The sequence below is a fragment of the Sorex araneus genome, chromosome 3 (assembly GCF_027595985.1).
Source record: "Sorex araneus isolate mSorAra2 chromosome 3, mSorAra2.pri, whole genome shotgun sequence".
NCBI classification, from domain to species: Eukaryota; Metazoa; Chordata; class Mammalia; order Eulipotyphla; family Soricidae; genus Sorex; species Sorex araneus.
The window spans coordinates 197683324-197824443 of record NC_073304.1 but is presented as its reverse complement, the minus strand read 5'-3'; the positions used below and the strand labels follow the sequence as shown (position 1 = coordinate 197824443).

At 48.5% G+C, this 141120-nt stretch overlaps 3 protein-coding genes across 9 annotated transcripts; 1 reads left to right on the top strand and 2 right to left on the bottom strand.

The window, feature by feature from the left end:
• Positions 1-5639: 5639 nt before the first annotated feature.
• ZNF207 (zinc finger protein 207) lies at positions 5640-40583 on the bottom strand. Of its 6 annotated transcripts, none has more exons than XM_055130007.1 (12): positions 40396-40583; positions 38875-39001; positions 32198-32336; positions 29387-29557; positions 28004-28079; positions 27430-27477; positions 26418-26488; positions 25076-25233; positions 23731-23823; positions 22583-22825; positions 20216-20375; positions 5640-20080 (listed from the first exon to the last, which is right to left on the bottom strand). In XM_055130007.1, the coding sequence occupies exons 1-12, from the start codon at positions 40434-40436 to the stop codon at positions 19920-19922; spliced, it is 1488 nt and encodes a 495-aa protein (XP_054985982.1). In that variant the 5' UTR covers positions 40437-40583; the 3' UTR covers positions 5640-19919. The 6 variants fall into 6 exon arrangements, with proteins under 6 accessions (XP_054985982.1, XP_004608622.1, XP_054985984.1 ...); XM_004608565.2 differs by having other exon boundaries at positions 29387-29554; XM_055130009.1 differs by lacking the exon at positions 23731-23823.
• Positions 40584-51734: 11151 nt separating this feature from the next.
• C3H17orf75 (chromosome 3 C17orf75 homolog) lies at positions 51735-73558 on the top strand. 2 transcript variants are annotated; one of them, XM_055133360.1, is made up of 10 exons: positions 51735-51958; positions 52598-52678; positions 55946-56071; positions 57649-57792; positions 58313-58370; positions 61825-61944; positions 64473-64537; positions 64949-65085; positions 67404-67507; positions 72374-73558. In XM_055133360.1, the coding sequence occupies exons 1-10, from the start codon at positions 51819-51821 to the stop codon at positions 72395-72397; spliced, it is 999 nt and encodes a 332-aa protein (XP_054989335.1). In that variant the 5' UTR covers positions 51735-51818; the 3' UTR covers positions 72398-73558. The 2 variants fall into 2 exon arrangements, with proteins under 2 accessions (XP_054989335.1, XP_054989334.1); XM_055133359.1 differs by having other exon boundaries at positions 69762-73558.
• A 4865-nt stretch (positions 73559-78423) lies between these two features.
• RHBDL3 (rhomboid like 3) lies at positions 78424-135668 on the bottom strand. Its single transcript, XM_004608563.3, has 9 exons — positions 135164-135668; positions 133669-133692; positions 114899-115057; positions 110312-110536; positions 107320-107468; positions 104406-104518; positions 97901-98001; positions 86222-86282; positions 78424-82232 (listed from the first exon to the last, which is right to left on the bottom strand). The coding sequence occupies exons 1-9, from the start codon at positions 135272-135274 to the stop codon at positions 81961-81963; spliced, it is 1215 nt and encodes a 404-aa protein (XP_004608620.2). The 5' UTR covers positions 135275-135668; the 3' UTR covers positions 78424-81960.
• Between the last annotated feature and the right edge of the window lie 5452 nt (positions 135669-141120).

Genomic DNA, 141120 nt, shown 5'->3' with positions numbered 1-141120 from the left:
AATGTATCTCTTGGGGCTGGAGCAATAGCACAGCGGGTAGGGCGTTTGCCTGGGTTCGATTCCCAGTATCCCATACGGTCCCCTGAGCATTGCCAGGTGTAATTCCTGAGTGCAGAGCCAGGAGTAACCCCTGTGCATTGCCTGGTGTGACCCTCCCCCTAAAAAAAAAGCAAAAAAAAACAAAAACAAAACCAAAAAACATCACATTATCTCTTGAGTTAATTGTAAAGCTAGGCACTAATAAAGAGCCATGTTGAGTTAAGGCCACTTATCTTTCACTGTAGCATTTATGTTGTTGAACTTGAATCTCTGAGCTGACATCCTAGAGACCCTCAGCTACAGCTTGGTTGTTGCCTACGTGGACTACAGTGACAGGCAGTCAAATGTCCCTAAATGTAAGTTGTACTGTACCTGAAAGGCATTCTCAGGGATGGCACATTCTCCACATCACCTGCTCTGACAGTCGGCTGACCCAGCTGGCTTTGAATGTCTCCGTAGCAACTCTGACAAATGGGGCCTTGAGTCTGGACACCATCCCATGTACCAGTCCACAAAATGTGCTCACTCCAGCCCTGGCCTCCTCCGGATGTCATTACTGAACTTTTGTTTGTTTTTTCTTTTTTGGGTAACACCTGGCAATGTTTTTTCTTTTTGGGTCACACCTGGGATCATATGGGATGCTGGGAATCGAACCCAGGTCAGCCACGTGCAAGGCAAATGCCCTACCTGCTGTGCTATTGCTCCAGCCCCCATTACTAAACTTTTTTTATTTTTGGGGGGGTCATACCCAGCGCTACTCAGAAGTAACTTCTGGCTCTACACTCAGGAATCACTTCTAGTTGTGCTTGAAAGACCATATGGGATGCAGGGGATCGAACTCCAGGCAAGTGTCTTACATGCTGTACTATTGCTCAGGCCCCTCTTTACTTCACTCTGCTCAGTGGCGTTCTTTTGCTTTTTTTGTGTTCTTCAGCTAAGATAGCAGAAGGGACCTTTTACTGTGTGTTATACTCAGCCCATAATCCCTAAGAACAAACTAGTCCAGAATGCCGCAGGCCCAGAGCAAAAGACCAGCAAGAACTATTTATGCCAGCCAGGAGAGTCTCTCATAGCGATCAGAGGCAGTAGATATTCTACATCCATGGGGACAAGCTCGAGAGCAGTACAACCATTTGTACCCTGGCCCCTGGCATTCCTCATTTCTGCTCCTGCGGCTTCTATTCTTTTGTTCCTACTTTAAATCGGCCAAGCTCTTTCTCACTTCGAAGTCCTTATACTGCCCCTCTGAGTTCAGCTCAAAGATTATTTCCATAAGGAGATTTTCTGTTTCATATTGTTAGATGTGATCCCCTAAGAGATAATATCAAATAGTACAGTGGGGTAGGGCACCTGATTTACCTGGGTTCGGTCCCCAGCACTGCATATGGTCCCCGAAGCACCTCTAAGGAGTGATTTGAGTGCAGAGCCAGGAGTGAGCCCTGAGCAAAGCCAGGTATGTGTCCTCCTCACGCTCTCCCCCACCCACACATACACTATACATATGTATGAGGCTGCCTCTGGTTTTATGCCCAACAACCCAAGCCCCCCTCCACCCAAAAGTAATCAGTACTTTCAATCCAATAACCACCAAACTGCTGTTAATTTTCTTCCAAGTCTATGGTACGATTATTTTACTCTATCTCCTGTTTGATGTGCAGTGTCAGGGATCAAACCCATGGTCTCAGTTGCAAAGCAAGTGCTTCTACTTACAATTGAACTACAGCTTTGGCTGTAGTTCGTCTCTTGTAGCTACTAAGTGCTCCTCCTTGTAGGACTCCCTGATCCCTTACAATTTTAAAATATGTATTGGCGGGCTGGAGCAATAGTATTTGGATAGGGTTCTTGCCTGACCCAGGTTTGATCCCTGGCACCATATATGGTCCCCTGAGACCCACCAGGAATATCCCCTTATCACAGAGCCAGGAATGAGCCCTGAGAAGCACTGTGGCCAAAATAAACAAAAAACATGTTTAAAGAATTGTATAACAGGGCTGGAGTGATAATACAGCATGCTTGCCTTGCATGCTGTCAATCTAGGTTCCATCCCCAGCACCCCATGAGTCCCACACTCCTGATAGGAGTGATTCCTGAGCACAGAGCCCTCAGGAGTCCTGGAGCAGTGCCAGGTGTGGCACCCAAATGGAAAAGAATTATAGTAAAAGTATGTTATGGGTCATATCCAAAGTTACTGGAGGGGCTGGAGTGGTAGAGCATTTGCCTTGCACATGGCTAACCTGGGTTGAGTCCCCAGCATCCCACAGGGTCCCCCAACCACCACCAGTAGTTCCTGAGTACAGAACCAGAAGAGTAACCCCTGAGCTTCGCCAGGTGTGACTGAAAAAGGCCAAAAATTAATTACTAAAAACCGGAGAAACAGGAGACGCAGCCTGAGACTTCTGCATACATTACAGCCCTTTGTGCATCTCTCCAGCCCCCATTTGCTTTAATCTCCCTTGCCAGTTGGCATTGAATCTCCAAAAACAACTCTGATGTAGAATTCCTGAAGCACATCACCCATGGTTTTAGTGCATTTTAGTTTCAGGTTTAGTAAACTGGTTAACTGGTAAATGTAAACGTTAAATCCATTTTGAGCTCATTTTTGTGTAGTGTTAAGTACAGATAACTTCATCTTTTTTGTGTGTGGCAATCCAGTTTTTCAACACTATCTGATGAAGAGGCTTTCTTTTCTCCATTGTGTAGCCTAGAACCCATGATCAGAGACCAGATGTCCCTATATGGGGCCAGAAAGACAACTCAGCTGAGAACATGCTTTGCAAGCTGAAGGTCTTTTGGTTTCTAGCACTGCACAGTCCTCTGAGCAGTACCATGAGTGACTGACACCTGCCCCGATTACGAGTTGGGAAAGGCTCCCCAGAGCACCATTGGGCATGCTGGAACCAAACCACATACACACGCCAAATCCAAAGTTCATGGATGTGCCTACTTGTGGGTTTAGTTCTATGCTCCCATTCTATTGGTCCACGTACCTATTTCATTTCATTATGTAACTTTTTTTTTGTGGGGTGGGGGGGCATTCTGGTCCATTCCCAGAGGTTCTCAGGACTTACTATTGGCTTTGCAATTAGAAGTCCTGGTGGGCTTCGGGGACTTATAAAAGGTGCCAGGGATCAAACCTTGGTTGGCTGCTGCTGGGCAAGCACCCTACCTGCTGTACTTCCAGTCCTACTACTGCAATTAGTGTCTTGAAATCAAAGGAGCGGTATGCCTCCATTTTTCTTTTCTTCCTTTGTATTGGCTTGACTATTTGGGGTCTTTTCTATCTCCATACACGTTTTAGAATTGTCTGTCCTATTTCCTTGAAATATACGGATGCTCTGGATGAGGTTGTTTCCACCTCTGGTTTGAGGTTAACATCCTTTAGTACTCAGGCATCTGTATGTGGCATTAGGGATCAAACTGGGATTATCAATGTGTTCTACCACCTGTACTATCTCTCTAGCCCTAGTTTTCCTTTCATGTTTTTTTCCTAGCTTGGGAAGCAGAGTGATTTTTTTTTTTGCTTTTTGGGTCACACCCGGCGATGCACAGGGGTTATTCCTGACTCTGCACTCAGGAATTACCCCTGGCGGTGCACAAGGGACCATGTGGGATGCTGGGAATCGAACTCGGGTCGGCTGCGTGCAAGGCAAACGCCCTACCCGCTGTGCTATCGCTCCAGCCCCAAGCAGAGTGATATTGACATCTCAATTTGTGCAGAAGCTTTCCCTTACATTTTGTTCAACAGTTTGAGGCGGCTGAGGGGTCAGTTCTTTGGAAGTTGTGCAGAATTCACTGAAGTCCTGACTCCTCATCTATCCTCCTTTCCCTTGATGGTTGTGTCACACAAACACCCGGCTGTAGCTTTCGCTGTGCTTGCACACCTTTTAGGCAAGAGACTCATTGTTGCAGCCGGAATTGCCATGCAGTACTAGGGATGACAGACAGCAGAGCTGGACTATACAAAGAATCCCCAACAGGACAGCTTGGTGAACACGCAGAAATCGGGCATCAAACCAAAGCCCTCATGTCTATCATGTAGAGAAGCTCTAAACCATGAAGCCTTGGTTCACTTAGGAAACACTTTCATTACTGTTTCCATTTCTGTATTTAAGCTTTCTCTTTTGGGGTCAGGGAGAAAGGGCAAAGGGCAAGAGAGCATGCACTCCATATGGAAAGACCTGGGTTTTGATCCCCAGTACCACGTGGCTTTCCCTCTGGGGTAATCACAAGGAGTATTTCCCCAATACTACCTGGACACCTAAAGGGTGCCACAGATCTGATCCCAGGTACTGTCATGGACCCAATGGATCTTACTATAGGGCTGGGAATACTACCAAAGACAACTGTCAGGTAGGGCCCCAAACCCAGAAAGGAGGGCTAAAGGGGACAGGGATGTAGCTCATGGCAGAATAACTGCCTTTAATGTGTAAAGCCATAACCACCCCCTAAGAAAGAGGGCTATACTGAGACAGAAGTTTCACATGATTCATCCTTAGGTCATATTCTTTTCAATATCTGTCCACCTCATGCCCAGGAACTTATTTTTTTTGTTTTGGGCCACACCTAGTGCTCAGGGATCACTTCCGGTGGGCTTGAGAGAACAGTGGGGTGCCATGGATCAAACCCCGGTCAGCTATGGGCAAGGCAAACACCCTACTTGCTGTAATATCACTCCAGCTCTATACTTAGTCATCCCACCACCAGGCAAGGGAAGGTCCTCTTTCACAGCTTCTGTATTAATGGGCAGGGTGTTTGCCAGGAAGGTGTTAAGCCCAAAGCACTGTCAGGTGTGACAAACATACTCTACATAATAAAATCAGTAAATGGAGATTTGATTGCATGTTACAATTTAAAGCTTAAACTGACATGCTGGGCAGGAATAGCAGAGTGGGTAGGTTGCTTGCCTTGGATGCAACAGACACAGGGTGATCCCTGGATTCACATGTGATCCACAAAGTGCCAACAGGAGCAGAGCCAGAATTAAGCTCTGAACGCTGCCAAGTGTGCACCCTAGCACCCCTTAACTGGCATGCTACTTCTGTTACCACCTTATAATCTGAACCTGTCCCCTTGACCATAATAACCTACAAATATGTTACCTCTCCCTGCTAGAAACTCCGTTTTTTTTTGATTTTGAGTCACATCTGGTGGTGCTCAGGGGACTCCTGGCTGTGTTTAGGTACTACTCACGGCCGGGCTCAGAGGACCACACAGGGTTCTGGGAAATGAACCTAGGTTAGCTGCATGAAGATAAGTGTATTACCCACTGTACTGTCACTCTGGCCCTTAAACATATTCCAGGGGCTGGAGAGATAGCACAGCGGGTAGGGCGTTTGCCTTGCACGCGGCCGACCCGGGTTCAAATCCCAGCATCCCATATGGTCCCCTGAGCACGGCCAGGGGTAATTCCTGAGTGCAGAGCCAGGAGTAACCCCTGTGCATCGCCGGGTGTGACCCAAAAAGAAAAAAAAAAAAAAATATTCCAAATTCCCAGGGCGCACACACAAAATACACTGCTAAAAGAGACGTGTATAATAGTTCATTCCCAATAATATAATAAATTATACTGGAGAAAAGTTAATGAAATAAGCTTAGACAAGTGTAGATGAATTTTTTTATTCACCTTAGCAACAGTCAAATAATTAATGATCTTGGACAACAAATTCCTTTTAATGGGAAAAAAATCCTCCAACTTTTAGATAAAAACGTAACTGCAATCAAAGGTTTGGACAAATAGTACAATAAGTAGGGGAAGACTTGCCTTTAGTAGGCAGCTGATCTGGGTTCAATCCCCAGCATCCCTTACGGTTCCCCCAAGAATCATCAGGTCCATGAGCACAGAGTGAGGAGTAAGGCCTGATCATTGTCATGCGTGGCCCATAAACTAAAAAATAAGAAAGCACAACTAGAAATCAGATGTAAAAATAAATATCCTTTTTTCAAATTATAGTTTAGCTTGAATGCTTAGTCAACAACCTCTGCAACCCTACAAAACTAAAAGGAGAAACAAAAATGATGACGCAGATGTGTCCTATACAATAAATATCACTTCCCCCCAAATCCTACGAGACAATAGAATTTCAACAAAAATTAAAAATATTTCCTATGGTATTAGCCTTCAGATGATGCAAAAAAGCTGTATTACTTGCTTGAGAAAATACCGCTTCAGTTCCAGGCAGAAACTTCAAAGGGATGTAGCACATGGAAGGAAATGTGGTAGGCCCACAGTACTGTCTAGTATTGCTGAGAGGACACCATGCTCTGTTGAGTGCTATTTGCGAGCTATCTCCTTGCAAGGAAGAAAATTTTATAAAGCTGAAGTGATAGTACAGTAGCAAGACACTTGCCTTTCATGTGGCTGATTCAGTTCGAACCCTAGTGCTCCAGAGGGTCCTAAACCAGCCAGGTGTGGGCCTCTCCCCACAACAGAAAAAAAATTGCAGGTGTCAGTCTCGGACTTTTTTTTTCTTCTTTTTTGCTTTTTGGTCACATCTGGCAATACGTGAGTTACTCCTAGCCCTGCACTCAGGAATTCCTCCTGGCGGTGCTCAGGGGACCATATGGGATGCTGGGAATTGACCCCAGGTTGGCAAAGCAAATGCCCTACCCACTGTACTCGACTTCTAATTTGTCCAAAAGCAGCTGAAGAAAAAACCTAACACTCATACAGCCCCAAACATGAAACAAAAAATACTATTTGTAGGGGGAAAATGGCTTAGTATGTGGGAAGAAACAACTGCCTTGTATGAGGCTAACACCACTTGTCGGATCCCTGGCTTTCTCAATGTTTCCCAAACACCAACAGGAATTATTCCTGGGTGCTAAGCCAGAAGCCCTGCCCACTACTAGGTGTGGTCCCCAAACAAAACTTATAGGTAAGGATTAGCTCCATCACTCATCTCTTGGAAAAAAAGCTTGTATGAGTGGCCTGAGTGACAGTACAGCCAGTAAGGTGCTTACCTTGCATGAGGTCAACCTGGGTTCAATCCCAGCGCCACATGGTACACCAAGGTGAATTTCCTGATTGCAGGACCAAAAAACAGTACAGAAGGTATGGCATTTGCCTTTCATGGGGCCAACGCAGGTTGACCTGGGTTTAATCCCCGGTACACCAGGACACCCCAAGCACCGTCAGAATTAAGTCCTGAGTGCAGAGTAAGGAGTAACCTCTGAACATCAAAGCCCTCCCACAGTACTTTCACTCTGATCCTTAAATTTATTTTTACATAAAAAGCAGAACACTAGTCATGCTTAAGCTAGATCAGACCCAAAGAGAAACAATTCCTGAATGCAAAGCTAGAAGTAATTTCTGAGCATCACCTGGTGTGGCCCCAAAACCAAAGTTTATATGAATATCTGGTATGCTCTCTTAAAATGCTTTCTATACAAATTTGCAAGCAGAATACAAGAAAAATTTTTATTTTAAAACAAAACCCATGATGGGGCTGGAGTGATAGCACAGCGGGTAGGGCATTTGCCTTGCACCTGGTTGACCGGGGTTCAATTCCCAGCATCCCATATGGTCCCCTGAGCACGGCCAGGGGTAATTCCTGAGTGCAGAGCCAGGAGTGAACCCTGAGCATCACTGGGTGTGACCCAAAAAGCAAAAAAAAAAAAAGAAAAACAAAAACAAAAAAAAAAACATGAAAATGTTACTTATAGCTTAGATGCTGGCTAGCTTTTTAGTAAACGTTTTATATAAAAGAGGAACAGGAACATGAGGGGCTGGAGCAATAGCACAGCGGGTAGGGCGTTTGACTTGCACGCAGCCTACTCAGGTTCAATTTCCAGCATCCAGTATAGTCCCCTGAGCACCACCAGAATTCCCGAGTGCAAAGCCAGGAGTAACCCCTGAGCACCGCCAGGTGTGACCCAAAATGAATTAAAAAAAAAAAAAATTAAAAAGAAAAGAAAAAGAAAAAGTAACAATTTTTTTTAATAAATTCAGAAATGAACCAGTGTGAAATACCCAGGTACATTTCCCATTTGGGGTTCAGAGGCAAGAATTGCTGCCTGACATGAGCACTTGCACAATTTATGGCGCTGGTTTCTTTTAGTTTTATTGGGCCTCACCCCACGGAGCTCAGCCCTGCTGTTTGGGGAACCATACATACACGTCATGAAACTGGCAAGGCAAGCAACTTACCCGCTGCACTATCACTTCAGGCCCTGTGGTACTCATTTTTTAATGACCAGGCTGACCACATGCAAGAAAAAGCCCTCCCACAGTACTGTCACTCTGATCTTTAAATTTATTTTTACATAAAAAGCAGAACACTAGTCATGCTTAAGCTGGATCAGATTATCATGCAGCTACCATTAACCATCTCTCCATTTTTGTTTTGTTGAGGTACATCTTACCATCATGATCCTTGTTCTTCATTTCCCTTCTTGCGTATATGTATAATGAAATGAAGTCTGGAAAGTGAATTAAAGTAAGGAACCCCCACCATTCACTATAACCCACTGGGCATCTTGTACCGCTTTTCAAAAGAATACTATACTAGACTGAAAAGAAATGGAATATATTTTTCCAATGTAAAGTAGTTTCCCAAGTGCAACGATCAAACATTCACCTTAACCAGAGACATATTGGTCATATAGAACAGAAGGGAGTTGAGGGGGGAAATACTGATTTCCTAATGTTTCCCTCTTCATTTAAAAAGCACTATTCCATACATTAAGTTTAGATTAAACACCTATGTGTAAATTAATAGATTTTATAAAGGAACTAACATTTAAACAATAGTAAAATGCCTACCATTTTATTTTTATTCTTATGCATTGGTTCTTTACTATATTCCAAAACAGGCGAATGTGTGCCTCCAACCCTCCCCACTCTTTCATTAGTTGCCTCATCAGTTTTAATGAAAGTCATCATGGGATTTTAAGTAAAGCCATGTAAGCAACTTAAAATAATTTACTTATTTCAACCCTGGATAGAGCTGAAATGTAAAACATTTAAAAGTAGTATATAAAAAGAAAACCAACCAGACAAAGGAGTAAGGTACATTTCGATTTAATGATGTACAAAAATGTGTCAAACTGCTAGATACATATTAAGTCATAAGGAGATTCAATTCTTGGTCTTCAAACAACCATCTTAAACTATGCAAATTTGGCTATTTACTCTCATCACTATTACATGCATTTAATATTATATACTTACCAAGTTTTCTGCTTATCCTTGCTAGGAAAGGAGAGTATTCCTTAGAAATTACTTCACCTTAAATCTTAAAGACATAAATTGAGGATCCATACTTTGTTTAGTGCTTATCTAGAAGAATACATTGCCATTATCACATACTCATTAATTTTTAGATTTTGGGAGACTATCATTCTTCATACCAAAAAGCACTCATTTGTTTTTTTATAAAAATTGCAAAAAAGAAATATAAAGCGAAAATATTCTCAAATCAAGACTAGAAGGAAAAAAATCCTCTTATTACTTCTGGGGAAAGATATTTACGGGGGTATAATTCAGCTAAAAATGTATTCAGCATTAACTCTTATACCACTCTCATACAGTGTCTGTCTCAACTCAGCACTTCTAGCCTATGTTTGTCTGCTGGTTTAGAGTAATGCAAGTTTATATTTAGAGTTCTTTAAAGTTAATAAGTCCCACTCTAAAGAGAATTCCTCCGAGTAATAGGTTGGCACAACCAACTTAGGTAAGCAGTCCGTTTCGATTTTAACTCTCTTAAAATTACTCATAAAGTACACCAACAGCTTCTGCTAGACTAAGAAATTTTGGTATATTTTACAACCATTTAACATGGAAACCAAAAACAGCAAAACTCTGGACAGTCAACTAAAAATAAAACCTTGAGCTTAAAACAGTTTTAAATATGTTTAAGCCTAAGAGATGTAGGTGATTCCTGTTCAATCCACTATACTTATGGTCCCCAGAGCACTGTCAAAAATGGCCCCGGAACATGAGTTTTTAAAGGCTGAGAATGTGTCTCAGAGTTAAAGCACAAGCCTTGCATATGTAAGTCCCAGCACTAAAAAAAAAAAAACAGAACAAAAAACCCTTAATACTTTTTTCATACAAAAAAATTTAAATATTTGTGCTCTATTTCTGTGCTTTTATTGCTAAATGAAAAAGAAATTAGGTAAACAATTACTTTAATATTCCTGATTCAGAGAATAAAGAATGTAGAATTCCAGAGGATTCGTACCTTTCATCAAATGTGTCCCCATCTTTTAAAAAAGGAAGTATATACCCAGAGAGCATCTCCAGGAATAACCCTGTGCAGAGTCAAGAGTAAGCCCTACTGCTGGGTGGTACAAAAAGCAAAAGGGAAATTAAAAATAAAAAAAAAATCAAAGCTTTATATGCAAAAGTCTAAGATTAAGTACTCACCAGATAAACAGTGCTAGATGTTTTTGGTTTTGTTTTGGTTTTTTGCCACACATAGATGCTCACAGATCACTTCTGGTGTTGCTTGGGGGACCATATGGGATACCGGAGATCAAACCTGAGTTTGCCGCACACAAGGAAAGCACCCTACAGTCTGTACTATCTCTGGTCGCAGTGTTAAGACAGTTTTAAGGAAATCACTACCACTATATGTATCCTACGCAAATTCTTCACTAATTTTCATGTAAGGAAACTGAATTTGAGCGTCATGTTTATGCTAGAATATATAGTGTATTTTATTCTCTCCATGGGTTTAAATCACAGAATTTGAAAGTTAAAGGAGAACTTGGGAGGATGGATTAAATAATGAAGTCTGACTGAACCAATAAAAATTTCACTATTCTCCACAACATTTGAGGAAAAAAAAAAAACCAAAACTGAGTTCAGAAGAGACTTTATTTAGGAAAATGGAAAGGAAGAGGAAGAAGAACCCAGATTATGGGAAGGTTCTCCTAAAGAAAGATCCCCTCACATTTTAAATCTCCACATAAAAATCCTCAAAAGGAACACATGGTGAACTGTGTCCAGATTTCTTGGTTAACAAAGTAGGGTTTGTTATTGTTAATACGAAGAAAAATAAACAGAGTGCTGGTGCATCAACAGAAAAAAAGTTTATAGTTTACAAAAGGAGAAAAATCAAGCTAAGTTATGATGATCAATTAAAAACAAAAAATAAAAACATCCTACTTGCTGACTAAATATCAATGAAGAAACTTGACTTTTCTTACAATGATATATACTGTAAAAGTTAAGGGATAAATATGAGAATCATCATGAACTAGATAAAAGACAAGACCCTAGCCCCAAAGCCCTGCCCATATACCACCAAAAAGAATCTTATAGCCAATGGAACTATCACTGTCTTTCCTTTTATGTACAATGTGTCTAAATTCAACCACTACCAAATTATAAAAGAACAGTATTACACCTTCATTAAGAACTGAAGTTAACAAACTTAGAGCTACTTTGGTTCAAGCACTGTCTAAAAGTGTCCAATGGATCTATTATTAGTTATATACTCACATTTAAGTAACTGCAGTTTTTTTGCGTGTGAGTTATATGGATATGGTTTGTTGGTTTAAAAAAAAAAAAAAGGAACATCAAGTACTTACAGATTAAACTAACCTGTACTGGCAGGGCTGTGGGATTTTTCTTCTCTACCAGTAAGTAGCAAATGCTGAAATTCTGCTGCTAGTTAACAAAAACACAAAGTGTATTAAACTGAGGAGTTCAATCCATAGTTTAAAAGTCATTGTGCATTAAATTTCCTCAGACATTAATACATTTAAAATAGTCTAAGTCTTAAAAAAAAGTTACCTTACATTAGATATTAATTTTAGAGTGAACTCGTGACGCTGACTTTTAACAACACTGTATTATCTCTTGGACACATTAAAAAAAATGTATTCCAGGGGCTAGATGGATTATACGGCAGGTAAGGAACTTGCCTTTAATTTGGCCAACCCAGTTCACTCCCTGACACTCCATATTGTCTCTTGAGCTCACCAGGAGTTATCCCTAAATTCAGAGACAGAAGTCAGCCCTGAGCACTGCTGGGTACAGTTCCCAAACAAAACAAAAACCCCATTATGCTTCAAAATTTACTACAAAAAAGGGATTGATTGGGGCGTGTTTATATGAGGGAGATGTGAGGGCAAGCACTGATACTTTCCACACTTAATTTATACACCCTCTCAGTGCCAAATATTTTAACTTTAATTCAATTTTCAATAATTTGATTTTCATTTTCTTATTAAAAATTTTTCAATTTTCAAACAATGACACTACAGTAAACTCTGCTTGTCTTGAAGCTTGGATGCTAAAAGGCAGGCTTACTCAAAAACTAGATGGCCCCTATTTTCTTAACTCAAACAGGAACTTGTAATTCCCCTCTTGGTCTACTTGGTAGCTTCATGATTCTTAATACAGACAGGGAAATAATATGGTAAAAACCTAACCAATTTAAGAGGCAGAATACTGTTGATTTTCACTACACTAAAATGTCATGGTTTTCTTTAGGCCACACCCAGGCAGTTATGGACTTCTCACGAAAGTGCTTAGGTTGCTCCAGGCAGTGCTAAGGGTACCAGGTGCAAGCTAACCCCCCAGTCACCTGACGCAAGGCATACAATCGGCACCCACAAGATCTCCCGCCCACATTCGATGTCTAATTCACTGATACTACATAATGACCCCTCTCAAATAATCACTATCTGCAAACAGTCTGTCTGTAATAAAGCCAGGGAAAGAGAATCTTTATCCAATTTCAATTTCACTGAATTCCAAAATTTAGCCAAAAGTAAAGGCACAGAGATTCAACAATGCCATGAACAAAAAAGACAATACCCAGACACAGTAGGAATGCCAGAGAATTTAGAGAATTCCAATAAAGGACTCCACTTTACAAAACAGCTTCACACAAACCCCTGACCATACAGATACACAGCACATTACTCAGCCGTGACATTACACCACCTTATAACATCATTTATGGCACTTAGATTTAACAGGGGCAGACAGAGTATAGCAGATAAGGTCCTTGCCTTGCACATGGCCAAATGGGGTTAGATTTCTGGCACCACATATGGTCCCTTGAACACTGCCAGAAGTGATCTATGAGTACAGTTAGGAGTAAGCCATAAGCACTGTGGGTATGACTCCCAAAACAAGTAAGGTAAAACAGGTAGGACTCCAATAATCATTGAAATTTTACTTAATACTATCCTCTCAGCAGTTAATTTGATAAAAAATAAAAGTCTCATAACTGTGCATGTATCTCCTAAAGAATCTAATCTGGAAAGTCTTTATAATAAACACAATACTAAAAATTTTCTTCACACGAATAATTTCAAACTAGCTTCAGTGAAGATCTCCATTTCTGGGTCAGAAGGATAGTACAGTGGGTAAGGCTTGCATGCAATAGACCCAGGATTCATTCCCAGAACCCCTATGGTTCTCCCAAGCACTGCCAGGAGTGATTAATAATCCTGAGCACAGAATGAGGAGTAAGCCTGAATACTTGGGTATGGCCCCAAAACAACAACAAAATAACCCTGTCCCATTTGTGCCTTAGTGGCTTCTATATTCATAGTATAATAACTTTCAAAAACATACAAAATTTCAAATAACTCAATTATTTCAAATTTTCGGACAAAGCCTTTCTTTCCATATTTTTTTTCCAAAGTAGGGGAAGAAAAAAAAAACCACCCTTTCCCATAACCAATTATGAAAGAATAGACCCAGAGCAGGTTTTTAGGGCTGGAAGATATAGCTCAATTGACAAACACATTTTATATGAGGAATACCCAAGTTCAAACCCAACTACAGGATTGGTCCTGGAGTACATTTGGGAGTGGTCTTAAAAAAAGCTTTTAAATTATTTTCTTAGTTCATTGACTAAAACTAGTTTTTGTTTAAGAACTGCTTTCAATGGAGCCGGAACAATAGTACAGTGGGTAGGGCATTTGCCTTGCACATGGCCAACCTGGATTCTATCCCCGGCATCCCATATGGTCCCTCAAGCACCACCAGGAGAAACCCCTGAGCATTGCTTAGTGTGAACAAAAAAGGAAAAAAAAAAAAAAAACTGTTTGAACTGATTTCCCTATAGAAACATCAAGTGGGGAGTTGGTTATTTAAAATATTACTGAAATGGGATCAGGAAGAAATACATTTGCCTTGCATGTGGCCAACCACAGAACAAGAGTGACCACTAAGTAGAGCAGAAGTAAAGCTCTGAGCGCTGCTGAGTGTGGCCCCCAAACAAAAAGAAACTACTGAGACTGCACTTTTGAAATTCAGTAAATTTATCAGCAAAATTCAGTAAGAATAATAAACTGAAAAATTTCTGCTTTGTTCATTTTCTACGCATGTTTTCATTTAGATCTGCAGGTGCCTAAGTGCTTAAGATAATTATAACCCTGAAAACGAAATACCATAAATATTTACTACTGCATGGCACTACACTCATTAAAGAGCTTTATAGTTTGCCAAGAAATCACACAGAAAAAAATTCATTTCTATGCAAAAAAAACCAAAATGATAATTTATTATGATTCAGAATACAGAAAACAAAATACAGGGAGGTTAAAAAAAAAAGAAGAAGAAAATGAACCGTTACTTACTGTCATGACAGCTAGTGTAATGTATGTTAATCCTTACTTACAAAAATCTCTACTACCATCCATAACTTTGTAACTAAAATGTTTCAGATCATTTCTTTCATAAAGCTAAAGAGAAAACCCATTTCATTTTGGAAGAACACACAAAAGTTATTCATTACAGGTATGTAGTATTTTACCTTTAAGGAGCTAGCAATTTCTAATTCAGTGTGAGATCCTATGCCTTGCATGTGTAAGGCCCTGTGTTCAAATTCCAGTATCATCCATCCCCCCAAAAAAGACGAACCTGTTTTATATAAAATTTAGATAACATTTTTTTCACTTAGCATGATTTACCAGTTTTGTCAGGGTCACAAACTTAGGGACAAAGAAATTATTAGTTATCTTCTTTCAACTTTAACAAATGTCCATTTAAAAAAAAAAAAATCTGAATCTTTGTACCCAACACAAACTTCAAATTACTACTATTAGAACCAGGACAAACTTCACTCTTGAATCGTTTGCCACTCTTGAATCGTTTGCATGATGGGAATGTTGGATACAACAAAAACATATCCAACTATGTAAGAAGCCTTAAAGGGTTTAAATAACCAAAACGGTTATTTGAAATAATGCAATGGAGTCTTTTTATTACATTGTTTTGTGAAACATTAAATCTTCTATTCTGATTCAATTACAGAAAAAGCATTGTTTACTAATTAAGAAAAAAAATATCGATATTCCTGTAATATGCTTCTTCCTTTTGCTTCCAAAGATAAAATCACATAGAAAGCAGTACTGATGAACATTGTACACTGTTTACTCTTCAACTGTTCAGAGAAAAATACTATCTGCAAAGTATGGTGGCTTAAACACATATGGGAAAAAAATCAATAAAAATTGTTTTGTTTTGGCCTCTCAGTTTCCTCTTCACCTTGTACACCAGATACACACCTTTGATCACAGGAGCTAACTTAAGATGTAAACAAAGACAGGTATTATCCAATACGTGCATATTGCATAAAATACTGTATAAAATATTGCATAAAATACTGCATAAAAGACTGAAAATAACGCTCAAAGTAATAGTTCCAAAATAGTTCAAAATGGTTTCATTTCCTGTAGATATTATTAATCTACTCATCTTATAAACATGTCATAATAGCCAAACTTTTATTATCTGTTTATTGAATGTGTTGTGTATATACATATCACAAACACACACACACACATACACATACATACACACAACACACCACCTTCCCAAACTTCATAGGGCTCTACATTAACATTTGCTCTAATGTGGTGAGGTTTGGAAATATTAAATCATAACCATTTCTAGATGACCTTTCACCCTTAATGTTCAGCATATAACTTTGCAATTAAGAATGTAGATTTCAGTATCCAGTGGCATTTCCAATGATAAAACTTAAGTCTTGAGGTTAAATTTAAATTCGAGGAGAGAAACAGTAAGATTTTCCTAAAGATGAAAGTAAAATTTGAATGACAGCTCATGCCTCCAAATCAAGAATGTTAAATTTTGTCAATTTACTGGTTCATTATAATACCAACATTACTCAGGCTGTAAAATATTATGTAACACAAAGTATATTACATAAAATTTACACATCACTTTTATTAACACCACAGTCAAACGTGAATATTAATATAGAGCCTTCTCTGCCAAAAGAGTATAAAAATCCTAATTTTAATTAAATTTAGGGGCCTTCACCAAACTTGCTGCAAGTTTGGGGACATAAATATCCAACAGCCATAAAGCTGTGAAAGCCCCTAGAAGGAATAAAATAAATCCCACTTGCCTCAGACTGAACAGGGCAACACTGAGACTCAGCCTCAGCCTGTCCTATGGCAGGGCTATAGAAAGAAGAAAATTTTAATTTTAGAAAAACATTACCCAATTAATGTAAAAGACATGCATTAAAATAAAAAAAAAAAACCCAAAAACCTCCCAATGATCAAGCAAGCAAAGGAAAAAGAGCAGCTTAAAAAAAACTCTTGTCCACCATATTCCATTCTGAGTCCATAATTTAATTAGTTGAGGATCTCTTCTCTCCCCCTCATATCCCAACAATAAGATTAATTAAGCTTAGAATAAGGTAAAAATGTAACTTGATCAGTAGAATAAGAACACACTGAGTATTTTCCCCATTTCCAATAGAAAATGTGTGAGATTACTAAAATAATGAAGTATTCAGGTGGTAACTCAGCAGCCATTAAGAAATTGATCTTCACCTGCTGGTCTAATTATCACACCATAGTAAAATCTATACAATAGAAACTAGTGCCAGACAAAATCTACTTTTGCTGTCACCTAAAGGTGATATATAGGAGTGGATATGAGGTAGTGCCAACCCTGGCTGCCCCATTAATCTTACAACTTCCTTAAATATGATAATCACAATGCACACCTGGTATATCAAATCCTAAAACTTATCTGTGAGGGGAGCTGAAGTTTACATTAACTCAACTTCTCTTATTTAAGGAAGCATATGCAAAAGTTAATTCATTTCAATGAAAAGTTATTCCACTCATAATTTAACCATCATGTGGACCCCAGAAGCAGGTTAAAGATATTTTCTAGAAGCTTACTATGATGCATGCACAAATTATACTGTATAAACATACCAAATAAGCACCACCTGAACCATGTATCTAACAAAGGAGACAAGATGTTTAAGTGCCAAGCAAAAATATTAGAATTTTGGTTGGGGATGGGTAAGATGATTTGGTTTGGATATGCTCAGGACACCAATGTGGTGCTGAGACCCCAACCAGTGTTGACCATCTGCAAAACAAGTCCTTATCCATTACTACCTCTCTAGCCCCTCAACTTTTGTTTTGGGGCCTCACCTGGCACTGCTCAGGGGACTACATACAGTGCTAGGAATTGAACTCAGTTGACTGCATGCAAGGCAACTACTTAACTCACTATACTACCTCATGGCTTTCTAGCCCCTTAACTTTTAATGCAAATTCTATCACTTTATGTATAGAAAACGACTGAAAATTCAGTGGCAAGTGCATGCTTTATGTGTATGAGGACTTGACTTCAATCCTCAACACTACACACACACACAAAACCTAGTGCAAGTTTCTTCGTTTAGGCCAGAGAAAACAATAAAACACATAGAAGTCTCTTTGCATTAAAAGTTCAAAACAAACGCGGAAAGATTACTCATTTTAGTTCACTACTGCTAAGAGCGTACATGAAATGACTGAAACTCTATTTGACTGAATCATGATATTTTTACCTTTAAAAAATTATCAATGGTTTTTTCCATAGCACTATGATAAAACATACTACCAAATAAATCCAAGAAATGTGGCTTAACAACTTCAGAACTACTAGGTAGGCAGGAACTTGGTAGGAGAGAACTTGGCTGCGGGCCAGAGAAATGTATCCTTGGTGATCCTTGGTGACATATGAATGTTAGCGTTCTGGACTTAAGGTTTTTAAGTTCAATGGTAGTGAAAGGAATTCTAAAACAATCGATCAGAGCAACAATAATAGAATAGCATATCTGTCATATCTAAAATGTTTTGTTTAAATAATTTTGTCACAAGCTTCTCTACGATGATCAAAACATTTCCCAATATTTTCCTACATTAATGCAATCCAAAAAACTTTCAATTTCATCGAGTGTACATCTTCATATAGAGATTTTATTTTACTAATCATTTTAAGATATTAGCTCAATACTAAGTAAAACTCAATTTGAACCCATTTAATTATACTATACAATTTGGTAAGCAAATATCCTAAATTATCTTGTAAAAGTGAAGTTTTAAAAATACAACAAAACAAAACCTGGCAAGAGGGGATTGAACAGATAGTAATGGGTGGTACACTTGCTTTGCACCCAGCAGACCCAGGTTCAATTCCCAGCATCACGTATGATCCCCTGAGTGTATCCCCAGGAGTAATTCCTGAGTGCAGAGCCTTGAGTATCTCCTGAGCATTACTGGACATAGCCCCAAAACAAAGTCAAGAGCCATTATTCTCAGACTTGTAACAAGAAACTGAGTTAACAGTAGTCACCTATACAGAAGTTCTTCATAGATCATAGTAACATTCAAATTTCCAAGAATTAAAAGGCTTTTTGTAGGATTACTGAAGTAGTAAAAAAATCACACTATTACTTTTCAAAAAACATAGTATCTGTAAATCCACTCGTTAAGAATCTTAATATAGGAATATCAAGATTCTTAGGTGTACTTAATTCCTACCACTTTACAATTAAAAGGTATTAATTATAAATTTAATAGCACAAAAGAACTATTACTACATGCACCTTAAGCTTCTAGAAGTTTGCACCTGAAAAATTGCTGAGGTTCTGAGGTCCACACAATATTGCTATCCCAAAATAATCAGAAGGAAACGAGTGGGTCTGGCACTAGGCTCTAAGCATCTCTCAGGAAAAGAAGGTATTATAAAGCAACATCTTAAAAAAAAAAAACTATAACACCTAACATATATCAACACGAAGGGAGCATAAAGGTCACATATAGATTTAATACCCATTACTAATGATTCATTTATCTAAATTGTTCTATCAACTTAAGCACTAACATTAAGTATATATTGGTTCAGTTTAACACATGCAGCTAACAACCTACAATTCAAATAATTCAATTGTATATCAAAAACTGCATTGGCAACTATGAGATTTTGTGGACATCTACTGTGGCATGCATTTGTACAAACCTTTCAGGTAGTGGTCCACAGCTGAGTTATGAATAAAAAGGCATAATTTTTTCTCTCATTTTATTACAATGAAGTTTAACAGTACAGAAAAGTCACATGACCTTGGTAGGTCAGATTTCTTAAGCCCTGCAACATGAGGAACTCTAAATACATTAAATATCATTACACATTCAGACTTCCAATGTACAGGTACTTGGAAACAGTTACAGCCCTCACCAAGCTAGGTTGGGGACATGAAGTCCAACAGCATTCTGAAATGCTGTGAAGGCATAACTTTACAAATAGCAATGTAAGATTACAGAACTTGCCTTTATTAAGGTGGTATGTTCATGTAATTCCAGCGCCTTCACAATATAACGAACCAAATTTACTATACTTCACTTCTAAAAACCTAGATGAAACATGAAAAAGAAGCCATACAGTATAAATTGCAACTTCAGGAAAAGTTCCTGCTTTATTATTCCAAATAATTTTTCCCATGTAAAATAAATGTCCAATAGTTCCTGGTATGTAGGAAGATAATGTTTGTTAAAGTCACAATGAAGCCTTATTGACGGAAGCTTGGCTATATAAACAGCACAAGTTGATAAAAGGTTTAATCTCCAAACCTATTAGATTGGATGAAGTAAGATCAGTAACGGCCACCTTGCGACATTACAGGAGGTCTCATTCCCATCGGAGGTCGAGGAGGCCCGCCTTGGTAAGGGGGTACCATTGGCGGTCCCTGCCCATATGGTGGCATGGCACCAGGAAGGTAACCTGGCATGCCTTGATGATGACCACCGTACTGACCTAAAAAACACATTTAAAAACAAAGACTAAGTCAACTTTTTTTAAATGCAATGTATCTTGCAGATAACATTATTACTAAGTGTACTCTAATCTACTAATAAACATGAACTAAAATAAACATAATAAGAGAAATACCATGTGGCGGCATTGGGGGTCTCATTCCTTGTTGCTGCGGGATGCCTGGTTGTGGTGGCATCATACCTCCAATTGGTCCAACCGGGGGATTACCAATGGGAGCCTGTCCTGGTCGAGGAAGATTGCGCTGATATTTAGGTAACTGTGCCCTTCTCTCTTCCTAGAAATAAAAATAATCACAGTATTAAAGGCCTGATTACATTCATTCTTTCACATAGAGGCAATTATCTAAACTTTGTACAGTCAGAAAAAATCTTACGGCTGCCAAGATTGTACAGGGTTTAAAGTATTTGTTATTTTAGTTTAAGCCAAATAACAGATGTGATCCCAAGCATAGAGCCAAAAGCCTTGAGCACAGCGAGGTGCAGTCTAAGCTGCCCCCCCAAAAGAAAAGTTTAATCGTGCCCTTTATTTACCCATTATTCTATTCAAACACCAGTTAAGCTACTAAAAATCTCAATGCCATAAGAAAACTTCCTCTGGGGCTGGAGCAATAGCACAGCGGTTAGGGCATTTGCCTTGCACGCAGCCGACCCGGGTTCTAATCCCAGCATCCCATATGGTCCCTGAGCACCGCCAGGGGTAATTCCTGAGTGAAGAGCCAGGAGTGACCCCTGTGCATCGCCGGGTGTGACCCAAAAACAAAAACAAAAACAAAAAAAAAAAAAAAGAAAAAGAAAACTTCCTCTGGACTGGAGCAATAACACAGTGGGTAGGATGCTTGCCTTACACACATCCAACCCGGGTTAGATCCCTAGAACCCTATATGGTCCCTGAGCCCACCAGGAGTAACTACTGAACAGAGTCAGGAGTAAGCCCTGAGCATCACTAAGTATGAACCCCCTAAAGAAAATCTCATTTATTTACTTTGGGTTTAGGGCCATACTCTGCAGTGCTCAGGGAAGCATATGGGGTGTCAGGGATCAAATTCTGGTCAGTCACATGCAAGGCAAGCATCCTACCAACTGTACTACGGTTCTGGCCCGTCTCATCTATTTTATATTTGAAGCGCAGAAAATCTCTACAAGACTTTGGGAGAGCTCACCAACAAGATGAAATTCTTTGCATGCAGGAGGCCCACTTTTGATTCCTAGCACCAGAACCACATGGGTGCCTTAACATTGACAGAGGTGAGCCCTGAGCACTGAGACAAGATTAGTCCTGTGCACCATTAGATGTGGCTCCAAAATAAAAAAATTTCTGAGGTATTACTTCAACAAGAAATCAGAAAACGTTATGGGCCAGAGATAGCACATCAAGGCGCTCATCTCGCATGCACCGGACCTGGATTCCATCCCCAGCACCCCATAAAGTCCCAAGTCCTGCCAGGAGTAATCAGAGCAGATCCAGGCATAAGCCCCAAGTACCACCAGCTGAAATCCAAAAACCACCCTCCCCGCATCATGGAAATTAGCGGGAGGAATCAAAGGACCTGAAGGAAAATTCAGTATCAACTATTTCTTCTAATAAATGTATTGTGGAGTATAATAACCCATCTTAATGTATTTTGAAAATATGTAGGGGGAAGGGCAGGAAATGTATCTAAGATCAAAGCATGATTAATCCCGTGGCTCTTGAAAGTTAATGGTTTGGGGGCTGTACGATAGCACAGCGGGTAGGGCATTTGTCTTGCATGTGGCCAGCCCGGGTTTGATTCCCAGCATCCCATATGGTCCCCCGAGCACCACCAGGAGTAATTCCTGAGTGCACGAGCCAGAAGTAACCCCTGTGCAATTCTGGGTGTGACCCAAAAAAGAAAAATAAATAAAACTTAAGGGAAAAAAAAAACAACCTCAATGGTTTGGAAGTGGTGAGATAGCTCACTGGGCCAAGAGCTTGTGTTTGCACATGGCTGACCCAGGCTCAATCTGCAACACATTAGGTTCCTTAAGCACTTGCTGGAATGATCCCTAAATAAAAGCTTGGTATGGCCCAACAGGAAAAATAGAATGCTTAAAAATATTTTGTAGGGAAAAGAAATAACTGAAGAAGCTGAGTGTCATACAAGCTTTGCATATAAGAGGCCTAGGATAAATCACTGACACCACATGGTACCCTGAGCACCACGGGTAAGCCCTATGCAGAGTGCACCAATAGGTGTGGTCTACAAAAAACGAGCATAAGTTTTTTAAAGGGGCTAAGGAAATAGTACAGCGGCTTATAAGGCATCTGCCTTGCAAGCAGCAGAGTCTGGTTCCTTCACCACCATGGTTCAAAGGAATCCCAAGCACAGTCATGAATAAGCCAAGGCACCTTTGATTTTGGCCCCAGAACAAAACAAAAATTCACTTAGCATTATGTGAGATCATAAAATCGAAGTGTTTGTCATTAACAACATTAAATCAAACACTGTCAGTAAAAACTTACCAGTGATATATCCTCATCTGGATGGATCAACTTACTGGTTGCACTGGTTGTTGTAAGTGTCGCAGGCTTACTTGTTATTGAAGCGGCTGGTTTAGCTGCAGTGCTGTTTGTTGTACTAGTAGTTGAAGCTGTAGACTGTGTATAAGCAGGGAATGTAGGCTTTGGGGGTTCTGTAGTTGTTGCAGGAGTACTATTTAAGGGCTTGAAATCTGTACCAACAGGTCCTTGGACAGCTGCCTGAGCCTGAAAAATACAACCTCACATCAACAAAATCTCAAAACTCAAAATGTTATTTATCTACTAACAAATTTAAAATCAGAAAGACAAAGTTTCAAACGAAAGTAAAATAGTTAATGATACACATAACAAAATTAAAAAATATATATAAAATATCCTGTCATAATGAAAACACTAAGTAGAATCAAAAAAAAGACGTCATCTACCTCCTCGACAAAAATTTACAAATCTTTTTATTTTACTCTGGATTGATTAAATATAGTATATAAATAGCTTACATTCTACTTTGACTATTCTAAATTAGTTTTAATGTACCAAGTAGTCTTTAAAAGCTAAAATTTGGAGTGCAAATATTTGAGTAAACTCCAATTATTGAGCATAAAAATCAATGATAGCAAAAAATGAATAGTAGAGATTCTTTGAAATATTCTTTATATAATGCCTTTCCAAATAGCAATGGCTGGCTGAGTACCATGAATAAAAGGGTTTAGTAGATCTATTATGTAAAAAGTTACCAGTAAAAATCGTGTTATTCTTTCTTCATAATACCAAACAACTGACACAGGTAAACTAGGCCAATTTTAGAACCAATGCAGAGCACTAATTTCCTTACATTGTATGTGATGCATTAGATTAAACAGCATAAATCAAAATAGCTTAATCATGCATCAGGCTAACCATTGGCCACTATAATGCATTTACTGCTAACATGCTTTTAACCCTTTAGAACCGTAAGAATTTGGAGTACTTTTTTCCCTATGAGCTCAAATTTCAAAACCATTAATATACAATACAACTCATTTTACTTATACAATATTAAACATTTTTGGGAAATTCTTTTTTAAATTAGGGTCCAAAGGGTTAAATTATAAAGCCATTTTAACAATTTTAAACTGCAACTTCCTGCGTACTTGTGCTGTGCTAGGAAACAGAGCTTTAGAAGATGCAGACAGACTTTCTGAATTGGATGAAGCTGTACTTGAGCTTGTTACAGGTGTCCCCATCTGTAGCATAAAAGAAAGGAAACAATGAAAAGTCTCCAAACAAAGGGGTGAAAAATAAGCCACTGGTAGACTTTTTTAGTATAGATTGCATTTTTGTAAATGCAAAATACAATGCAATCAAATCTGAATTAACAAGTGACAAATTATGAGCCTCAAAAATTTAATTCTACACCAATAAGCCTAGTTAACCATTTTCTAAAACTAATGTGTTAGTTTATTACACTGAACTATTTTCAAATATACCCTAAACTTAAGCATCATTGGCAATCCAATAAACAACTTAAATTTTTGTTACATTCCCTCGAAATAAAAAAAATTCACACTGCCCTCAAATTGCAGGTTAATGATTACTGAAAATTTACAGCAAAATTTTAAATTTAGCAACTACCAAAAAAATGTAAATAAAACAAAGCACCCCAGCAAGAAAACAAAGTGTCAATATATCCTAATCTTCCCAATGACCTGAATACATCTGCTTATTTCTAAATGTAACAACAACAAAAAACCAGTATCAACCACTATTTATGTATCATTTGCCTCAGAATTCTGAAAATGTAGGAAAAGCTACTGGGTCAGAAGTTATTAATTCGTGTGTTCTGGCAAGAGTGAAGCATGGCACTCTTTGAGTCTAAACCCATAGGCTACTCAGGGCTTATTCCGTGCTCTGAGCTTAGAGTTCATTCCTGGCCGAAGGGGAATTGTATGGGGTGCCAGGTACTGAACCAAGCTGGCCATGTGCCAAACCAAACAACCTACCTGTTGTACTCTCCAGTTCAGCATTGCAGCTTTTTATATTGTGATTACAAGAATATCAAATTAAAACTTTGATAATTCTCGTTGACTATGGTTGAACAAAGCTGAACTTGTTAATACTGGCATGAACTTTTCGTTTATGGACTACATCTGGCATTGCACAGGGTTTAAAGGACCATATAAGGCTGGTCGAGATTAAACATGGGTCAGCTGCACACAAGGCATGGACCCTGCCTGCTGTACTCTCTCTCCAAGCTACATAATGTCATGTACTTTATTCCCTAGAAACAGAACTTTTCATTTCTACCAAAAATTAAGACTCAATCTTAGTCATACTCTACTATCTCTTGCTAAATGAGGAAATCAATGTGTATAAAAATGGAAGAGAAGAGGCCATTTCTCAGTATACTTATTATGTATGACAATCCAAAGACTTCCATAAATATATGCACTCTGCTTTCAAATCTAAGTGCAATCTTTTCCAGGACCATCACCTTACCTGCCCAGCACTGGGGAAAAGAGGCTTAGTAACTGGAGGCTGTGGAGCAGGAACTGTTGCTGTTGGTGCAGGTGGTCTGTTAAGAATACCTGGAGCTGAAACAGCCTGTGCTTGAGTCATTGGAGGAATTCCAGGACGAGGAACAGGAGGTGGCATACCTGCAGGAAAATATTGGGGAGAAGATCCAACTGATGAACCAATCATTTCAGGGAAAAAAAAAAAAAAGAATTCCCGGGGGCTAGAGAGTAGCACAACAGGTAGGGCATTTGCCTTGCACATGGCCCACCCGGGTTCGATTCCCAGCATCCCATATGGTCCCCCGAGGATCACCAGGATTAATTCCTGAGTGCACAAGCCAGGAGTAACCCCTGTGCAACGCCAAATGTGACCCAAAAAGGGGAAAATAATAATAATAAAAAAAAAAGGGCTGGAGAGCTAATGTGAGAAAGAGGTCAAGGCACTTCCATGTGTCCAGCTCCCTATCAATCCACAGCACCACATAGGGGTCACAAAACATTCACACTGAGATAAAAAAAAAAAAAAAAGATAGCTTTATATATAAAAATTAGGTGGTGCTATGCATGCAAGATGCCCAGGTTCAATCGATCACTACTGAAGTAACTCACAAGCGGTAAGAGCCAAGAAAGGGGGCTGGAGCCATAGCACAGCGGGTAAGGCATTTGCCTTGCATGGGTTTGATTCCCAGCATCCCATATGGTCCCCTGAACACCGCCAGGAGTAATTCCTGAGTGCAGAGCCAACTCAGGTTAAATTACAAGCTTCTCATAAGGGTCCTTCAAGCACTGCCAAGAGTGATACCTGAGCGCAGAGCTAGGAGGAAGCCTTGGGCATTGCTGGGTGTGGCCCAAAACAAAACAAAGCAGATAGGTGCTTGTCTCATACCCATCCTTCATTCAATCCCTGGCACCCCAAAGAGCCCCCTGAACATTACTCAGCAGTAATCCTTGGAGAAGAACCAGGAGTATACCCTAAGAGCCAAATATGGTCCCAAATACAGAAACCTTTAAAAAAGAAAAAAAAAAAAAAACCAACACCATGTTCTTGGCCAGAAACATAACTCAATAGGCTGGACATGTTCTGCAGGTAAGAGACCTAGGTTCAATCTTAACATTATACGGAGCCTCCCCAAGCACCCATTTGTGTGCCCCGTATACACACTGAAAACACATGGGTTTTTCATCACCACCAAAAATACTCAAGATACAGATTAGGTCATATGCATTGTTGAGGCCTTTGGTTCAATCATAAGCACCCTCCCAAAATTATTAGTTTAACACTTAAGCACAAAACTTATACTAAAAAGGAAATTAACATGTCATACCTGGTGGCATACCAGGCATCAGAGGTGGTATTCCTGGTCCAGGTGGCATCATTCCACCCATTGGCATCATTCTATAGAAAGCAAATTGAAAGACACAACAAAGTTACTTCATAGTAAAACCACTGGAAATTATTTTGGCTCAAGTCTGTGAACCAACAGGCAAGACCTGAACTTGACCCTTAATACTGAAATCAATCAAGCTGAAAGTACAACACAAAAACCTTAAATAGTAAATCTGCTAAAATAACCAGCAAACACTCAGGTTAACCAGTATAAGGAAAAATTCAATCTTTGTTGACAAAACATTTAATGTTTAAAGTTAACAATTATATCTCATTAATTTTTTTACAAAACCTTTATCTAATATATGCATACATTAATTGGAAAGAAAAAACATCTTTTGTCTTACTTCGAAAATATCCACACAAAATATGCAAGAAAGAAATGAGATCTCTTTGTTCTATCAGATTTATCTGTGGGGCAAAAACATTTTTTGGAGGGGAATAGAATTTGATAAATCAAAATTTTAAGTCAAAGTAAACAGGCTAAATTTTTTTATTAAATAGCTACCTAAATGTAAACCATGATGAAAATGTAACCTATTTCCCCTTCCTAAAATAGGTCCCCTTTAAAATCAGTTCAAATTTACTAAAGACTTTCATTTAGACTAACTTCTACAAATATTTAGCAAGATGACAACTGTATTATTAGAACCGGAAATATCCTAAGGAATATATCCTTTCATAATACCAACACCTTTAACTTTTTGTTGTTTTAGGAGAACTATCAACATTTAGAAAGGCTCTGTTTATTTGGTCATCCTGTATTTCCTCAGAGTAACTTATTTCCCTCTATTAAGTTACCTGTGTCAATCAACCTGCAATCTTTAGAGTTTTAGTGGGAAAAGTTCAGGAAAAAAATATTTCTGAAGCTGACTAGATACCATTAAACACACAAAAAAAATGACATTATGATTATACCTCCTGAATTACATTATGAATGAGATGCTTACATGTTTTCACCGCAAAATGACTGGGTGTATTTTCTCTGATGATGCAATCTGTGAAAATGTATGACAAAATCAAAATCTAACTGTGATTTTCAAAATACAGTGGGAAAGTGTATTGTATACCTGATATCCAACAATAGTTAAGTAAAGTGATGGGCTTGAGCACCTCATTTTCATTTTAGTTCCTGATGATTTGACAAATTATTTACAGAGTATGCTTCTTGACACAACAGTTATTGATAGTTGTGAATCTCAGAAACTCAAATATTTACAACCAACTTCTTTAATTACATTAGATGCAACTGAAGCAGATGGCTGTATTTTTTATATATATCCTAAACCCAAATCAATCTTCCTTAGAGGTGAATTTCTATTCCTTAAAATTTATACAGACCCCTTTAATAGACACGTTAATATTTATACAGCCCATACCTTTCAGAAACAAAAGAGGAAAAAAAGAATAGAAAGAAAAAAGAAAACAGAAAAGGAAAGAGAAAAGAGAAAGTAACATTTAAATTATATTATCCAAAGACCATTACTAGGCATAAGCCCAAAAAGTAACTGAGGACTTTCTTACCCAGGAGGCATGCCCGGCATAACTGGTGGCATTCCTGGCATCAGAGGAGGAACACCTGGCATCAATGGAGGTATGCCTATAAAAAAGAATTTCAACAACGTATTTAATTAACGTTACTGGATTAGAGGCCAGAGTGACAGTACAGGGAGTATCGCGCTTGCCTTGCACAAGGGTAACCCGAGAGTTTGCTCCCTGGCATCTTATATGGTTCCCTGAGCACAGAACCAGACGTATAGTCTGGTATGATCCCCAAACAAACAAAATTAAGTAACAATTCAGGGTTAGAAAATGAAAATTTAGCCATTTTACGAAGTATCAATAAAATTCTAAGGAATTTTTATTATTATTATTATTGCTTTTTGGGTCACACCCAGCGATGCACAGGGGTTACTCCTTCCTGGCAGTGCTCAGGGGACCATATGGGATGCTAGGAATTGAACCCGGGTGGGCCACGTGCAAGGCAAACACCTTACCCACTGTGCTCCAGTCCCAAAATTCTAAGAAATTTTTAAGGGAAATAATGCTGAGCAAGAGAGAGCTCAAGATACCTCACATGTTCTGATACTCAGCACTCAGATACAGCTCCCTGGGGCTGGAGTGATAGCACCACGGGTAGGGCGTTTGCCTTACACATGGCCCACCCGGGTTTGATTCCCAGCATCCCATATGGTCCCCTGAGCACCGCCAGGAATAATTCCTGAGTGCAGAGCCAGAAGTAAGCCTTGTGTATCGCCGGGTGTGATCCAAAAAATCAAAAAAACAAGAAACAAAAACAGCTCCCAAGTCACTGCCAAGAACAACTCCTGCAGGGCCAGAGAGATACAAAGCAAGTAGGGCATTTGCCTTGCACATAGCTATCCTGAGTTTGATTCTCCAGCATCCCATATGGAACTCTAGAGTAATGCCAGGAGTGATTCCTAAGGACAGTGCCAGAAGTAACCCCTGTGCACTGCTGGGTGTGGCATTAGGCCCCCCTCCCTGCCACCAAAAAAACAAGGAAAGTCAAAGGGGGCCAGAGAGACAGTACGGCACTTACCTTGCATGTGGTGAACCCAACAAATTTGATCCCTGGCACTCCATATGGTTCCCTAAGCCCCACCAGCCAGGATTAAGCCCTGAGCACAGCCAGGTATGCGACCCCCACCACCACCAAAAAAAAGACGGGGCCATAGATATAGTACAGTGATAAGGCCTGGAAGTGGCTGACCAATATTTTTGTTCCTGTTTGATCCCTAGCATTCCATACAGTTCCCGGAGCACTGCTAGGAGTGATCCTGAGTGTAGAGGCAGATATAACTCATAAGCATCATTGGGTTTGAACCACAAACCCCCGCTACTGGGGCAAAATTTTTAAAAAAAGAAAAGCAAGCAAGCTTCTGTTACCTGGTGGCATTCCTGGTGCTCCTGGAACTGGTGGTAGCCCTGGCTGTGCCATTGGGGGTATATAGCCTTGCTGAGGTTGAACAGGCTGTGGTTGAAATGAAGTTGAAGCTGCAGTTTCATCGTCATCATACTCATCAGAATCATCTTGCTGCTTCTTTTTTTGACTCTCTGCTAAAAAAGTTCAAATTAATTCTTCCCAAATAAATAAAACATACCATACTTATGATATTCAACACTAAAATAATTCATCAGGGTTTTGGGGGGCTATGGCTCACACCTAGAGCACAAATGAGGACTGATTACACTACCAGTACAAAAACAAAATCCACAAAAACCACTACACATTTCATATTCAGTGAGGAAGGGGAGGTGCATTTAGAGCCCATGGACCATCCCCAGCAAAATTCAGTTGAACCATGTGGGCCAGCGAGTGCCAGGACCTGAGGGTGTAATGCTAGAATCAAGAGGCTAGACTTAATGGTATTGAAATGAGAAGCATTTGGTGCCTAGGACTTAACTTGGCAATCTGATATCAGCTACTGTAAACTACCTCTTATTTTTTCTTTTTTCCAAAAACATACAGTTTACAATCCTTTTCCCAGTTCCCCTCCTGTCCCCGAGGACACTGTTTTTAAATATTTCCAGGAAGGAAGGGATGTAAAGAGAGAATGGAGGATGGGATATAGAAAAGTGTGTGGGAGGGTGGGGGAGAGAAAAAGAGAGAGAGAACGCGCACACAAGAGCTATGACACTTGGCTTTGCATGTGACAAAGGCAGCTGTAACTGAGTATTGACACCAAATATGATCCCTTGAGCACCCCCAGGAATAACTTCTGAATGCATAGTCAGGAACAGTGAACCACTGTGCACTGCTGGGTGTGGCCCCCTAATTTCCTAGGTGACAAATGATATCTTTCATTTGAACAGTACATGGATTCTAATTCTAAATCAAACAAAGCACTCATTTTTGGGGGGAGGAGGGCTGGTCTGGACCACACAGGCAGTGCTAAGAGGACCCCAAATGTAGTGTCAGGGGTCAAATAGGAGTTAGTTGGCTGTATGCGAAACAAGTGACTTGCTCCTACATATTCAGTATGGATGCTTAAAACAAGCTACCTTTACCGTCAAAGGTATCACACTTTGTTAATTCCATTTGAAATTCAAATCTAATATTTGAAAGCTTCAAATATTGCTACAAGCAAAATGTACAATTAATTTAACCCTTGGAAGTGGTAGAAATATTCTCTGGGCTATATCAAAAGATTTAGCGACTACTCAAGAGTAACCACGCAGTGCCACAAATCAATCCTGGGGCTCCAGCTTCTAAGTCCTATTATCTTTCCCAGTTGGAACTAATACTCCACCCCGTAGTTTTACAGGACACCAACCACTCCCTAAAAGTAATATTTAGAGTGGCATCACATTAGTGCTAGGGATCAAAACCAAAGTACATAGACCAACCCTTTGGCCCATTCCTATGCCTCACTCTTAGCAGTGATGTGGGCCTACTCCTGAAACGGGGTGGGGAGTCAGGTGGTGGTGCTAAAAACACGGAAAGACCAAATGATGCCGAAGATCAAACCTAGGCCTCCCTGAATCAAAGTATATGCTCAGTCATTTGGCCAGTCTCTCTCTCTCTCTTTTTTTTTTTTTTGCTTTTTGGGTCACACCCGGCGACGCACAGGGGTTACTCCTGGCTTTGCACTCAGGAATAACTTACTCCTGGTGGTGCTCAGGGGACCATATGGGATGCTGGGATTCGAACCCGGGTTGGCCACATGCAAGGCAAATGCCCTACCCGCTATGCTATCGCTCCAGCCCTTGGCCAGTCTCTCTTGTTCCCAGTAATAGTGAGGTCTCTTTAATAGTGAGGTTGTATTAAGAAAACCACAGCTGGTTGGCAGAACTGAGCTAAATTGAAAGGGAGGAAGAGAGGAGGGTGGATGGACTGAGGTGGGGTGTGTGAGGGAGGGGCGGCCCAGATATTGATAAAAGTAAACAGGCAATGTGGTGGTATGTTAAGCTGTAATGCTTGAACATATTAACAGTATTACAATCACACTTTTACTTTCAATAAAAATGAACACAGGGGCCAGAGATATTACAGAAAGCGTAGAGCCAGAACAGTAATACAGCAGGTAGGATGCAGACCTAGTTCTGAGAACTAGGATTCGATGCCCAGCATCCTATATAGTTCCCAAGCCCCACCAGGAGTAAGTAGTGAGTAGAGCCAGGAGTAAACCCAGAGCATGCAAGATGCGGCCCAAAAATGAGAGGATGGAGGGAAGGGAAGGCCTTACACTACAACTGTACCAGGTTTCATTCCACACACCACATACCACATAACCCACCATCCAGCACTGCCAGGAGTGATTCTTGAGCAATTCTGCATATGCTCCCCAACCCCCCCAAGATAAATGGCAATAAAAAAATATAACTGAATTATCAGAAAAAAACATAGCGCACATCCTTTTTACTCAGTCCTGGGTTCCATTCACAGACATCAAAAAAATGTAATGTGGGGAGGTGGAGATAAAGTACAGTGGGTAGGGTGCTTTCCTTGCATGTGGCCAATCTGGGCACTGTTCCCTGGCACTACATACGGTAGCCTAAACACTACTAAGCACAGAGCCAATGAGAGTAAACTCTGAGAACCACCAAAATCAAGGGGGGGATGATGTAGTACGTACCTGGAGATGGCTTTTAAAGGCTGCAGCACAGATTTGATACCCAGAATCACATGTTCCTGAAAGCACTCCAGGGTGTGGCACAAAACAAAATAAATGTGTAAATGTACAAGACTTAACTTACCTTGTGTTTTCTGTTCAAGAAGTCGTCGTCTTTCATCCATGTCTTTTTCTGGAATACCTTCCATCCCATATATTTCCAACTCTATGTCTGTTCTCCCAGGTATGGCATTTGGTACAGCATCTATTGTCTCTTTATGCACCTATCATTAACAACAAAACAAACTCTGAATTTGTATTATATATGCAAAAGCGTCTCACTGCAGTCTTCCATAAATGTCAAATTACTCAAGAAATCAAATGGTTTTAAAATGACTGGTTCTTGGGGTCAGACTATCTGTATTCATTTCTTTTAGTGGGTGGCCAGTAACCCCTTGTGTTCAGGGCTTATTCCTGGCTCTGCATCCATGTATCATTCCTGGCAGGGCTCAGGGAACCATATGAGGTACCAGGGATCTAACTCAGGTCAGGTGCCTGAAAGGCAAACACCCTAGCCACTACAATCATTCTGGCACCAGAATTCATTTGCTAGTTTTGCTACTTATTAGCTATGCGTTATTAGCTAGGAATCAAGACTACCTGAGACTGTATTTTACTCCATCCATACATAGTAAGTATCTCAAGGTGCCTGAGCAACAGAAGAGCAGGTAGGGCACTTGCTTTGCATACAGCCAACCTGGGTTCAATCTCTGGTATCCTCCAGCACTGCCAGGAGTGATTCCTGAGCACTGCCAGGTATGACCAAAACCTTTTTGTCATTTTCGGGGAAATGATGTCTGGGGCTGGAGCAACAACACAGCAGGTAGAGCATTTGCCTTCCATGAGGCCAACCCGGGTTTGATTCCCAGCATCCCATATGGTTCCCTGAGCACTGCCAGGAGTAATTCCTGAGTGCAGGGCCAGGTGTGACACCCCCCCACCCCGCCCCAAAAGAAGTCTATAAAAATATCACTTGGCAGCCTGAAAAATAATAGAGGGTAGGGTATGTGCCTTGTTTATAAATGACCTTGTTCAATCCCCAGCACTGCAGAGTCCCAAGTACTGTCAGGAGGGATCCCTGAGCACTAAGGAATAAGCCCTGAGGGGAGGAAACCAACCCCCTCCAAAAAAATGAACAAATACAAGAAACAAACCACTTGAGAACTGCAGAGATGGTTCAAAGCGATTAAGTGCATATTTTGTGTGCCTTAGTCCCAATTTGGATCCTTGGAATGGCATGACCCTCCAAGTACCATGCCAGAAAATAGCCCACAAGCAACGCACTGCAGATATGGGCTTTAAAAATTATAATAAAAATTTTTGTAAATCACTTGGGATCCCTAGTGACTATCAATTTCACCTGGACAGTTTTAGAAATGCAAATCATCAGGTACTGCCAGAGTCCTACTACATCAGAAACCCGAGGGCCAGAGTAATAACAGTGAATAGGGATTCTGTCTTGTGCACAGCAGACCTGGGTTCAATCTCCAGTATCCCATATGGTACCCCAAGCACCACCCAAAGTAATCCCTGAGTGTGAAGCCAGGAGTAAGCCCTGAGCACCGCTGGGTATGGCCCCAAAACAAAAACGCAGAAAAGAAAAACTCTCAGGTTGGGTCAGCAACTAGTTAAGTCTTCTAGGTGATTTCCAGACATTCTGCTTAAAATTGAACTGGTAATTTAGGTTTTTCTTTTTTCCTTCACATATTATATATAAGAATAGAAAGATTAGGGGCTGGAGCGATAGCACAGCGGGTAGGGCGTTTGCCTTGCACGCAGCGGACCCGGGTTTGAATCCCAGTATCCCATATGGTCCCCTGAGCACCGGCAGGAATAATTCCTGACTGCAGAGCCAGGAGTAACTCCTGTGCATGGCTGGTGTGACCCAAAAAGCCAAAAAAAAAAAAAAGAGAGAGAAAAAGAAAGAAAGAAAGAAAGAAAGAAAGAAAGAAAGAAAGAAAGAAAGAAAGAAAGAAAGAAAGAAAGAAAGAAAGAAAGAAAGAGAAAGAAAGGAAGGAAGGAAGGAAGGAAGGAAGGAAGGAAGGAAGGAAGGAAGGAAGGAAGGAAGGAAGGAAGGAAGGAAGGAAGGAAAGGAAAGAAGGAAAGAAGGAAAGAAGGAAAAGAAAGATTAAAGACAGATAACTCATTGGGTCGGACCATGTGCTGACCCTGTTACACCCTGGCACCTCATGGTCACCCCACCAAGCATCAACATTAACAACCCAACCCCCCACTTCCAAACTGAACTGGACTACTAAAGTACTATAGGGTGTGGCCCCTAAACATATAGCACAGGGGGTAAGGCCTTTATGGTTCCCTGAACACCAGAAGTAATCAAGCTCTGAGGACTTCTAGGTGTAGCACCAAAAAATAAGAAAAGCTCAGCAACCACGGGAAAATATATACATATATGTATATATACATATTGGTTTTTGGGTTACTCCTGGCTCTGCACTCAAGGAACTACTCCTGGCGGTGCTCAAGGAACCATATGGGATGCTGGGAACCAAACCCGTGTCAGCCTTGTGCAAGGCAAATGCCCCACCCACTATGCTATCACTCCAGCCCCAATCAGGGGAAAATATTTGACATACCCCAATGAAATCCCCAACACCAAATGCCTCCCCCTAGCTCCATTAGACCTGAAATATTGAGCCCCCTAGCTTGAAAGGAAAGTCCCTCAAATAACAAAATGTTTGGGGGATGCCTTTCTTTCTGGCTTTTGGCTCTATCAGTACCAGGATTGAACCTGAGTCTCCTGTAAGAATTCACTGCAGCCCTTTGAACTATCTCCTGCATCCAAGCTCAGATTTTTGAGAATGAATTTTTGGGACTTGGGGGCATACTAGGCAATTGTTGAAGGCCACTCACAGCTCTGTTCTTAGATGATTTCCAGCAGAGCATAGGGGAACATACGTTGTCTGCTTCTAAAGTACTCACCCCTTTAATCTCTTTCCTAGTCAAATTATTGACATACAAATCAAATCCAAAACCTTTTTTGGGGGATAGGCAAGGGTGAAGTTTTGGGCTGCACCCAGCAGTGCGCAGGATTTATTCCTGGCAGCGCTCAGGAAACCACATGAAATGCCAGGGATCTAACCCAGGTTCACAGGTGCAAGGAAAATGCCCTACCTGTTGTACTGTCACCCTGGCAACCATCCTAATTTTTTAATTAAGCACCAGAAACTGGTGCTCAGTGATCATGTGGTGCTGAGGATCAAATGGGTCAGTTGCAGGAAAATCAAGTGCTTTTAATACCTGTAAAAACTCTCTGGCACTTGCTTCTTTCAGTAGGAGGTATGGACATAACCGTTCGGTGAACTCTAGCACATGCTCTGTATGCAGGAAGCCCGGAACAGAGAATAGACTTGATTCTGGCACTACATATGGTCCCTGAGAACGACCAGGAGTGACCCAAAGACCACAAAATAGGGTCCCAAAACAAAACCAAATCAGGAGCCAGAAGTACTGGTACCTTGCCTTGTAGGTGGCAACCCTGATTTCATCACCAGTACTGTGATCCCAGAGTGCTGCCAGAATTCTCTTGAGGGGGCCGGAGTGATAGCACAGCAGGTAGGGCATTTGCCTTGCACTCGGCCAACCCAGGTTCAATCCCCAGCATCCCATATGGTGTCTGCCCCCCACCCCCCAGTACTGCCAGGAGTAATTCCTGAGTGCAGAGCCAGGAGTAACCCCTAGGCGTCACTGGGTGTGACCACCCCACTCCACCCCACCCCCGCCAAAAAAAATTCACTCTTGAGCAGAGAGAATAGACTCTGAACACTAAACTTTCCTAATTATAGGATCCATGTAGAAACTGATGTAACCATTTCCTAAATTGGTGTACAGATGGGCCCTGGTGGAGGGATGGGCACTCGATCATTGTATGACTAGAACGTAATCACAAAAGTTTGTAAGTCTGTATGTAACTGTACCTCACGGTGATTCATTAAAAAGTTTTAAAAAAGAAAAAAAAAAAGAAGGGCTGAGTGATGGCACAGTGGGTAGGGCGTTTGCCTTGCACTTGGCCAACCTGGGTTAGATTCCCAGCATCCCATATGGTCCCCTAAGCACCGCCAGGGGTAATTTCTGAGTGCAGAGCCAGGAGTAACTCCTGAGCATTGCCAGGTGTGACCCAAAAAGAAGAAGCAAATGGTGTACCATAAGTTCTCCCATACAAAAGTAGCAGTGCCAACTGCCCTTTCCCTTTCCTACAATATAGAGAATGAGCCCAAGTGTTACTACAACAGGTAAGGTAATTTGCCTTGAAGGTAACCCCGGCACCTCATATGGTCCCCTGAGCATCATCAGGAGTGATCCCTGAGCACAGAGCCAGGAGTAAGTCCTGAGTACCACCAGGAATGGCCTCTTCCCTCCTCCCAAAAAGTAGAGAATTCGCACAGTATTTCAGGTCATATGCGATTTCCTGAAAGTTCTCTCATTCCTGGGGGCTGGAGTGATAGCACAGCGGGTAGGGCGTTTGCCTTGCACACGGCCAACCCAGGTTAGATTCCCAGTATCCCATATGGTCCCCTGAGCACCGCCAGGAGTAATTCCTGAGTGCAGAGCTAGGAGTAACCCCTGAACATTGCCAGGTGTGACCCAAAAAGAAAAAAAAAATCTCTCATTCCTTCTGACCACAGTGTAAATGTCTGCTTCTCATGCAAGTTCCTTTTCCTAGTTTTGTTTCCTCCCCCAGAACAAATCTAAAGGCTTGCTCCTCTCTTTCCTTTAATGTTTTGAGCCACACCCAGATGTGTATACTAGCTAGTTTTTAAGTACTGCTTTTTGGAGGGAAGTTGGGGGGCATGCACTGCCAGGGACTGAGCTCAAGAACTGTATGAATGAACTGGGGCCAGAGCAATAGTACAGAGATTAGGGCGTTTACCTTGCACATAGCCAACCCGGTTCAATCCCCGGGATCCCATATGATCCCCTTAAGTGCAGAGCCAGGAGTTCCCCCTGAGCATTGCCAGGTGTGACCCAAAAAGTCAATAAAATAAGAAAGGAAAAAAAATGAAAAAGAAATAGAAATGCAGGTAGACCTCACACTGTTCAGCATTGTGTGAAGTCCCAAAGTAACATTTCTTTACTCACTGCTATATTCCCTGCTTTTTGGGGAAGGAGTAAAGGTTATACTCAGCACACTGAGTATAACTGAGTATACTCAGCTGGGGGCACACTCAGCTGTCTCAGAGCTTACTTCTGGCTCTGCACTCAAGGATGACTCCTGAGGGGGAGTGGGGTACCATACGGAGTGCCTGAGATCAAAATCTCTGTTGGCCCCACCCTACCTGCTATGGCTCTGGCCCCCTACATCAACTTCCCTGTCAACAATAGTTTCCAATAAAAAGAGATTTACTCCTTTTACATACCTCTAAGGTTCAACTAAGCCAAAAAGTTCATGCAGTTCTATCCTCATTGGCAAAATCAGAAAAAATGTTTAATGAGACATAAAGGCACTAATTAGATCTTTAATATCATAAATAGGATGGGGGATGACTCAAAAGACTGGAGTGCATGCTTTGCATGCAGGAACATGTTCCCCCAAGACTTCAAGAGGGCCCCCCACTGTAAGCCAGAAAATAAAAGTAACATCTACAGTCTTAAAGCTCCCCCCCCCCAAAAAAAACACCCTTAAATACATAGGGTTAAATTAGCCTAGCCTTTAGTTATAGAATTGTAGTAATTCCTTAGATGGTCCTAAATAAAGGCAGTTAATTACCTATTCTTTGTGGGGAAATTATCTGGCAATCTGACAAAATTTAAATCAAAAAATGATCGGGGCCAGAGCGATAGCACAGCGGGTGGGGCGTTTGCCTTGCACAAGGCCGACCCGGGTTCGATCCCCGGCATCCCATGTGGTCCCCCAAGCCGCTGCCAGGAGTAATTCCTGAGTGCGGAGCCAGGGGTAACCCCTGAGCATCGCTGGGTGTGACCCAAGGGGCAAAGAAGGAAAAAAAAAAAATGATCAGTACAAAACCAAAGAATTTCTTCAGTAACTCTCTAAGTACTGAGGAAATACTTGGTCTTTTCAACCTTCTCTTATATAATCTAGGACGATCAAAGATAGTTTTAATGGGGCTGGAGAGAAAGTGCAGAGGGTAGAGCACTTGCCTCGTGGACCAACCAGATGTACCCCATTATATTCCTCCAAGCCCTACCAGGAGGACACCACCAGATGTGACCTCCAAAAAGGTAAGTTATTGGTAACTTAAGTTAAAAAATAGCAACTATGGAGGCCAGAGGGATAGCACAGCAGGTAGGGCGTTTGCCTTGCACTTCAATCCCCAGCCCCCCATATGGTCCCCCAGGCACAGCCAGGAGTAATTCCTGAGTGCAGAGCCAGGAGTAACCCCGGGCATCACTGGGTGTGACTCAGAAACAAAAATAATTAAAAAAATTTAAAAAGCAGCAACTGAAATTCTCTTTAAATATAAATGAGTATTTTTTTTTTTTTTTTTTGCTTTTTGGGTCACACCCAGCAATGCACAGGGGTTGCCCCTGGCGGTGCTCAGGGGACCGTATGGGACGCTGGGAATTGAATCCGGGTCGGCTGCGTGGGAGGCAAACGCTCCACCGGCTCTGCTATTGCTCCAGCCCCGAGTATTCCTTCTTGAAGGCTACAGATTTGCTTCTTACCACATTTAAAATTTTGCAATAAAAAATAAATCCCAACAGCCATCAAAGAGAAAATGATTTTTAAAATAGTTTCCAAATTACAAAGCGACAAAATTTAAATGTAGGAAGAAAAATTATTACCTGCATGCAATGAATAGCTAAGCCAGGTCCTGTGTATAATTTCTTATGACATATATGGCATTTAAAATGCTTTGCCTTCTGGTGCTGTATAAGAATCTTCTCATCATCAAAATCTCTATTGCAATACCTAAGCAACAGTGTTAAGGTCAATTAAAAAAAAACTGCACAATTGACACTTGCGTATTAGAAAGACAATTACAACAAGGCAACAAGAAAACAAAAACTTAACACAGGAAAGCGTTAAAGAAATCTGCTTGATATTTACCCAATGTACAATTAGGGATTCCACTTTGCCATGTTATTTTAGGGCTTTTCATTATTCCCTGGGAAACCCATAATCTCAACACACTAAATAAACCTGAGGCAGAAAGGAGTCACTTTCTCTGAATCCTGTGTCCAAGAGACACATATAAAATAACCTTTCCTGCAACTCGAACGTCAACGGGAGAAGCGGCTTAACGTTTAAAAAAAAAAAGGGGGGTGGGGGGTGAGGAAGATCAGGGAGATAGTACAACTCTGCAAGCGGCTGACTGGGGTTCGATTCCCGGCACATCCCATGTAATCCCCTGAGCATCGCCAGGTGAGACTCCCGAAAGCAGACACAGAGGTAGCCAAAAACAAAACCCCCCCCAAAATATTAAATAAAGGCAGCCTCAAGGTTTCTGCCAAAACAATGTCAAAAACAGAACTCAGATACGACTTACGCACGAACGTGCGCGCTCAGAAAGCTAGCAAACATTTGGAGTCCCGGGGGTATCTGTGTAATGAGGCTCAGTTCCCCGCGGGGCACGGGGTAAGCCACCGGGGCACGGGGTAAGCCACCACGGGGCTCGCGGTTCCCCGGCGGGTTGGTCGCCAGACACCGGAACTCGGGAGGCGGCCCTCCCCCGCCCCCTCCCAAACGTCTTTTGCACCCCCATCCCCAATCGTTTCCCAAACCTCCAGAAACAAAACGCGCGGCCACAAGCCGCACTGGGGTGGGAACCGTAGCGCCGAGTGGGCCCTTTGTACGCCCCGGGGCCCCCCTCCCCCACCCCCGCCCCCGCCGCCGCATCTCCGCAGAGGCCCGAAAAGACGCCACGTTTTCTCGGAGCCTCTCCCGCCCCCGTTTCCGGAGCGCTACGGCGCGGGGCGCCGGATGAAAGGAACCCCACCCTGCACGAGGGCGCCGCCCGCCCGGGGCCCGCGCAGGCCGGGGATGCACCGTGCGGCGCCGCCCGCCCCGCAGCTCTCGGGTCCCGGCCGAGCCCGGGCGGAGCTCGCCCCGCGCCCGCAGCCTGTCCTTGGCGGCCGCGCCCGCACAGCGCCCCGTCCCCGCCGCCGGCCCGGGCCGGGGCCCGGTCGCCCCGGGAGGGCCCCCGTGTTCAAGCCGTGCAGCCCTCCGGAGTCCCACGCGGGGGGGCCCGGGGGGGCGAGCGAGTCGCCCGCCCCGAGGCCACGGGCCCAGGCCGGGCCTCCCGCCCTCAGCCGCCGGCGCCGGCGCCATGGCTCGGCCCTGCCCGTCACGCCGACCAAGGATACCAGCACCACGGCTTCAACTGCTTCTTCTTCTTGCGACCCATCACGGCGTCCTGCCGACACGGAAACGGGAGGCGAAGACGAGCAGGGAAAACGAAGCGAAGAGCGCCCACTCTTCCGACTCAACGGCCACCACCGCGTCCCACAGGAAACAGACACAAAATGGCCGACACCCTCGCTCGGCGCTCTGCCTCCCGTCGGGCAGTGCGGCCAGGGGCGGCGCCGGGCGGATCACGTGACCCGGCCTCCGCCCTGCGCGCGGGGCGGGGCCTCCGGGCCGCCCCGCCATCTTGCGCGCCTGGAATGGTTTCTGACTCTTTCTATGTCCGCGGATGCTTAGCGGTCAGCTGTGTTGCTTTTTCTGGCTTTTTGGGTCACACCCGGCCGATGCACAGCGGTTACTCCTGGCTCTGCACTCAAGAATTACTCCTGCTTGGGGGACCATATGGGATGCTGGGAATCGAACCCGGGTCGACTGCGTGCAAGGCAAACGCCCTACCCGCTGTACTATCTCTCCAGCCCCCTTGTTTTGTTTTTAATTAATTTTTGTGCCACACCGGCGGTTCTCGAGGGTTACTTCTGCCTCTGCGCTCAGGGATCACTCCTCGTGGACTTGGGATACTAACTGGGGCGTCAGGGTTCGAACCCCCGTCGGCCGCATGCAAGTCGGGCGCCGCAGCCCCAGCCGCTGTACCATTATCATTTAAGTCCCGCTGTCCGCTCATCAGGGGGCCGGCGACCCGGTTACGCCAAGACAGTCGCTGATAGAGAAGAGAAAACTAAGTCCCCAGCGTAATGAAGGGCAGGCGATAAATAAAGGGTCATGGGGTTGACCCCCAATTTTTAAATTTGTTTCATGGCCCAGATGCATCTTGTTTGCTGTGAGTGTTGGACCCTTGGCGGTCTAGGTCATAAAGATCACAGCTGAGTGTCGGAGGAGGTCCTTGGGGTTGTGTGGGCAGTGCAGTGTGATGGACACGTGAAGGCCTCGGAGCAGCAAGAACTCTTTTTTTTTCCAGGTGTTTTTTTTTTTATTTTTATTATTTTTTTTTTTTTTTTTTGCTTTTTGGGTCACACCTGGCGATGCTCAGGGGTTACTCCTGGTTCTGTGCTCAGGAATTACTTCTGGCGGTGCTCGGGGGACCATATGGGATGCTGGGGATCGAACCTGGGTCAGCCTGTGCAAGGCAAACGCCCTCCCTACTGTGCTATTGTTCTAGCCCCATTTTTTTAAATTTTTTTAATTGAGTCACCGTGAGAACAGTTACAGGGCTTTTAGGGTCGAATCTCAGTCATACTAGGCTCAAACACCCATCCCTTCACCAGTGCACATGTTCCACCACCAATAACCCCAGTATACCCCCCCTACTCCCCCTCTGCCTGTGTGGCAGATGATTTTCACTTGACTCTCCTTACTTTGATTACATTCAATTATCGACAGGAAACTCACTATCGTTATTTGGAGTTTTTCCCCCAACAGTCAGACCTGTCAGAATGGCATCAATAGATTGTATGTTTTCTATTGTTGGTAACAAAGAGCATATGATGTTGCATGGTCGCGAAGGTGGTCTCCCAAATTTGGAATTCTGGTATTAAGTCCAGAGGTATTTCTGCCAGCAGCTGCTGCTTTCCGAGATTGGTTTCTGTGGCGCTGGGATCATAGCTGTTCAGGAGCGGAGGAGCTGTTCATGGGCGACTGCTCCGGGTCTCATTTGGGCAGGAGGCAGGGCCAGTTCACAGCAGAAACTCTTAACAAGGTTTCCACGACCATTGGGCATCAATGAAGTTTCCTAGGGAAGGAGCTGTGTATGGCTCAAAGGACCCCCCTCCCTCACCTGATCCCCAGAGCCACTCACTGTCCATGTCCTCCAAAACAGATTTCCTGAAGGATTGATAGATGAGAGAGAGAGAGAAGAGGGTTTCTCAGTAAGAGAGTGCAAGGCGCAGGTCTCTGAGGCTGAAATCCTGGGAATGGCAGGAGGTGGGAAAGAACAGGTGGCAAGAGATGACCCTGCGGAGACTGGCAAGGACTTGTAGGTGAGACGCAATCTGAGGAGCTGGACTTGGGACAGAAGTCTCCGGGAAGCCGGGGCCGGAGGAATGGTATAGTACGCAGGGCTTCTGCCTTGCACACAGCTTACCCAGGTTCAATCCTGGCATTCCATGTGGTTCCCTGAGCACCACCAGGAGTAATTCCTGAGTGCAGAGCTAGGAGTAAACTCTGAGCATCACTGAATGTGACCCAAAACCAACCAACTGTCTGGGAAACAACTCAGAAGTTGTTTTAGTTTGTGGTACAAGGTTTCAAACAAATCCAGAACCTTACTCAGTGCAAGGCTACCACAGAATTACTAGCTCCACAGAGGGATTGGAGGGAGTATGGAGAGAAAATTGCAAATGAAAGATAAAGGACTGTTAACAGTGCAGGGGTTTGGGCAGGAGAGATAGTAAGTGGGTAAGGCACTTGTCTGGATGCTGCCAATCTTGCCATCCCAGCGCCTCGGAAAAGACAACATCACTGGGTGTGTCCCAGAAAACTTTTTAAAAAATAGGACTGGATGGGGTTGGAGAGAGACAGTACAGCAGTAAAGCACTTGCATTGCAGGAAACCAACCTGGGTTTGATACCCAGAATCTCATGGTTCCCCCAAGCCTTGCCAGGAGTTGATTCCTGAGTGCAGAGCCAGGAGTAACCCCAAAACATCGGTTTGTAAGGTGAGGGATCTAACTGGGATCCTACACGTGCAAACATATACTCCTCACCCAAAAAAAACAAAACTAGGGTCAGAGCAATAGTACAGCAGGTAGGATATTTGTCTTGCATGTGGCCTTGGGTTTGATCCCTGCATCCTGTATGATCCCCTGAACAACACCAAGAGTAATTCCTGAATGCAGAGCTAGGACTAAGCTCAGCACAGCTGGGTATGGCCCCAAAACTAAAATAATAAAAAAAATTTTTTTTCTGGTTTCTGGAGTTAGCTGTAGACAAGGCAAGCACCTAACCCCTATACTACCTCTCCTGAGAGGTATTTATCTGAGTTCACTGAAAATAAGTTAGATTTAAAGTTTACAAAAATCACCTTAATTTTTCTGAACAGTGGACTGAATAAGACAAACCAAGAGGCCATTGCAGTGTAAGTATGGAAGTGCTAAAAAACAGCAGTGAGACTGTGGCTGGGCTCTGCCACACTGATTACTTCACGTATGGGAGTCCCTGAATTCAACCCTCTGACCCAGACACCAAAGATTACAAAAATCAAATGATGCCATCATTGACGGTATTATATCAGTAAAACATGGGAATCTACTGAAAGGGTTTTATTTTGTGGGGGGGTTGGAGGGGTCCAAGGAAGGGTTGGGGGTTGAGCCATACCCACTCATGCTTCTGACTTACTATTGGCTCTCAATGTTCAGGGGTCACTTCTGTTAGTATTTAGGGAACTGCTTTTGGTGCTGGGGATCAAACTAGGGTGAAACACATACAGAATAAACACATGCACTATCTGGACCTGAAAGACCTTTTTTTTTTTTCCCCCTTTTTGGGTCACACCCAGCGATGCACAGGGGTTACTCCTGGCTCTGCACTCAGGAATCACTCCTGGTGGTACTTAGGGGACCATATGGGATGCTGGGAATCAAACCCGGGGCAGCCTCGTGCAAGGCAAACGCCCTACCCGCTGTGCTATTGCTCCAGCCCCTGAAAGAGCTCTTAATAAAGCTGGAATAGTTTGAACAACAAAAAGAGATGAGCTTCGGCAATAGTACAGAAGCCAGGGGTACATGTTTGCATGTACAGGATCCGAGTTAGATCCCTCACCTCTGGATGTTGCTCTGTAGTTCCCCACCACAACACTGGCTTTAAATCTGGTGACCCCTGAGTACTGCCAGGTGATCTCTAGCATTAAACCTTTCAGCCCAGTTGGCTGAATAGCCACCTGAGTACCACTTAGGAACCCCTCCCCGAAAAGGACATAACAAATGCAACGTAAAGGACATTACAAATGCATTACAAACATCTTTTTGTTTAGTGCTTTCCCCCTTTATTAAAATACTATGATTTACAAAGTTGCTTAGGATGCATTGTTACAGACATTCAATATCCCAACACCAATCCCACCACCAATGTGACCTTCCTTTCACCATTGTTCCCATTTTACTCAAGACTTCCCCCATTAGCAGACACACAATAACTTATATTGCTTTTTACAACTAATTGGTGAATGGAATTATCAAAATATACTTTGTAGAAGAAAATTTGTGAAAATTACTGTATCTCACTGTGTAAGTCCTTGTCTGAGGGTTTACTAAGCTGTTGTTGCTAGTAAAGTTGAACCTTCTGTACAAATGTTTTTGTTGATTGAGCTAAATCGGCTCTTTGTGGTGGTTAGTGATTACTCCTGGCTCTGTACTCAAGAGCTATTCCTGGCAGTGCTGGGGGTGGAGGAACCACATAGGATGCCAGGAATTGAACCTGGGTCAGTCAAGGCAAGCGCCCTACTAGCACTTTCGCCCCTTAGTTACCTTCTATGTTACTTTCCCATCTAATTTGGTGTGCTCCTACTGGGATGACAGTATTGCAGAATTTAGAGGTGTTGCAAGGCTGCATTTGCACATTTGGGCTGCATGCTCCAGAAACTCCATGCTATTCAACTGGGCCAAGAGTTTACATGGTAGCAGTTGTGGGATGTAGTATGGTTCCCAGGGCTTCTGAGAGTATGAGGGTTGTGGGAGTAGGCTGCTCACTCCCATTCTGAGAAGACTCCAGAGATCTCAGTCTGAAGATGCCTGGACCTGGATTTTTCAGCAGTTCGGTGTCTCTGCAGAGCTTATTCCTGAGGTAGTGAAGTCAGACCATTGGCATGTGTGTGGGGTGTGAATGCCAAGGCTTCAGCAGGGTGGGGACTTGGCCTGCCCCTTCCCAATGTGCCCCAGACTTTTCAGCCAGGAAACCAGTGTACCCATGAATTTTTGCGGTTAGTTCATCTTTTCTGAGATTTAATCATAAGTCTCTAAGGCTAGGCCACTGGTGGTGGTTATGGGATGTGGGTGTGTCTGCCAGGAGTTATGGGGTTTGGAGGAGGCTGCCTGCTCCCACTCTGCGAAGACCCTAGAATTCTCAATTTTCTCACAGAGTCAGGGATGGGCTACCTGACTTGTATCTCCTTGTACTTCCATCTCCTTGTACTTCTGGATGCACCAGCAGTTATGCTCATGTCCCAAAGTCACCACCCAGTTAAACATTTAATTCCAGCTGTATAACAAAAAAAAGAAAAAACAAACAAACAAAAAATTCCAGCTGTATCCTGTTAAAAATTTTGGACACCCTGGAATGTGTGGCCGTATTTGTGGCAGTTGTGACATCTCTAACTCTACAACACTGATAAAACAAAGAGTAACACACCAGTCATAGTTAATAAAATATAAACACGAAGGCTTAACCTGTAACAACATTTTAGTAATCTCTTATTCAAGAACTTAAGAGCTTCATGGTACGATACAACAATCTTCATTAACTTTCTTCTACGGAAACATTTTTGATCATCCTTTTAGAAAATTATTTATGACAAGCAATATGAAATAAATTATCGAGGGCCTACTATGGGGTCACACTTCAGGGATGTTGGAAAAATGAGAAATAATGGTGGAGGGAAGGTGCAATGGTGGTGGGATTGGTGTTGGAATATTGAATGTAACTAAACCAGTGATTTAAAAAAGTTATAAAATAAAAAAAAAGAATTATCAGCCTGAAGGCCATTGTGCCTGGAATTTGTGGCAGTTTGACGTATCTGCAGAGCTCAGTCAAAAGGCAATAGACTTGGGATGGTGGCAGCAGCGGGGAGTGATGTGGCTGCTGGAGGGTACCAGTATCTGTTTTTTTTTCTAACCAATGTTATGATGCAACATCATTCCACAACCTGCTACCAATACAGAGACTTTGTTTCAAGATGTTTTTGTTGGGGCTGGAGCGATAGCACAGCAGGGAGGGCATTTGCCTTGCACGCAGCCGACTCGGGTTCGAATCCCAGCATCCCATATGGTCCCCCAAGCACCGCCAGGAGTAATTCCTGAGTGAAGAGCTGGGAGTAACCCCTGTGCATCGCTGGGTGTGACCCAAAAAGAAAAAAAAAAAGATGTTTTTGTTTGGGGGCCACACCTGGCTTTGTATTGCTCCTGGCATGGGAATGCAGACCTCCCACATGTAAAACATGCACCCTAGTACAAATTCTGACACTACATGGTATCCTGAGCACCATCAGGAACCCTTCTGAAAACAGTCAGGGATTACCCCTGAGCATTGCTGAGTGTGACACATAAAACAAAAATACATACACACACACAAAATAAAAAGATCAGATCAGGCCAGAAAAGTAGTTCATTGCTGGAATGCAAAAGGTTTTTGGACTAGATTTGGAAGCATGAAAGTTACGCATCTCGAGAAGGGAGATGCAGATGACATATGTGTCCGTGGGCACAAGCAGCACATGGGCTCGGTTAGCACATGCGTGCCCTTTCTTTGTTCAAGGTGGCTTTTACTTTTTATTTATTTATTTATTGCTTTTTAGGTCACACCCAGCGATGCACAGGGGTTACTCCTGGCTCTTCACTCAGGAATTACTACTGGCAGTGCTCAGGGGACCATATGGGATGCTGGGAACCGAACCTGGGTTGGCCACGTGCAAGGCAAATGCCCTACCCACTGTGCTATAGCTCCAGCCTCTCAAGGTGGCTTGTATAGGGTTTTCCCAAGCTGCCCCACTTGGGACTTTCTGGCTAGGTGAGAATCCGTTGGTACGGTTGTTTCCGAGGGGATAGAGTTGGGAATATTCTTTGAAACTCCTTTTCTTGACCTTTGGTCCTGCTGGATCTTCTCGGAGAATGGGTCCAGCCTTCTCTGGTCTGGGATAGCTGAGGGTTAATCAGATTAAAGGAAGGAATTGAAGGTTCTCCACTAATTTCCTTCAGGCCTTTTCTGTAGGGAGGAGTCCAGTTTTCTCAGGGTGGGCCGCTGGAGAAGATCTTAGCAGGTCTTGTTTTCTGTATCCAAATGTGGATCAGATTTAGGACTGGTGGATCTATTACCTCCCAGAAATGTCATTGCCATGATGTGTGTATGTGGGGGGGGGGCTTCCCTAATCTACCTGCCTACATTATCTTGAGCATGACTTGAAGCAAACTCCTAGCACCCTGGGTATGGCTCAAAGAGAGTAGGAGTTCGGGAGATAGTAGAAGTTAAAGCACTTGCCTTGCACGCAGTCATCCCCTGTTTGATCCCTGGTACCGCAAATAGTCCCCCATGTACCACCAGGAATAGCCCCTGAGCACTGCTGTGTTTGGTTCCCAAATCCAATCCCCACCTCATGCCAAAAGCAAATATAATGTGGAATTTAGGGAAGACTCTTGAAACAGGAAAGATATTCAGAGGCCAGAGTAAGGCACTTGCCTTGCATGTGGCTGACCTGCATTTTTCTCTAGCTCCCCACATAATCCCTTGAGCCAGAAGTAAGCCCTGAGCACAGCTGGCTATGCCCTCCAATGCCCCCCCTCTAAAAGATATATGGGCCAGAGAAATAGTACAGCAGGTAGGGTGCTTGCCTTGCAAATGATTGACCCAAGTTCGATCCCTGTCACCCCATATGGTCCCCCAAGCACCACCAGCAGTGACACTGATTACAGAGTCAAGAGTAAACCCTAAGTACCACCAGATGTGGCTCAAAAACAAACAAAAATTAAAAGAAAGACAATCAGTGAAAGCTAAGGAAATATGGATAAACGTTGGAACTGAAGAAATGATGAAACATCAGGCTCCATCAGGAGGCAGAGGGAACAGGATGACAAATATGGGAAGAACCTTTGGTTTTCCTGGAAGGAATGAGGAGGTTTAGGATTAGCCAGTTTGAATGATTTCAGTAATCTCTGGGGCAAAGAGGCTGTCCCTAATTCCCTTGTACCAGATCTTAGTGGTTAGGGCAGAGTATTAACAATCTATGGTCTAAAGTTCCTCTGGGAGCCCATGGTTAGGGACGTGGCAGTGGATTCACACACTTGAAATTGAGTTCTTTACTATCTCTAAGAATTAGGGAGTAGTCACTCCTCTGATATCAGCAAAGTCCCAAGAGGTCAAGTATTAAATACAGAAACAAGGGCCCAGAGGAATGGTCCAAAGGGCAATAGCTTATGGCATACCGAGGTTTCCCCGAAACCCCTGGGGTGGCTCTGGGGGACCCAAGCACAACTAAGCCCAAGCAGCAATGAGTATCACCAGAAGTGGACCAGGGGGTGCCTGAGCACTGCTTGTTGTAATTTCCCTCAGAAATAAAGAAAAGAAAAACCAAAAAGAAAAAATACGCATAAATGAGAATATGTGGTTATTACAAAGAACAAGGTGATTTCCCACCCCACCCTTTTAACGAATGAGCAAACAGAAACAGGTTGGTTCCCATAGTCAGTGGCAGGGGTAGGGCATGCATTCGTTTGATTTCTGGCTCTAAAGTCTCATATTGTGCCCCTAGGGGTTTGACTTATGGTAGAGCACAAGCCTTACATCTGTGAAATCCTTGGGCCAATCCCGGAAACTACAGGTCCTTTACCTCCAACACCGTCAGGTCTGAGTGCTCCTATGAATGGCTCCCCATAACAATCAATATAAATAATGTGCATGGTCTCTTGAGCATCTCCAGAAGTAACTTCTAACATTGAGCGGATGTAGCCCTAATCTCAGCTAGGTGTAGCTCCAAAACCAAATAACATATACTAATAAAGTACCAGAAAATGCAATCCCATATTGACTAGAGCCGTGCCTGCTTTCCTTTGTAGGAACTATCAGCACACTGGACCTAGTGTCAGTATTTTCATGGCCTGTTATGATGTTTGAGACCTGGAAAGAAAAAAGTTTTCCCTAATAAGGTTAGAAATAAAAAGAAAGAAGCAGGCAGGAGTGATAGTACAGAGGGTTAGAGCATTTGCCTTGCATGTGGCCAACCTGGGTCTGATTCCCAGCACCCCAAAAGGTTTCCCTGAGCACTGCCAGGAGTAATTACTGAGAAGTAATTCCAAGAGTAATTCCTGAGTGCAGAGCCAGGAGCATGCAGGGTGTGGCCCAAAAGCGGGAAGAAAAAAGAAGGAAGGAAAGAAGGAAGGAAAGATAAACACTGAAGGTAAAACTGAAGTTGCTGGACCCCCACGGGTGGCTTATATGAGGTGGAGAGGAGAGAGATGTCACTTTCTCCTGATCTACCTCTGCCACCCCGGAACCAGCTGGGAAGGCTAGGACTGATAAAGTCTGTCATGAGCCCCTTTGAGGCATGGGCCAGAGCCTCCCTTGCAGCCCCACTAGGTGGCCATCAAGCCACACCTGACACCCACTTGAACTTACATGCGAGCCTTCTATGATCTGGGCTAGCTCCAGGTAAAGGTCTTACCAGGTCTTAGTTGCTGTAGCCACAAGGTGGGTCCTGATGGCCTTAGGGCTAAGTGGTTTTACTGTTCTCCAGAAATTCCATTGCCCTGGAGACCCTTCCCTAATCTACATCATGGCATCATGGCATTTGCTTTGCACACAACCGATCCCTGGCATCCCATATGGTCCCCTAAGCACTGCCAGACATGATCCATGAGCGCAGAGCCAGGAGTAATCCCTGAGCATGGTGGGTATGGCCCAAAAGCAAAAAAAGAAAAATACTCTTTTTTTTTTTGGTAGATGTGTTGGGGAGTGGGGGGATTTGCAAGTGGTACTCAGGAGGCAGACAAAAGACCTCTCCTGATGGTTTATAGACTGCATGCAAGTACTATGTCCTAACCTCTCTGAACTCTTCAGCTTGTCTTCCTATATACTAACATACCCTAATCCATTATCTTTCAAAGTTGCATAGTGTTGCAAGCAGATAATAAAATAATACAACTTAAGCAATTGACTGGGTAGGGCACCAACCTGAGTTTTATCCCTGGCACCCCAGATGGTTCTGTGAGCTGACCAGGAGTAATTCCTGAGTGCAGAGTCAGTAGGAAGTCACAAATGTTGCCAGGTGTTGCCCAGAACTCAAAAAAATTTTTTAAAAAGAAGAAATTGCTTAATTCTGAAGTAACACAAAGGCATGGTGACCACATCTCTTTGTAATATAAATCCTGAGCTCGTTGGAGAGACCAAACTGAAACATACCCCAGATGCAGAAATCCAAGGCCTCACCCAGATAAGAATGGACCCTCAGAAAAGGAGAAGCTACGGAAGCATCTATGAGATTATGAAGCAACCATCAACAGTGCCAGGCTTTCCAGTGATAATGCCACATGAATTTCTATGTATACAAAACTACAGGAAAAAAATAGGAGGATGGAACCTCTTCCTGAATTCCATTTTGGACTGGCTCTTTCAAAGTCTGTGTTCTCCCATGAACAATCTTTCTATGTCTCTTTTCTTCCTTGATCTTTCCAGCTCATCCTCTCACCTGAACGCATATTCCTTTCCTTCTCCCCTTCACATCTAAACATCTAAGTAAGTTTTTCTTTTCTTTTTCTTTTTTTTTTTTTTTTTTGCTTTTTGGGTCACACCCGGCAATGCACAGGGGTTACTCCTGGCTCTGCACTCATGAATTACTCCTGGCGGTGCTCAGGGGACTATATGGGATGCTGGGAATCGAACCCGGGTCGGCCACGTGCAAGGCAAATGCCCTACCCGCTGTGCTATCACTCCAGCCCCACATCTAAGTAAGTTTCATTCAATAAAAATGGTTGAGGGAGTCCCTCAGATGTGATCCCTGAGGGCAGAGCCAGGAGGAAGCCCTACACACCACGGGGTGTGGCCCCAAATTTCCCTTTTCTTGGGAGAGGAGGTGAGTGGAGTAAGAGCGCTATTAAAGTTTTGTTGTAATCTTGGAGTATGCATGCCTGCAAGGGAGTTAAGAACTGGCTTTACTCCTTCCAATGTACCTGGCTAGTGGTGCCACTGTGATGACTAAGTCTTCTACAAGTCTTGAAAGGAAAGATGGGGTGGAGGGACGGGTGTTGGATCATTCTATGACTGAAACTCAATCGTGAAAGCTTTCTAACTGTATTTCCCGGAGATGCAATAATTAAAATATAATAATAATAATAATAATAATAATAATAATAATAATAATAATAATAATAATAATAAACTTGTACCCCAACCTCTGAAAAATAAAAAGGAAAGACGGGAAATATCTATATTTTTTTTAAAAAGGAGTTAAAAGAGAAATGGTAAAAATTTCCCCGTGAAGTTTATTTTTAGTCCCCTTGCCAACCACACCCACGCCGGGGGGAAGAAGAAAAACCTTTGAGCTGAGGACCCGGAAGAGGCGCGGAACGGGTGTGTGCGAGCAGCGGCAGCCGGACGAGCCGGGCCACCGAGGACCGCGCGTGCAGTGGGGGAGCGCTTTGCGGGGGACACCGGGCTGCCCCGGGCCGGCCGCGATGCTCCCCTCTTTGCAGGAGTCTCTGGACGGGGACGAGAAGGAGCTGGAGAGCAGCGAGGAGGGCGGCCCGGCCGAGGAGCGGAGACTCGAGCCGCCGCCCAGCAGCCACTACTGTCTCTACAGCTACCGTGGAAGCAGGTGCAGCGCCCGGCGGCCCCTGGGCGCCCGCGGGCCGCCGTCCTGCGGGCTGCGCGTCCCACCCCCGGCCCGGCCCTGCCCGGCCCTGCCCGGCAGCCGCGCCGCTCGCTAACGCTCTTCTCCTTGCCAGCCAAGAGCTTTTGCCTAAGCGCCGTCCTCCTCCCCGGCGCCCGGCCCGGCCCTCGGTGCCCGGCCTTCCCGTCTGCCCCTGGCGTCCCTGCCCCCGCGCTCAGCGCAGTGCCCTGCACGCCCAGGAATGCTCACGCCCGCCCTGTCGCCCGGTCCCGCTCCCCTGCGTTGCCCAAACCCGCCCTGCGTCTGTGCCGTGCGTGCAGCCCCCCTATCTCGCAGCCGGCGACTCTCTGCCACTGACTTTCTCTTGGCCTCGCAAGGCCTGTTTGTGTCTTGTGTTGGAGGAAAGGTGCTCGTTTCCTGATGTTGGCTGTAGCCTTTTCCTTCACTTCTTAGGTGACCCGGAGAGCGTAGGGACCCGTGTGTCATTGTCAGTCCTGGCCTAATGTACACCTGCCTGGTAGCCTTTTCCGTCGATTACCGACCCCGCCCTGCTTGCAGGCGTCCCCCGCCTACTCCCCTTGGGTCGTGCGTCTGTCTGATAGTGTATTGCTTTTGTGGTGGCAGATTGGCACAGCCGCGAGGGGATAGTGAAGATGGAAGTCCAAGTGGCACAAACGCAGAAACTCCCTCTGGTGATGACTTCAGGTAAAAACAGCTCATCCATAACCCATCTTACGTGCATCTTTGACCTGTCCCTACATATTTTGGTTTCGATGTTGGGGATCAGAATCGGAGCCTCATGCATGCAAAGCATGTGCTCTGCTACTGAGTTCCATCCCTGGCCTGGCCCATAGCTGCCAATGGGAACCCTGCTCCCACTGAACTTTCTTTGAATGAAAGCATGAAGTTTACTGGTGCCCTTGGAACCACATCTTGATTTCCTCATTAATCACTCATTCAAGCCCGGAGCAGATGCAAATACTGATAATGTAGGCCCAGGCAACAGTACAGCGGATCGGGTGTTTGCATTGAATATGGCTGACAGATTTGATTCCCAACATTTCATATGGTCCCCGAAGTAATTACCAGGAGTAATTCCTGAGTGCAGAGCCAGGAGTAACCCCGGAGTAACCCCGGAGTAACCCCGCAGGGTGTGACCCAAAAACCCAAAACGAAACAAAAAAGAAAAACAAAATCCTAACAGTGCCCAGGATGATAACCAGTAATAGTTATTTTAAGTTTCTTGATTGCAACGCCAGTAAAATACTCATCATCACAAGGGTACCAGGAAGTTTTCAGGACCAGAGTGGTGGTACAGGGGGTGGATAGGGCAATTATGTTGCATGCGGCTGGCCAGGTTCAATCTCCATCACTCCATATGGTCCCCAGAATCTTTCTGAGAGTGATCCCTGAGTACAGAGTCAGGGGTGATCCCTGAGCACACTGTTGAGTGTGGCCCTCCCCCCAAAAGAAGCAAGGTTTCAGTTCTCCCCCCATCCTTTGAATATTCTTTCATGCTCCTCTGTTGCATACTAGCTTGTAACAATTGCAAGTCAGCAGAGATCCCTCTCTCTTCCTCTTTTTCTCTTTGATGTGGGTTTGGACCACATCTAGCTGTGCTCGGGGCTTCTTGCTCTCTGCTCAGGAATCAGTCGGGTACTGCTGGGGGAGACTGTATGTGATGATCAAACTATATTGCATGCAGGGCAAGTGCCTCATTATCTCCATCCATCCTTCTCTTTCATTCATTGATGTCTCCTTTTGTGGTACTGGCACGTGGCATATTATCAACACATTATTAAATGATTAAAGGCTGGATAATAAATGATTTAAGAAAACTTTCAGGGGGCTGCAGGGATAGTACAGTGGGTAAGGCATTTGCTTTGCATGCGGCTGACCTGCGTTCCATCCCTGGCTTTGCATATGGTCCCCCAGCACTGCCAGGAGTGATCCGTGAGCCAAAAAAGCCAGGACTAAGCCCTGAGTACTGCTGTGTGTGGCTCCAAAACAAAAGTGAAAAACAAAAGAAACTTTGGTTGCTGTCATGGTTTTGTATATATACACCTGTTGCTTCATCTTCTCAAGATACCTAGTAAGAAATTTATAGATGAAATGATACGAAGCCTGGGACATACTTCAAAAAAATCTAGAAGGTGTAAAGGTTGTGGGCAGCATAAGAGCACAGATGAAATAAGACTAGTCATAAGCTGAAGTTGTCAAAACAGTGGGTGTTATATGTGACTAATTATACTATGTTTCTGCCTTTTATGTTTGAAATGCTCTATAATATACATTAAAACAAAAGACAATGAGCAGTGTTGGGATCATATCCTTTACTGGGACATTTGGTGATAGAAGATCTTTTTTCTCCCTCCAAATACTGAAATTATAGTCTCTTTGTATTTTAATCCAAAGTGAATTGAGGGGCTGGAGTAATAGCACAGTGGGTAGGGCTGGAGTAATAGCACAGCGGGTGTGACCCAAAAAGCAAAAAAAGCTCAAAAAAACCAAAGTGAATTGAAACTTTTATTTTCTATTGATAAATGTTTAGTGATGGGCAGTAGGTAGTTGAATTGAGAATAGAGGAGGCCTGACATGGTGACCTGGGAGGACAAAGGAGTGAGTGAATCAGGAAATGTGGTGAGAGCTGGATGGCAGTGTGGGTCCACTTGAAGTTAGTGATCATTTTATTTTAGTTTAGTTTAGTTTTTTGCTTTTTGGTTCACACCCGGTGATGCACAGGGGTTACTCCTGGCTTTGCACTCAGGAATTACCCCTGGTGGTGCTCAGGGGACCATGTGGGATGCTGGGAATCGAACCCGGGTCGGCCACATGCAAGGCAAACGCCCTACCCGCTGTGCTATCGCTCCAGCCCCTCTAGTAATCATTTTAAAGGAAACAGGATTCTTTGGATGCGACGTTAGCCACATAGGTGCAGGGGCAGATTAGGTGGAGAGCTGGACTAATTAGGGCTGAAGTTCTATTAAATGTGTCCAGTGAGGTAAAAACAGGAAAGGAATTGAATGAGCATTTATGCAGGGTGGGAGGGTAAATGCTGACTGTGGTTTTCAGGCGGGGTAAGGAGGAGAGAAGGGATGAGAGGAGAAAGGTGTGGAATTGTGAAAAGGAAGAAAGATGAATAGGTTGGGGTTCTAGTGGCGTTGCACTAGAAAGTGCTCTAAAGCAAGGACTAACTGACGTTGTTCAGTGAGACAGATCAAATTTGGTAATACACTAGAAATATAACCCACAGGAGTGAGAACAGAACATTTTCTCAAGTTTTTTTTTTTTTCTTTTTGGGTCACACTCAGCGATGCTCAGGGGTTACTCCTGGCTTTGCACTTAGGAATTGCTCCTGGCAGTGCTTGGAGGACCATATGGGATGCCGGGGATCGAACCCAGGTCGGCCGTGTGCAAGGCAAATGCCCTACTCGCTGTGCTATCACTCCGGCCCCACATTTTCTCAAGTTTTAATCTTATTGATCTAAAAAAATTGGGGGGGAATTATTTTTTGGGCCACACCTGACAGTTCTCTGGGCTCTGACTCCTGGGCTTTGTGCTTAGGAGATCAAATGGGACACCAGACATTGAACCCGGGTCAACTGTGTGCAAGGAAAACGCCCTACCGAAGTACTATCATCACTCTGGCCCCTTTCACATTTTAATTTTATTTACTTAAAAAAAATTTTTTTTTAGTTTGTTTTTGGGCCACATTCAACAGTGCTCTCTCTGGGCACACTCCTGGCTCTGTACTCCTGGGCCACTCCTGGCAGGATCGGGGACCAGATTGGAGATTGGGTGCCAGGGATTGAGCCTAGCTCAGCTTGACTCGAGACAAGTGCCCTGTCCGCTGTCCCGTCTCTCCAGCCCCCTCACTCAAGTGTTAAAGAAACCCTCCTGTCGTGTTCTTTGTGACGCGTGTCCGAGCCCAGGCCTCCCCCAGTAAGGAATGTGTGTCTTTCATTTGTCAAGCCTCTCCTTGGTGGATACTAATCTGCCATCTGAAGTGGAGCCAGAGCTGCGCAGCTTCATTGCTAAGCGTCTTTCCAAGGGAGCCGTCTTCGAGGGCCTGGGTAATGTTGCATCAGTGGAGCTGAGGTAAGGAGAAAAGGTGCTGTGTCTAGAGATTTCGTTTCTGACTTAAATATGAGACGTGACGAGAAACTCCAGAAGCTCAGCTCCTCTTCCATTTGCAGGGCTCATCTTTGTCCCTGGCAGTGCAAGCATGGAGGCCTCACAAATAAACATTTGGGGAGTGGAATTACTTGACCCAAGCCCAGGCTCTTCCTCCTAAGTGGACTGACTCAGTTTTACACTTGGAAGACACGAGTACCCTGCCAGACTAAAACTGTATATGTTTTTAGTCGTGCTTTTGTGAACTTTAATGTCATTTCTTTACAAAAAAAAAAAAAGGGTAGAGGGCCAGAGAGATAACTCAGCTAACTGGAGCACGGGCTTTTCATTCAGGAGACCCAGTTAGATTCCCATCACTGTCGATGGTCCCCTCAGCATTAACTGGACCCACTTCAAGCAAAAAACTGGTTAGTCACTGAGCACTGCTAGGTGTGGCCAAAATAAAAAACAATAGCAACAAAAAGGAAACATGGAACAGATACTATTATTTTATTTTTATTTCAAATGGAGAAGTAAACTTAAAAGAAGCTAAGTTCACATCAGTGACTTTAGACTAAAATATAGGCACCTTTTTTTTTTTTTTTTTTTGCTTTTTGGGTAACACCCGGAGATGCTCAGGGGTTACTTCTGACTCTGCACTCAGGAATTACTCCTGGCAGTGCTCAGGGGACCATATGGGAAGCTGGGAATCAAACCCGGGTCGGCTGCATGCAAGGCAAATGCCCTACCCGCTGTGCTATCGTCCAGCCCCATATAGGCACCTTTTGTTGATGTCCAGCCTTCTTTCTACTTCGACTTTTTTTGTTGCCGTTGCTGTTTTGGTTTGGGGGCCACACCCAGCAATGCTCAGGAGCTAGTCCTGGCTCTGAACTCACGAATCACTCCGGGTGGTGCTTGGGGGACCGTATAGGATGCCAAGGACTGAACCCGGGTCAGCTGCATGCAAAACATGCGCCTTCCCCACTGTACTGTCTCTCCAACCCCCCCGTTTTACCTCTTCATCGTGGTTTTCTTCAGACTGTGCCTCAGGATAAACATGTCACAACTGTCTGGAGCGCCCATGATTTGTTAAGTTTGTGGGGAGGGAGAACATGCTTATATTAATGTAAACACGAATATAGTATGAGATTGAAACTTGCAAGAACTTTTTCACTCAGACAGAAAAATTCCACACGTTCCTTATGTGTTGAGGGCTGTTTCAGCTAGAGTCCATCATGATAGCCAGAGCCCTGACCCCCGTGGGGACAGGCCTGGTCTTCAACAAGGCTGCAGGGACAAGGAGGCCTCAGGCCCGACTTTTCCAGGAGCAGCTTGGCACCTGCACAAGCTGCAGATTGGCTGCTGGAGATTCATGTTTATCTTCCTATTACGACGTGGAGCTCGTGGAGCCCAGCAAACTCTGACCGAGCGAGCTGTCTTTTATTGCGCAGCACTAACAGATCACGATGAGTGCCGGGTCACAATGGCAGAGATTCAGAGCAGTCCATAGAATCAGGTGCACAGGTTAATAAGACGACACATTTGACCTTTGTCTCTCCTAGGACTCCAGGCTACCGGGTTGGTTGTTACTACTGCCTTTTTCAACAAGACCGACCACTTCCCGAAACTGCAAACATGGACTCTGAATACAGCTCTTCTGACTATGTGGTCTGCTTCTTAGGAGGGTCGGAGAAAGGACTTGAGCTATATCCTTTACTTGGTATAAGAGAATAGCAGGAGGGAAAATGCAGGATTAAGGACCAACCTCCCAAATCCTTCCTTCCCCACCCTGGAGCTTCAGACTTATACTTCCTCCCTGCTTTTGGCCAGTCTGTCTTGGCTTATTTGATGTTATAGTTTGCATTGAGAGATTTTTTTTAAGGAGAGATAAAACACTGTCTTGAGGGGCTGGAGTGATAGCACAGCAGGTAGGGCGTTTGCCTTGCACGTGGCCAACCTGGGTTTGATTCCCAGCATCCCATATGGTTCCCTGAGCACTGCCAGGAGTAATTCCGGAGTGCAGAGCCAGGAGCCAGGAGTAACCCCTGAGCATCACCAGGTGTGAACCAAAAAGCAAAAAAAAAAAAAAAAAAAAAAAGGTGCCTATATTTTAGTCTTTATTTAATTCCTGAGTGCAGAGTCAGGAGTGACCCTTGTACATCACCGGGTGTGACCCCCCAAAAAAACAGTTTTAATTTGTCCTTTATTGTTTCCTTAAGAACAAACTTTCAGGCTTGAATTGGACAAGTACATTCAAGGGCTGAAAGATAAATTGAACTGTGAGGTAAGAGTATTAATTTAGCAATATGTTTATTTATTTATGTTAGTTTTGACCACCCAATGATTCTTCGGGGCTGCTTACAGCTCTGTGCTTAGTTACTTAAGTCCTTGAAGGGTGGGGAAATGTGCTACCTAAACTCCATGCATTCAGCTCAATTTGACTCGATTATTCCTCAATGGTCCCTCATTTAGTAGCTCTTTTTTTTTTTTTTTTTAATGGGAGGCAACACCTAACAATGCGCAGGCAGGGATTGCTCCTGGCTCCACACTCAAGAATTACTCCTGGGGGCTGGAGCATTAGCACAGTGGGTAGGGTGTTTGCCTTACACGCGGCTGACCCGGGTTCGAATCCCAGCATCCCATATGGTCCCCAAGCACCGCCAGGAGTAATTCCTGAGTTCATGATCCAGGAGTAACCCCTGTGCATCGCCGGGTGTGACCCAAAAAGCAAAAAAATTACTCCTGGCGATGCTCAAGAATTACTCCTGGCGATGCTCATGGGACCATATGAAATACTAGGGATAGTACCAGGGTCGGCCCTGTGCAAAGCAAATACTCTACCTGTTGCACTGTTCTTCTAATTTAGTAGTTTTAAAAGACAGAAGTGATCACAACATAATGTCACTGATATACTTGTATGATCATATAGATGGGCACAGATATCTAAATTCTTTTTTTAAATTATTATTATTATTATGACTTTTTTGATTTTGTTGTTTTGGGTCCTGCCCAGTGGTGCTCAGGGCTAGCAGTTCTCAGGGATCACTCCTGGCAGGGCTTGGGAGAACCAACCCAGGGTACCCGGGATCACCCCTGGATTGGCTGCATGCAAGAAAGCACCCTGCTTGCTTTACTATTTATCTGGCCCCTGATTTTTTTTTCTTTTTTGCTTTGGGCCATACCCAGCAGTGCTGGGGGCTGTTCCTAACTTGGGGGATCATGTGGTAGTGGGGATCAAATAGAAATGGGCCCCATCCGAGGTAAAGTACCTTAATCCCTATTCTAACTCTCCTGCCCCCAGAAAGAGATTGTTAAAAGAAGCAAGAACAGAGTCCTATAAGTTTCAAAGATACCATCTGATATTTTGTATTCATAAAAAATTCAATCCATTTAATTCAGTGGCATATGGTAACCTGCCAAGTGTGGAAGGGGATGCTTCTCTTCCCGATTTCTAGGCACATGAGATTTATATTCTGGTCAGAACTAATGGTCCATAAAGTCTCTGGCACCAGAGACAGGCTACACAATGTTTGACTGGTCTCAGAATCAACATCAATGACTTTTAGAAAGATTCCACTTTCATTAATAAATATTTCATGAATTCGGTGCATCCACATTTATGTGTTTGTTTTGGGACCACACCCAGCAGAGCTCAGGGCTTACTCCTGGCTCTGTGCTCAGGGATCACTCCTAGTGGGGCTTGGGGGACCTTACGGGGTTTCAGGTATAGAACCCAGGTAAGTGCAAGGCAAGGGCTCTACCCGCTGTCTTACTGCACCAGCCCCTGTCGTCGCTTTGACTGTTTTGAAGAGTTGCTTTGTCGGCTAGAGAGAGGTGGTGCAGGATTAAGGTGCATTCCTTGCACATGGTCGACTCCTGTTCAGTTCCTGGCATTGCTTATGATTCTCTGAGCACTGCCAGGAATAATCCTGAGCACAGAGCCAGGAGTAAGCCCTGAACACATTGGGTTTGGCTCTGTAACCCTCCTCCTCCCCCCTCCCCCCCAAAAGACCAAAACAAAAAGTAAACCGCTTATTATTTTCCCTGGTCACATTTTGAGTGAATGAGTTCTCTGTCTACATTGCATCATTCATTCAATAGGTACTTAACAACCTAAGCTCATATATGGATGTTTTGGACACGGTCCTGGGTGTTGAGGAGAAGGAATTATTATTATTTTTTTGCTTTTCGGATCACACTTGGCAATACACAGGTGTTACCTCCTGGCTTTACACTCAGGAATTACTCCTGGCGGTATTCAGGGGACCATATGGGATGCTGGGATTAGAACCCGGGTCGGCTGCGTGCAAGGCAAATGCCCTACCCGCTGTGCTATTGCTCCAGCCCCGAGGAAAAGGAATTATTAAGAGCATATCATCTGGGGCCAGAGAGATAAGGTAGAGCTCTTGCCTTGCATGCAGATGACTTGGGTTCAATCCATGGCATTTCATGTGATCATATGATCTGGAAGTGGTCCTTGAGTGCAAAGCCACATCCTGAGCACTACTGGATATGGCCTCCCACCCTCCCCCACACGAGGAGTATATCCAATGAAATAATGATATAGTAGGGGACAGGGGATGGCCATTTTTCTTTTTTTGATGGAGGGGTGTTTGGACTAACTGGTAGTATGTTAAGGCATATGCCTTAATCTCTGTACTATCTCTTTGGCCCTGGGAGTGAACACGTACATGCTTAATTCTTTATAGTGGAGAAATAGCATGGAGCCATATTAATATTCCTGAATTATTTAATTGATTAGTTTTTAGGTCACACCTGGCTTTGCTCCAGGCTCGTTCTTGGCTCAGAGATCACTCCTGATGATGCTCAGGGGACCAGTGATTGAACCTGGGTCAGTGTGTGTGTAAGGCAAGCACTCTACCCAGCCCTCCCTTTTTATTTATTTATTTATTTTTTTGGCTTTTTGGGTCACACCCAGTGATGCTCAGGGGTTACTTCTGGCTCTGCACTCAGGAATTACTCCTGGCGGTGCTCGGTGGACCATATGGGATGGCGGAGATCAAACCCAGGTCAGTCATGTACAAGGCACACACTCTCCCCACTGTACTATCACTCCAGCCCCTCCTTTTTGTTTTATTTGAAACGTAGCTTAGCTGATTTTTGTTTCTTGTTGGACTACCCCTGACTGTGCTCAGGCCTTGCTCCTGATTTTGAGCTCAGGGATCATTCCTGGCAGCTGGGGATTGAATCCAGCTCTGTCGTATGCAAGGAAAGCACCCTACACATTGTACCATCTCTCCCTACCCGTTGTACTATTTCTTTGGCCTCCCTTAATATATTTTTAAGTAACTCAATACAGAATTAATCCTCACTCTGCCAAACAAGCTTAGGAAAGCTATATTATAATTCCTCCTTAGTGGTGGTGATGGGGGGAGTTGGGGTGGGGGCTATACCTGGCTGTGCTTAGGACTTACTCCTGGCTCTGTGCTCAGGGATCACTCTTGGCAGGGCTCAGGAGATCACCTGGGGTGCCAGGGATAGAATCTGAATTCACTGCATAGACAACAAGTGCCCTGCCCATTGCACTACCTGCCCATTGCACTATCTCTCTGGCTCCTGTAGTTTTTTTGTTTTGTTTTGTTTTAATTGGTAGTACTAGCTTTAAAAAGGTATTTGTCTCTAGTTCTTTTCACTGTCGAAAAGTATAGGAAAGAAAATATTAAATCCACTAAGGTGAAGGCTTGTATTAAAGTAAATGACATTTTCTCTTGATCTAGGAAAGTGGCATAGAAGTACACATTAAGTCCTACCTGAGCAGCTGGTTCGAAGATGTTGTATGCCCGATCGAAAGGGTGGTTCTTCTCTTTCAGGAGAAGCTTAACTTTCTGCTACATGCTGTAAGTACTGTCCAAACGCAAGTTATTCCTTGAGAATCCAGGGTAGCTCTGTGGTCGAGTTTCTGCCCCATAGGCAAGAGGGTAGGAGTGCAATCTTAGCGGCACTGCTATTTGTGGTTCCCGATGAGGCAGCTTGGTGTGAGCCCTGCGACCTAGAATCGTATACCGCAGACAAGGGGGTGATGCCCACTGAGTACCACAGCTGAGTGCGTAGAGCGCCTCGTCATTGCAAGGCTCCGAACAAAGTGAAGGGCAGGTGGGAGAGAAGCATTTCTTTATGCTTTGGCAGAGACATAATCAGTTTTGAGACATAATCAGTTTCTCTGGATATTACTTCCTCCACTGTGGTCCTTGCCAAATAGTCACTCAAACTGTGCTTTTCATCAAGACAGACTCCAAGTAATTACTTTGATCTTGGGGATCAGACTTAAGGCCTCTCCTCGTAAGGCAGGTGCTCTACCATTGAGCTCTCTCTCTCCCTGAGCTTACTTACTCGTCTGGACACTTACATGACTACAGCACAATTTCAAATTGTGGCTGAGTCTTCCTGTCACTGTCACTGTCATCCTGTTGCTCATCGATCTGCTCGAGTGGGCACCAGTAATGTTTCCATCGTGAGACTTGTTACTGTTTTTGGCATATCAAATACACCACAGGTAGCTTGCCAGGCTCTGCCGTGCAGGCGAGATGCTCTCGGTAGCTTGCTGGGCCCTCCGAGAGGGGCAGAGGAATCAAGCCTGGGTCGGCTGTGTGCAAGGTGAACGCCCTTCCCACTGCACTATCACTCCAGTCCTGAGTCTTCGTAGGAGTTTAAAATATATTTTAGTAATTGCTTCTTGAAGGAATCTAGGAGAGGTGTCATTTCCAGAACAATTTGAGGAGGATGGTTAGAGAGTGAATATAGGGGTTTAGGTGCTCAACTGACATGCAGCCTGCCCAGTTAGGTTCCCAGGCCTCATCTGTTCTCCCAAGTCCCACCAGGAATGATCTGTGAACAATGAGCAGAAAAAACAGTTGTGCTCCCCAAAGCAATTTGAAGGCCTGAGAGATAGTACGGCAAGGAAGGCACTTGCCTTGCAAAGGGCTGACCCAGTTTTTATATCTGGTGCCACATATAGTCCTCTGAGCCCTCAGGAGTCATCCCTCAGCACACAGGCAGGAGTGAGCCCTGAATACTGCAAGAATGACCCCAAAGCAAACACACAATTTCAGAAGAAAAATTTAAATGCCAGGTGATCTTAGTCTCAGGATGTAGCTTAGTGCTAGAGGGCATACCTTGCATATATTAAACCCTGGATTCCGTCCCTACCCCCCACCTCCCCCCAAAGAAAAAGAAATAAAACAAATACAAAAGAAAGGAAGAAAAGAAAGAAAGAAAAGAAAGAAAGAAAGAAAGAAAGAAAGAAAGAAAGAAAGAAAGAAAGAAAGAAAGAAAGAAAAGAGAAAAAGAAAGAAAGGGAGAGAAAAAAGAATTCTAAGTAATTTTAATAATATAAAATGTCCAGATTAAAAAAAAATAGAAAAAATTGGGGCCAGAGAGATAATGCCTTACAATGGGTTATGCATTTTCCTTGCATGTGCCCAGCCTGGATTTGATCCTTGGCACCACATATGGTTCCAGAGCTCCACCAGGAGTGTTTCCTGAGCACAGTCAGGAGTGAACCCTAAGCACCACTAGGTGTGGCCCAAAAACAAAAAGAAAAAATTTAAAATCTGGGGCGAAGGGGCTGGAGCGATAGCACAGCAGGTAGGGCGTTTGCCTTGCATGCGGCCGATCTGGGTTCGATTCCCAGATTCCCATATGGTCCCCCGAGCACCGCCAGGAGTAATTCCTGAGTGCATGAACCAGGAGTAGCCCCTGTGCATTGCTGGGTGTGACCCAAAAAGCCAAAAGAAAAAAAAAATCTGGGGCTAAGAGATAGCTCAGGGGTTAAGGATTAAGATACTTTCTTTGCATGATGCTGACCCTGGTTTGATCCCCAGCACCACACATGCTGTCCTGAGAATGGCCAGGGGCAACCCCAACCCTGAGGACAAAGTCAGGAGTAACCCCTGAGCAGCACCCAAGCCCCTCACTCCTAAGTAAATCAGAAATGAAAACAAAAAGTCGTCCAGACGATGGGGGTAGCCTTGAGTAAGTGGCTAAGTTTTTCATTTCAATATGTGATGCGGGGCAGGATAGCTCAGTAGGTAGGGTACTAGCCGTGCATTTGGCTTATCTGGGTTCAAGACCCAGCACCCTATATGGTCCCTAATCCCCCCAGGAGTGATTTCCAACCACAGGGTCAGGAGTAAGCCCTGTGCACCACTGGGTATTGTTTGAAAACAAACCTTGAAATATGGTGGACACAACTGGGAGTTGGTCATTGAACCAGGTGGTAAACAATTTCAGACTCTCAGTGAACGGCAGCTGAACAAGGGGCTCTGGAGAGCTTGTGGGGTGGCGGTTTCTGGGGCCCATGCTGTACAGTCATGAGTAGCTGCTCACTAAGGAACACTGGTATAAAGTTTTTGCTTCTCTTTTGTAGGCTCTAAGTTACACTCCTGTTGAGGTTAAAGAATCAGATGAAAAAACAAAGAGAGACATTAACAGGTAAAGCACGTAGTTTTGTTTTGTTTTTTCCCAAAGAAAAAACTTTTTTCTTGGGGCCAGAGAGATAGTATAGGGGTTAGGACTCTTGCCTTGCATGTGTGCACGTGGCCGACCTCACCTGGATTTAATCCCCGGCATCCCATATGCACACCCTCCCCCCCGTCCCCCCTCCACCACCCCTGCCATGTTCCCCCTGCCCCTCCAGGAGTAAGCCCTGCATGCTGCCAGGTGTGGCCCCAAACAAACTGCCTTTTCCTTAGCAAGCCTGATTTATACAGATTTAACCCCCATCTTCTGCCTGCGCCACCTCCCTCTAGCCCCCCCTTCCTCCCCCCCAGCATACAGCATGGAATGACTTTGCTTTCTCCTGCCAGCCTGCATTTTGTGGACAAGAACTTGTTGTGTCCGCAGGTTTCTGAGTGTGGCCAGTCTCCAGGGCCTTATTCACGAAGGCACCATGACCTCTCTGTGTATGGCCATGACCGGGGAGCAGCACAGGTCGGTGGTCATCGATTGCAGCGGCCCCCGGCCGCAGGTCTACAACGCAGGTGAGCCGCCTCCCGGTGCTCTCGGTGGCTAAACTGAGCCTTCCTGCCTTGTGCAGTTTTTTGAGTTTGTCCTAGACTCATCGAAACCAGTAATGATTTCCAAACAGGCCTAGCAATTCCACCCCAAGGTACTTTGATGTTGCTTGTTAGTTTAGTTTTGTTTTTTTTGATGAGGGCCTACATCTGGTGGTGCTCAGGGCTTACTCCTGGCTCTGTGCTCAGAGAACACTCCTGGTGGTACTTGGAGGACCATATGGGATCCCAGGAATTGAACCCAGGTTGGCCATGCATCAGGCATGTGCACTCCCTGCTATACTATCTCTCCAGCTCCTGGACATATTTTGAGAAGCCCTTAAAATGTACAGAAGGAGAGAAATTAAAAATGTTCATTTTGAATCCCTGGTGCCACAGAGTACAGGTGTTAAGGCATTTGTTTTGAATGTGGTTGACCATGTTTAATCGTCTAATCTCTGGCACCACATGGTACCCTGAGCATTGCCAGGAGTCTCACCTGAGTTCAGAGTCAGGAGTTATCTCTGAGCACTGCTGGGTATGATTTCCCGCTCCGCCCCCCCTCCCCACCTCCCCCAAGAAAAAAGAACAGAAAAAAATGTTTATAAATGAATTATTTGAAAAAGGAAATAGAGGGGCCGGAGTGATATCACAGCAGGTAGGGCATTTGCCTTGCACGTAGCCAACCTGGGTTCAATCCCTGGCATCCCATATGGTTCCTGAGCACTGCCAGGAGTGATTCCTGAGTGCAGAACCAAGAGTAACCTTTGAGCATCACCAAGTGTGACCCAAAAAAGCCAAAACAAAAAGGAAAATAAAATAGCAAAGAATTGGAAGCCACTTAAATGTGTAAAGGTTGAGAAACTAGCTCAAAGGGCTGGAGAAAGTACAGAGATAAAGCACTTGTCTTGCATGCAGTCAACCGGGTTTGATCCCCAGTGCCCCATATGGCCCCAAACATCACCAGGAATAACCCCTGAGTGCAGAGCCAGGAGTAAGCCTTGAGCATCACTAGGTGTGCCCCCCCAAACAAATAAACAAACCGGCATTGGAATGCTTGCCTGGCATTCACTGTGCCCCACTCTGCTATCAGGCACCACATAGCCTTCCGAGCACTGCCAGGGCAGTAGTCTCCGTGACCCTGCAACATTGTTGGGGAAGCCCCAATACAAAAAGAGTCTCAAAAAATTGATTAACAAACTGGTAATTGTTCATGGAAATGAACTAGAGCCATGTGTCTCGGTTTATCTGAAAACCATACAGTGAGATAACCAATAGGAAAAAATACATGAAGCTTTAACATATGCAAGACAATGTGTTTGGTGGAGATGTACATATTAAGGGACAGGGATGTAGCTCATGGTAGAGTACTTGCCTTACGTGTGTGAGGCCCTGGGTTCAGTAGTCCGTACTGAAAAAAAAAAAAAAAACCACAGCGTATGGAGGGGCCAGTGAGAGTCTGGGGGTTAAGGTGCTTGCTTTGTGTGTGGCTGGTTCTGGTTCAGCCCTGGCATTGTGTATGGTTCCCTGAGCACCGCCAAGAATCACCCCTGAGCACAGTCAGGAGTAAGCCCTGAGCACTGCTGCATGTGAATCATAAATTGTTGAAAAAGGGGAGGAACATGGGAAAAATTTTAAAAGGTAAATGGGGGTGGGGACAGTCAGAGAGACAGAGAGTAAAAAAGTTGAGGCACTTGCCTTGCATGTAGCTGTGGCTGCAATTCTGGTTCAAATCTTGGAGCCACATGAGGTCTGGAGCAGTGCCAGGTGTAGACCCAACAGATAAGGGCGCTGAGCACCACTGATGTGGCCCCAAATCCAAAAACAAATAAAACAAACAATAGGAATAAGTAAAAATAATAAATAGGAGTCATTCCTTATACTTTCTGCTGAGGAGCTGATTGGGAATAAGAAGAAACACACAAGGCTTTAACCATCTTGGGTTATTTTTGTTTTTGGATCACACCTGGCGATGCTCAGGGCTTACTCCTGGCTTTGCACTCAGGAATTACTCCTGGCAATGCCCGGGGGGCCATATGGGATGCCAGGAATCGAACCTAGATCAGCCGCATGCAAGGCAGACACCTTACCCACTGTACTATCGATTGCCCCGGGTTTTTTTCTATGAGGGGACAGTGCTTGGGTGACACCTAGTAGTATTTGGGGACTATTCCTGGTTCTGTGCTCAAGAGTGATCCTAGTCCGTGCTCAGGAGACCACGTGCAGTGTCACGCTCCTACCTACTGTACTATCTCTCTGGACCCTGAATTCTACTTGTTTACTTGCTTTTTCTAAAATGTTGATAGGAAGCAACCGGTTTTGTGAAGATTGGATGCAGGCTTTTTTAAATGGTGCTGAAGGAGGTAATCCTTTTCTTTTCCGACAAGTGCTGGAGAACTTTAAACTGAAGGTAATTAACTCACAGTGTACCAACTGTCATATAAAATTTTTGTATGAGTTTTAATTTATATCAGTAACAACCTGCTTTACAGCTGCAATTTTTTTTGTTTGTTTTGGGGCCATGCCCAGCAAGAGCTCAGAGGTTACTCCTGGCTCTGCACGCAGGACTCACTCCTGAGAGTGTTTAGGGGACTATGTGGGATTCCTGGATCAAGCCAGGGTTGGCTGCGTATAAGGCAAGTGCCTTAACCCTTGTACTGTTGCTCCCCAAGTTGTGATGTTTTAATAGAAGTTCTCAAAACTTGAATTCTCAGGAGAAATTTGTACTTTTCAGAGTTTTCTGAATTTATTTCTAATTACTTGGGTTGAATGCTTACTTATTATTATTTCTTTTTTTTTGCTTTTTGGGTCACACCCAGCGATGCTCAGGGTTTACTCCTGGCTTTGCACTCAGGAATTACTCCTGGCGGTGCTTGGGGGACCATATGGGATGCCGGGGATTGAACCCGGGTCGGCCGCGTGCAAGGCAAACACCCTACCCGCTGTGCTATCACTCCGGCCCCCTTACTTATTTTTTTAAATTTAATTTTCATCAGGTTGTTCATATTAATTGATTACATTCAATATTTCAGCACCAATCCCACCACCGTTACACCTTCCCACCACCATTATTTTGAATTTTCCCACCACCATTCAAGCCTGCCTGTAAGGGGCAGATGCTAGATAATTTATTTTCTATTGCTTATTATTCATATCATGAGAGGTCATGCAGTCGCTATTGCGGCCAAGCGCTTCTGGAATTTTAAAATTGTAAATGGTTGGGGTCCAGAGACATTTCTGTAGGGAGCTAATCCATTTTGGATTCACTTGGGAGTCTCTGGATCAAGACCGTTGATGGCTGAGATGGCACCCAGAGGCAATTTGTGGGCATGACAGCCAGGAGCCCAAGCTGGTGAGATGGGAAGGGCTGGCCAGTCTCCGCTACCACCATGTGGCCTGGAATCTTGTCCCTGAACCCGTGTACCTGGGTTTTTCTTCTGGAAGCTCATGGCCACCAGCACCTGAGGTGCCCTGGTGGAAGTGGCTTGGTACAGGGTCCAGAGAGATCTCTGGCAAGCTGCTGTCTTCCAGGATTCACTGCTGTGTCTCTGGATCAAGGCGGTTGATGCGCTGAGATGGTCCCCGCGGCAGATCAGGGTGAATGTTTACTTACATCTCAAGTACATAAGGCTTGCAGTTGGAACATTTCTTATTTGGAAAGCACAGTAAAAGTGATTCAGTGCCTAAGCGTTCAAAATTAAGTCAGAAATGTTGTCACCTGAGGTGGAGCAATAGTACAGTGGGTAAGGCACTTGCCTTGCACACCACCAGCCAGGGTTTGATCCCTAGTATCGTGTATGGTTCCCAAACACCACCAGGAATGATTCCTGAACGCAGAGCGAGGAGTAACCCCTAAGCATGGTCAGGTGTTACCCTTCCCCTTGACACACACACAAACAAAATATTGTCCCCTTATTTAGGGTTTTTTTTTTTTTTTGGTATGGTTGGTTTTGGGTCACACTCAGCCATGCTAAGGGGTTACTCCTGGTGGTGCTCAGGAGAACATATGGAATACTGGGGATTGAACCCGGATTGGTCACATGCAAGGCAAGTACCTTACTTGCTGTACTATCATTTGAGCCCCTATTTACAATATTTTTTAAATGTTCTTACTTTACATAGGTATTCTGTTCTATTGAGGACAAAATATTGGAAACAAAATAATGAAAATATTTACAATAAAAACAAATATCAGGGCTGGAGAGATAATACAGTGGGTAGAGTGCTTGCCTTGCACACAGGTAACCCAAATACAATACCCATCTGCCCACCTGGTCTCAGCCCCACCAGAAGTGACCACTGAGTCCAGAGCCTGGAGCAAGCCCTGAACACCGCCAGGGGTGACTCAAAATCAAAACCCAAGCAGAAAAAATCTTTAAAAAAGTAAAAACAGGGGCTGGAGCAATAGCACAGCGGGTAGGGCGTTTGCCTTGCACGCGGCCAACCCGGGTTCTAATCCCAGCATCCCATATGGTCCCCTGAGCACCGCCAGGGGTAATTCCTGAGTGAAGAGCCAGGAGTAACCCTGTGCATCACCGGGTGTGACCCAAAAACCAAAAAAAAATTAAAAAAAAAAAAGTAAAAACATGTTGAATTTTTGGAGAGACTTTTTAGACTTATCTATTATGTTAGTAAATATATATTTAATTGGTGATCTTTTCTAGGCCATACAAGACACAAATAATTTGAAGAGATTTATCCGACAGGCAGAAATGAATCATTATGCTTTATTTAAATGTTACATGTTCCTAAAGAACTGTGGTAGTGGAGATATCCTCTTGAAGATTGTTAAAGTGGAACATGAAGAAATGCCAGAAGCAAAAAATGTGGTAGCAGTCCTGGAAGAATTTATGAAAGAATCTTTTTCTTAAAATTTTTGATCAAATGTCTTGGGACAATTATATGTTGTATAACTGAGCCTTGAAGTTTGGAATTGCAGTTGTAATTGTTGATAGGAAATGTGTTCTAGATTCTTTTTTTTCATTTTTTACTTTAAAATTTTAACTTAATTCAACATTCAATCCGAGGAGAATCAGAGCTGGAGAGATAGCACAGCGGGTAGGGCGTTTGCCTTGCACACGGCCGACCCGGGTTTGATTCCCACCCAGCATCCCCTATGGTCACCCAAGCACCGCCAGGGGTAATTCCTAAGTGCAAAGCCAGGAGTAACCCCTGTGCATCGCTGGGTGTGACCCAAAAAGAGCAAAAAAAAAAAAAAAAAAAAAAAAACTTGTAAAGCTGCAGGAGGCGTTGGGGAGAGCTCAGAGATCTGGAGCACATGCTCTGCGTGAACCAGCCCCTGGCTCGACGTGCATCATGACATGGTCCCCTGAGAGCCTCCAGGACTGAAGCCCCTCAAACTCATTGAGCTGGTAGTATTCCTCGGAACACTAAACAGGGTGTGGGCTCCAAATCAAAACCAAACCAAAATAAAACTTAAGGATTTCTTTGTGACATCTCCAGGAATTTGCTGTGATTCTAAGCAATTTTTTTTCCTCCTGGAAGAATGATAGTATTTCTTTTCAATGGACACCAGCATCTTTTTTAAAAAAGTGAACTCCTGGCAGTCAGAGAGATAGTATAAGGCACTTCTTTGCCTTGGACACGGCAGACCTGGGTTTGATCCCTGGTACCTCATATGGTCCCTTGAGCACTGCCAGGAGTGATCCCCTGAGCACAGAGCCAAGAGTAAGTCCTGATCATTGCCAGGGATGACCCAAAAGAACAAGAACTAAATAATAAAAAATGAACTCCTGGGCTAGAGAGAGAGCACAGGGGTTAAATCACTTGCCCTGCATGCAGCTGATCCGAGTTTGACCTCTCGTACCACTTAGAGTGTCCCAAGTACCACCAGGACTGATCCCTAAACAGAGTGAGGAGTAGCCTCTGAGCACCGAGGGGTGTGGCCTCCACTCCATAGCCCCCCCAAAAGTACTCCTAATTCGGGACAGAGAGCAAAATTGAAACCTTTTTAGAGACAAATCTGTGCATCCTGTGGGTGCTTGATAGATTTCTTTTTGTCTACTAGGCAATGGAAGGGCGATGAAGCCACCTTTGTCAATATGCAAGTAAATCTTGATTGTACCAGAAGTTAAATAAGCTTTAAAATAGATTCACTTGCTCCAAGATAAAACATTGTATCTGATGGAACACTACTCTGTTAGTGATTTCTATCATTTCCTTTCTTCATTTGTTCATAGTTATTTGCCAGAGCTCTGTTTTTCCCCTTTTAGATGAAAACGCTTGTTTTTAGACAGAGCGTTAAGCAGGGTGTTAAAAAAGAAACAGTACATGAATTTTTCAAGCCAACTGTAGCATAAGGAATGCAAACAGATTCTTTATGTCAGAGTTGCTCATTGATTTTTTTTGTTCTTTGTACATTAGTCACAAACCTCATACTGTTTTACTGTGAAAGTGCCCTCAGCTAGAGCCATTTACAATAATCCCCATAGAAGTCAGTTGTAACCACACACATGACTGCAGTTTGCTCTGCACAGCTCTTTAATAAATCCATTTGATAATGATTTTTTGTTTAGAAGATCAGAAGTCTTGTTTTCTCACTGCCCCCATTATACTCAGAGGACTATAGACCCATAAAATCCTCTCTTTGACTCCTCTGAATTCATATTACGTTCTGAGTTTTGACTTTGAAAATGACTGATAAAAGCTTCCTCTGTTCCCCTCCTCAGAAGTCTGGAGATGTGACTATGACTCACTTTCTTTTCTTTTAGGAGAAATACAATTCAAGAGATCCAGAAAGGTTTTCACATAGTTTTAAACTTTAATAATGTGGATTGTACTCAGTCTATTAAAAACAAAATTCTGAGAAGCATCTTTATAGCATTAAGTTCATTTAGAATGATGAGAAATCAGCAATTTTAATGATACTCTCCTTCAATCTGACTTTTTCTAATAGGCTTGGATATCAGCCCTTTTTAATTTTCGGGGGAGGGTTTGGGCCATCCCCAGCTGTGTTCAGGACTTACTTCTACCTCTTAGGGATCACTCCTAGTGGTGGTCAGAAGACCGTTTGTGGTGCTGGGGATTGAACCAGGGTCGGCTCTGTGCAAGTCAAACTACCCTACCCCTTGTACTGTTGATTCATATTTTTGTTGTTCTCCAAAACTGAGCCCATCCTACACCCAAGACATGCACTCTACCAATGAGCTACAACCTTAACCAGAAATCAATTTAATTGTCAAGAGCAATATTAGAATATCATCATCTTGAATCTGGAAGACATACATTTAATTTTCAAATTCATATGTCATTCCAGATCCATGTTGTAAATTGCTTTTAAAGCAATGATCTGCCTGCTTCAAATCCTTTATGGATACAGACAAGGTATAAGTATATATTCTTTCCTGCACCTCTATATATGTATTAGTGCCAGAGATTCACCCAGGGCCTCACACATGTGAGGTATGTGATCTACTACTGAGCCACCATCCCTAGCTCCTGTATGTAGTATTTGTAATGTAGAATGTAGTATGTAATATATGTATAATACAGAGTCATTCACCAAGAATATATAATATAAAATCACTATACGAAGTTGAATACGATGCACTCTTCTTTAATTCTGGCTCTGGGGCCGCACATCGCAGTGCTCAGAATTCTTCCCACTCAGTGCTCAGGGGACCATATATATATATATATATATATATATGTATATATATATATATATATATATATGTGGTGCCAGTGATTGAACCCGGGCTGGGAGCATGTAAAAGCAAGTACGTTAACTCTGTATTATCTCTTCAGCCTCTAATGTTATTTTATATTTTATTTTACAAATCTGTGACAGGGCCAGAGAAGCAACTCTGGGCTGAGCATGTACTATGGACGTGGGAGGTCAGGGGCCAGGTCCGCTCCCTGGCACTGTGTGGTCTCCCGAGCACTTGTGGGAGCCACTCTTGTTTGTTTTTTTTTTTTGGGGGGGGGCACACCTGGCAGTGCTCAGGGGTTACTCCTGGCTCTGCATCCAGGAATTACTCCTGGTGGGCTTGGGGGGCCATTTGGGATATAGGGGATCGAACCTGGGTTGGCGGCATGCAAGGCAAACGCCCTCCCCAATGTACCCTGGGAGCCAGTCTTGAGCACAGAACTGGAAGTAGCCCCAGAACACCACCAGGTGCGGCCCAGAACCTGAAAATAAAAGTCTGTGACAAACTGTATTTTATGAGTGTAGATGAGGAAAATAGTGACATGGGGGACAAGCTCTTGTTGACCTTGAGAAGAATCTCACAGTGCTTATGTTCATAAACACTTTCTAGATCTACATTTTAATGAACTAATATATTTTTCAAGTTTTATAATTTGTTTAAGTGTTTCCATATTTGTGTTATCTGTGTGCTGTATATACAGAGGAAATGTATGTCATATAAAAACAGTCTCAGTTTATCTGTAATTATATATTATTGTAACAATAATAAATAATTCAACTTCTCACCATGCAGTTACTTGTTTATTTACTGGTTTTTCATCACACCCATCAGTGCTCAAGCTTCCTCCTAGCTCTTCACTTAGGAATCACTCCTGGCGAGCACAGGGGCCATGTAGGATGCCAGGGATTGAACCCAGTCAGTTGTATGCAAGGCAAGCACCCCACCTGCTATACTGTTGCTCTGGCCCCTGCATTAACTTTTTTTAATAAACTCGATTCTCTTTTTTTTTCTTTTAAGCTTTTTGGGTCACACCCGGGAATGCTCAGGGGTTACTCTTGGCTCTGTACTCAGGAATTACTCCAGGTGGTGCTCGGGGGACCATATGGGATGCTGGGAATCGAACCTGGGTCGGCCATGTGCAAGGCAAACACCCTATCCACTGTGCTATCACTCCAGCCCCTAAACTCGATTCTCAGTCCTAACCCTGGGGTTGGAACGAAAGTACAGAAGATAGAGCATTTGCCTTTCACATGGCAGACCTGAGTTCAATTCCCGGCATCCCATACAGTCCCCTGAGTCCCACCAGGGGTAATTCCAGAGTGCAGAGCCAGGAGTAACCCCCGAGCCCCGCCGGGTGTGACCCAAAAAGAAAAATAAATTATATACCAAGCCTGATCCTTTTTTGGGGGGGTGGAGTTTGATTCATACCTGGTGGTGCTCAGTCAGGGCTTACTCCGGGCAAGGCTCAGGGGACCATATGTGGTTCTGATGGAACTGGGGTCTGTCACGTGCACAGCAAGTCACGGTCACCCCTGTACTATCTGTCTGACCCTCAAGGCTAAATTCTATTTGTAACAAGCTTATGAAAACATTTCTGAAGAAAATTTTTGCGTGTTGCGGGAGGCATGGGGCAAGAAAAAGCAATTTCTTTCTTTTTTATTTTTCCCCACCTTTTCTTCCATCAGTACCTTGTCGCGATGGCCAGAAGTCCCGCGGGTGCCTGCGTACTTGGCTGTGGTGCTTGCTTGCCACACATGAGGTTCTGGTGACTGCACACTCAGGCTGGGGCCCCCCGTTTGCTTGTGATGCTCACACAAGCCTGGCTGCGGTGTGACCTGAAAGCACTGGCAGTCCTGGGGGGTGGCCACAGGGACCACACTCCAGGCTTCATGCTTAAAAGGCAGGTGCTTTAGCCACTGAGCCATCTCCCAGCCCTGGAAGGACACCTGTTTTCATGTAATTTTCATCATCATCATCATCATCATCATCCTGTTGATCATCGATTTTCTCGAGCGGTCTCAGTAATGTCTCCATTTGTCCTAGCCCTGAGATTTCAGAAGCCTCTCTTTACTCATCCTTCCCAATGGTAACACATTGGAGGCTCGTTCAGGGTCAGGGGAATGAGACCCATCATTGTTACTGGTTTTGGCATATGAATACGCCACGGGGAGCTTGCCAGGCAGAGAATATAAAATTATAAGAGAATATAAACTCCTATGAAACAAGTCTGAGCTAATTATAACTAAGATTCTATTATCAACAGGAAAGGCAAATTTTTTTTTTGTTTTTATTTTTGGGTCACACCCGGCGATGCACAGGGGTCACTCCTGGCTCATGCACTCAGGAATTACTCCTGGTGGTGCTCAGGGAATCATATGGGATGCTGGGAATCGAACCCGGGTCGGCTGCGTGCAAGGCAAACGCCCTACCGGCTGTGCTATCACTCCAGCCCCGGCAATATTTTTTAATAAATGTGAAAATGGATGGAGAACTGACATCAATACATATGTTAACAGGCATTCCTCCTCCCTCTTATCCCACCCCTCCCCCCCCCACACACACGGAAAAAGATCACTTCCTTTGCTTAAGATCACTTCGTTTGCTTAAGATCCAATCTCCAAAAGAGCTGTTAAAAACTAAATTGCAGTGTGGGGGATATCTACATGTGTACAACCGTGTTAACTTATGCTTTTGAGGTACAGTTAATGTGCTCCTCACCCCCAACGCACTCAATACCCCCAGCCACGGTCCTTAAGTTACGTCTAGTCCTAATGTCACCTCTAGTCCTCCTCTTTCCCAACCTCTACTGCTTCCTTCCCACAGTTTGATGATCTCAGTTTGGTAATCCAAGACTAAGGATATGTTCTCATTTGATACTGTCTATTCTGATTTGTCCCGCTGTAGACCAGAGATGACTGCTATCATCCTGTTCTTGTTATTCTCCCTCTGACTTATTTCACTTAACATGACACCCTTCAGTTGCATCTAAGTTGTGGCAAACTGCTAGATTTCATCTTTTCCTATAGCTATGTAGTATGCCGTTGTGTATATATACCACAACTTCTTACCCATTCATCTGTTGCTGATCATTTAGGTTATATCCCATGTCGTAAAATGCTGAATATTTTCTTGAATATTCTCTTCAAGGTAATGTTTTTGTGTTTGTCTTTTTTTTTTCTTTTTGGGTCACCCAGCAATGCTCAGGAGTTACTTCTGGCTCTGCACTCAAGAATTACTCCTGGGGCTGGAGGGGCTGGAGCAATAGCACAAGCGGGTAGGGTGTTTGCCTTGCGCGCGATCGACCCGGGTTCGATTCCCAGCATCCCATATGGTCCCCTGAGCACCGCCAGGAGTAATTCCTGAGTGCAGAGCCAGGAGTAACCCCTGTGCATCGCCGGGTGTGACCCAAAAGGCAAAAAAAAAAAAAAAGAATTACTCCTGGGGCTGGAGAAATAGCACAGCAGGTAGGGTGTTTGCCTTGTACATGAACGACCCAGGTTCGATTCCCAGCATCCCATATGGTCCCATGAACATGTCAGGAGTAATTCCTGAGCGCAGAGCCAGGAGTAACCCCTGTGCACCGCCGGGTGTGACTCAAAAAGAAAAAAAAAAAAAAGAAAGAAAAAAAAGAATTACTCCTGGCAGTGCTTGGGAAACCATATGGGATGCCAGGGATCAAACCTGGATCAGCTGCGTGCAAGGCAAACACCCTACCTTGTATACTATCGCTCCAGCCCCTGATTTTATATTCTTGGGACAGATGACAAGACATGGAATTACTGGCTTGTATGGAAGCGCTAGTCTTAGTTTTTTGAGATGTCTCCATACTGTTTCCTTAAGAGGCAGAATCAGACAATATTCCCACAAAGTCAATGAGGGTTCTAGGTTGGGGGGAGAGGTTTACTGTGGTTCTTGGTGGTGGAATATGTGCACTGGTGAAGGATGGGTGTTTGAGCATTGTGTAACTGAGACTTGAGCCTGAAAGCTTTGTAACTTTCCACATGGTGATTCAATAAAAAAAAAGAAAAATGAGGATTCTAGGTTCCATTTTTTTTAAAGAAAATAAAAAGGAAATAAAAAGAGAAAAGAGACTCCCCATGTAGGATGGAACTTAGTATCTTAGTATAGGACTAACTTGAGGGTTCCATTTTCACTGCACCCCCTCCAACACTGACTGTTTCCAGTTTATTCTTAAAATTTTGGGGGCCACACCCAATGTTGAGGGTCACACCTGGTAGAACTCAAGGCTTACTTCTGGCTGTGAGCTCAGGGATCATTCCTGGTGGGACTCAGGGGACCACATGGGGTACAGGGATTGAACCCAGGTCAGCCATGTGCAACGCAAGTGCCTTACCATAGTACTATCTCTCCAGTCCAACATTTTTGCTGTTGTTTTGGGGGTTACAGCAGTGCTGGAGTCTACCCTTGGCATGGTGTTTGGGGATTACTCCCCAGTAGTACTCAGTGGATAGATGGCTGGAATTAAACCCAGGCCTCTAGCATGTAAAACATTGTGCACAAGGGGCTGGAGAGAGTATAACAGGGCATTTGCCTTGCATGCGGCTGACCAGGGTTTGATCCCCAACACCCCATCTGGTCTCCCCGCACTGCCACGAGTGATCCCTGAGTGCAGAGCCAGGAGTAAGCCCTGAGCACTGCTGAGTGTCACCCAAGCCCAAAACACCAGCCCAATACGTGCAGGAGTCTTAACGATCTTCATGCCCCTTCCTACACATGTGTTTCTGTTTTGGGGTCATACCACGTGGTGTTCAGGAGTAGCCAGCACTACTCCTGACTTTTGCTTGGAGGTTGCTCCCAGCAATAGTTGGGGTTTATATTGCAGTGCTGGTGACTGAACCCGGACTTCCTGCCTGCGAAGAATGTGCACAACCTCTTGCATAATCTCTCCAGCCCATATGGACATTTTTGTTTAGTTTTGGTTTCGGGCCTCACCTGGTGGTGCTCGAGCATCATTCCTGAAAGGCTCTGAGGGAACCAAGCAGTACAGGATTGAATCAGGGCCTCCTGAAAGCAAAGTATGTGTTTCAGCCCTTTGGGCTATCTCCTCGGCTCCATTTTTATGGGAAGAGAATCATCAGTTTGACCAACCACCGAATTAAGCAGTGAGGGTCAGGGAAATAGTACCAAGGTGGGTATGTGCACTTTGCATGCTGGAGACCCAATTTGAGTCCTGGAACATCATGGTCCCTGGGCACCACTGGAAGCACCGTACCAGGAGTAGCCTCTGAACATTGTTGGGTGTGGTCAAGGCAACACCCCCAGTTAATTAATATAAACAAAGTAGAGCAGTGGCTCAAGAAAAATTGAGAGGGGCTGGAGTGATAGCACAGTGGGTAGGGCATTTGCCTTGCACGAGGCCGACCCGGGTTCGATTCCCAGCATCCCATATGGTCCCCCGAGCACCGCCAGGAGTAATTCCTGAGTGCATGAGCCAGGAGTAGCCCCTGTGCATCGCTGGGTGTGACCCAAAAAGCAAAAAAAAGAAAAAACAGAAAAACTGAGAACCACCCATCTAGAAATCCTGGCATGGAGCACAGTGCCCCCTGTCTGAACTGCACAGACGAATACAGTGCCTCTGCTCTCCCCTCCCCACCCTCTACCCCTGCCATGAGGAAGTGGACCCCAGCCTTTCCAGTCACTTCTGGAAAACGATGGTTTAAAAAAAATCTTTAATGGAATCTGTGCTCAAATAATATGTTACAACAAAAATATACAGAATGTACACAATACAAAAATATTTAGAAACAAACATTGCAGCTCATGTTTTGTTTCGATTTTCCACTTACTTAAGTCCTGGGGGCGAGGGGGTTGGCGTGGGCACTATTTTAAGGCAGAGGAGTGGGGGTGCTTCCTGGCCAGCACCACAAAGCCACACCGATGATGCCAGGAAAGGGCTTCACTGCACCCGGAAATCAGTAGCATTTGCAGAGGCGAAACTGGATACTAGAAGGGAAGGTCTGGGCATGGTGAGCAGGGATGCCCCTAATTCCCTAGGCAAGAATGGTTCCCAGGGAAACTAACAGTCCTGTGAGCTGGCCAGAGAGCCTCAGTGGGGAGCCTCCCCCAATCAGACAACGAGCAAGGAAGAGCAAGGAACGGTGCCATTCAAGTGAGATTTCCCCAGGCTCCGTGACTCCTCTGGTGATGAACGAACAGGCGTGGACAGCTGCTGGGTGGGGATGCCCAGCTCTCTGGATCTGTGGGTGCAGGTCCTCCTTCCCCCCACAGCCTGCCCATCTCAGTGGGTGTGGCACAGGGGCGGAGGGATGGATGAGGAAAGAGAGATCTGGGACACTGCAGGCGGGGTGCTGGTGGCAGGGGCACGGAGGAACTTCCTGGGGAGAGTCAGCCACTCTGAAGTCAGCTGTCCTCACCAGGTTCGGTGGCCTGGGTCCTGTGAGGAGTCTGTGTCACCCCTGGGAGGCTTGCCTGGGAGATGGGGTGGTATGAAGCAGACAGAGGGACACTTGTTTTAAGGAGTGGGTTTTGTGTGTGTGTGTGTGTGTGTGTGTGTGTGTGCGTGTGTGTGTGTGTGTGTGTGTGTTTGGTGGGTGGGATGGGGTTGGGGTCACACCCAGCTGTGCTCATGGCCTCCTTCTGGCTCTAAGCTCAGGGATCATTCTTGGAAAAACTCAGGGGACCCTCCAGAGTGCCGGAGATTGAAGCGGGGTCAGCTGCTACAAGGCAAGCACCCTACCAGGTGCCGTATTCTCTGCGCCCCCGAGGACACTTTTGAACACAGCTGATGGGACGGCTGGGAGCCCGAGATGCAGGCGAGACTGTGGAGCAGGTCCCGGGCCCCCCAGGACGGACAGGACAGCAGCTGAGATTCTCTGCCACGGGCCTGGGTGACAAACTGTAGTCTGGGGCCTGGAGGGAACTGGGCACATCTGCTGCTCTGAGACCTGGAACCTCCGCACTCTGAGCGGAGAAGGGCCTGGCCTCAGCAAGCACCATCTTCTTCTCCGGCCCCTCCCTCCCACCCCAGAGCCCCCAAGTGCCAGGACAGGACCCGGAGGAGCCCCCTTCAGCCCCTGCCAGTAGGACCCAGCTGCTGTTGGCCTCAGGGTTGGGCCGGCCCCACTCAGGGCTGGCAGCGGCTGCAGCCCAAGCCTGGCTCCCGTCTCAGCTGGCAGACTGGTCCCTCTCTGCCCTCCGCTCTGAGGGCCAGGCGCCCGAGTGGGGCCAAGGACAGTCTCTTTAGCACCGGGCAAAGATGGGGAGGGCTTGGCTCAATCCTAGGCTGAGGGGGGCTGTCTGGCCCTGTGGAGGCAGCCCCTGGACAGGGCACTCGCTGGACCCAGGAAACCCCAGGGACCTGGCCCCGCTGACTCGGGACCTCCCCTCATGCCAGGGAGGTGCGCGGCTTGCAGGTCCCTGTTCTTCCATCCTTGTTCCTACCTGGATCCAGCCCTTTGCCTGTCCCAAGAGCCATGTCAAGGCCATGACACCTGGTGTTGGCTACACTGCCGACTCCCATTCTGGGGCACAGCAGCTCCGAGTCGAGGGTCACTGGCCTTATTTTCCCACCATAAAAAGCAGGGCGCAGAGTGGACCGGGTCCTCTCCAAGGCCCCTCCCAGCCCTGAGCTGCTCGTTGGGTCTTGCTCTCCCCCCTGGCACTCACCCAGCACCCCACAATGCTGCTTAAGAAGCATTTCCCTCCTCAGTTGTCCTTTTTCCTGTCCCCCTGGCTCAAGTGAAAACTTGGCCTCAATATTCCTCACCCTCTCTCTCTTCTTACACTCCTCCCTGCGGCCCTTCTCTTGGCTTTTGTTTTAGAGCAGCAGGGTTGGGCCACATCCTGTGACACCCAGGGGTGACTCTGCTCCTTGCTTGGAGGTCACCCCGGGGGCCATGCGGTGCCAGGGATTGAAGCGGGGTCAGCCTCATGCAAGACAAACACCTCAACCCCTCTACTATCTTTCCAGCCTCAAGGTCCTTCTCTGATTCATTTTTGGTTTGGGGGCCACCCTGGGCGATGCTCAGGGCTTACTCCCAGCTCTGAGCTCAGTGACCACTCTTGGCGGGACTTGGGGGACCACATGGAGTGCCAGGGCTTGAACCCAGGGTCAGCTGAGTGCAAGGTAAAAGCCCTACCCACCCTGCTTTCACTCCGGCCCCCATGTTTTGGAGGATAACTGGAAGGGTTCAAGGTTTGCCCCCCACCAACAAATCTTGGGTCCATTGCTAGTGGATGATTGTGACGGATCCTGGGGGGACCAGGATGGGGCAGGAAGAGACAAGCTTCGCCCAACACCTTCAGCACTCCCAGCACCCCTTCCCACCCAGGACCCCCGTTCCTCCCACACAGGCTCTGCAGGCTCCCGCGGCCCTCCCGGGCTCCCTCCTGTCACACCGGCACCTCTGCTCACGGAGACACGCACAAGCCACACGCACACACACTACACAACGCTGCGTCTAGAACCAAAGAAGAGGCACAATGTAGGGTCAGGGCAGTGGCAGGGCAAGAAGAGACCCTAAAGCCTCGGCAGGGCACAGACGCTGGGCAGTGGTGAGCCAAGTGGGCCCCCGGGGCGGCAGGGAGGGAGAACGCCCCAGGTATTTGCTGGGGCGGAAACTGGCATGAAGTTTATTACCTCCAGGTGGGTCATCAGGATGGGTGCCCCCCTCCCAGGGCAGGGACCCCCACAGTCTGCATCTCACTCCTCTGCCTACCCCGCCGTGCCCAGCCCCAGGCACAGGAAGCATTCCCAGGTCCCCCCAGGCCACCATCGCTTCGTCCAGGCCCCACAGCAGCAGAGGGACGTGTCCCGGCTCATGAGTCCCTCCGGGCTGGACAAGAGCCTGTGGGGCTGCTGCCCACTCAGCCCTGCTGACTCTCTGAGGGTCTCCCAGGGTGGAGGGTGGGGTGAGAGCTGCTGCCCCACCCCTGACCCCAGAAGCAGTGGAACAGGCCCCGCCCAAGGGGAAGGCCACTCTCCTCCCACCACAGGCCTTCCAGAACAGTCTAGAAACAGCGATGGTGGCCACCCTCAACTCCTCAGCAGGCACCCTGGGGGAAGGAGCCTCCTCTGCCTGTACCAACCCGAACGCACGTATTATAGCAGCGGCCCCGAGGCTCCGGGGGTCTCCTTCTGGCCTCCCTGGACAGGCGAGGCGGGCAGTGAGCTCTCTCTCCTCCCCGGGCCCCCACCTCTGTCCTGCGCCCCTTAGGGGGGCGGCGGCAGCTTTAAGTCCAACAGGGTGTAGGCAAAGATGTTCCAGAAGATGGCGAACAGCACGAAGATGGTGTACATGGCCACAAAAATCCACCACAGCGACTGGTCCTGCAGCCTCTGCTCGTAGTTCCTCAGGACCACCACGCCCAGGGTGATGCCCACGGCCACGCCGCCCAGGTGCGCCACGAAGCTGGGGTGAGGGCACGGGGGATAGGCCGACGGGTGGAAGCGCAGCCACACGGCTCTCCCGAACTCCATGCTCACTGTGGGGGGGCGGAGGGGTTGGGGAGAGAAACAGCCATCAGAGGAGGGGAGGCGGGCAGGGCTGAGGGAGAGGGCAGTCCTCCTATCAACCTTCGTGCACTGCTTCTGCCTGGAGAGGCACTGGGGGGCAGATAGACAAAGCTCTGGTCTCTCAAGTTTATAAACAAAATAAACCAGAGACATACACAAGGTAATTCCAGCAAGAGAAATTCCCAGGGAAAAAGTCGCATTTGGTTTGAAAGCACAGCCAGGAGGGGCCCGGGTAGTACTGAGCGGGCTTTGCATGAGGCCAAGCATGGTTGGGGTCCCACACGGCCCTGAGCACAGAGCAGGAATAAGCCCTGAGCATCTCTAGGTGTGGGCCCCCTGCCATAACAAACAAATAAACAAACCAACAAACAAACCCAAAGCAGGGCTGGAGCAATACGACAGCGGGCAGGGTGCTTCCCTGTACATGGCCAGCCTGGGGTGGATCCCAGTGCCCCATCTGGTCACCCGTTAGGAGTGATCCTTGAGCACAGAGCCAGGAGAAAGCCCTAGGCACCACTGGGTGTGGCCCAAAAACATTTTTTTTTTGCTTTTTGGGTCCTACCCAGTGATGCACAAGGATTACTCCTGGCTCATGCACTCTGGAATTACTCCTAGTGGTGCTCGGGGGAGTATATGGGATGCTGGGAATTGAACCCGGGTCGGCTGCATGCAAGGCAAACGCCCTACCCGCTGTGCTATTATTCCAGCCCCCGAAAACCATTTTTTAAAATATCAAAGCTAGGAACAAGGAGAGGGTAAAAAAAGAGTTGGTGTGGAAACTTTTTTTTTTTTTTTTTTTTTTTTTGCTTTTTGGGTCACACCCAGCAATGCACAGCGGTTACTCCTGGCTTTTCACTCAGGAATTACTCCTGGCGGTGCTTGGGGGACCATATGGGATGCCGGGGATCGAACCCAGGTCGGCCGCGTGCAAGGCAAACGCCCTACCCGCTGTGCTATCACTCCGGCCCCTGGTGTGGAAACTTGGAGAAGACCCACAGACGAGCACCCAGGGTTCAGCAGAAGCCCAGTGTTCCTTCCCGCTGTCCCTGTGGTGTGACTCTGCTGGCTCAGCCTCTCTGGGTAAGGCCTCGGCATCTCTGTACCAGGGAGCACCACTGGAACACTGAGAACAATTTCTGCAGGTTCTGGCACTTTCTAATGTATTCTTTCTTTTCCTTTTTTTTCTTTTCTTTTTTTTTTTTCCTTTTGGGTCACACCCGGCGATGCACAGGGGTTACTCCTGGCTCTGCACTCAGGAATTACTCCTGGCGGTGCTCAGGGGTCTATATGGGATGCTGGGAATCGAACCAGGGTTGGCTGCGTGAAAGGCAAGCGCCCTACCTGCTGTGCTACTGTTCCAGCCCCGAAACCGAGCCCTTTAACGGGAACTTTGACTAATTGAGCTCCCATCTCCAGCCTGCCAGCTCCTCGAGGGTACTGGCACCTCCAGGCATGGTCCTGCCACACTGGCCAGTGCAATTCCAGGGACCGCCGACAGATGGCAGAAAAGCTATAGCCGGGGAAACACTCCGAGTCCTTTGCCGGCTCTTCCCAGGCCGGGAGCCATCCTTCTGCCTTTGCTGAGCAGGACCTGGTCCCCTCGGGAGGTTCCCAAGTCACTGGCCCTCACTTTCATATAGCATTTGGTTTTTATGATACTTAGAACTGGATTAAAAAAAATTGGTGGGGGGGCTCTCCCAAGCAGTGCTCAGAGGGCCCGGAGGTAACTGCCGGCAATACTCAGCTAATCAGACTGTACAGTTCAATGCTAGAGTCTGGCTCAGACCTAGCAGTGCTGGATTTGGGGGTGGGGCACCCACACTCAGCTCACTCATGGTTTACTCCCTGATTCAGCGCCTGCAGGAGCTCCGAGTAGGGCTAAAGGACCATGGGGGGGCTGTGAATCAACCCCGCTCTAGCCCTGTGAGCATCTCCCCGGCCCAAGAGTTGGACTTTCATTGTTTCTTTGCTTATTTTTGCTTCAGGACCACACTCAGCAGTGCTCAGTGGCCACTGCCAGCTCTGTTGCTTGGGGGTCGCTCAGGGAGGTTGTTTACCCCCTGCCCCACGGCACCCCTCTGTGATGGCTCAGTCTGGTTTTAAGGTCAGACAGTTCTCTCTGGGATTAAGGGAGCCTCTGGCACCACCCAGGGGAGACCAGATTAGAGAGCCGGGTGCCTGGAAATGGGCTGAGAGGAGCCCACACAGGCCCTGCTCCATGCCACATTTGTTCTGGCTCAATCTCCTCTTCTCGGCACACTAAAGTGGCTGATCCAGGCACCCAGAAAGTTCCTGCCTAGCTTGGCTAAAAGGCAGGCATTAGAGACAACACAAGTAGGGCCAGGAGGATAAGGCGAGCAAAGAGCTTGCCGTGCATGCGGCCACCCAGGTTCAAACATTAACATGAATATTTGATCCTGAGCCTTCTCAGGAGTGATTCCTGACCACAGAGTCAGGAATAAGGCCTAAAAACTGCTGGATGTGGCAAAAAACAAAAACAAAACCAAGGAGGGGGGAGTGAGGGAAAGAAATAGCACAAATAGTTCTGAATTCCTCCCTGCACTGCGTCCTGCTTCCATTCCAACTCTGCCCTCTCTCTAGCTTAAATTTTGCCTCCTTTTTTTGCTTGTTTTTGGACCTAGGTTGGTCACACCCAACAGAGCTATCTCACAAGCAGAGCTTGGCTAAACTGCAGGCATTAGTAACAACACAACAGCATAGCAGGTAAGGCATTTGCCTTGCATGCAATCGAAACAGTTCGGTTTGACTGCCAGCATCCCATATGGTTCCCCGAGCACCACCAGGAGTAATTCCTGAGTGCATGAGCCAGGAATAACCCCTGTGTATTGCCGGGTATGACCCCCCCCAAAAAAGGGAAAAAAACACAAATAGGGGCTGGAAGGCTAGTCCTGTGAGTAGAGAGCTTGCCTTGCAAGCAGCCAACCCAGGTTCAGACATTCACATAGTGCTCTGGCCTCACACCCTGCCTCTTGGTCACCGGTGTCATTCCTGTCCCCTCCCCACTCAATTCATTCTTGGAGCATGGTGGTCTGACTGCTTTCCTCCAACTCAGATCTGTCAGGGGCTCCAGAGCTCAAAGGCCCCCCAGCGGCCTCCCAGGTGTTCAGGATGAAGTCAGCACTTGCTCCTCGCATTTCTAGCCTCCCAGGATACACCTCGTTATGGCTCATCACCACTGCAGAGTTCCACGCTGCCTGTCAGATTTGTGCGCCCCCTTGCCAGACAGACAAGACTCCTTTCCTATCCAGATCTTGATGTACGCGGCACCTCTGCCCGCGATGCCCTCTGGAACCCCGTCTCCATGGTGAACTCCTGCTTGTCTCCAGCACTCTGAGCTCTGCAGGGAGGATGGACTTCTCCAGAGCGGGGGAAGGGGTATCCCCTCTACACCCTGTTCCTCGGTGAAGGAGCTGCTCATTTTTTGAGCCTGCTAAAACCATATGTTTGCATGCGTGCGCTTGTGTGCGTGTGTGTGAGTGTGTGTGTGTTTGTGTGTAGCGGGGGATCCCACATCAAGGGACTCTCAGGGCACCTTGGTCCTGTGGTTGAACTTGTGGCCACATGCTTACCAAGCAAACATGCTTACCATGCTTATGCCACCGAGTCACCTTCCAGGCTCCATTTGGGGAAAGGATCTCTAGTTTACAACAGGGGATCTCAAAGGATCAGCTCCCAAGTCCCAAAGGTTTTGGAGAAGTCACTTCTCTTGACTGAGGTGCCAGTCGTGGAGCTGGCCAGCGCCCTGCATGCAGGACTCTGCTGGCATATTCCCTGTCGCTAAGAAGCTGAGGGAGCGCAAAGCAGCGGCAGCGGTGACGCACACTGGCAAGCTGCCTCTCTCCTCCCCACTAGCCCCGGACAGTCAGACGAGGTCCCTCTGTACAACCCGAAGCCCGCTCCCGTCCCCCGGCGATCTTACTGCCCACTCGGTACTTACTACAGATCAAGGCCACTGCCATCCGAAGTAGCTTAAACTGGCACTTCATGCCCGACCAGTTCTAGAAAAAAGGAGAGTTTCATCAGTCGCAGATCACACAGGTGCCCTGAGCTTAAGGAAACCTGACATTGATTTATCTGTTTATATGTATTTGTGGGGGGGGACTGAAGCGATAGCACAGCATGTAGGGCTTTTGCCTTGAACGAGGTCAACCCAGGTTCGATTCCTCCATCCCTCTCGGAGAGTATGGCAAGCTACCAAGAGCATCCCGGCAAGCAACCGAGAGCATCCTGCCTGCACGTCAGAGCCTGGAAAGCTCCCCATGGTGTAGTCAATATGCCAAAAACAGTAACAAGTCTCACGATGGAGATGTTACTGGTGCCCGCTCAAGCAAATTGAGGCAAAACAGGATGACAGTGCTACAGTGCTATATATTTGCAGGGAGGGGACTGTATCAGCGATGTTCAAGGGCTGCACCTGCCCCGGGGTTTAGGGTTGTTCTTGGCTTACTCGGGGGACATGGCATGCCAGGGAATGAACCCAGATTTCCTGCACGTGATACTCAGCTCACTGAGGCAGAGCTCTGGCCCACTGACGTCATCTCCCTCAGGCTGCCAAGACAGCTCACCTGTCTGGAGCACAAGCTTGGCACGCAGCAGGCCCAGGTTTGACTTCCAGCATTGTGTGGTTCCTGGAGCACCACCAGGAGCTAGCCCTGACCTGAGCACTGCTGGGGGTGGCCTCATAGCACCCCTCCCAGAAAAGAAAGAAAAAAGGAAAGTTCTCAAAAGCAGCTGCAAATGAAGATGCAGGACATTAGAGATGTGAGCACTTAGAGAGGTGAGCACTTGTAAAGCCCGGGCTGGATTCCTAGCGTGTCTTCCCCAGAGCACAGCTGGGTCTACATGCTCCTGGGAGCCCCTGAGCACCAGCAGGAAGGCCACCCTTCCTCCCCCACCAGCCGAAAAATAAAAGTGACTCGGGTCAAGTTCCTAATGACCAAGTATCAAGTGAGTCAGCCCAGGCAGGCGGACCCAGCGAGGGAAGGCGCCAAGGCTGGAAACTTCAGAGACAGATTTACCTGGGGATAAATTTCCACTTCTCCCGAGCAGAGCCATTGAAAGGGAAAAATCCATCTGGGGTGCTGTGAGTTTCCTCCCCATCAGTGAGTGGTTCTGATAGGGACAGGGTTGGGGCATGGGGGTAGGGGGGTGCTTTGCCTCCCTTGGAGGGGAAGCGCCAGAACACTGGCCAGTGGAAAGGGGCGGGCCAGATGGCCTTCAGATAAATCCCTTTCCCCTGGGAATCTCCGCACACTGCAAACCTCCAAAGCAGATGAAGAGAGCATCATTATTCACCTGACAAAAGGATTTTCACTGTACAAAAGACTTCGCCGCAGGGCTCTGCGACCCGCTCTCCCGCCGCCCTTCAAAGCCAATTCCACTGCCACAGATGCGAGCGAGCGCACAGAGCCAGCCCGGAATCTTCCAGGAACACATCAGGCCCCAGGAAGGAGGCAGCTGGGGACAGCCGGGGGCTCTGGTGCCCTCCCACCCTCTCAGGCTGTTTTCCCCCTGCCCAGCACTGGGGGTGGGCCAGGAGAGGGCGGGCTCCCACAGGCCTCCGACACTAAGGGAAAAAGAAAGTTTTTCAACTTGACAAAGGTCCTGAATACATCACATACAATGTCTAAGGAAGCTTTAGTATAGCAAGCAGCATCCTGGAAAGATTTTTTTAAAAAGAAAAATCCACAGATGAGTACAGAATGGGAGACTAACACCCAAGAGTTGTAGAGATAAGGACAGGGGGTCTGCCCCACAGCTTGGAAACTGGCCTCACGTGCTGGGGAAAGGCAGCTGAGATAGAGAAGGGAACACCTAGTAGAGGATGTTGGGAGGACCCATTCGGGTTGAAAGCTGTGTGCCGAAAGTAGACTATAGACTGAACATGATGGCCACTCAATACCTCTATTGCAAACTACATCTAATAGGAGAGAGAACAAAAGGGAATGCCCTGCGTCAGAGGCAGGGTGCGGTGGTGGGGGTTGGGGTGGGGGTGGTGGGAGGGATACTGGGAACATTGGTGGAGGAGAATGGGAACACTGGTGGAGGGATGTAAATAAAATGCAAACATGAAAGTTCATAAGTTTGTAACTGTACCTCATGTTGATTCACTAATAGAAATTTTTTTTTTGCTTTTTTTTTTGGGTCACACCCGGCGATGCACAGGGGTTACTCCTGGCTCTGCACTCAGGAATTACTCCTGGTAATTCCTGAGTGCTCAGGGGACCATATGGGACGCTGGGATTTGAACCCGGGTCGGCCGCGTGCAAGGCAAACGCCCTACCCGCTGTGCTATCTCTCCAGCCCCACTAATAAAAATTTTTAAAAAATCCTGTAGCATCTGACTCCTAAGCCACTGCCTCTTGTTTCACCATAATTTTTCACTTAAAGGGGAGATGACAATACATCCCCTCATTGTCTTCCAATTACCAGAAAACATTTTTTTTTTTGCTTCTTGGGTCACACCTGGCGATGCACAGGGGTTACTCCTGGCTCGTGCACTCAGGAACTACTATGGCGGTGCTCGGGGGACTATATGGGATGTCGGGAATCGAACCCGGGTTGGCTGCGTGCATGACAAACGCCCTACCCACTGTGCTATCACTCCAGCCCCCATCCAGAAGATATATATATTTTTTTAGTTTTTTGGGTCACACCCGGCGATGCACAGGGGTTACTCCTGGCTCTGCACTCAGGAATTACTCCTGGCGGTGCTGGGGAGACCATATGGGATGCCGGGGATCGAACCCAGGTCGGCCACGTGCAAGGCAAATGCCCTGCCCGCTGTGCTATCGCTCCGGCCCCCAGAAGATATTTTTGATGAGGGGCACACCTGGTCTTCCTTCTGGCTCTGCTCAGGGATCACTTGGTGGTACTCAGGGACCATATATGGTGCAGGGATTTGAACAGGGGTCAGTTCTGTGTAAGGCAAACACCTGTTGTACTATTCTCTCCAGCCTTATTATGCTATTATTTATTTGGTTTGGGGGGTACATCCAGTGGTGTTCAAGGGCTACACCTAGCTATTTTTATGTCAGGAATTTTTTTTGTTTGTTTTATTTTGCTTTTTGGGCCACACCCAGCGATGCACAAGGGTTCCTCCTGGCTCTGCACTCAGGAATTACTCCTGGTGGTGCTAGGGGACCAGATGGGATGCCAGGGATTGAACCTGGGTCAGCCGCATGCAAGGCAAACGCCCTACCCTCAGTGCTATCGCTCCGGCCCCAAAATTGTTTATATTAAACCTTTGGATACATTTTGCCATCTGCCCTCCAAAATCACCAACTCTCTCCACCCCACTAGTAATTATGAGGGTGAGGCTGCAGGCTCTTTCCCTCCCGGAGTCAACGCTGGCAGTGGCCTGGCTGCTGCTGTCTGCGGCGGGCTAGGGGAGCTGCATGACCCCACCTGAGTCCTCCTCAGGCTTGACGCGCCCCCGCTGCAGGGCCTACTGGATGGCCTCTGCCAGCATGTCGAAGGTCAGGTCTACGCTGCAGTTATTTGTGGCAGATGTTTCCAGGAAGGTCATGCCCAGGGGGGCGGCCAGCTCCATGGTCTCCTTGGCTGAGCCCAGGGTGCCAGGGTTTGAGCCCAGACCTCCTGCATGGAAGGTACCCACTCAAGCCTGCTGAGCGCTCCCTCTAGTTCCTGGCACCTCTTTTTTTCGGGGGGGTTTTAGGGGGTCTCACCCACCAGCATCTCCCCAGCAATGCTCAGGGCTTACTCCTGGCTCTGAAATCAGAAATCACTCCTGGTGGTGCTCGGGGGACTCTATGGGATGCCAGGGATTGAACCTGGGTCGGCCACTTGCAAGGCAAATGCCCTACCGGCTGTGCTGTCACTCTGGCCCCTCCTGGCCCCTCTTTAGGTGGGCAAGTCTAAGCTTAGCGGCTGGCATGTTCCGGGCTGCACAGCACTAAGAGTACTGCCAGGTTCCAGCTCAGAGCACTGAATCACGGGGGTGGAGAGAAGACAGAGTCAGGTTCAACACCCCCTGGCACCACAGATGGTTCCCTGTGTACCTCTAGCAGTGACCCCTGACCATAGAGCCAGGATATGCCCTGAGCACAGCTGAGTGTGACCCAACCCTCACCCCACACACACACACATACAAAAGAATAGGGGGGAGAGAGAGAGAGAGAGAGAGAGAGAGAGAGAGAGAGAGAGAGAGAGAGAGAGAGAGAGAGAGAGAGAGAGAGAGAGAGCACGCTCTGAACTTAACAGGCTGAGTACATACTCTGCACGGGGCAGCCTTGCTTTGACCTCAGCACACCCCTCTCCCTGGGCACCACAGGGAGCAATCTACCCCCTCCCCAACACTGCTGGATGTGACCCCCAGACAAATAAAAAGTGAAAAGGTTGAATTACAGTGTCCGTGGCCAGAGCCTGGGGGCTCCAGCTTTGGCCCAGAACCCTCCAGGCCAGCCTTCCAGTCATCATCTGCCTAGTGTCTGAGCTTACCAAGCCGTCCAGTCACACCTGCTCTTGAGAGAAGAATCCGAGGGCCCGGGAGGGCTGCTGAAGGCTCGGCACGGAGCCCACAATCATTGCACCTCGGTTTGAGCCGCCCGCCCTGGGCCCACACCACAGGGCTGACCCCCAGGTCCTGCAAGCACCAGTGGGTGGGTGGGTGGGTGGGTGGAGAGGGGGAACCCTCCAAAACAAGGTTACTGGGAGTTCACAGAGAGCTCGACAGGGTTCCTGGTCCGGGGTAATGCCTGGCCCCTTTTCCCATTACAAGGTCCCATTCCGCCTTCCAGGGCTGTCTGTCCCTGCTGGTGCCCCCAGCCGCCCCTAAAGCTGAGCCAGCGCCAGTCAAGGCTCCGTCAGCCCCAGCAGCTGAGGGGTTAAGCCAGCAGTCTCCCCCTTCCCACCAGCTGCCTCATTTCCCCAATCCATCATTCCCTCAATAAAATGAGCGAGTGCAGTGAAGTAGCAGGAGAAAGGGGGGGAAATGTCACACGCGGCAGTGCTGCAGCGGTTATAAATGCCAGAGAGCCGCGGGGCGGTGGGGAGCACAAACCTTCGCAGCCCCCTTCATTTCCTTCTCTCCCACAGCCTCCTGGACCGGCCGGGAAACCCACCTAGAGACTGAGGGGCTGGGAGCAGTCCCCTGGACCGAGGGTCACCCAGGCCGTGCAGACTCAGATGCTGACTCCTGCAGAGCTTCCGTTCCAATCCAGCCTGACATCTCCCCAGCAGAAACAGTTCCTGTCAAATGAGTTCAGGAAACCCAGCGCAGGAAATGGGACGCCGATGAGATTATTCATTCCGCAGAAGGGTTTTTTTGCTGAATAAACTGAGCCTGAGAGCTGAGATCTCTCAGACCACCTTTTCTGGGCTCCGCCAACATGGGTTCCATTTTCAAAAATTCAGAGTGCAAACATTTTAGAGGAAAATATCTACCGAAAGGCGCCAAGCGTCAGTAATTAGCCTGTATATTTAAAAATGGAATCCTGGCCTGCAGGCCTCTGCAAAAGGCAATTAATGAATTATTCAATTATGTGCATCTTTATACTTTGAGTGTTTGGAAAAAAAAAAGTCTTGATGGTAGGTCTTTGATGCCATCCAAATCTTTGGTTGAAATGTTTTCTGAATTTAATCCCTTGATAAAATGGCAAATGGTAAGCTTTTTTTTTCCTTTCTTTTTAAATTTTTGTGGTGGCAGGGACCAAGCCCAGGTCTAATGCATGCAAGACAATGCACTTTACTACCAAGAAACATCCCCAGGCTGCTGCAAGCTTTCTGAAATGCAAAGTATTTTTATACAACATAAGACCTATTTCAGGCAGATTCTCCCATTAATTTTTGTTGTTGTTTTTTTTCTGAGCCCACACCCTGCTCTGCATAGGGCTTACTCCTGATTCTGCATCCAGGGATCACTCGTGGCGGTGCTTGGGGGACCATATGGGGTACCAGGGATCAAACCCAGATCAGCAGCATGCAAGGCAAGTGCCCTACCCACTGTACTATTGCTCCTGAACCTCCCATTTAAGCAAATAGTCTATTTAAACATTTTCCTCTGAGGAAGCTGAAGCAAAAAGGACATCTCTGATTATTAGCAATGCAGCTGTATCACTGTATCACTGTCATCCCATTGCTCATCGATTTGCTTGAGCAGGCACCAGTAACATCTCCATTGTGAGACTTGTTGTAACTGTTTTTGGCATATCGAATACGCCATGAGTAGCTTGCCAGGCTCTGCTGCGTGGGTGAGATACTCTTGGTAGCTTGCCAGGCTCTCTAAGAGGGGCGGAGGAATGGAACCTGGGTTGGCTGCGTGCAAGGCAAATGCCCCACCCGCTGTGCTATCGCTCTAGCCCCAAGGCAAGTGTTCTTATGTCTATGCTATTTCTCCAATCCTGAAATATGTTTTTGAGTTTTTGAGGAGAGGGGAGGGCTCTCAAGCAGTGCTCAGGGAACCTTGCATTCACTCCCATCAACTGGGTTCAGGTCTGATGGTTTCAATACTTCAATGATGGGCCTGAGGCTGGTGGGCCCCACGGAGCTGGGGACCACCAGGGCTACTCTGGGCATAGCTGAGCAGTCATGGAATTCCTCGGGACTGAAGAGAGGTCCTGGGCATGGAAAATATGCACCCAGGATCCCATGCTGTCTCTCCAGCCTGATTTCTATTTAATTAATATTTATTTGGTTTCTGGGCCACACCGAGCTGTGCTCAGGTCTTATTCCTGGCTTTGTGCTCCAGGATCACCCCTGCTGGGGTTTAGGACACTATATGGGGTGCTGGGGACAGAAGCCGGTCGGCCATATGCAAGGCAAGCCCCCTGCCAGCTATTCTATCTCTCTGGTCCTGTTTCCTTTTTTCCAGAGGGGCCATATTTGCTGTGCTGAAGGGAGAGCCAAGGTGTGCCGGGGGTTAAACTCTCAGGGCTTTGCAGGTGTGAGCTCTGCTACCTGAGACAGCTGGTTCAGGGTGCTTACATGTAAACATACACATGCACACACATGTACACCCAGGGTCTTTCAGCGGGAGAGTGAGGTGAAGGTGCTCCCAGGTATGAACATGGTGACACTGAGTGCTCAGACCCAGGTTTTTGCTTTTGTTTTTGTTTCTCAGGCTACACCTGGTGATGCTCAGGGGTTACTCCAGGCTCTGTGTTCAGTAATTACTCTTGGTGGTGCTTGGCGGACCACAGAGGGTGCCAGGGATCACACCTGGGTTGACCACATGCAAGGCAAGCACCCTCCCCACTGTACTATCTCTCCAGTCCCTCGAACCCAGGTGTTTCCTTTCTGTTTAGATGAGGGCTTTAATTGTTCACACACACACACACACACACACACACCAAATTTTCATTATTGGGATAAAAAAACAGCAGTCTATTAGGTTGAACTTCATGAAACTGCCTTGTGTAAATGCCTCTGACTTCAAGAACACTGTCATAGATTTTCACCTAATGTTCTTCCGATTGCTGGGTCCTGAACTCATTTGGGGAAAGTAGTATCTTGGGGGCTGGAGAGATACTAAGAGGCGAAGGAACTTCCGTTGCATGCAGCGGACCCGGGTTTGATTCCCGGCACCACAAGTGGTTGCCCTGAGCACTAACAAGAGTAAGCTCTGAGTATAGAACCATGAGTAAGCTCTAAGTGTGACCCCAAAACCACAAAATAAAAAAACAAATGATCAAACCAACGTTTCTTTTTCTTTGGACGGGGGAGTGGAGGGGGTCTTGAGCCACACCCAGCCTTGCTCATAGCTTGCTCCCGGTTCTGTGCTCAGGGTTTCACGCAGAGACAAGTCACTGGATGTCGTGATGTGAGAGCTGCAGAGTGCCCAGAGAACGCCATGTTTTCTAGAAGGGGCCATAGACTCTCAGAGGGGGGCTACAGATCTCCACCACTGACCGTGGCTACTTGTCAGAAAGAGCCGGAAACTGGATCTAAGCTGCTCTCACACTTTCCTTCTCACCCAGCAAGCCTCCTCCAGTCCCCGCACCCCCACCCCCACCCCCACCCCACTCGGGCTAGTCTGTCTTCATCACGGGGCAGGAGAAGGCGGGAGGATAAGGCATCTCCACAAACTCCTGTCTACTTCTTATTGTGGGGGGGAGTGGGGGTGGCCATACCCAGCTGTGCTCGGGGAGCTATGCTTGGCTGTTCTCGGGGGTATCTCCTGTGAGTGCTGGACCAGGATGGACCACAGGCGAGGCAAGAGCCTTAACCCGACAGTCCTCTCTCCGGCCCACATGCTCTCTTCTTCCTTCCTGTATTCCCTGTAAACTCGTACTCGCATCTTGGGGGGAAAGGAAGGAAAACCAGCCTTGTGTGCCCCTATAGAAAGGAATTGGGGCAGGGGGAGGAGGCAGAATTCAGAGGAAAAGCTGTGTCTGGGGAAAGCCGTGGCCCTGATTCAGAATGACCCACTTAAAAGGGCCGTCTGCGGCGGCCCTGCGCGCAGAGCTCTCAGCAGACCACGTGGATGGTGTATGTATGCGCGCACACATGGGCCTGTGGCTGCACACGCACAATTCTGGCTCGGCTGTGCACATTCGCATCCACTGCCCCCTGTCTATCTCCCGTTGGGACGTGGCCAACTCAGGCTGGCCGCAAATAGCGTTCGTCTCTGTTTGTCCATGTCTGTCCGGTGCTCCCCCTTCTGCCACCCTCTCCCCTCTCATGGGACTTGGGTGAAAGAAAAGGAAAGGTGGAGGCTGGAGTGATAGCACAGCGGGTAGGCCGTTTTCCTTGCACACGGTCAACCTGGGTTCGATTCCCAGCATCCCATATGGTCCCCTGAGCACTGCCAGGAGTAATTCCTAAGTGCATAAGCCAGGAGTAACCCTTGTGCATCGCTGGGTGTGACCCAAAAAGAAAAAAAAAAAAGAAAGGAAAAAAGAAATGGGAAGGTGCTAAGGAGCCAGGCGGGTGAGAGCAGCGGTAATTAAGAACAGAACTGAGAGGATGCAGGAACTCTAGCAAACAGCCAGGATAGCACTCACACGGGTTTGGGTGATGACAGAGTGGGGAGGGGAGGGGAGAGCAGGAGGACCCCCAAGGGAAGTGGAGTCAGAGCTGGATGATGTTCATTCATCCATCATTCCCGTGTGTCAGTGGGCTCCACCCGTCCTGTGTGCCCACGCCAGGCACAGTGGAAGCAAGATGGAGATGTGGGTCTGCTTGTCACCTCCCAGCCCACGGTGAGTCGCCTCTCTGCCTCCAAACCACAGCAGGCATCCCAACCCTGGGGACATCCTGAGCCTTCTAGGGCGCAGGCAGGTTGTCAGTGCTTCAACTCGGGGGGTAGGGGAGGAGCGTGGGGTTATCCTATCATATCCTTCTTCCAGAGGAAGACGCAGACACAGAGCACTGAGGGATAGAAAGCGGGGGACGGGGTTCAGGAACAGGCTGACCGGGTTCCCCCACTCTGCTCTTTTTTTTTTTACTTTTTTTGGGGGTGTCACACCTAGCGATGCACAGGGGTTACTCCTGGCTCTGCACTCAGGAATTAATCCTGGCAGTGCTGGGGACCATATGGGATGCTGGAAATCAAACCTGGTCAGTGGGCTGCATGCAAGGCAAACGCCCTCCCCGCTGTGCTATTGCTCCAGCCCCTCCCCTACTCTGTTCTTAACTGTTTCCCTGCACTGCCTTTCGAGAAAAGAGAGAGAAGAGAGTGAGAAGGGGAAGGGCTCTCCTCTATGAGGGGCTGGTGGAGGCAACAATAGAATGGAGTCCAGAGATGTGGATTCAAGTCCCACTTCTGACTTGAAATTGGATCGTGACTTCATGGGGATCAAGTGAAGAGCTCCCAACCTTTAAAGCACACTCAGCCCCACCCCTTCACCAGGACTGTCCACAAATCCCTTTACTTTCCAGAACCTCCTTTCCTGGGTGCCAGGGATTGAACCCAGGGTCTCATATACATATACAAGGATACAAGTATATGTCTCATATACATATACATATTGTATATACATATACAAGGCTCTACCTACCACTGAGTTACATCCCCAGCCTGTTTGAGAGTTGATGAGACCATCTCTGGGTCCCTTTTCTTTTGTGGAAAGGGCTTGGAAGGGTTGGGCCACATCCAGCTGTATTCAGGGCTTACTCCTGGCTCTGTGCTCAGGCATCACTCCTGGTGGAGCTCAGGGGACCATATGGGGAGCCAGGGATCAAATCCAGTCAGCTCTGTACAAGACAAACATCTTATCTGCTCTGTTATCTGCTTGGCCCCAAGAATTTTAACTTTTGTGAGTCACACCCAGCTGTGCTCAGGGGTTACTCATGGTTCTGTGCTTAAGGGGGCATTTGGAACTAAACCTGGATTGGCTGTGTGCAAGGCAAATGTCCAGCCCACTGTACTATCTTTCTGGCCCCAAATTTTTTAAAATATTATTTATATTTTTCCAATTTTCCCCTTACGCTTTATATAAATATTGTGATTTACAAGGTTATTCATGATGATTTGTTACAGGCATTCAATATCCCAACACCAGTCCAGCCACCATCACACCTTCCTGCCACCATTATCTCCAATTTCCCCACACACCCCTTAAGACTTCCCCCAATAATTTATTTAGTAGTGCTTGTTACCAGTAATCTGTTAAAATAATGATCAAAAAATGTTTCCTTAGAAGAAAGTTAGTGAAGATTGCTGTATCTCACCTTGAAGCCATTAAGTCCTTGTGTAAGAGATGACTAAAATGTTGTTACAGGTTAAGCCTTCTGTGTTTATGTTTTGTTAATTGAGGTTGGTTGCCTTCTACATTACATCCCATCCAGTCTGGCGGGCTATTCCTGGTTAATCAGTGTTGTAGAGTTTGAGATGTCTCGTGGCCATCTGGCCCCAAATTTTAACTTTTTAAACTCATTCTTGGTAATGCTAAGAATAAAGCGGGCCTCACAAGTATAAGTGGCTCTACCACTGAGCCACATCCCTGGGGATACTCCTGGTTCAGCGCTTCCTCATGGTGCCAGGGAAATATGTAGCGGGGGCTCCAATCTGGTCCTCTGACATGAGCTATGTCTCTGGTCCAACCCCTAGGATTTTTTTTTTTCTTTTTGGATCATACCTGTGGGGGTTACTCCTGCCTCTGCACTCAGGAACTACTCTTAGCGGTGCTCAGGGGACCATAGGTGGTGCTCAGGGGACCATATGGGATGCTGGGAATCGAACCCAGGTTGGCCACATGCAAGGCAAAAGCCCTACCTACTGTGCTATTGCTCCAACCCCATCCCTAGAATTTTAACACTTTTTTTTTTTTTTTTGCTTTTTGGGTCACACCCGGCGATGCACAGGGGTTACTCCTGGCTCTGCACTCAGGAATTACTCCTGGCGTGCTCAGGGGACCATATAGGATACTGGGATTCCAACCTGGGTTGGCCGCGTCCAAGGCAAACGCCCTACCTGCTATGCTATCCTTCCAGCCCCGATTTTAACACTTTTTAAAAGACAATGACTGAGAAAGGGGTAGAATCAGGTGACTGACAAATTCTTGGGAAAGCGGAGAAGAGAGGAATGGGCTACGGAAGGGCCTGTCCGAAGTCAGTTTGCAGACAGGAGTCCACACCACCTCCTGCAGACAAACATCCAGGCTGAGTGACCGCAGAGGGGAGGTGATGAGCTGCATGCTGGGGCAGGAGCACTTACCATCACGATGTTGGCCAGATGGGCAGAGACGAGAGCATACACCCCTCCAGAGGAGCCAACGACAGGTGCAGTCATGTCAGCCACAGACACTGCCAAGGACCCTGGGACGGAGACAGAGACAACTCAGGAATGCTGGAGTCCACTCCCTGAGGCAGCCCCTGGCCCCGGGGTACAGCAGCCACAGGAGTTGACCCTGGAGCAAAGGGCTTCCTTCTCTTCATGCTGCATCTCCCGAGAGCCTCTGAGAGAATGTCTTTCGTGCTTTGATATTTTTATGGAGAGGGGGTTACACCTGGTGATGTTCAGAAGTTACTCCTCGAGTGGTGCTCAGGGGACCATATGGGATACTGGGAGTCGAACCTGAGTTGGCCCTGGGCAAGGCAAATGCCCTACCTGCTGTACTATCTCTCTGATCCCTTGCCTCCAAGAGAATAAACTCAAGGTGGTTTAGAACCCTTTGCTCTGAACTTGCTCACACAGGAAACAGGGTCCATGAAGCACAGTGAGGGCCGAACTCTCAGTGCACACGGCCCCCTCCCTGCACACAGTGCCCTGGGGTTCTGGAACAAGCGCAGAAAAAGCTGCCACAAATAGCTACCATGAGTTTCTATGGCATGAGTGTCCCAGCATTCCATGCTCTCTGCTGGTTTCCAATAGCCCCCTGGAGGTAGCAGGTGGGAGCCTCAGTACAGGCTCTCATGGTAGGAAGGAGGAGGAACTGGGGTTTGAATCCAAGTCAGTCTGACCCAGGTCCTTGCTCTCAGTCACTTTCACAGCTGATGCAGAGGTGAGCCCCTGCACACACGCACGCACACATGCACACACAGACACACATGCACACAGCATGCACGTACACATGTGTACACACACATGTACACACACACACACACACACACACACATGCACTCTCAGCTTTGCCCTCAGTTCCACCTTCACCCTCCAACCTGACTCCTGCAGTCAACTCAAAACTAGAACTTCTGGGCAAGGGGTGGGGATGAGGGTCTTCTCTGGAGGAAACCTGTCCTTGAAGGGTCCCTAGGAGGAGAGAGTGATGAAGTCATCCCCTCTGGGGAAACGAAGGCCAGAGACTCTTGGTGTGGGGGTGGCAAACTTTTATCTTGGGAGGGAAGTTGAGTGGAGAGGAGATGGGAAATGCATCGCTCTGGTCTCATTTAGGGGTGATCAATGCTTTGGCTTCCAGGGAAGGACAAGGGAGGCTAAAAATAGCGGGGCGGGAGAGCCCAGGGCTCAGAGGAAGAGGTGGCTGGCCTGGGAGGGGCCCAGAAATCTCGGCTGGCAAATGCCCGCAGGCTCAGGAGCCAATTAGCCACTGCCTGGGAGGAGAAAGGCAGCCAGGCAGCAGGCCAAATCCAGCAGGTTCTAGAGGGTGGAGGGTCTAGGCCCGAGGAGGCTGGGTCAGCCCAGGATGCAAGAGCCGCCACCTCCCTCCACCCCCTTCGTACCCCTCTTCCTTACAAGCCACGGGATTCCCAGGATTCTGCCGGGAAAAGGGGATCCTCATGGCAGATTTTTGGTCTCATGGGGGATGGGATCTCTCAAGAAAAAGAAAAAAAGCAAAACAAAGTGAGAACTCCCAGATCCTCCCCTCCCAGGGCAACTATAAATCATTTCCCTCCCCTTTCAGGCTTCCCCTCCAGCTTTAATTAGGTATTGATCTATTGTCAGATAACTTTCTTAAAAAAAAAAAACACCTTACCCACAGGGTCAGCCATATATAACAGAAGGGGGCTGGGGGGAGAAAGAAAGAAATAACCACAAAAATCCCTGGGTGGCAAACAGACCCGCCCCGCCGGGAGATCTGCATGACAAAGGGTTCCCACGCTCTCCGGGCGGGCGGGCTGGGGCTGCATTGCAGGGCTGCTCATTAATTACCACAGGGCCAGAGGAAGCGCCTCGGCCCCGCCAACCCACAGGCCCCTGCTCCTTCATCCGCTCCTTCTACCTCGCTGCCACCTCCCTGCCGGAGAGCAAAGGCAGCAGGGAAGCCCCCAGAAGCCCTGACCTTTCTCTCACCCCACCCATGCTTGAGAGAGGCGGACCCCAGGTCCACAGGGCAGCTAGGGGCCAGGCAGAAGGTTAAGAGTGGGCTGTGTGTGGGGGAAGCATGTCTGCCTACTTGTCGTGCAGCCTTGGGTACCGCCCCTGAATTCCTTTAGGGCTTTAGTTTTCACAGCTATGAAGGAAGCCAAATGATCCAAGGCTGCTGAGAACTTCTGAATTTTAGTTTGGGGGTCATAGTCAGCTCTGTACTCAGTGCTCAGGGCTCACTCCCAGCAATGCAATACAAGGCAGCTGCCTTAATTCCTGTACCATCTCTTCGCCCCTGTCCAGATTTTGGGTCCTGGAACCCTCTTTTCTTTCTTTTTAAAGTGTTGGTTGGGGCCACACTGGGACTCAGGGCTTACTCCTGGCTCTGAACTCAGGGATTACTCCAAGCGGGGCTTGGGGGGACCATATGGAGTACCAGGGATTGAATCTGGGTCAGCCGTGTGCAAAACAAGCAGCGTAAACCCTTGTACTATCTCTGGCCCCCTAAACCCACTTTTCAAAAGAAACCTTGCCCAGATCCCCTCCTCCAGGCAGTAGAACCCGGAGATCCTTAAGATGGGGAACAAAGTGTGGCCCTTTCTTCAATGGACAGGTCAGAAATGCAAGGATACTGGCCTCAGATCCAGGGTCTGGGTCTCAGAGGCTGTTCCGGAATCCCAAGGGGGCAGAGGGTTCTCCCTCTGTTTATAGCACGAAGGCTTTTTCAAGGGATGATGATTAGCCTTGGACTAGAGGGACTGGTAGAGATCAATTATGAACATGGACATGGATGCCCATCTCATGAATGATAAAGGCCGTTGCTGCCAGGATTAATTCATCAAAGAAGGCAGGATTCCTCATCTGCTGCTACGAACACAGTGGATGATGTGGGACAAGGTCAGGCTGAATTCCACGGAGGCAGGGACAGGAGACGGGAAAAGACAAGCACACAGGAGGCATGTGCCCGTCCTCTGCACAGTGGCAGAACCCAAAGACCTGCTGGGCCATGGACTTTCCAAAAAAAAACCCTGGGTGAACGCCAGCACTCTGGAGGCTGGTGACCCCGCCGTAATGCACAGCTGCAATCATTTCAGCTTGGGAAATTTAAAGCTGGTGTTCCTCAACATGTCCCCTCGCCACCCCAAAAAAATTCCGATGAAAATTGGCAGAGTATTTACCCTTATGCAACATAAACGTTCATATGTGTGTTCACTCATTTATTCTACGAAGACTGGCTGTTTAACACATGCCAAACCCTGCGCTAGGCTTCGGGATACACGTCGCCTATGAAACTCAGGAAGAGACTGCTTTTACTCTTCATTTTTATCATTACCATGATTATTTTTTTGTTTTGTTTTGGGGCCACATCCGGTGATGCTCAGGTGTTACTCCTGATTGCACTCAAGAATCACTCCTGGAAGTGCTTGGGGAACCATATGGGGTGCTGGGATTGAATCCAGGTCTGCCACATGCAAAGCAAATGTCCTCCTGCTGTGCTATCTCAAAGGCCCGAGACTATTTTTTCAAGTATTTAAGTTGCGGAGCCAGAGCCACAGCACAGTGAGTAGGGCATCTATCTTGCACGCAGTTGACCCAGGTTCCACCCCCCCAGCATCCCATATGTTCCTATGAGCACTTCCAGGAGTAAATTCTGAGAGCAGAGCCCGGAGTAACCCCTGAGCATCACCCAGTGTGACCCCCATGACCTGCCCCAAAGAAGTATTTAAGCTGTTAGTATATATTATTAACCAGGAGAAGGCCAAAGATATAGCACAGTTGTATGTTTGATCTCCCTATTAGCCAGGAGAGAGTCAAACACTGGCCTCACACATTGGTTAAGATACTGGTAAAGGAAAGTTTTCTGCCTCTATTCTAATATTTTTCTTTCTTTCCTTTTTTTTTAGCTTTGGGACAACCTGGTAGAGCTCAGGGGCTGCTCCCAGCTCTGTGCACGGGGAACCATGTGGTGCTGGGGATGGAACCTGGGCCCACCCCACGCAAAGCCTCTGCTCCAGCTCCTTAAGGCATTTTCCATCCCGTCCATCTTAGGCGAGGCAGCTGAGCACATCAGATCGCGTCGCCTCTCTGAGCTGCCTGTACAACAGATGCCAGGACTTGTCTCAGAAGACTATTATGACAAACACAGGAGGTAACACACGTGACCCTTTGATGGCATGCCTGGGGAGTTTTGGACGTGCTCAGCAGAGATTAGTTATTACTGTTACAAAACATGATGCCTGGGATTTGGAATAGTTCCACTGGGCAGGAATTAGAGCAGGGCCAGAGTTCTATCAGAGTTCCTTGGTTTCTGAGCATAAATGATCAGTACAAAGAAACAGGCTGACTTTTGGTTCTACCAACACTATGGCAGTGATTTATTCCAGTGTTTCTCTTTTTTTTTTATGGTGGGGGATGGGTAGTACGGCACCCCCAGCTGTGCTCAGGGCATTTTCGTAGCTCTGGGCTCAAGGATCTCTCCTGGCAGTGCTCAGGGGACCATATGGGGTACCAGGGAGATGGAAAATGAGTTGACTGCCTGCATGGCAAGGTGCTATGTCTCTTCTATTTATGATTGTCCCATGTGACCCCCTTAGAATGCCCTGGGGACATACATACAAGGGGCCATATGGTCCCTGATTGAGGAATGCCAATTTAGAGCACAGTCTATGGGGTCACACAGCCTGGAATGAGCCCAGCTCCCCTTTATGGGATTACAGTTCCTGCTTCTGTTTTCTTGAGCAAGTCCTGTGGTCTCTGAGCCTTTGTTTCCACATACATAACAGGTGGAGAGTAGGGCTATCTTCCTCACAGAGCTGCGGAGCCCCTGCACAAATATTCCCACTGGACTCAGGGCCTGGGCAGCCCCGGGGGGGTCCATCAGCTCAGTCTTGGTGGCTAGTGACACGATAGCATGCCCTCAGGGGTGATCAATGACTCAGAGTCGAGCACCTTTGTGATACAGCCTTGCTCGGTGGTGAACTCAGTGGGGAACCCCCTGTGCCTGCGCCCCGGGGTGCCCTGAGGAGGGGAGACCCCTGCCATCTCCCCGGCTGCCTGTCAGCTGGCTCAGCGAAGCCCGAGTCATCCCGAATCTTATTTCTGTCTTCTGGGTTGCTGGCACTCCCATCGAATTGACTGCAAACTGCAAGTGTTACGAGTGTCTTTCCTGTTCCTCGCCATTAACCATCTGGGTCTCTGGGTAGCTGGGTAGAGAAAATGTGGCCATGAATCCCCAGATGTCGGAACTTGGGGTTGTGTGGGTGGCTGAGTCAGTGAGCTACACAGGGATGCTCCTTAAGCCTCCGCTGGACTGGGGGGCCAGGAGGGGACGCTGGCGTGGGTGCTGTCCAAGGTGGCCACTGAGGTCAGTGAAGGAGCAAGTGCAGGCAAGCTCCCAGGGCAAAGAGCTTTTGCACCAGGGGTGGGTAGAGGTGGGTGGGAGGGGACCGGAAACCACTTTCGTTATCCAGGTTTACAAGGCCAAGGGACACAGCCCCTGTTCCTGATGATGCTGCCTTGAATGCCACTCAGAAAGGATTAAGATCTTACTTAAACACACACGCAAAGCTCCCTGGGGCACAGCTGTCAAGGTGGAGAGCTGAGGCAGCAAATCTTGTACAAAAAAAAAAAAAAATTTTTTTTTTTAAGCCAGCATTGAAACTGGACCCATCACAAGGGAAAGCCTGAGTACAGAGCTGGGTTTGGGCGCTCTGCCTGCAGTAAGTTGCTCTACTCTCCCCACTCGCCCCTCCTGCCTCCCCTCCTCCTTCACACGGTCCCCCATCCTGAAAGTCACTATGGCCTACTGCCCCCGTGCACACAAGTGCTCTTGATCCCTCAACCACACTCCCCTAGAGCAGGAGGGCAGGCAGGGGGCTCAGTTTTGCCAGGGACAAGACCTCCCTTTGGGTACAAGTACCAGACTGACCTGGGAAGAGACCAGGCCCCACCATACCTTGGGTGTCTTTTGTTTGATTGTTTGATTGTTTGGGGGCCACACTTGGTAGTGCTCAGGGCTTACTCCTGGCTCTGCACTCAGGAATCACTTCTGACAGGCTCAGGGGGACCACAGGGGATGCTGGGGATCAAACCTGGGTCGGCCGTATGCAAGGCAAGCGCCCTACCCACTGTGTATTATTCTGGCTCTGCCTTAGGTGTCTCTAGAGGAATCTCTGTGCCCTTGCCTCCTTGACTGCTCCATCCATCACCTCCCTCGCCCCCTCTTCACCCCCTGCAGACAGACATCACTGGGTCCTTCCTGAATTTTAATGGTCTGGAGAGGTTAAGAGAGTTCCCCACACTCACCAAGCACCAGCACCGTGGCACCAAGACAGAACTGCTGGTCAGTCTCCGGTGCATCCCTTCAAGAGCCTTCCTCTCCCTGGGCAGTCTCCTGGGGAGGCGGAGAGGTCTGGCTGGAGGACAGACTCTGGAGAGACAGGGCCACCCTGCTTACCTGCCACAACGCCGGCCACATAGACGAGCCCGATGCGGGTTGCTCCGTGCACCATTTCCAGGGGCACCCCCACCAGGAGCTGCAGCACCACATTGAGTCCAAGATGTTCTACCCTGTAAGACAAGCCCACATTATTCATAAATAAATTCATTCATTCATTCATCTGCTCACTCATCAAGCACAGTCGGCCAAGGTGCTGGGATTCTCACGAGCAAGACCCTGATACTGACTTTGAGGGGCTTGCGGCAGGTTGGGAACGAACCACAATGCACACACATCATCTAGGAAAGAGCGCAGGCACCCCAGTTCCTCTGCCTGCTGGAACAGACACATGTGCAGGGCCTGGGCAGTGCCAGCACCTGTCAATTGTCATGTGAGAAGCTGAGGCTCATCGAGAGGCAATGACTGGCATAAAGACACACAGATGACCAGCAGCCCACCCGGGCCCCAGCCCAGGAATCCAAGGTGGAGGTTTGTTGCCTTCCCAAGTGTTGTAGTGTAAGTCTCTCCCTCCCTCCCCCGCCTCTCTCTGTTTTTTGGGCCACATCTGGCAATGCTCAAATATTATTCCTGGCTCTTCACTCAGAAATCACTCCTGGCGCTGCTTGGGGGACCATGTGGGATGCCAGGGATCAAACCTGGGTTGGCAGCGTGCAAGGCAAATGATCTCCTCACTGTAGTATCATTCTGGCTCCTCTAACTTTCTCTTGTATGTCAAAGAGCTCTGGGTGGTTGTGAACGGGCCCATGAGCTGGGGAGGAGACAGCACTGTGAACAGACTGCTCCAGGCCCAGAGAGGACTCAGAGCTCTGTGAATAGTCACTCTTTAAGTCTTTTCTAGAGTTCCTCAAGAAGACTCTGCTGGGCCAGAGGGACAGCTGCAGGGGCTGCACACATGCACTGCATGCAGGGGCTGGGGTTCTCTCCCTGGCATCTCCTACTTCTCAAGTACTGAGCGGGGAGTAATAACCCCAGAGCACTGCTGGGTGTAGCCCCCAAAAGAAGACTCTCGCCATATGTGGAGATCGTCTAGGTGGGAAGGTTCTTCCTTTGTTCAATTTAGGTATGATGGGGCTGGAGCAATAAGAACAGTGACTGGGGTGTTTGCCTTGCGCATGGCTGACCTGGGTTTGATCCCCAGCATCCCACATGCTCCCCCTGAAGCACCACCAGGAGTGACTCCTGAGGACAAAGCTAGGAATAGTCCCTGAGCGCGGCTGGGTATGGGCCAAAACAAAACAAAACAAAATTGAGGCATGGTGACTTACAAAGAGTTTCAGGCACTCATGGAGAAAGGCACTTTCAATAAATGTCTTTATTTTTTTTTTTTTTTTTTTTGCTTTTTGGGTCACACCTGGCTATGCACAGGGGTTACTCTTGGCTCTACACTCAGGAATTACTCCTGGCGGTGCTCAGGGGACCATATGGGATGCTGGGAATCGAACTCGGGTCGGCCGCGTGCAAGGCAAACGCCCTACCCACTGTGCTATTGCTCCAGCCCCTCAATAAATGTCTTAGTTTCACAGATGGGGGAGTTTACACTCACACTTTGTAGACATTGAATCTGGTGGTCGAACACACTTCCCTCCTTGGCACTGGGAAACTCAAAACAAAATTGTGATCTACCTCTATCAAGATTATAGAATCAGGGCTGGAGAGGGAGGACAGGAATCAAGGGGTTCAGATCTCTAGCCCCACACGATCCCTCGAGCACTGCCAGGACTGACCTGTAAGCCCAGACCTACGAGTAAACCCTGACCAGCACTGGGTGTGGCCCAGCACCCCCCCCCACACCAAGAGACTATAACATCACTTGTATATATATTTGTTGATCTCATTGGCTTTGGCCTTTTCCTTCTCTTATTTTTCCAATCTCATTAATCTCTCAATAATTGATTCATATTGATTGGCAGGAATATTCTGGAAATATCTGATTAATTAAAATAATTTCTTGCACAAGGACAATTCTTTTGTTTTGCCTTTGGGCCAGGCCTGGCAGTACTCAGGGGCTACTCCCAGCTTAGTGCTACAAAGTTTTCGCAGAAGTGCTTGGGGGACCGTGAAGGAATGGAGAACAAACCCAGGCCTCTTGCACACAAAACATCAGCTGCAGCCCATTGAGCTATCCCACCAACTCCTATAGCAGTAATTCTATTCACTTATTTTTCCACAACTTTCCCACCATCTTTTGAAAAAGAGAAATGCCAGATAATAATTTACTTAATGTATTTTGGCATTCAGATGAGTTTCAAGGCGCCCTCCTAACCCATGTGTCTGGGTAGATAAATATAAGCCCAAAAGGCAGAAAGGCGGCTCACGTGGGAGATTCATATTGATTGGCAGGATGTGAGGCTTCGCATGTGAGGCTCTGGGTCCCATCCCCAGCACCATGTGCTCCCTGAGCACCCCAGGGGGTGGCCCTGTCCCCTCCGAGCACTGCAAGGTCTGGTCCCCACACTAATGACAAAAATATACACGTAAAACAAATAAATAGGGTTGGAGAGGGAAAACTGGGCTTAAAGCACTTGCCTTGCAGCCAAACCCGATTCCATCCCTGGCGTAGCATAGTACCCTGAGACTCACAGGGAGAGTCTCTGAGGTCTGAGGTCCTAGTACCAGTAGGAGTGACCTCAGAGCAACACAACAACAACGACGACAACAAAAGCAACTGAAAACTCTGTTTCATCCAGCTGGCTCTCCGGACCACTTTTTGTTGTTGTTTTCTGGCTGAGCTTAGGGCTCACTCCTGGCTCTCTGCTCAGGCATCCTCACTCCTGGCAGTGCTCAGGGGACCATATATGATGCTGGAGACTGAACCCGTGTTGGCTGCATGCAAGGCAAGCTCCTATGTCTGCAGCCCCGGGATCACTTGTTTTTTTGCCAGGGACTCTGGGCCCGGAAGTCTGATACTCACCCCGCGTGCATGAAGATATAGGTGAGGTAGCGCCAAGCTTGTGCTCGGAGCTGTGGGTGGTAGACCAGGGAGTTCTTCAGGTAGCGTGGGTGGCTCACCTGCAGCACGAACTGACCCAGCGACACCCCATTATAGAGGAAGAAGGCCACCTGGATGTGAGTGGGAAACAGAGAGGACCGGCTGTCAGGTGTGGAACTGCCCCCACCCCCTCAGGCGCTGCCTCCCTCGTGCGAGTGTGGCTTCCTGGGAGATATGCTGGTTTTCCTCCTCAGACTCGGGAGATCTCTGCGGCCAACGTTCAACCTCACTTTCAAACATCTCTCACCCCACTTCTGTTGCGTTCTTGCTCAACAGGCACCAGTCACAGGATTCTCCCTGCCCACGCTTCCTCCAAGCCATGCAGGAAGAGCCTGGCTAAGATTTTTCTCTTTCACCACAGTAACATCTCACATGGGCTCTTGGAGAAGGGGGCAATCCCAGAGAAGCTAATTTTCTGATAAAGGTGGTGAAATAAACATGCTCTGAACATGACCACCTTCATCAGCTTTAAGTGTGTGGCTCAGGTGCAGGACGGCGCTGCCGTGCCTCCTTCCCATCATCCCTCTTCCCATGTTCCCATCCCACAAATATATGTGCCCACCAAACAGTAACTCTCCACTCTCCGTCCTCCCGTTCCTCCTGGTCACCACCACCACTCTGCTTTCAGTCGCTCCGCTGCCGGACTCACTCAGGCTGGGTCACAGTGTTTTTGTATTTACGTAAGTGACAGATTTTGTCACGCTCCACCCAGGCGGTGGTGTCTGTATCAGAATTTCTTTCTTTTCTTTTTTTTTGGCTTTTTGGGTCACACCCAGCATTGCACAGGGGTTACTCCTGGCTCTGCACTCAGGAATTACCCCTGGCAGTGCTCAGGGGACCATATGGGATGCTGGGAATCGAACCCGGGACAGCCGCATGCAAGGCAAACGCCCTACCCGCTGTGCTATCGCTCTAGCCCCCTATATCAGAATTTCTTTTTCCAGGGCTGACTGATAGTTTACCACACCACTATGGCATTATTTTGTTTATCCAATCATGCTTTGATGGACATTTGGGCTTGCTTCCATCTTCGAACTATTGTGACGAACTGTGACAAGTGTCACAGTATCCACTTTGCTACAGATAGGGATGTAGAAATAGCAATTTGAGTCTCTCTTTCTAATATATTTGGATATCTGTATAGAAGCAGAATTCTAGTTGGAACACAGAAAATTGTATGTTCAATTTTTGGTGACTTTATTTATTTTTGTCGGGGGGGGGTACTTGGTGCTGCTCAGGGATAACTCTGGCTCTTAGTTGAGAAATCACTCCCTGTGAACTCAAGGGAGCATATGGGGCACCAGGGATTGAACCTGGGTCAGTGTGTGCAAAGCAAGCCCCTTATCCACTGGACTATCTCTCCAGCCCTGTGCTTCTTTAAGATTCAGGCCTGCTTTCACCTTCCCTCGGGTCCTGCCTGGCCAGGTTGCCAGCAGGTGGTTAATTAACCAGGTATGACCCCCCAAACCAGAAAAAACCTCAAAAGTGACCAAATCAGGACCAAAGAGATGACTCAAAAGGTGACAACACATGCTTTGCATAGGGGATGCCTGTATTTGATCCCCAGCACCACCTGGTCCCCTGAGCCCTGCCGAGCGTGCTCCCTCCCCAAAGTGATGTGCATGCGGAGAGAGCCTGAGCCCGGCAGACAGGGACGTGGGACACGGCTGTAAGGTGCTGGGTTGAGACCTCAAAGATGCGGAACTGGTGATGCTCTGGCCTGGGCTGCTGGACCCTTCGGGCTCTGTGGGGGCCCTTCTGTCCACCTAACATCGCGTGGGTGGCTGGCAGCAAACACAGCTTCCAAGGCAGCTCATTATTATTGGTCTTCAAGTAGAAGTTAATAAATAGATCAACACAGTAATCGCTTGGAGAACGAGTCCCAGAATATCTTAGAAAAATTGCAACTTCAACAGGACTCGGGTGAAGCCATAACAACAAACGCAGGAGCTCTGGTTGACAGACCAGACCTTCTGATTCCCCACCAAAAAAAAAAAAAAAAGGTAAAAAGGAAAAGAAGAAGGATGCTGTGAAGCTTAACAATCCTGCTGTTTGACTAGGCAGGAACTTCACAAGAACATATGCAGGGGCGGTAATTAGGCCCATGGCTCTGGAAGAGAAACGATGGAGATTATGAAACGCCAAGGGAAGCCATTCAGGAACGGGGGCCCACAGGTTCTCGAGCTGAGCAGCTGGGAGAATTCAGAGCCCCGCACGCATGGGCACTGAGTCCAAAAGGGGCGCCTCTGGAGGTGGTTGCATAAGCAGGAGCCAATATAGCCACACTATGCACGGAGGATTCCCTACGGGGACAATGTTCCTATAATATAAACTACGTGAGGCCCCCCCGTTTACCTGCCCAGAACTCTCCCTCCCATAGGCGCTGCTTTTGTTCAGAAAGTACCACCTGTGCCAGCGCCAGCGTCTCGCTCTGAACAGAGCAGATCCGATGGGAGGAACAGGGCCAGCCAGCTCGTCTCACGTTGCAGGTGAGACAGCAGAGACCCAGAGACAAATGACCTGCGCACCTTTCCTCGCATGCCAGGAGGAACTCAGGTTGCATTTAATGAGCTCGCTTGGCTAAATAAATCCCACAAATCTATGAGCATTTTACATTGCCTTCGTTGCTGGATTTTTTTTTTTTTTTCAGGGAAATGGTCATGTGGGGACTTGGCTGCAGTAACTATGACTGAAGGGACCATCTCGGACTCTCTGGTGTGGGGGTGGTGACGACGGTGCTTGGACGACCAGTGATAAGGCCTGACTCGCAACAACAACTGCTTATTTGATGGTCCACTGTTGCCCTTTGGGGGGAGGAGACGCTGCCCTTTCCGCGTGATCTCAGACACCCTCTTGGCGCCCCGCCCCCAAGGCCGAGCAGGCCCCTCCCCACCCCGCCCCACCCTCTCCTTGCCTCCAGCAGCGTGACTGTGATCATAAACCAGGGGGGCGGGCAGCAGGTGTAGCTGTCGTAGTACCACTTCCGGTCAATCTCGCGGGGCAGCGTCTCATAGGCCACGTGGCGGATGAGCCGCTGCGAGAGGTTCAGCCCCTTCTCCTCCAGCAGGGCCTTGCTGCACAGCCGCCGGTTCCCCTGCAGGATGGCCTGGCGGAAGCTGTTGGAGCGCTTGTTACTCATCTGGAAACGGAGTGGGGGAGAGTGTCAGAACGGGGGGGGGAGGGGGTCTCAGGGAAGCCCAATCTGCACACTCCTGGGAGCACGTGGGCCCAACCCCGACTTCCTCTTTTCTTCCGATGGCCCTCAGAAAGCAAGAGTTCTGGAGGCGTTAGGGTTCAGGGGCTGTTCTAGGCACTCCACATTGTCTAATTTAACAAGTCGCCCCATTGGTTTGGAACTGTGAAATCCCAGATCTACTGGCTGAAAGGGAAAAAGCACAGAGTCTGAGGAACCCATCAAGTTCAAACGGAAGAAGGTCCCTCTGTGTGTGTGTGTGTGTGTGTGTGTGTGTGTGTGTGTGTGTGTGTTTCTTTTTGACTTGGGGGCCACATCTGTTGATGCTCCTGTCAGGGGTTTATTCCTGACTCTGCACTCGGGGATCACTCCTGGTGGAGCTTGGGGGACCATCTAGGATGTCGGTAATCGAATCCGGGTTGGCCGCGTGCAAGGCAAGCACGTTACCTGCCGTACTAGCTCTCTGAAACCCACCCCAAGTATTAACTGTCACTTTACCTTTACCTTGCTGCCACCCACCCAGTCACCATCCAGTACCACGTTTAACTAAGCACCCACTGGGTGTCAGACACACAGGTTATGGGAGTGCTGTAGGGGAGAGCGGAAACCACGGTTGTGAGCAAAGGCAGCTGTGGGAGCACCGGGGGCGGGGGGGGGGCGGGTGCTGGCCTGGCCCAGCGGGCCCCAAGGGCTTCATAGAGGAAGAAGCATCTTAGGAAGAATGAAGAGGAGCAGGAAGCCGCATCCTCAGACACACCAGCTTGGCAGCCTTCCTGGTTTGGGTTGAGCCACTCTGGAACCAGAAACCAAAGCTGTGCCTCTGGGAGGTTCTTCGGCAATCAGGAGAGCGGAGACACAGGGTGAGCCCCAGGACTGGCTGCAGTGCCCGGCCGAGACCATGCCTGCAGCTGCCGTCCGCAGAGCCCCAGCCCTCTCACCACAGCTCCACCTGAGTCCCCCCCAGCACCAGAGCAGCTTTGCTGATTTCTGGTCTCCTGGGGCCTCGGTTAGCTCCCCCCACCTTATTGACACCCCCACCCCCTACCCAGACAATTCCATTCTAGACCCTTCTTTGGGAGGGAGCCCACACCACCCTGCTGTGCTCAGGGCTTCCTTCTGGAGCTCTGCCTTCAGGAATCACTCCTGGCGGGGCTCGGGGGACCATACGGGGTGCCAGAGATTGAACCCGGGTCAGCCACCTGCAAGGTAATGCCCTGTCCGCTGCACGATCACTCCAGCCCCCTGGGGAAAAGTATGATCCTCACCATAAGGACAGGACTTGGGCTTGGAGAGGGTAAGGGATTTTCTCAAGGGCCTGGAGTTAGTCACTCACAGCTGGGACTTGGTCCAAATCTGCCTGGCTCTGGAGTCCTGGCTTGCCCATACGGTGCTCCGGCGCCAACTGGAGAAGGAAGCCTCATTTTTCTGGATGGCTGCACCCATTCCAGGCCTCAGGGACGGTAGATTTCAGTCCTGACCAAAGGCAAACTGCACACCCGGCCCCACCAACCCCGACCACTCAGCTCAAAAGCAAGGTGGTCTGCGCTGAGGGAGGCTCGGACAGGGCACTGTGGGGGCCCTGACTGGGGTTCATTCATTCCACTTAGTTGTGGTGGCGAAGGATTCAAAGGATGCAGAGGGGCTTACCTAGGGTAAGGGCTGTGGAGGGAGGGAGTGGGAGAGCACTTGCGAGGTCCTGAGTTTGATCCCTGTCACCACATGTCCTCTGAGCACTGTCGGAAGTCCCCCCCCCCCCAGCCCCTCCGACCCAAAGCTTTCAAATACATAATCTTCTTGGAGCTGGAGCCATAGTACAGTGAAGAGGGCACAGCCGACCTGGGTTCAACCCCCGGCATCCCTTTTGGTCTCCCGAGCACCACCAGGAGAAATTCATGAGTGCAGAGTCAGGAGTAATTTCTGAGCAGGTGTGGCCCCCAGGCCCTAAACAAACAAAACCCCAAATGCTTCCTTTTCCTTAATTCAGCAGCCCTAATACGAGGGTTTCCCTTGGCTTCATTTTACAAAAGGGAAACCAGCGCTTAAAACTGGTTACTTAGTGAGTGGAAAAACAGAGGCAGGAGTGGGATCGGACTCCCTGATGCCAGGCCCTGGGTCCTCTGCCCTGCCCTGCCCAGCCCAAGGGACCCCCAAGTGTGGTGAGCTCCATCTTAGTACTTAGTACTGGTCTTAGTACTGGTCTCCTGCACAGCGGGGCTCACAGGAACCTGGGCAATTCAGCCTGGCTAGCTGTTCCGTTTCAGACCCTGAACAGACCAGACGGGACGGTAACAGGTCACCAGAGACTCCGCAGCAGGCACCCCCCAGCCCTGGCTGGAGAGAGGCACCACGTGGCCCGGGTGGCACCCAGCTCTGCCCACAGACTTGGGCAGGGCCCTATGCTGCAGTTGTCGTGCTGGGCTGAGTGGACAGGCCTGGGTGGGCTCACACCCCAGGCCTGGTCTCTGGTGGCCCTGCTGAGTGCCAGGTGACAGGGCTCACTTCTCCCACCCATCCTGGGAATCCTGATTGTCCCCTCAACCCCCTGCGCAGCTCAATGCGGTCCCCTGGCCTCCAGAAGGTCAGCTCTGTGGGGAGCGCGGATTCCTTCAGCCTTCACTGTCCTCCTGCTGCTCTCCGCAAGCCCCAGGCAAAGGCCTTCAGCCAAGAGCCAATTAAGACAAGCCCAAAGCCGGGACATCAGGGACGCAGCTACAGCTCAGCAGTAGAGAGGAAGCCTTGTATGTGTGAGTCACCGGGTTCAATTCCCAGCACCACACACACACATACACACACACACATAACAAAATTATTGTTATTACTTTTTTGCCACATCTTGCAGGAGTCAGGGTTTTATTCTGGCTCTGTTCATTCCTGGTGGTGCTCAGGGGAGCATATAGGGTGCTGGGAATAAAACCTGGGCCAAGAGCCTTACCTGCTGTACTATTGCTCTGGTTCCATTTAAAAAAAAATTAAAAGGCTAGGACAACTACATCACATCCCAAAGGGGTTTCTAGGCACAATAATAGGACAGAATGGCATGGGCCCCCCTACTACGAGGAGGCCTTTGAATCCTAAGAGTCTGGGAACTTCCCCACTGCAGCTTCACTCTGGCCCCTCCCTGGTGACAGAGGAGGAGAGGCGGCTGTCTCCATTTCCTCAAAAGGGAAAGTGAGTCGGGACTTGCAGTCTCCAATTCGTCCCACTAGTTCATGCAGTTTCTACCGAAAGAAAAATCTAGGGAAAACGCTGCTGCCTGCTTCCCTTGACTGGACACCAATCAAATCCCACCACAGCAGCCCCTAACAGCACAGCAGTGACCCCCAGTGGGAAGGAAGTCCTTACTTCAAGACCCCTGACCAGGGACCAAAGTGATCACTCAGGGCAGAGTCAGAGCACAGACTTTGCACGCAGAGGCCAAGGTTCCGTTCCCGGTACCAGCTGGTTCCCCTAAGTGCCACTAAGCACTGAACTGGGAGTAGACCCTGAGCACGGCAGAGGAACTTCGGATTAAAACAAGACTCCAGACCCCCAGGGCAAGATCCCTGGTACCTGGTCTCTAGCTTCCCCATACTCCCAGCTCACCTGTTGGCAGGTATGATGAACTCTTACCTTCCCCACGTGCTCCAGGATCCCAGGGAGGTCTAACACTCCCAGCCACCCCTCCTTGGCTCCTTCTCTTGCTAACAATAATCCTCTACTCACAGTTCTTTTTCCCACCTCTCGTTTTTTGGTTGAATTGACATACTCCCAGCTCCAGGGCTGGCTACCGACTAGTTTGAGTTCATCAACATATCCCACTAACCCAATTTAGACCAACAGGAGAGAGGAAACTCCAGGCCTTGTGCAGGAGCCACCAAAAGACGAGTTAGTCTCTTTGCCCTGCAAGGTGAGGCCTGAGAGTGTGAGGGCTGGAGCAGCTGCAGCCTCTCTGTTGCCACAATGGGAGGATGTGGAATTGTCAGGGCTTTCCTGAGTGTGGGCTGATACGAAAGACAGCAGAACCCAGAGAACAAGAAAAATTGGCTCCTTGGTGGTATCTTTTCAGTTGCTGAAGCCTAAACCTTTTCGGTGCTGAGGCCAATGACTCTTTATTGTCCAATAGAGTCCTCTTAGGCCAAGGGGTTTCACCCTTTTTACACGAGTGGACAGGCACCTATCCCAATCCCTGTTCTCAGACTGGCAGCTAACAACCACAGCGGTGAGCCAGCTGTTTCCAGCCTCTTTATGCCGGCAAGCTGAAAAATCACTGCTCTAAGAAACCCCCAAACAGTCCCTCCCCATAAGGAAGGGTCCCCCTGAAGCGCTCACCAGATTGGCAAAATCCTGGTAGCTAATCTGTCCATCTGCATGGCTGTCAGCAAGGGCCAGGAGCACCTCCCTTTTGTGCGGGTCCAGCTTGGAGCTGTGGTTCTCCAGGAGGCTCCGGAACTTGCCTGTGCTGATGTAGCCTGTGTTCCCAGGGTCCAACTGAGGAGAAACACAGACAGCAGCGGGGTGAGGGGGTGAGCGGGGCACGGCCCTCCCCCTCAGCTTTGCACGAGAGAACCCCATGTCCACCCACGGCCACTCACTGGCTCATCCCTCCAGTGCGTCAGCCCCGAGAGCCAGGCCACGTTGGGGATATTTCCAAGGACCACTTAGCATCCAGGAGGGCCCTCGAGACCGTGGAGGTGGTCCCAGGAGTAAGGAAAATGAGGCAATCCCACCTCTCCCTTCTTCCTGAGCCGGGATGAGAGGAAAGCAGCATGGGAGAGGAACGCAGAGGGTGCAGGGGAACAGGAAGGCTGTGTGCAAGTCAGCAGCTGGAGTGGGGAGCCCCCGGGCCTGTGTTTGTGTGCTGGGCAGGAATACATGTGCATGCACGCACACACATGCACTCACATGCACACATACACATGCATGCACACACACGCACATGCACATACACATGCACCCACACACACACACACACACACACACACACACATGCACCCCAAACACACACCCTCTGCAAATTCCTGTGCCCTCTGCATGGCGCAGGCTCTAAAGGCACTGCACTTATGTGTGGACGTGGTGCTGTCCTGCTCCCTGCCTCGGCACCCAGGGTACCCGTATCCAGGATTCCTAGGCAGCTCTACTTCTCTGCCACACACACACACACACACACACACACACACACACACACACACACACACACACCCACCCTTCACTCCGCTGAGATCTTTAAGAATGAAAACACCTAATATTGGCTGAGTGTTTTCATGGGCCCAGTACCCTTTAAAGCACTTCTCTCTGGATACGATTTCTTTGGCCTCCTCCCATGATCCTGCAAAGCAGATCCGATTACTCTATCCTTATCACAGATGAAAAGAGAGGCCCGGGAAGGTGAGGACAGGCATGGGTCTGGGCCCGGCCAGGCTGGGCAGCTCAGTACTACCTGTGCCCTGGCTTCTGGCTGCTGGCTGCTGACCGTCAGCCCTCCCGGTCACTCTGTTGCTCAGGAGCAAAACGGAAGGAACACAGAGGGGAGAATGAATGAGGGTGCAAGAGGGGAGAATGAATGAGGGTGCAGCGGGACTAGGAAGCGCAGGCACCCGTTCTGCAACAGTCAGGCAAACGGGCCAGCCCCAGGGGTGCTCAGGAGCCCTGAGGGCCTCTCTGTCAGTGCTCGGAGGGTCACATCATCACCCCTTCGCCCTCAGCTGCCTTCCTCAGTTGCTAAACAGATTTGGGTGGGGGGGAGGGAGGCGCTTCTGGGCTATGCCTGGTGATGCCTGAGGAACTAGGGGAGATGGTGTGGGGCCCTTTGAACTGTCTTACCACCTCGCCATCCCTAATAGTTTTCTGGGCCACATCTGGCTCTGTGCTCAGGGGCTATGTCTGGTGGCGCCTGGGAACCTTATGTGGTGCCAAGAAAGAGCCTTACTTTATGTACTCTCTGGCCTCCCCAACAGAGGGGGACCTGGGGGCCACACCCATGTCCAGGGCTTACTCCTAGCGCTACACTCAGGGTGCCTCCTGGCAAGGCTTGGGGGACCGTATGGAGTGCCAGGTCATTGAAACTGGGTTGACCATGTGCCAGGCAAGCTCTCTGGCCACTGTGTTATGTCTCCAGTCCCTAACAGGGATTTTAAGGCAGGAAAGGGCCCCCAAGGGCAACAGTTCTGTCCCTCTTGGTGCTGGAGGGAAGCCGAGTGAGCAGAGCAGTGGTCACCATCCCTTTGGGTCCCTGCACCAACCAGCCCCCTTGCCCCCCATCTCTCCCGGGAATGGCCTCCCTGGCCGAGGGGCTGCTCTCCTGCGAGGGGCTCTCTCTCCCTTCTTCCAGCCCAGACAAAGAGCCACCTGCTCCCTCTCCTCGCTGCCGCCTCCAGGGCTCCCCGCTGTTGTCCTAGTGACAGGGGCTGCCCTGTGGCTCCTCAGCCCCCGCCCCCACCCAGGGCTGCCAGTCCTGCCCCAAGCGCATTACAGGCTCCAGACTGCAGAGAATGAGTTGGAACCCGGCCGAGCTGCCCTTCTCTGCCAAAACGCTACCTTTCATGCCAGGGCCAGACAGGCCTGACAATGGGGGGTCATCGCTACCCTCATAATGAGGCCTCTGGGATGAGTGGCCGGGAGGGAGAGGCAGGGAAGGGGCTGCCGCCTCAGTCCCTCAGCAGCCCAGGGCCCAGGAAGGGTGGGGGGGAGAGAGAGAGAAAGAGAGAGAGAGAGAGGAGAGAGAGAGAGACAGACAGAGACAGAGAGACAGAGAGAGACAGAGACAGAGAGAGAGAGGAGAGAGAGAGGAGAGAGAGATAGGAGGAAAAGAGAGGGAGAGAGAGGAAAAGAGGGAGAGAGAGAGAGGGAGGGAGGGAGAGAGAGGAGGAAAAAAGAGAGGGAGGTAGAGAAAGGAGAGAGAGAGAGACACAGAGAGAGAGGGAGAGAGAGAGAGAGAGAGAGAGAGAGAGAGAGAGGAAGCTGCATGTAGAGGGGAGACAGGTCAAGGAGGAAGTGAGAATCTCTCAAGTATCAGCAACAGGAAGAAAACCACTGTCTGCATGGGGACCAGCTCTGTCTTGTAGGGGAAACAGCACCTGGCATCCAGTCTCATCTGGAAAGCAAAGTTGGTGCCCTGTGCCCCGCGAGGAGGGGCACAGCAGCAAAGCCTCAACCCCCCACTGCGAGAATGCCTCTGGCCTCCTGGGGGGGGCACTTCTGTAGCAGTTGTAGGCTTGAGTGTGGGGGGGGGCATACTTCTGTCCTGCCCTGGGTCTGTCCTACCCTGGGTCATTCTCCGGGGCCAGGTAGGGGTCTGGGGTGGGTAGATCTCGATAATGCTGCCTTTTAGGGAAAGACCTGACAAACGCAATTAATTTGCTGCGGCACAATGTGCAGAGGCCCGGCCGGCTGCCCCGAGCCCGGGGCTCACTCTCTGCGGGCAGAGGGGCTCTTTCAGGAAGATTCTGGCCAGTGGGGGGAAGCTTCAAGGCAGCCTGACAGGGGCTAATTGGGGGCGGGGGCTGCCAGGGAATAGGGCTGTGAATGGACCACCGGCAGGGGCCCTGCGGGGAGCCGGGAGCCAGGGGGGTGGGGCGCGTCCCCCCAGCTGTCTGGGGAACTGGGGCGGCCACACTCAAGTCCACATTCAGGCCCCATGGAGAATGCGGGCAGCAGAGGGGGGAGGAGCAGAGCGAGGGGCTGGCCACGCCCCTCCCCCCTTCCTGGGGCTTGAAAAGAGCTGGGCAGAAAGGAGGGCCGCTAATCCCCCCACGCCTGCTTTAATCCTCCAGGTCACGAGCTTCCCCGAGCCTGGGCCCTGCCCCGATCAGTACCGCCTCCCACCCGGCTCCCCGCCCAGGTCCCCGCCGGGCACCTATGAATTCTGGTCACAGCAAATGCCCTCAGTATTGTCCCGCCACGCAGGGCCCCATCCCCTCCCTTCACCGGGGCAAGGAGTGAGAAGGAGAATTCTGGAAGGACCCGGTGCCCCGTCTCTCCTGCGGGCACCTCATGCTCATTCCGCCCATCCTGCTGCCCCCGTGCCCCCCAACAATCACAGGACGGGAGACAGACACTCCTGGCGGAGGTGGAGGGGCTGCGAGGGGGGGCCCAGAGAAACACGCCCTGTGCGAGTGCGGCTGCGGAGGAAAAGGCCCGGGGCAGCCCCTCTTCTGCAGCCTGGCCGGCAGAGCCGATGGAAAAGTGGGGAGCAGGACGCGGCAGCGTGCCAGGAGGGGTGCGGGGAGAGCTGAGAAGAAGGCCAAGAAGGCCAGTAGGTTCCACTGCCCCTCCGGGCTTTCGGAGGTTGGAGGGCTGGGGGTGGGAGGAGGGGTGGGGTGGGGGTCGCTGTCGCTCAGCAGCGCCCCCCTCTGGCTATCAGATGCACTGCTCTTCTGCACAGTGCCACCCCAAGGACCTGAGGGACCACATTTCTGGGATGCTTCCAGGAGGGCCTTCCTCAGGCCGCCCCATCCTGTGTGAGGCCAGGAGTATAAACAGTGTCTGATCCCCTCCCCGCTTTGTGTGTGTGTGTGTGTGTGTGTGTGTGTGTGTGTGTGTGTGTGTGAGGGGGGGCTGGGGTCTCACCTAACAGTGCTCAAATGCTACAAGTGGGGCTCTGTGTATGTGTGGGAGCGAACCAGGGCCCCCACATGCAGAGCCCGGGCCTCAGGGGACCATATGGGATGCTGGGAATCGAACCCGGGTCAGCTGTGTGCAAAGCAAATGCCCTACTCGCTGTGCTATTGCTCCAGCCCCTCCAAGAGTAATTCCTGAGCACAGTATGAGAAGCAACTCCCTGAGTATCTCCAGGTGTGGACCCCCAAAAATATAGGGGCCAAAGCGATAGCATAGCAGGAAAGGTGACTGTACTGCACACAGCTAGCCCTGGTAGAATCAATCCCCAGTATCACATAGGATCCCCCGAGCACTACCAGAGTGATCTCTGAGCACTGAGCCTGGAGTAAGTCCTGAGCATGGTTGAATGTGACCTAAACAAACAAAACAAACAAACAAAAAAAACAGAGAAACCATTTACTAAGGATCCACTCTGTGCTGGGAATCACTCATTTTACAGACAGGGAAACGGGACAGAAAATCAAAAAAACTAGCTCAAGGTCACGAAAACCCCAAACTAATCCCACACTGCCCACAAGCTCACCCCAAGCTCAGGGGTTCCTGCACACTCAGAAGCCCTTTGGAAAGGCCTGGTACGTAGAACCCTGCTAAGGGTTTTCAAGGTCAGACGACCAAGAAACCTGTCTGCTTTGGTTCAGTCCAGCATTTCCCAAACTCCCTTGATCTTCGATCAGAGTTAGCTGATCTTTCACGGCTACACTCCAAGGAACACTGTTCGGGAAAAATGCCGGCGTCCAGCATAGAGTAACTTCCCCCATCTGGCACCCCTTCAGTGGCGGGTGGGAAGCAGCCGCAGGCCTTCGCCTGGCGAGCGGCACAAGCTCTCAAGGAAGTTGACCCTTTGCCCCTGGACCTCCGGCACAGCTCGAGTCTTCGGGATCCCAGAGCCCGTCGGAGCGTGAGTGGGGGACACGTGACGGGCCTCACGGGTGGAGGAACTCGGGGCTCCCGGAGCTGCCGCCTGCTCAGCACTCAGGACAGCGGCGCCACCAGACAAGGCCACGGCAGCCCTCCGCCCGCTGCAGTCCAGCCCGCTAGGCCTGGCCTCAGGTCCGACCCGCAGTGGCCCAGCAGCAAGGAGCAAACCTACTCGCCATCTATCATGCACGTGTGATCTGCACCGTCTGCATGGCCTGGCCTGCTCCCCACGTCCTGTGTTTGAATTTTCTCTCGCAGGACAATCTTCTCCCTACTCTTGATCTCGAAGGACCCTGGCCCTTGGTGGGAAAAAGAGGAGACACTTTCAAGGACTCTGAAGTGCCATCATGGGGGAAATTTCTTGGGCTGGAAGGTCAAAGGTTGGAATCATGGGGCAGGACCAACTTAGGGTCTCATTTGTACAAGGCAATGGCTCTACTTTTTCTTTCTTTTTTCTTTTATTTCCTTTCTTTCTTTATTCCTTCCCTTTCTTTATTCCTTCCCTTCCTTCCTTCCTTCCTTTCTTTCTTTCTTTCTTTCTTTCTTTCTTTCTTTCTTTCTTTCTTTCTTTCTTTCTTTCTTTCTCTTTCTTTCTTTCTTTCTTTCTTTCTCTCTCTCTCTCTCCCTTCCTTCCTTCCTTCCTTCCTTCCTTCCTTCCTTCCTTCCTTCCTTCTTCTTCTTCTCTCTTTCTTTCTTTCTTTCTTTCTTTCTTTCTTTCTTTCTTTCTTTCTTTCTTTCTTTCTTTCTTTCTTTCTTTCTTTTTCTTTCTTTCTCTCTCCCTTCCTTCCTTCCTTCCTTCCTTCCTTCCTTCCTTCCTTCCTTCCTTCCTTCTTCTTCTTTTTCTTTCTTTCTTTCTTTCTTTCTTTCTTTTCTTTCTTTCTTTCTTTCTTTCTTTCTTTCTTTCTTTCTTTCTTTCTTTCTTTCTTTCTTTCTCTCTCTCTCTCTTTCTCTCTTTCTTTTCTTTCCTGGATCTGCCAGGGAACACATCCAGATGCATGTGGAATTTAAGAAAGGTCCCTTCCCCAGCTCTTCCACAGCAGTGTGAACTGTGAGAAATGACCCCAAGGCCTGCCTGTTGGGGCCAGGGGATGATGTAGCTGACTGTCCCTCTCTGCTTGGAGTGTGTGTGTTGGGGGGGCATGGGGGGGCGAGGGGGGGTGCAGGCCTCAGCTGCTGATCCTTGCATCATTATCTGGCTTCTGGGCAGAATTAATCCAGATACCCAGGGGGCTAAGCAGAGCTGCCCCATGCTGGAGCCCACCAGGGAACTGGGCCCATTCACCCATTCAGGGATATTTACAGCCCGTCAATTAGGTCCAGGTCTGCAGCTGCTGAGGTCAAAGAGGCAAGGTTCTGGGAGGAAGCTGCAGTTTTCTCTTCCAGGCCGTTTCTTGCAAATGAGGACGCTGATTAGCCTTAGAGTGAAAATTCAAAACCTCACCTCCCATCACAGCCCTGATGCTCCTCTACCTCCATTCAAAAATACTTCCCCAAATACTTGAGACTCACACCAGAAGGTGTGATTAATCTCATTGAACAGTTAAAGTGACCCCAGAACGAAGGGGCAGCTCAGAGACACTCCATGTTAGGAGAATAGAGCACATTCACATTCGTCCTGGCCCAAGCTGAGGGAGAGAATCTTCTAAGACCTCAGGCCTGTGGCAGGAGCAATAGTACAGCAGGTAGGGGACTTGTCTTGCATACCTAGTTTAATCCCTGGCACCACATATTTAATCCCTGACCACCGCTAAGAGTGATCCCTGAGCACAGAGCCAGGAGTAAGTCCTGAATACTTCTAGTGTGGCCACTGAAGAGTTCAAATGACCACCCCCATTAAAATATATAAATAAATAAGTAAATAAAAAGACCCCAAGGCTCCCTGGGGAGAGAAGAGACCGGTTTCTGGGGCCTGGAGTGATAGTATAGCGGAGAGGGTATTTGCCTTGCATGTAGCTGACCCAGGTTCAATCTGACTCTGACTTGGCACCTGATATGGTGCCCCAAGGCCACCAGGAGCAATCCCTGAGAACTGTTGGGTGTGGCCCAACTCCCCCCCATCCCCCCCGCAAAAAAAAAAAAAAATAGAAACCTATTCATAAAATCCAGGTTCTTGTTCCTCCTATGTCCAGTTTCTCTGGGGTTCCCTGGGAGCTGGCCAGGGCCGGCCTCAGCTAGCCACTGGCCAGGCTTTAGTCACGGCGATTCCCGGGGACAGGGCCCGTGCTCCATTTGTGGGGAGGGTGCGCATCCTTCTCCAGGCTATTTCCAGAAGCCCAGGCCTGTCTCCAGAGCAAGGATGCGGGGCTGGCAGGGAGAGTCCAGGAGCTGCAGCGCTCTGGCCTGGGCAGAGAAGCCAGTCTCCTGGCCCGAATCCAGGCGGAGCTGCTGGACAACTGGCAAGGGTCCAGGAAACTGCCCGGTCCTCAGACACCTCAGAGTGAGGACAGGAGAATGCTGCCATGAGCCCCGGGGAGGGCAGAAAGCTGGAGTGGAGGGTGCCCCTATCAGGCCAGGCCCTGTCCTCCCGGCAGGACCCCCTGCAAGATGCTGCTCCTCCCCCAGACCCCCCCTCCAGGGGCCTTGGAGGTGCCCAGACTCTGAGGGGGTGGCTAGGGCTGATGACTCAGAGGCAGACCCCCCTGGGTCCCCAGGAGCAGATGTAATGCCCGCGCTGACTCATGCAGGCCCCGCTGGCGGCCACCCAGAGTCTGAGCACAGTCAGGAGTCAGAAACCCCAGGGGAGCAGCAAGCAGGGAGAGCAAGGGGGGGTGCGGGCAGCGAGGGGGAGGGCCTGACATCTGTCTCATCCCTTCCCCGGCCTAAACCCATCCCCTGATGCTTCTCCTGGACAAGGGTCTCCTGATTACTGCTGGTGGGAAAGGGCACCCCGGAGGTGCTGGGGGCCAGCTGGGCCGTACACTCAGAGGCCACCTGGGATGCACTCAGAGGTCATGCCGTGGCAGAGGGCAAACCGGGGTTCTCTGCATGCCAGGTGCATGCCCCATCCTCCAGCCTCCTTAGTTCAGATCTCTCTGGTTTAATGGGAGAGCAGAGAGGGCTGAGACCCCAAGGGACGGAACAGCAGGTGGGGCATTCGCCTTGCATTCTGCTGACCCAGGTTCGATCCCCAGCTTCCCATACGGTCCCCCAAACCCACCAGGAGCGATTCCTGAGTGCAGAGCCAGGAGTGACCTCTAAGCAGCACTGGGTATGGCCCAACCCCACTTCCCAACACTCCCGCTCCCCCACAAATAAGTAAAAATACATACCATGGTCTAACAATGAAGGGACTAGAGAGAGCTAAAGGGAGGGGGGAGGGGGCAGGCCTGTGGCTGAAGTGGTGCAAGCAGGGTCAAGGTGTCAAGGAGGCTCTGTCCCATTCTATCCAGAGGTCTGGGGACACCCAGGAGCGGCCCCTCAGTGAGGGATCCTGTGTGTTCTGGGTCTTTGGGTCAGCCCTGCCCCCTGGAGCCTCAGCTCCCCTTTGAGGAGAGACAGCACCGTGCATATCTGCTAAACGGTGGCCCTGAGTCCATTGACACGCCTGTGCAAAGTAGACACTCATTTTACTCTCAAAAGGTGTATTTTTTTTAATCTTTTGGTTTCTGGAACACACCCAGGGTGCTCAGGGCTTACTCCTGGCTCTGTGCTCAGGGCTTACTCCTGGCTCTGTGCTCAGGGATCACTCCTGGAGGTGCTCAGGGACCACTCCTGGTTCTGTGCTCAGGGATCACTCCTGGCTCTGTGTGTGCTCAGGGGTCACTCCTGGAGGTGCTTTGGGAACATATGTGGTGCTGGGGATTGAATCACATTCCTCCTCAGCATTCTAGAGAGAAAAGAGGCAGCTTTGGAGTCCAGGCTGGTGGGGGGTTCCCAGTTCCTTCAGCCCTGGAAAGTGAAGGTAGAACCCAGAGCGCAGAGGGGTTGCTGGGCCTGGTTCCAGTTCGGCAGTGGGGCCTGGGCACTGCTCTGTATCAGAGATACTTAGTACCTCTCCTGAGCCTGGAACAGTTGGGGGACCCTGCAACGCTGCCCTGGCCCTTCGACTGTCAGGTTTCCATCAGAAAAGAATCTGAGAGTAGGGGCCGGGGAGATAGTGCAGTGAGTAGGGCTCTTTTCTCTCTCTGGAATGCTGAGTAGGAATGTGATTTTCCAGCTCCCGCCCTTCGGATGTCAGTTCAAAGGGTGAAAGGAAGCCCGGGTCGGGATCCGAACTCTGACTCAGATTTAGAACTCTGACACGCCGGAGGCTAATTTGAAAGTGTTAACTCCTTGAGATTCTTGTAACCTGACAAGCAGAGGCCTATTTGTCATGTGTTCACCGGGTACTGGGCCAGGTGCTATCCGTAACCCCTCACTGTCTCATGGGCACCTGCGGGAAGGGCGTTACTCCTGGCAGCTGAGTGATGAGAGCTGAGGCAGGCGGGAGAGAGAACCTGGCGGGCCCACGGAGCAGCACCGCAGGGCTGAGGCAGACGTGTGGCCTCCTCAGGGCTTCAAGGAAGCAAGCGGATGTCTGTCAGCCTGACAGGAGAGGGAGAGAGGAGAGAGACACAGAGGCCGGAACCATAGTACAGTGTGGAGGACTGACCCAGGTTCGATCCCCGGCGTTCCCTAGGACCATACGGACCCCTGAACACTGCCAGGAGTGATTCCCGAATGCAGAGCCAGGAGTAATCCCTGAGCGTGCCAGGGATATTCCCTACCCCCAAAAGCTCACAGGGATTCTTTGCCACCACGGCCAACAGTTCACAGAGGGATCTGAGAATCAGGGGCTGCTTAGGCCCTGCAATAATCTGGGTTACCCTGCTGAGGGGCCTGCAGGGCCGTTCCAGGAATGCTGGACCTCACCTGTTTTATGAAGTAAACCCTTCCTCTGTATATTGCTTTACTTCAGTAAAATTTTTATATGGTTGAGTTTATTTTTCATTTCTGTTGCTGTCACTGTCACTGTCATCCCGTTGCTCATCGATTTGCTCAAGCGGGCACCAGTAACATCTCTCATTGTGAGACTTATTGTTACTGTTTTTGGCATATCCAATACGCCACGGGTAGCTTGTCAGGCCCTGCCTGCGGGTGCAATACTCTCAGTATCTTGCCGGGCTCTCTGAGAGGGATGGAGGAATTTTTCATTTCTAATATTTGTAATTCCATATGGGTAATACACCCAGAAGTTACTGCCTTATATTTGTCCCCTAGGCTTTTTCTCCCACTATCATTTCAGGTTATATTATTTTGTTGTTGTTGTTATTGTTGTTTTGGTCCACACCCGACAATGCTCAAGGGTTACTCCTGGCTCTATGCTCAGGAACTACTCCTGGCAGTACTTGGGGGATCATACGGGATGCCAGGGATCAAACTTAGGTCGACTGTGTACAAGGTAAGAGCTTTACCCACCGTGTATCTCTCTGGCCCCTCAGGTTTTATGTATATATATATATATATATATATATATATATATATATATATATATATATAATTTTTTTTGCTTTTTTGGGTCACACCCGGCGATGCACAGAGGTTACTCCTGGCTCTGCACTCAGGAATTACTCCTGGCGGTGCTCAGGGGACCATATGGGATGCTGGGATTCGAACCCGGGTCGACCGCATGCAAGGCAAACGCCCTACCCGCTGTGCTATCGCTCCAGCCCCTCAGGTTATATTTTTGATAGTCCCACTCCACGTCTTCTCCTGAACTCCAGGGAGGTGTCACAAGGTCCCACAGTCAAATGTTGGGTCTGGGCAGATGTGAGACTTGAAACCCACTTAACCCAGGATGGGCTACCAGGTGGGAAAACCATTTCCCTCCCTCCGTCCCTCCCTCCCTGCCTTCCATCCTGCTTTCCTTCCTTTCATTTCATGTGTGTATAAGGTATGTATTAAGTGCAAGGTCTATAGATTTATTTCTTGTTGTGTCTTCTTTTGGCTTTTTGGGGCACACCCAACAATGCTCAGAGGTTACTCCTGAGTCTACACTCGGGAATCACTCCTGGCAGTGCTCAGGGGACCATATGGTCATAGGGAATGCCGGGGATCGAACCTGGGTCAGCCACATGCAAGGCAAATGCCCTACTCACTGTACTATTGCTCCAGCCCCTTCTTGTTTCTTCTTGAGTACAATCATGATATGGCAATGATGTCTCATGGCGTGGAGTGCTGGCCTCTGGTGCAAAGATCCCAGAAGTGACACAGCTCTCTGTGGGCCTGAATCTTCTTTAGCTGGGAAAACCATTTTCCATCTCACCCTTAAAACTGCCTTCAGAGGAGCTGGGGAGATAGTACAGCAGTTGGGGTGTGTGCTTTAAACATGACTGACCCAAGGCTGGAGAGATAATACAGTGGGTAGGGCATTTGCCTTGCATATGGCCAACTGGAGATCCCATATGATGCTTCTTCTTCTTCTTCTTTTTTTTTTTTTTAGCATCCCATATTAGGTTTCATTCCCCTGACCCTGAAAGAGCCTCTAATGGTTGGGAAAGACGAGTAAGGAGAGGCTGCTAAAACCTCAGGGCTGAGTGTAATAGAGATATTACTGGTGCCCGCTTGAGTAAATTGATGAACAATGGGATGACAATGATACAGTGATCCCATATGGTTCCCTCAGCACCACCATTCAGGAGAAATTCCTGAATGCAGAACTAGGAGTAACCTCTGAGCTTTGTCAGGTGTGGCCCAAAAACTTTTAAAAAAATTTAAATTAAGAAAGTGACTGACCCAGATTTGATTCCCAGCACTGCACATGGTTCTTCCAAGCATTGTCAGAAGTGATCCTTGAGCACAGAGCCAGGAGTAAGCCCTGAGCACAGCCCATGTGGACCAAAAACAAACATACAAAGAAAACATTGTTTGATGCTTGATGAGCAGAGATTTGGAGCAGAGTCCTGGTCTTTGAACAAACCACAATTGCTTTTAAACTCAAATGAGCAAAGGGAAAGGAAGCATTAAAGTAACTTGATTTTCTCCCTTTGCCCCTTTCCACTGGGAACTTGCATTGCCCAAACACCCCCAGAGCGGTTCCAATACTACTCATCTCCTAGCAGGAAAGCAATCCCATCTTTTCATCACCCCCCCCTTAGTTTTGTGTTTTGGCCACAAAACAGGGTCACTCCAGCTGTATTTGCTCAGAGGATCATGTGGTGCTGGGTCTAGAACCCAGGATTCCCTGCATGTAAAGCATGTGCTCCTTTCCTTTGCACGCCTGCCGGCTCCTTTAAAGAACTGCTTCGGAGACTTTTTTTTTTTTCTTTTTGCTTTTTGGGTCACACCTGGCGATGCACGGGAGTTACTCCTGGCTCTGCACTCAGGAATTACTCCTGGCGGTGCTCAGGGGACCATATGGGATGCTGGGAATTGAACCCGGGTCGGCCGCATGCAAGGCAAATGCTCTACCAGCTGTGCTATTGCTCCAGCCCCTGGAGGCTTCTTTTTGAGGAGCAATCTCCCCAGGAGTGCTGGGGCCCACCAGGCAGGGCTACACTGGGCGATGCCCAGGAGGTCAGCACTTGAATCTTGACTATCTTATCACAATCATAACCAGGCTCCAGCTAAGGTAGCCTGGGTGTGCCGCTGTAACAGAACACCAGAGATGGAGCGAGGGAAACCTAGGTTCAGGGCTGGGGTTGGGGCCAGGTTAGCTCTTGAGCCCTCGATGACCTCATCTGGAGGATGGGGGCAACATCTGTAGCTCCCAAGACTGCTGTGGAGATGAAATCAAAGCACACATCTCAGACAACCAGGGGACTGTCGGATCAAAAAGAGTGAATTTTGCTGGGAAGAAGCAACCAGGGACCCTTTGGGATCCAGGGCACGGGGGTGGCAGTGGGTGACCTCTCCAAGCCACTTCTTCCTTGTCTGGGCTAAGGAGAAGAAAGCCACTGGTTAGCCCAAAGGAGTTTTCTGCCTCTTCCTCTAAGTCTCTTACCTTTCCTTGGGCAGTGGTGAAGGAATGGGGAATGGGGCTTGGGTTGGGGGCACACCAAGTGATGCTCAGGGGCTACTCCTGGTTCTGCACTCAGGGATTACTCCTGGTGGTGCTGGGGGACCATGCGGGATGCTAGGCACCAGGGATTGAACCTGTGTCTGCCTCCTGCAAGTCACCGGCACCCTACCTGCTATACTACTGCTCTGTGCCATCGCTCTGGCCCCAGGGATCTTTGTTGTTGTTTTTTTTTTTAAATTTTACTTGCTTCTGTAGCTCACCTCATTTGTGGTCCTGTTTGCTGGCTTCAAGGGGTTTAGGAACTGAGAAGATGTTCTGATACCACTAAATGGATTAGTAAGCAGCCACCTACAAAACCAGGGCCAGAGAGATAACACAGGGGCTAAGGCGCTTGCATAAGGTTGGATTCCTGGCACCTGCACATTCCCTGTCTGCCAGTGACCCCTGAGCACAGAGCCAGGACTAGCCTACACTGAGCACTGCCAGGTGTGGATCCACCTCCCCCTCCCTCCAAATAAATAAATGTCTTCTGTCCCAGAGAGTGGCGGCAGAGAGGGTGGCGCAGAGACAAGCCCTCTCCTCTCATGGGGTACCTCCAGGGTCATTCCCTCTCCTGCAGGCCAGCTTCCCTACCCCTCACCTCGCCCAGTGACCTCCTGGCTCACTGAGTTAACTCTTTGTTCCCTGGCCACCGCCTGTGAGAACAGAGAGTCAGCTCACTGCTGCCTGACACGTCAGTACACACAAACACAACCCACCATGCACAACTGCATCCCTGTAGGTTTTCCTGGAGCAAGTCCTGAGCATCACACATACACATACACACACACACACACACACACACATACATCATGAGCTCCTAGGGACTACAGCCACTCCAGGATCTGGGTTGTGAACAGATTAAAACATCTTGTCCTCTTTACTCATTCTGCAAAACCTTCTGGGGTCACTTGTACAACAGTATCAGAATGGGGGCGAGGGGTGGGAGCAAAGAGAGGACTGGGGTTAAGGTGCATGTCTCCTATGCGATCAACCTGGGTTTAATCCCTGGCACCACATAGCCCCCCTTACATCATCAGGGACAGCCCTGAGCACTCCAGGGTACAGAGAACTGGAGCACCTCCCCAGCCACGAGTGGTCCCGTAAGCCCCACCCAGGTCTGTCTGCCCCAAGCACTGAACTGGAAGTAGCCTCCGAGCACCGCTGGAGTTTTGCTCCCACACCAGTACTGTAACTGTATAGGAATAAAATTCAAAAGGGACAAAGATCTAGAAAAATCTGGGGGCTGGGGGTCTCCCCAGCAGTGTTGCAGGGTGATACTCAGCCCTGGCAGCTTGGTGGCTCAGGTCTGGTGATGCAGAACTGCGTGGCTTAGTGGCACTCAGGGACCAACAGGTCTATGCCCAGTGACATTTGGAGGGGACCACAGGGACCAGGGATACAACTCAGGGCCTTGTGTGTGCAAAGCACGCACTCCAATACTTTGAGCCTCTCCCTGGACCTCGATGATTCTTTAATTTGGGGGGGGGCATGGTTTCTGCAGCAATGCTCGGGTCAAGTGGGCTGGATGATGTTTTTTAATATTGGAAAAAGTAATATGAAATAGAGGCCCATATTTATGAGCTCTGAAGAGGGATGAAAACTGTCTGCGATCTGAAGCAATAAAAAGATTATGAAGAAAAAGCCCAGCAGACTTAGCTACAGGAAAATAAGATACAATATCATAGAGTAAAAATAGGTTAGGGCTGAAGCAATAGTACAGCGGGTGGGGCACATGCCTTGCATGCAGCTAACCCAGGTTTAATCACCAGCATCCCATATGGCCCCCTGGGCCCCGCCAGGAGCGATCCCTGAGTGCAGAGCCAGGAGCACGTCCTGAACATCCCTGGGTGTGGTTCAAAATAAATAAATAAATAAATAAATAATTTAAATTAAAAAATAAAAAGAGTCTTGGGGTAGCTTAAAAAATAAATAAAAACAGGGGGCTGGAGAGATAGCACAGTGGGTAGGGCGTTTGCCTTGCACGCGGCCGACCCGGGTTTGATTCCCAGCATCCCATATGGTCACCCAAGCACCGCCAGGAGTAATTCCTGAGTGCATGAGCCAGGAGTAACCCCTGTGCATCGCTGAGTGTGACCCAAAAAGCAATAAATAAATAAATAAATAAAAACATTAGTATTTGGGGAACTAAAAAAACCTGGTATTTCGGGGGCTAGGGTGATGGCTCAAAAGACTGGAGCACAGGCTTTGCATGAGGGAGCCCTGGGTTCAACCCCCAGTACCACACGCTGCCCTGAGCACCTCGGGGAGCAACGTCCTAGCATTGTCCTAGAAGTAGCCTCTGAACACTGCTAAGAATGACCCCCAAACAAAAGCCTACTATCAAGGAAAATTATGATGATGTCAAGGATGTGAAAAGAGAGTTCCGCCAAGAAGTTAAATATAGGACACAAACAAGTGGAACATCTGGGGTTGAAATAACGACCTCCAACTTTAGGCTTCCTTCCTGCTGTAACTTTAGGAACTCAGGGGGAAGAAGTGGATGAGGGTGTGGGAGACAGCATGCTGCACCCCATAATGAAACAGAGCAGAAGCAGCCCAGAATGCTAGAGGGGATGGGGATGAGGGGGTAGCTCAAATTCGAAGTCACTGAGCTCCCACCACCTCCTGCTCCCTTCAGCTTCCATCCCACCAAAGTCATCCTGGCCCTTTAGTTAAGGGGTCACCAGGCTGGGAGAAAAGTTGGCTCTATCTTGGGTCAGAGATCCCTCCACCCAATGGCAAGGCATAGACCAGGGGGTCTGGCTCCAGCCCGGCCCAAGGAGAAAGCATCATTGCTGCCTCCTTACACGGGCAAAGCTTCCCACCACCACTTCACTGCCAGGGCACGGATCCAGGCTGGCCAAAAGGCAGGAGGGGAACCAAAGCCGAGGGACTGGAATCTGCCGGAGGTCAAGCACTGCTCAGAAGCAGCTCTCCTTCAACACAGAGACAGGCCAGGGAGATGGCTCAAAGGGCTAAAGTGCGTGCTTGACCTGAGGGACCCCAGGACACCTCATGTTTCCCCCAGCCCAGGCACTGCTGGGAGCAACCTGAACACTGAGCTGGGAGGACCCCCCTGAGCACCACTGGGTGTGGCCCCTAAACCAAACTCAAACCCAAAAGCATCACAAAACACGTAGCAAGAACCAGAGTGGGTTCCTCATGCACACTCCTCATGCCTGACAGAGGGGAGTAGCTCCCAAGCAGAATTTACTGTGAGAAAAAAAAACTGTCTAAAGCTTTAAAAGGACTTCCAGGGGCTGGAGCGATAGCACAGCGGGTAGGGTGTTTGCCTTGCATGCGGCCGACCCAGGTTCAATTCCCAGCATCCCATATAGTCCCCTGAGCACTGCCAGGAGTCATTCCTGAGTGTAGAGCCAGGAGTAACTCCTGTGCATCGCTGGGTGTGACCCAAAAAGCCGAAAAAACAAAAAAAAAGGACTTCCATTCTTAGAATGAATTTGTCTGCCTGGACAAGTTCTGTGGGGGTGGGGGTGGGGGTCTTCCGTGAAGCAGGGGGAGTGCTCTGGGTACCACCCAGGACCTCCCTCCAGGGAAAGAAACTGGAATTTTGTAGACTATCCACTAATATTATGTGCCACACATTTTCTCTGCTACCTCCAGTTCTAAAATATTCCTAGTCAAAGTTCCTCCCCCGTTCACCCACAGTTTGTTTTAAAACGTAAACACACATAGGGATTGGCAAAAGAAATTCACCAAACGAGGAAGTCTGCCACAGACAGAGGGAAAGAGAAGCATACACTTTGTTCCAGGCTCCGATGCTAAATCCGGCAGGAGGTGCGAAGGGCTGGCAGCTTGCTGGTGGCGGGTTCAGTGGCAGCAGGCAGCTCCCTCCTGCCTCACGGTGGCAGGCCAGCAGCTGCTGCACCCTTGGGAGCCAGGGGGAGAGTGGGTGGCACCCAGGAGCCCAGGGACAGGTCTGCAACCACAGTGGCACAGGGACCTGGCTACGAGCCCCAAACCATAACAGAGCCTGCCTCAATGCAGACAATGCCCGCCCCCCCCCCCCCCCGCCCAATACCTAGCCCCCGTGGTCCAGCCCAGCCATGCCCTTCCAGCCACTGGACTTCGGTACCACTTGGGGCATCGACACTCAGCTCCTCAAATCCAGCTCGTCTGAAACCAAAACCATTGTTCCTGCCAACCTCTTCCATCCCGAGGGCTCTTTCCTTCTGGGTTCAGCCTCTCATCGCAGAATACTATGGAGGAGCACGACCCAGCGGCCCATCGGTTCCGGTATGAGCCCCCTGCAGCTCTCCCATGGCCTGAGACAGATGCTCCTCTCATCTATTTCTTTGCTTGTGTTTGGTTTGGGGGCCACATGCAGCTGTGCTCAGGGCCACTCCCAGCAGTGCTGGGGCTGACCCTGTGGAGCCTGGGATCAAATCTAGGGCCTCCTGCATGCAACAGGCACTCCAGCTCACTCATCTTCCCTTTCCATTCTTAATGGGAGCCTCCACATGAAGGGGCTGGTGTACCCTCCCTGCAACAGGCTTCTGGCAGGTCTCTGTCCTCCCTGCAACCTATGTCACCTCTAGGTCACCTAGAGGTCACTGTCACACAGGAGCAGCCCAGTGCAAACCTCCCCCACCAAACCTTTCCATCTTCATCCATGCCAGCAAGCACCTGATTGGGTCCGAGGCACTTTCCCAGCTTTATTTCAGCCTTCCCCCCAGCAAGGGGGGAAGTGATGCAGAAAGTAGTAAGTGCTCTGATCCTGGAGTGACAATGATGATCTCAGTTTGAGAGACCCCCTCAGATTGGGTCAGAGGGGCCTGACTATTATCTGCATCGCTCCCCCAACCCCCCTCCTGCTCCCCTGCCACTCCCATCCCCACATCCCCTGTACAACTTGACAGCCTCAGCCTTCTTCTGCTCCGAGGTCTGAGAGGGAGCAGGAAATGCACGCGGCGTTTACCCAGCAAAAAGAGAGTCATTTCCTGGCTGAAGGTCAAGTGGCTGTCTCCAGGGGTGGAAGCTGGAAGGCTGGGTTCCCTTCCCAGCACCTCTGTTCCAAGCACTGCAGACAGCCCCCGGCCAGCTTTCCATCTACCGGGGCTTGCTCCCTTGGCTGCAAGATTCAACTAAATCAGCTTTCAAAGGAGCTCTCAGCAAGAGACACCTTCCAAGGATGGCAGAGATGGGACTGTGGTGGGAACTGTGGATCGCCAAGGTGGAGGTAGAAAAAAAGTGGGGTTGTGAACCCCGGCCCCTTGTCCACCCCTGCCCACAAGCTTGAGCTCTCTGAACTTAGAGAGATGTACCCCCCGCGCCCCCGCCCCCTGCTTTTCCATCTGGTATGGCCCAGTTACCACAGGGTATGTGGCCGGCTTTGGGGAAGGGAGGTGGGGAGGAGAGAAGGGAGGCGCTCTCAGGGGAGCCGGCTTCCTTCGGCTTCCTTCAGAGAGCTGGCGAGCAGCGCGCTCAGTCTCAGATGCACCAAGCCCCACCCCTAGCCCACGTCACTGTCTCAGGAGCGCAGAGAGTTCGGGAAGCCCACGCAAGCAGGGAGCCGGTGCGGGGAGGGCGGGGAGCAGAGGGGGCGATTTAACCGCTCACATACCTGATCGAACAGGACTTTCCAGTGCTGGCAGAGAGGGAGGCCATGCAGGAGAGGAGGAAGAGGAGAGAAAGAAACACACACTTATGACCAAACCTCCGTAGCCCCCTCCTTGTCCAAACAGAGTCTCTGGCCTGCCGCTGCCCAGACTGGACAGCCGGGAAGCGCTCCCTCAGTGAGTCTGCACCCAGGAAAAGGAGGGGACCCAGAAGAGGCAGACAGGAGAGGGTGCGTCTCCTGGGACAGGCCGGCCAGCCGGGATGAGCAGGACAAAGGTGGTGCCAGCCCCTTGCTAAAGTACCCACCTCTCGATTCAAGGGCCCCCCCCATGGCGACCCCGCCTCCAGTTTGCAGGCTCACGGCTCCCACGTCTGGGTCTGTACTCCCCGCGCGACTCCACCCGCGGGAGTAAGGGCCCCCTACTCAGGAAAACTCCTCCCTGCTTAAGGGCTAACATTTCGTGCGCAGTTTGGGAGGAGGGGGCTCCCGGAGGCACGGAAGCCCACCCAATGCGAGATCGTGTCCAAGTGGTGGGAAAGAGACGCGGCCGCAGCTGGGGGGGCCGGAAATGAGAGACTTAACCCTGGGTGTGAGAGGGGTGGAGAGATGGTCACCCCCAGCCCCTAGCCTCATCCAGATTTTCCGCCATCGGTTCGGCAGGCTGGGGTCGTGGCTTCTCTTCCATCTCCCCGCCCAGTGTTCACCTCTATTTGCAGGTGGACCCGGGAGAAGCTCAAGAAACTCCAGTTCCCAGCTCTGCCCAATGCGAGCCCCTGGGGGCGGGGGGCCAGGGGAGGGAGAGTAGGGAAGACTCGAGCGGCAGATGGCAGGGAAGCCCTCTGGGGCGGCCCCCCTCCCCCTAGTGCTCTCCCGGGGGACCAGCGCTGGCACCGACTCAGTTCGGGGTTCCCGAGCCCCCTCTGGGGGCAAGCCCGCCCCCGGCGCTCCTCTCCCGCCCGGGCCCGGGTCCTGGCGGCGGGGCCAGCCCCGATCCCCATCCGTGCGGCCAGAGCAGGTGCCAGGCGCGAGCTAATCCGAGAGCGGGGAAGGGGGTGGCCGAAGCGCTCTGCGCCGCGGGTTCCGGGGGGCTCTGCGGCGCCTGCCCCGTCCCCGCGCTCGGGAGCCCGCGGGTCGCGAGGGGGAGGGGAGGGGGCCCCCCGGCGGTGACGCGATCGCCTCTGCGGGAAAACGCCGCGTCCCGGGCACTGCACCAGCGAGGGCAGCGGCGGGGCCGCGTCCCGCAGGGAAGGCGCGGGAGCCCGAGAGGCGAGGGGGGCCGGGGTTGGGGGGGCGGCGCGTACACGCGCGCGCATTTTGGGGAGCCCGGTCCCTCCGCCCCCTCCCGCCCGCCCGCGGGGACCCGGCCAATCCGGGGCGCTCCCGCGTCACCTTGAAACCTCCAAGTTGCCCCGCCGGGGGCGAGATGGGGAGGGGTGAGGGCGACTCCCCCGACGGCGCCCCCCAGAAAGTTTGCCCGGGCGGGGGAGGGGGCACTCACGTCCTCGGGCGCCGCGGGCGGCCGCTCGTCGGCTTCGGGTTCCAGCACCTCGATGCGCTCGGCCTCGGCGCAGGCGGCCACTGCGGGGCCCGGGCTGGGGTGCTCGCCCATGCCGCGGCGGGTCCGGGGGCGGCGGGCGGCTGCGGGGCTCGTCCCGGGGCGCCGGGCTAACTTTGCGCCGCGGCCGCCGCGCCGCTCGGGGGGCTCCGCGCGCACCGAGCCGCCTCCGCGCCCGCCCCGCCGCCCGTGCGCGCCCCCATGGCCCCGCCGCTCGCGACCCCGGGACGCCCGGCCCGGCCGCCGCCGCCAAACTTCGCGCTCGCCTCCCTCGCCCGGCTCCGAGGCGAGGGCGCCCTTGGGCCGGCCCCGGCCCCGCGCCTCCCCGCGCTCCTTCCCGCTTCCCGCGGCCCCCGCTCTGCGCCCGAGTCTCCTCCTCCCCGCGGACTCCTCGGGGGCGGCGCGCAGGCGGGGGCGGGGCTGCGGGGGGACCGCCGGGCCCCGCCACCCCCACCCCGGGCGCCACCACCCGGGCCCAGGCGGCCAGCGCGGCGCGGCCGCGGGCAGGGGAGGGCTGCGGCGCGGCGGGCGGGGACGCGGCGGGTCCCCCGACCTCCCCGCCCGCGCCCGGCTCGGCGCCCCGCACTGGGCTGCGGGTGGGGCTGCGGCGGCCACTTCTCTGGACCCGCCCGCTTCGTGAGCCCTGGGGGGCGGCGGTGCGTGACTAAGGCGGAGGCGAGGTGCTCACCAAGTTGGCCACGTCGGGGTTAACTGGCAGTGAATTGGGAACGGGATGCCGGGAGAACGGGGGCTTCCCTCGCCCGCATCACCCTTCTGTCTCGCTTCACTTTGGGGGTCAGATGGTGTAAGGCCCCCGGTCCCCCCCGGGGGAGACCTAGACCTTTAGGGAAGGGGGTGAGCGAGATAGGGGAGTCCCGGACCCCAGACCATCAATCTTGCCTTTCCAGTACTTGGAGTCTGGCTTCGTTTGACCGAATTGATAAAACCCAGCGAAGCGCCCCAACGGCGAGAGGGCGGTAGAGAAACTTAGAGCAAGAGTTAAGTTAGACCAGCCTCGAAGCCATGGAGTCAACCTCCTGGTACTTATTTCTACAGTTCTTGGGTGTTAGTCTCCCACTCTGTTATTCTATATACCATAGATGAGTGCAATCTTTCTATGTCTGTCTCTCTCTTTCTGACTCATTTCACTCAGCATGAAACTTTTCATGCCCATCCACTTAACTACAAAATTCTTGACCTCCTTTTTTCTAACAGCTGCATAGTATTCCATTGTATAGATGTACCAAAGTTTCCTCAACCAGTCATCCGTTCTGGGGCATTCGGGTTTTTTCCAGATTCTGGCTATTGTAAACAGTGCTGCGATGAACATACATGTGCAGATGTTGTTTCGATTGTACTTTTTTGATTCTCTGGGATATATTCCCAGCAGTGGTAGGCTGGCCTCACGTTCCGGGGAAAGGTCAACTCAGAGAAGCGATCACCAACTACATTGCAGTCGAAGGCCATGTGGGGGAAGGGAGTTGCGGGCTGAATGAGGGCTAGAGACTGAGCACAGCGGCCACTCAACACCTTTGTTGCAAACCACAACAGCTAATTAGAGAGAGAAAGCAGAAGGGAATGCCTTGCCACAGTGGCAGGGTGGGGTGGGGGGGAGATGGGATTGGGGAGGGTGGGAGGGACACTGGGTTTACGGGTGGTGGAGAATGGGCACTGGTGAAGGGATGGGTTCCCAAACTTTGTATGAGGGAAGTGTGAGCACAGAAGTGTATAAATCTGTAACTGTACCCTCACGGTGATTCTCTAATTAAAAATAAATAAATTAAAAAAAAAAAAAAACAAAAATCTAACCTCCAGTACACTTGGTACATAGTTTGTACTGTAAAATGTTATATCATACTTCCAGGTACATACACCTAAATTAAAAAACTGTTTTAAAATTTAAAAAAGACTTAGATAAAGAAAATATCCAAAGATCTTTCAGAGGAAAAATTTTTTTGGATTTGTTAAAGAATAAAAATCAAGTTGATATTAAAAAAAAAAAAAAAAAAAAAAAAAAAAAAAAAGAGTTAAGTTAGACGCGCCTAGAGCTCGTAGCAGGGTCGGGCGCTCGCCTAGCACGCGACCCACCCTCAGTACCTGGCAGTGATCCCTGATTATTGCAGATTGTGCCACCCCACCCCCACCCCCCAAAAAAGGGAACTCGGAGCCAAGAGCAAGATGATCCCGGCAAGATAGATTTTTTTTTCCCCCTCACTCCCTTCCTCGAAGCCCTGTCCCCAGGGCGGTGTGTCTCCACATTAGAGTGATCCCCAAGCAGCCTGCCTGCAAAGGGCCTCAGCCTGTCCACGGAGACCAGGTTGGACTCATTCATTCCTGGGCCAGCAGACAGACAGTCCCTGGACCAAAGCAGGGCTGTAGGATCTTTCCCATACTCTTCCTCCACCGACGTGCTCCCTTGCACTCCTCTTTTTCCCTTTCAGAATAGAGGCTCTTTCCCCCTAGTGAAAGTAGCAGGGAAGGCGCTGATCTTCAGAGAGCAGACATAAACCCAGATCCAACCCGGGACCATCTCACCCAGCTGTGACTCTTCCCCTTAAACACAGAGAAGGAAATTAACTCAGCTCTAATTGAGTTTGCCACAGACACCAATTTTCGTCTCGCTTTCAGAAAGTGTGATCATTTCAACTATTTTTGTTTCTCATCACCATCCCCCATCCCTACTCTACTAACAAGTCAAGATCCTGCCAAGATTTCCTTGTAAATAAAACTGTCTGCAAGGGTGTGATTTTGAAAACAGTCTTTAGGGGACAGAAGAGAAACTGGCTCCTTTGTGGAGAGCTCAAAGGACAAGAAGCTGCATGGGACCCTGGGTCAGTGTCACGGGCCACATAGCAATCCCACCCCAGCCACCTTGCCGATGTGACACAGGCATCTTGGGGACAGGAGGAAAGGAAAGAGGGCCAGAGAGATAGTACAGTGGGTAGGGAGCTTGCTTTGCATGCAGCCAGTTCGGGTTTGATTCCCCAGCACCACAGATTGTCCCTCAGGCACCACCAGGAGTGATCCCTGTGCATAGAGTCAGAAGTAAGCCCTGAACATGCCCAAGTGTGGCCCCTCAACCCCACCCCAAAAATACAAAAAATGGGTAGGAGGGGGGCTGGAGCGATAGCACAGCAGGTAGGGCGTTTGCTTTGCAAGAGGCCGACCCAGGTTCTATTCCCAGCATCCCAGATGGTCCCCTGAGCACCACCAGGCGTAATTCCTGAGTGCAGAGCCAGGAGTGACCCCTGTGCATCCCAGGTGTGACCCAAGAATCTAAAAAAAAAAGTGGATAGAAGGGCCAGGGATGTGGCTCAGTGGAAGAACACCTGCCTTGCATGTGTGAGGTCCTGGGCTCAATCCATGGCTCCTCCTTCCACACACACCCCCACCTCTAAACACAAAAAATAATCTAGGAAAATGGGGGAAGGAGTTTCCAGGAAAATGGGGGAAGGAGTTTCCAGCCTAGGAAAGGACTCAGAGATGGGGCTGACTCTCTCAACATACCCAGCGACATTCTGGGTCCAGCTACCTTTGAAAATCTGCTGCCTCTCTAGCCCAGGGACACCCTCATCGTCATCTCCTGTTTGGAAGGAACATCGGCAGCTCAGTTCCATTTTTCCTAAACATTTACGCAGTGCTGAGATTAAACTGGGAAACACAGAGATGAATAGGATCCAGACCGGATCTCTGGGAACTTTCTTTTTGTTTTTGTGCCGCCGCTCCCAGCATGGTACTTAGGGGTCATTCCCAGCAATGCAGGAAGGACCGTGCAGGGCAGGGGATGGAGCCCAAGTCTCCCAAATGCAAAGCATGAGTTCAGCCCTTTGAGCTATCTGTCCGGACCTCAAAAACCCTGTGTGTGTGTATGTGTGTGTGTGTGTGTGTGTGTGTGTGTGTGTGTGTGTGTGTGTGTGTGGTGTGTGTGAGGGGTAAATGCCAGGGAAGTTCAAGGAAGGGATCCTTGTGGATCCAAGGAAGGAATTTGTCTCGGGGCTGTGGAGAGGGTTCCAAGAGCTAAATCTCATATCTTGCATAAGACAGGCCCTATGGTTCCCTTAGCAACCCTGGTAGGGTAGGGAGGCGGCTGGACCCAGGGGGCAGTGAGCACAGACCTGTCTGGTTGGCGTCACCAGGCCAAGTAGAGCCAAAAGTGGCTCTGAGCCTCCAGCCTGACCAGGAAGTCCCCTCCCCACAAAACCATGTACCTCCAGAACCAAAGTGGGGAGGCTGAGGGGAGGCCTTCTGCGTTAGAGAGAAGAGCATGGGCAACGGTCAGGCAGCGAGGCATGTGGCTGGAGAGTCGAGCCTGGTGCTCAGTGCAGAGGCCAGCCTGATCGGGATGGGAAGGTTCACGAGAAGAGTTTGGACTCTATCCTACGGGCAATGGGGAGCCATGGAAGGGTTGTCAGCAGGACAGGAATATTTTTTGAAATCCCTCTGGGCTGGGGCTAGAGAGATAGTGTAGCAGGAAGGGTACTTATCTAGCACAAGGCCAATCCAGACCCGGGTTATTGATTCCCAGTACCACATAGGGTCCCCCAAGGCCTGGAGGAGTGATCCCTGAACTCAGAGTCAGGAGTAAACCCTGAGTATCACCAGGTGTAGATCCAAAAAATACAAATAAAAATCCCTTTGGGGCTGTGCTATAATCGCCGGAGAGAGGGACGTGGGAGGTGGTTCAGAGAAGAGACCATTGGGGTAGCAGTGAGACTAAAGACTAAAGGAGAGATGGCTCCAGGGACTGGAGAGCGTGCTTTGTATGCAGAAACCCCGAGTTTCATTCCTGGTACAACATGGTCCATGGAGCACTGTTGAGAGTAGCCTCTCAGCACTGTGAGGTATGGCCCCCAACCAAAACCAAACAAAAGAGAATAAAGGTGTATGTGTGGAGGCGGGGGGGGGGGGGGGGGGACTTGGGTAGTATGACACATAAAGTACTTGCCTTGCGCACAGTACTGGGTTTGACCTCCAGCACTCACTAAGGTCACCAGAGCCCTGCCAGGAGTCATCCCTAAGTGTAGAGCCAGGAGTAAGCCCTGAGCACTGCTGGGTATGGCCCAAAAGATAAAATAAAAATAAGACAGTTTCTGGGGCTGGAGCAATAGCACAGCGGGTAGGGTGTTTGCCTTGCACGTGGCCGACCTGGGTTCAATTCCCAGTATCCCATGTGGTCCCCTGAGTACCGCCAGGGGTAATTCCTGAGTGCAAAGCCAGGAGTAACCTCTGTGCATCTCCGGGTGTGACCCAAAAAAGCAAAAACAAACAAACAAACAAACAAAAAAAAAAACAGTCTCTAACTCTCGAGGGAACTGGAGAGATAATACAGCGGATGCTTGCATGTGACTGACCTGGGTTCGATCCTTGCCCGGCACCCCAATTGGTCCCCTGAGACCCACCAGGAGTGATCTGTTAGTGTAGAGCCAAGAATAAGCAGCGGGGGTGGCCCCCCCAAAAAATTCCTCCCCCCACATAAAAAAAAAGTTCCTAACTCTTGACTTTTATTTTTGATTTTGTTTTGGGCCTGCAAGGCTGTGCTCAGGGATCTCTCCTTGCAAGGCTTAGGGGACCATATGGGATGCCAGGGATCAAACTCAGGTCTGTCACATGCAAGGCAAGAGCCTTACCCACTGAACTATCTTATTTCTCCAGCCTTGAGTTAAAAACACCCTTGAGGGGCTGGAGCGATAGCACAGCGGGTAGCACATTTGCCTTGCAAGGGGCCAACCCGGGTTCAATCCCCAGCATCCCATATGGTCCCCCAAGCACCGCTGGGAGTAATTCCTAAGTGCAAAGCCAGGAGTAACCCCTGAGCATTGCTGGGTGTGACCCCGCCCCCCCCCAAAAAAAAAAACACACGCTTGAGTGTTTTCAAGTTTTCTAGTAGGATGCTTGGGGCA

Excerpts from the sequence above, each read along its gene's own strand:
- RHBDL3 (XM_004608563.3), bottom strand. The coding sequence starts at position 135,274 with ATGGGCGAGCACCCCAGCCCGGGCCCCGCAGTGGCCGCCTGCGCCGAG. Across the intron at positions 115,058-133,668 it reads GGAAAGTCCTGTTCGATCAG|TTGGACCCTGGGAACACAGG; the intron begins GTATGTGAGCGG and ends GTTTCTCCTCAG. Across the intron at positions 86,283-97,900 it reads ATCTGGCCAACATCGTGATG|AACTGGTCGGGCATGAAGTG; the intron begins GTAAGTGCTCCT and ends CCTTTTTTCTAG.
- C3H17orf75 (XM_055133359.1), top strand. The coding sequence starts at position 51,819 with ATGCTCCCCTCTTTGCAGGAGTCTCTGGACGGGGACGAGAAGGAGCTG. Across the intron at positions 51,959-52,597 it reads TACAGCTACCGTGGAAGCAG|ATTGGCACAGCCGCGAGGGG; the intron begins GTGCAGCGCCCG and ends TTGTGGTGGCAG. Across the intron at positions 58,371-61,824 it reads AAGATAAATTGAACTGTGAG|GAAAGTGGCATAGAAGTACA; the intron begins GTAAGAGTATTA and ends CTCTTGATCTAG.
- ZNF207 (XM_055130007.1), bottom strand. The coding sequence starts at position 40,436 with ATGGGTCGCAAGAAGAAGAAGCAGTTGAAGCCGTGGTGCTG. Across the intron at positions 28,080-29,386 it reads AGCACCAGGAATGCCACCAG|GCATACCTCCATTGATGCCA; the intron begins GTAACAGAAGCT and ends TCTTTTTTATAG. Across the intron at positions 20,081-20,215 it reads ACCCCCAATGCCGCCACATG|GTCAGTACGGTGGTCATCAT; the intron begins GTATTTCTCTTA and ends TGTGTTTTTTAG.